The sequence below is a fragment of the Hemitrygon akajei genome, chromosome 11 (genome assembly GCF_048418815.1).
Source record: "Hemitrygon akajei chromosome 11, sHemAka1.3, whole genome shotgun sequence".
Classification (NCBI taxonomy): Eukaryota; Metazoa; Chordata; class Chondrichthyes; order Myliobatiformes; family Dasyatidae; genus Hemitrygon; species Hemitrygon akajei.
In genome coordinates, this window is record NC_133134.1 from 43,906,444 (window position 1) to 44,050,622 (window position 144,179).

General features: G+C 41.7%; 2 protein-coding genes across 2 annotated transcripts; both read left to right on the top strand.

Moving 5' to 3' along the window:
- The first annotated feature begins 23,686 nt into the window (after positions 1–23,686).
- On the top strand, positions 23,687–38,602 carry gfer (growth factor, augmenter of liver regeneration (ERV1 homolog, S. cerevisiae)). The gene is made up of 3 exons (XM_073060734.1): positions 23,687–23,909; positions 33,774–33,985; positions 35,856–38,602. The coding sequence occupies exons 1-3, from the start codon at positions 23,703–23,705 to the stop codon at positions 36,016–36,018; spliced, it is 582 nt and encodes a 193-aa protein (XP_072916835.1). The 5' UTR covers positions 23,687–23,702; the 3' UTR covers positions 36,019–38,602.
- A 25,836-nt stretch (positions 38,603–64,438) lies between these two features.
- syngr3a (synaptogyrin 3a) lies at positions 64,439–120,835 on the top strand. Its single transcript, XM_073060735.1, has 4 exons — positions 64,439–64,569; positions 98,389–98,623; positions 117,278–117,423; positions 119,268–120,835. Exons 1-4 carry the CDS (start codon positions 64,471–64,473, stop codon positions 119,457–119,459), a joined length of 672 nt encoding a protein of 223 aa, XP_072916836.1. The 5' UTR covers positions 64,439–64,470; the 3' UTR covers positions 119,460–120,835.
- Positions 120,836–144,179: the final 23,344 nt, after the last annotated feature.

Consider the following 144,179-nt stretch of genomic DNA (forward strand, 5'->3'; position numbering starts at 1 on the left):
AAATAAAATCCAACCCTACTTTATTCAATGATTCCTCAGAGCAAATCCCTCTGTAAACCTCCGCACCCTCAGAGCAAATCCCTCTGTAAACCTCCACACCCTCAGAGCAAATCCCTCTGTAAACCTCTGCACCCTCGGAGCAAATCCCTCTGTAAACCTCCGCACCCTCACCAGTGTAGTCACATCTTTTCTTATGTGCTTTGCATTGGCGACCTTGAATTTGTTATACAACTTAAAAAAAACTTGTCAAGGAAGAACTTGGAATGAAAATTCTATAGTGCAGTGCCTTATCTCGGCATCATGTTACTGACATTTTGATTTGAAGTTTGATAATAATCACTTTGTTTCTGTCCATAAAGTTAACCTCTGTTCCTTATGTGGGCTGTGCTTGCATGTCTGAAATGTTTCAAAATCAGTCCCTTCACATAGCATTATTCCCCATGCAACACTCCCTTTCGAAGCATAAACAGAAATTCAGATGATGTTGCCCTTGGAATCAACAAGGTATTGATTTAAGTTAGTTAGTAAAGTGTTAGAGGGGGTCTTTACTAGGGCACATATTTTTATCATAGAGATCTGGGTTGGGACCCCATTGAGTCTTATTCTTACTATCCATCTTTCACCAATCCTCCATCCAGCCCTACCCACCATCTAACCAGCTGTTCATCACTATTCATCTGATAAGTCAACTGCCTGGCCTACCAAAGTACTAACTCTCCAGCCAGACCACTGCTCCCCACCCCAGCCTCCCTCCCTCCCCCTCCCCATGCTACAACTGGCCTCAAGTCTTCTGATTATCCATACATTTTGGCCTCACCTGCCCCAATCCTCTATCACCATCTACCTTCTCTGCTAATACTCCCGTGCATCTGGTGATCCCAGGACATCTCAAGGCAGGGACTTATTACTTGGACAGAGATTGGAATTGACCTCAGTCATGCGTTTTCTGCAAGAGGCACTGTGAAACTGAGCAACAAAGGGTAAAAGGACATATGCACATCTCTGAAAACTCAGCAGGTTGCAAATTGATGATGTGCCAGTGACAATCCCTTAACTTAAGTCTCCAGTTTGGCTTACTGAAGGGATTACTCCTTGCTCCACTGGAAGATAAAAACAAAAGCCATCTATTTCACATTATGCCTCCACTTTCTGCCAGCAAGGCAGAGATCAGTGTTGTGTTTATTGATGACTCGACCACCTAATATCACCCAGAGGTCCCTGGTCTAATTTCCTGATGAGAGACAATTGCATGAGAAATTTGCCACAAGATGAGCTAATGCAATAATGCCTTTGAAAATTAGGAATAACGACTAATGCCAAAGGCACTTATATCTATTTGATATTTAATATCATTGATCTCCAATTATTCAGTCTTGAAACATAAAACCAACAAAAAACTTAATTATATATGAACATGCACCTTCAAATATTTACTCTAAAATAGTTTCATAAAGATTACACAAGAAACTACAGTAATTATAGATTAATTATCACAATATTATTGCAAGCTACAAAACTTCAGTTTTTCAAAAACGTTCTTCAAATATATTTGCCTTTTAGTTGTAATGGAAACTAGATATAGGACTGAATGACTCATTGATTGATATTCACAAATCATTAAGTCGCATTTGGCTTGAGTTGGCTTCATGAGGTCAGAGCCCGCAGGGGTGAGGCGGCTGGGGCCGAGGGTGGGCGTGTGTGGCTGCAGAGGCAGCAAAATTGAACTTCAGAGTTCAGCAGTGGTGCCTCCAGAAATATTCCAGCTAGAGCCAGCAACATAATTACAGGATGGGGTTATACTTTTTCATTTAATCATGAAGTATTTATTTGTGATCTTTGACGTGCACCTAAAAACAACAAAGATTAAAAGTTAAAAATCTATATAGCCTTGTTACATCTAGGTATGGTACAGCATAGGAACAAGCCCTTCAGCCCACGTTGTTGTGCCAAACTAATTAAATTAGTAATTAAATGTCCACTAAACTAATCCCTTCTGCCTTGTTTCTTTCTCTCAGCATTATCAAGTTCATTATTGCCATATGCACATGATATAAATACCATGAAAGGTAGTTTTCCACAGCAGCACAATACATTACAAACATAAATTAACATCAACTTTAATGAATATAAATGATAAATAATTTACATGTGATCTGCTATTTAAAATTTGAGTTCATCAACATCTCTCTGGTTCGTTTCATTCATTAGCACAGCTGCTGTGACACACATCCAAGAAGATTTTAGCAGAGTTTTATACTTAGGTACTTGGCATACTACAATCAACCTTGCTTTGAATCACTTATTAGACTGACTTTCAGATCGTTATATGGTCACTGATATTGAATTCAAAGGGTGACTTAGTCCTGGAGTTCTGCTCTCTGGAATTTTGATGGTTAAATGTTAATTTGATTAAAGATGTGTAGATGGAGAAAAATCATTTCCATTGAGTATTTAGCTCTATGGAAAGGTAGGAGATGTTGGATTTATTCTCTTGGGGGCAGAAATATTTAAGGATTTGATAGAGGTGTTCACCACGAAGACTGGTTTTGGGGAAACTGTTTCCAGTTACAGAAGTGCCAGTTATTTTCCTCACCTGCCTATCAGGTCACTCTGATGCCCCCCTTCCCTTTCTCCCATGGTCTACTCTCCTCTCCTATCAGATTCCTTCTTCTTCAGCCCTTTACCTTTTCCACCTATCACCTTCCAGCTTTTCACTTCATTACCCCTCCCCACACCTTCCCCCTCACCTGGCTTCCCCTATCCCCTTCTAGCTTCCCCTCCCCTACCTGCTTATTCTAGTTTCTTTCCCCTTCTTTTCCAGTCCAGATGAAAGGTATTGGCCCGAAACTTTTACTCTTTATTTCTTTCCATAGATGCTGTCAGACTTGCTAAGTTCCTCCAATACCTTGTGTGTGTTACTCCAGAGGTAAGACTTCGGGCAGATCAGCAGTGAATGGCCAGGAAAACAGAACAATCGCCATACTGACTCCTGTTCCTATTCTCCCCTGTTTATTTGATTGCAGTAAACTGATGTCATCTCAGTAAAGCAAATCTGAATTCTAGAAGGTGACTTTATAGTAACATGTGCATATTTTGAGTATGTAGTTTCCCATAACTACTGATTCCCTACAGTATGACTAGAATGAATTTTAAAGCTTCAGACAATCTTTTGGGCAATAACTTACAATTATTGTCACTAAACTCAATTTTAAAGAGCATCTGACATCCACATGTTCTCTTATCTTCCATCTCCCCCTCACATTCGCCTATCACCAGTCCCCATGCTGGATAGAAGAGAGAATGGGCTGAAATTCAAAGACTATTTTGATTTTTAATTCTGTAAAATATTGGTTACCTTCTAACCTCACCATGGAAACGACCTGTTTGCATTGAAGACCAACATTTAAACTGCAGATTATTATGTTTTCACCATTTCAAGTGATCCTACAGCTATCCTGACAGCACATGTACTAATCCTCGTGGCACCTGCGTTCCGGATTTGTTGCCAAGGATTTTCTTTTTGGCATGTTGCTATTCCTCTTTGCTTTGACATTTTGGTTGCCTTAAAGAAGCTCTTCATGAACAACCTTCCTGATCATGCAGTTCTTGCTGATCAAAGTTCTTCCAGAGTGCTGTTAGGATTGGGGATCCAAGATGTAAGCATACGGGAAGACCAAGTAAAGCCAGTATCTGTCCGAACAGGATGGGGTGAGACTTTGGGAGCCACTGTACTAATAGGATATGTTATTCCCATCTGCCTGCTTTCTTTCTAAATGAAAGGTTTTGGGAATTGCTTTGTGTGTTGGTGCAGGACATTGCAGCAACAGGTGTGCTGATAATTGAGGATGTAACTATTTCAAATGAGGACTGTTTCAACCAAGTGCTTTTATTTTGTTTTTTGTTGTTGTCTCCCATTCCTTATATGTCAAAGTGTCTTTGGAGTAGTCAGAGAGTCACGACTGCACTATGGTCTGCTCTTGTTGTCACAGCTCTTCCCTGGCTGGCCCACCTTCCCTCAGTGACGGCCTAGGATGTCAGCGACAGGAGATTCCCTCTCCAAGTATCAGCAATGCTGATGGGAACCATCCTGATTCTTACTTGTTAGAGACTGAGTTCCTCCTGCAAAACGCTGTCTTGGAAATCTGAGCCAGATATTTTGTGACAGGATCAAAAATAGATTTAAATTATGAAGTATAAATTTAAACATCATGTTAATCAGCTTCCAATTACTTTCCAATACTATGCTGTCCATTTCTGACCTAGAGGTCTGCAGGACCTTCAGATCCAGCTGCAGCTTGGTTCCTGACTTTAAATTTTGCAACCAACTCTGCACTTCCATTGTCTTTCATTGATTCTATTATGGTTACTATTCTATTATGGATTTATTGAGTATGTCCACAAGAAAATGAACCTCAGGGTTGTTGAGCCACTATTGACCCTAAATTACACAGAAATCAGCAGACTCATGAATATTGTAGCATTCAAACTGATTCTGTTTCACTCTTAGACTCCAGCCTCACGCTGGGGCAGCACGATAGCTTAGTGGTTAGCACAATACTTCACGGTACCAGTGACCTGAGTTCAATTCCTGCTACTGCCTGTAAGAAGTTTGTATGTTCTCCTCGTTCCTCATATCAGAAAGGGGTGCTCAGCTCCCACCATCTAATGTCACCCAAGTCTCCAGGGCCTCCTCGACAGCCAGAAATTCTCGGTTCCCAGCATCATAATCGCACTCCACACGAGTTAAGTAGCAGGAAAGAAAAGCACATGGGTGCAGCCCATTATCTACAGAACAGCGCAGGGAGTGTGCAGCTCCGGTGCTGACACCTGATTCATCAACGTTGATGATGAATGGACCGGACTTTAGCTCTGAGAATGCAGGGTCTGCTTCACTTGTCCATAGGAATCCTGCGGAGGTCCTCTTGGTGAATGCATTTATGGAATTGAAGTTTCTGATGAAGGGATGATAAACACTTGCAAACCCCATGAAGCACTTCACCTGTCTGACCGTAGATAGTTTGGGCCACACTGTAACTGCCTGAACTTTCCATGGGTCCATTTGAACACTGCAAGGGGAGAGGATGTGGCCCAAGAAGGAAATCTGCTCTTTGTGGAACTCACACTTCTCCAGCTTGACATAAAGTTTGGTCTTCAGGAACCATCTGAGAACTTTCCAGACACGCTGGATGTGTTCCTTGTGAGAAAGGGCCATCCAAAAACACATAATCAAACTGACACCACACGTCACTGACCAGGGCTTGAAAAACAGCAGGGGCGTTGGCCACAGCAAATGGCATCACGAGGTGCTCAAAGTGGCCAATGGAGCTGTTGAGTGATGTCTTCCGTTCCTCCCCTTCTTGGGTGTGAACCAGGTTGTAAACACAGCGCAGATCTTAGAAAATATAGTTACTCCTTGGAGATGTTCAAATGCAGAGGCAACAGGGGAAGAGGGTAGCGCTTCTTCACCGTGATGTTGTTGAAGGGCCAATAATTAATGCAGGGACAGACCTTGCCGTCTTCCTTGCTCACAAAAAATAAGCTCGCCCCCTGCTGGTGAAGTAGATGGACAGATAAATTCCGAGGCCAATGCCACCTCGATGTATTCTTCCATAACCACTGTTTCAAGATGAGAAAGAGAAAAGAGATGTCCCCATGGAGGACTAGAACCTGGCAGGAGGTCATTGGCACAGTCGTACAGCTAGTGTAGAGGCAGGAAGGTGGCCTTCTTCTTATTGAAGGCCTCAAGAAGTTCAGCATATTCAGTTGGAACAGCAGAGAGGGACCACACTAGCAGTGGGAGGGGACATGCTGACAGGGGCTTGGGTTGGACCCAGTCCCCACTTCTGGAACGCCTTCTGGGGGCCAAACGATCTGTAGGTTGTATCTAGAGAGCCAGGAAAGGCCAAGCACCAGCGGCAGTTCAGGCAAATCAACAAGATAAAAGGAGAGCTGTTGCCCATGATTGCCCTCTAGCACGTTGGAGGGGTACTGTGGAAAGGTGGATCTTGTTGGTGCCCAGAGGCTGACCATGCACAGCACTGATATTAATATTCTCTCTCAGTTGAGCCTGAGAGATATCTATCAGGCTGCCGGCTGCCTAGGAGTCCATCAGTGCCAGAATTCTCATGGGATCCCCTTGACAAGGAAGCAGGGAGAGTGACACAATTAGGGAAGATACTTGTAGAAAAATCGACCCTTCTTGCTGCTGAGTCTCCGCTTTTTCTGCGTGCTTGGGACATGATGCCAGGAAGTGTCTACAGAGCCACAGTAGAGGTGGCAACCTATTTTTTTGCACTGATCATGAACCTCCTGAGATAGGCACAGCCCCCCCCCCACCTGCACGAGCCCCACAATGGACTGCGTACTGGGTGATGAGAGAAGAGGTGGTAGACAAGGTGATGATCCGATGAATAGGCTCCTCAGGACATTCTCCCTCTGTGCCACTCATCTGCCTAGTTGTCAGTTCAAATGGACAGATTGATCAAGTCATCCAGGCTGTCCTGTTCATCGCACACTGTGATCTCATTCGGACCCCTGTGCTCAGCCCACACTGGAACTAATGACGAGAGATCTCTCGTTCCATCCCATCCCAACCACTTCACTGTATAGTCCCTCACTGGCGCTTGTCATAGACTCCGCCTTGACACAGGTCCAGGAGTGGGTGAGCAACCTCCTGACTCCATACTGGAAGATCAAACACTCTGTTGGACATGACTTCAAATTGCTGGGAAGAATGGGTTGCAGGAGAAGCTCTTTCTCATAGGGTGCTGAACAGGCTGAGCGGGGCTCTGTCTAAGAACTTCATCACGTAAGACAACGCCATTAAACTGACCTGGCTGAGCTTGGAAAGTGAGCTCACGCTGGATAATACGACCACTGGAGTATCTGCCTGGTGGAGGGAAGCTCAGTTCAGTTCCAGAAGCAGCCAAGGGAATTGTGGCATTGGTGGCTGAGGCTGATGAGACAGCAGTAGGGAAGAATGGGGGCCGTGCTGGGGCTGACTGATAGGGAGCTGCTGAACAGCGACAGTGAGACCAGTAATGGCTGGCAACTGATTCTGGCTGGTTCCTTAAGACTGTTATAGCCAGGGTGGGTCTCAACCAGCCTCTGACAACCAAGTCCAGCTCCTGGCCTTCACGTGTGGCTTAGCTACTGTGGTAAACTACGTATACCTGTCTGGACACACCCCTCTGCTGACTGCTCCTGTGGCTCCTCCCACAGACCCCTGTATAAAGGTGATTGGGGCACTGCTCCTCTCTCAGCCTTCGAGATGTCATGCTCCTTTTTGCTGTTAATAAAAGCCTATCATTCACTTCCAGTCTTCGAGAGTTATTGATGGTGCATCAGCTACTAAACTCAGAAGAACTGTTTCTACTGACAAGAGAAGGGCAAAGGCAGGCTACAGGCGCCTTGAGAACAGTCGCTTCAGGCACATGGGCTCATCAGTCATGATTGGCAACTCTTTTAGGAGAAGGAAACCTCTCCTGCCTTCTGCCTACACCCACTCACGGGGAAGGCTTCATGAGTAAACCCCGAGGAAAAATCCTAAGCTGGAGTCCCTAAGGCTGTCCTGCCTTGAACTCAATGCTGACCGGCAACTCCTGCATCGCTGATGGTGCCAACTTGTATCGATCTTTGCCGTTCTTTTGGATTCATCAGCTGCATGGAGAGGGGGTGCCTGCTGGAAAGGAACCAGCTTGCTCTCCATATTGTACTGGCCTGGCTTCAGTACTGACAGTACGATATGGAGAGTATCTTCACTCAACTTCAACAGCAAGGGTGCATCCATGGGCAACGGAGGGCCATACTTAGATTCCAGCTGTCTGATTGGTCAAGTCTTGCTGACACAAGTTCAGTGATGGCCCAAGTGCCGAGGGAGAGACGCAGAGCTGTAATGAACAGTCCACTGAGTTTTAATAAGATATGTACAGTGAAAGGAAAAATAATAAATACTAGGACTACACGGCCGCTAAATAATGTTGTCACTGCAGCAATTTATACTAAATTAATACCACACCTTTACAGTGTTTATCAGAATCATTAATATTTCCTGAAAAGTTGACTCAAGTGAGCAGGAAGTGATGCTGTCACCAGACTTTGGTCAAGACTTGACAAGACTTGACAAGATTGAAAGGAAAACGAGGGAGTTGAATACAATTAACAGGAAATCCAAATTGGCTGGAATATCACATGAGTGATTGTCGACTTCTTCCAGCTGGTACCAGCAGCGAGAGTGCCTGGATTCCGCAGAGTTGTCCATGGGTGTGACAACAGGAAAATGCTGGGGAAGCCTAGGAGATTCATCTATGGACAGAGGAGAAAATATCAGAATTGACCAGTGATTGAAAAATAGAACAATTGCAGTTGATGGAATTCTTAACCCGAAATAGAAGGTGCTGGAATGCTAGGTAGTATCTGCAGGTAGGTAGAGCCTTTGATGAAATACATCAGTATATCACCAAAGACACGAGCAAACTTCTGCAGATGTGGCGTGGAGAGCATTTTGACCGGTTGCCGCACGGTCTGGTGTGGAGGGACCAGTGCACAGGATTAGAAAAAACCGCAGAGTGTTGAAGAGCTAGCCGACTCCATCATGGGCACAGGCTTCCCCACCATCGGGGACACCGTCAAGAGGTGATGCCTCAAGAAGGTGGTATCCGTCACAAAGAACCCTCGCCATCCGGGACATATGCCCTCGCCTCATGGAGGAAGTACAGCAGTCTGAAGACACACACTCAGCATTGTTGGAACAGCTTCTTGCCCTCCACAGTCAGATTTCTAAAAGGACCATGAACACTACCGTACTTTTTGCACTGCTTACTTTGTTATATTTCTTGTTGTTTTGTAACTCCCAAAAGAGAAACACGGGAGCCGGGAAAACGTGCCTAGTTAGTTTTCCTTCAGTGAGGTGCTCACATACGACATGGTGGCATAATGACGCACACCATTCACGTGCTCCTTACATAGCCTGTAATCAATTAAGCTTAATCAAACAATATAATTACAATATTGCTCAGATATCAGTGAAATATTAAATACACAACACTCCTCCCTGCTTAGCTATAAACTCCAATTCATTATGGAATGCACCTCAACTCAAATATGTAATGCATGTAATGCTAGAGCTGTTGGGGATGATTTAAACTAACTTGGCAGGAGGATGGGAACTAAAGTGATAGAGCTGAGGATGGGGCAGTTGGTTTACAAACAGAACCAGTGTGTAGTGAGACAGCCGATAATAGGGCCAACTTGCAGTCAGTGGGATGAGCTTCAATGTGAAAGAAAGGGACAAAATTGAAAAGGTTGATGAGTGAAGTTGTTAGATTTGAATGCACGCAGTGTACAGAAAAAAGGTAAATGAACCTGTAGCATAGTTAGAGATTGGCAGGTATGATGTCGTAGGCATCACTGAGTCATTGTTGAAAGAAAATTATAGCTGGGAGTGTCCTGTTCTGTAAATTTTTCAGTTATTTCCTTTTCCAAGGGTAAACAGGACAGTCCATCAGCATTTCCATGATTAGTTGTTCTCTTGAATTCAACCTTCTAATTGTGCCCTCCAAGAAACTGAGCCCATCTTTGCATTCATGCTGCTGCTGTTAGTGAAACACAGTTTTGTGGACTGAAGATGGACACTAGTGGTTGATGATCTGTAATGAGGGTAAACTTTCACCCATACAACTACTGGTTCAAACATTTTGCACTCCAAACCAAACTCAAGGCCTCTCTGTCAATCTGTGCATAACTTTTCTCTACGGTGGTATGGGAACATGATGCAAAAGCTGTGGGCCATTCGCTTCCATCACTCATTACATGTGACATGACTGCACCTGTACCATAAGGTGGAGCTACAGGCAAGCTTCACTTAATTAGGTTAGAGTTCAATCGGGGGTTGCTGGGCCACAAGGGCCTATTCCGCGCCCTATCACAATAAACAAGCAAACAAATAAATAAATAGCTGGATGAATTAATTAATGTATAAATAAATAGATCAATATAGGGTGAAAGATAAAATATTTAAGAGGAACATGAGGAGGATCTTCTTCACTCAGAGGGTGGTGGGAACGTTGAACAAGCAACCAGTGGAAGTGGTGGATGGGGGTTAAATATCAACATTTAGGAGATACTTGGATAAATACATGGATGGGAGGGGTCTGGGTGCAGGTCGATGGGACTATGCAGATTTATGGTTTGGCATGGACTAGATGGGCTGAAGGGCCTGTTTCTCTGCTGTAGTGTTCTATGACATATAATTGTCTGTCTAGATATTTGCATGAACGAGCAGGTTGTACTTAATATAAGTGGCCGCTGAGTGTGCTTTGTTTTGGTTTTCACACTACCAGAGAGACTTTGTTTGTTCATTCCACTCTAATTCTCTCTCTACAACTTAAAAACATGACCTGAAATGTAACGTCCCGAGTTGCTGCCTGCCATGGCTTTTCTGTCTATATACCCCACTGTCAGTACCTTGACAGCAGTTTACCAAACCTCCACACTGATTCTGCCATTAACCTGATTCTTGAGTGGGACATCTGACTTCCAATTGGCATTCTCCCTTTCTTCCCCTCTTCTATTATCTGTTTACCTTTGGAAATACGTAATCACATTCACGTAACCAGATGAAGCAGTTTTACATAATGAGACAGCATGTGTACTATGACGCAGAATGTGTCACTCAACTCACCATGTTCCTGCCTTTGATTTCCTACACTATGGGAAAATTTACAGTAAGGATGAATAAACTGTAAAGCAAACACTTTACACTGTATCAGTACATGTGACAATCACATAGAACAGTTACCAATTACCTGCCAGCACCTCAGAGAATCTTGCGGTCACAGACAGAAGATGCAAATTCCACATAGCCAGCACCCAAGTTCCGGGTATCTGCTGTGAGGCAGCAATCTTACAGCTGCCCTGTCGTGCCGCATCCCTTTGTCAGTCTTGTGACTGTCTGTGTCCTCTTCAGTCCAGTCTTCTCCTCCCCCATTTTACTTTCCACATCACAATTCCTCATCTTTTTTCTCCAGTCCTGCTGAAGGCTCTGGCCAGAAAGGTTGACTGTACTCTTTTCTATAGATGCTTCCTAGCCTGCTGAGTTCCCCCAGCATTTTGTGTGTGTGGCCTGGATTTCCAGCATCTGCAGACTTTCTCATGTTTGAGCTGATAGGCCACTCTCTCTCATTTGCAATGCTCCCTTTATCGCCTTCCTTTGTGAGCACGCTTCTCTCCTCCTGATCCCCACCCACCCCTTCATTGCTCCTGAATCCTCCCGCGTTCCTGTTGATGTCAGAGGCTTGACATTTTTAGATAAACATACGCTTTCTCTCTGATCCTTTCCTGGCTTTTCTGAGACAGATCATTGACATCATTAAAGTCCCAAGCCCAACCGTCCTATACTAATCTCCTACCTTGATCTTCCAGCCATCATGTCCACTCGAGGCTAATAGTATCAATTTTCCTCTGAGGCAATTTATCTGTTCCAGCTCTGCAATGAATCCACCTGCATTCAGTCATCTCTGCCTAGCTTGCAAAAATTCCATTGGCTTATAAACAAGATCTTTGCTATCCAGTAGCTTACCATGGAAGGCTGACCTTGAAGGAAATCTGGAAGAGATATGATGGAAAAACCACATTTCATTCTTGTCTTATTTAAAATCGTCAACCTTGGTTGCCAGACATATGTTAACATTCCCAATGAGCTTGCCTTTCCGAGTCACGGGGGAGTTTCTCATAACTGGTGATTGCAGTCCATCATGGATTGAAGATTGCCTGACTAGCAGGAGGTAAAGAGTGGGGAAAAAGGAGGCTCTTCTGATTGTCTGCTGGTGACTAGTAACGTTCCGCAGGAGATAATGTTGGGACTGCTTCTTTTCACGTTATATGTCAATGATTTTTGGTGGTGAAATTAGTGGCTCTGTGGCCGAGTTTGCAGGCGATACAAGGATAGTTGGAGGAGCAGGTGGTGCTGAGGAAGCAGGGAGTCTGCAGAAGGACTTGGACCGATTGGGAGAATGGGAGAATCATTTTCAATATCACCGGCATATGTCGTGAAATCTGTTGTTATGCGGCAGCAGTACATTGCAATACATAATAATAAAAACTGTAAACTACTCTAAGAAGTATATAGAAAGTTAAATTAATTAAGTAGTGCAAAAAGAAAAAAAAATTGTGGGGTAGTGATCATGGGTTCAATGTCCATTCAGAATTCTGATGGCAGAGGGGAAGAAGCCGTTCCCGAATTGCCAAGTGTGTGCCTTCAGGCTCCTGTACTTCCACCCTGATGGAAGCAGTGAGAAGAGGATATGATGATGGTGGTGGTGATCATTAATGATGCATGCCACTTTTTGCGGTATCGCTCCTTGAAGAAGCCCTGGACACTACGGAGGACGGTGCCCATGATGGGACTGACTGAGCTCAGAACTCTCTACATCTTATTCCGATCCTGAGCAATGTCTCTCCCCCCTCCCCATACCAGACAGGGTTAGAATGCTCTCCCTAGAAAACCTGTAGACATTGCAAGTGTCATTGGTGACATACCAAATCCTCTCAACTCCTAATGAAATATAGCGGCTGTTGTGCCTTCTTTGTAACTGTATCAATATGTCGAGCCCAAGATGTATCCTCAGAGATGTTGACACCCAGGAACAGTTGAAACTGTTCACCCTTTCCACTTCTGATCTCTTGATGAAGATTGCTATGCATTCCCTCATCTTACCCTTCCTGGTTCATAATCAATTCCTTGGTCTTACAGACATTGAGTGCAAAGTTGCTACGACACCACTCAACCAGCTGATCTATCTCACTCATCTCGTACGCCCTCTCGTCACCACCTGAAATTTTGCCAACGATAGCTGTGTCATCAGCACATTTATAGGTGGCATTTGAGCTGTGCCTGGCCACACAGTCACGGGTGTAGAGAGGGTAGAGCATTGGGCTGTGCACACATCCCTGAGGTGCGTAAATGTTGATTATCTGCGAGATGGAGATGTTATTTCCGATCCACACAGAATGTGGTCTTCAGGTGAGGAAGCTGAGGATCTAGTTGCAGAGGGAGATACAGAGGCCCAGGTTTTGGAACTTGTTGATCAGAACTGTAGGAATGATTGTGTTAAACACTGAGCTATAGTCAATAAACAGCAGCTTAACATAGGTATTAATATTGTCCACATGATCCAGGGCTGTGTGAGGAGACTATGAGATCACATCTGCTGTAGACCTATTGCGGTGATAGGCAAATTGCAGAGGGTCCAGGTCCTTGCTTAGGCAGGAGCTGATTCTAGCCATGACCAGCCTCTCAAAACACTTCGCTACCATAGATGTGAATGTTACTGGACGATAGTCGTTAAGGCAGCTCCCCCTGCTCTTCTTGGGCACTGGTATGATTGTTGCCCTTTTGAAGCAGGTAGGAACTTCAAAATGTAGCAATGAGAGATTGAAAATGTCTGTGAACACACTCACCAGCTGGTTGATACTGGTTTTCAGAGTCCTGCTGGGTATACCACTGGGGCCTGGTGTCTTGCGAGGGTTCACCCTTTGAAAGATGTTCTGGCGTTGGCCTCCAAGACAAGAGATCACAGGGTCACCAAGTCACAGGGATCCTCCAAGCTGGAGTTTTATTCTCCCTTTCAAAGTCTGCCTAAAAGGTGTTGAGCTCATCTGGGACTGAAACATCACCTCTATTCATGATGTTAGGTTTCACTTTGTAGAAAGTAATGGCCTGCAAATCTTGCTAAAGTTGACATGCATCCGATTCCATCTCTAACCTGAATCAGAATTGTTCTTTTGCTTTTGAAATAGCTCTCCTTAAGTCAAAACTGGTCTTCTTGGACAGTTCTAGATCACCAGACTTGAATACGACTGATCTAGCCCTCAGCAGACTACGAATCTCTTGGTTCATCCATGACTTCTCATCTTTGAAGTGACAGGCCAAATAGAGTATAGGAAAGTGTATGTTCATTCACTTTGACAGATGGAATAAAGACGTAGACAATTTTCTAAATGGGGAGAATATTCAGAAATCAGAGGTGCAAAGGGACTTGGGAATCCTTATGCAGGATTTCCTCTCAGTTAACTTGCAGGTTGATCTGGTGGTAAGAAAGGCAAAGGCATTGTTAGCAGTCATTTTGAGAGGAATAGAATATAAAAGCTGGAAGTATCTTTTCTTTGGTAGGGAGGAGGGACCTACCCTACAAAGAGAAGATGAGGCTTCATAAGGCATTGGTCAGATCGTACGGAGTACTGTGAGCAATTCTGTGTAACATAAGTATTCGTCTTGTCCAGGTGATCCAAGGCTGTGGGAAGCTTGCTTTCTAAATAACAGCTGCCACTTGTAAGATTCCAGCTAACTTTTTTTTAACTTCTGGTCATAAATGAAAGTCATTCTTCTGTTCTTAAAATGTAAATGGAAAACATTTAATCAGCTTGTATTGAAAAACAGCTTTGCAAACAAGCTCTGTATTTGGAAGGCACTCTGTCTATGCTAGCTCACCACATCTGCTTTATTATTGCTCAAGGTGGAGTATAAGACAATTGGTTGTTTAATATGGGTTGTTTAAAGCAGACAAGCTGACTCTTAAGTTGCTTAGTTCAAAGAAGCTTGCAGAACAGATGGATAATATCATTTAGCATATAATAACGAATGTGTTTATACTTGAGGTTTTTTGTGCTCAAGGGAAGTTATCTTTACAGCATTAATTATGAACTTGAAACATTAAGCTGTAATTAATGTCTCATAAAAATGCTTTTAGATTGGTTGCATTAAAAGCATACCCAAGGAAATATCATGTGCTTGTGATGTTACCCAAGTGACAGAAAATCAGTTCAGGCTTGTTAGGAATGGGGTAAAGAACATCAGGAAGAAACCATGAAAGAAACAAGGGTGTGAATGAGGATCCATTCCTCCAGCTTTGGTTTCTGTGATGGAGGATTTGTTTGTCTGCATCTTGGCATGACTTATTAGTTTATAGGAATATATCTGTGTTTTGTAAATCTTTGTCTTTGTGTTAAGAAGTGCTTTGTGCTTTATCGTTTGTGTTTGAGAAATCCTTTAGGATTTGTGCTTGTCAGTACCTCCAGTTGAACTGTCTTTTTGTGTGTTTCTCCCTAGCCGTCAGTCTGTGGTTTTGTACTGCCATGTGCTCTTTTGTTTTCATGCCCCACGTGCTCCTGTCCCCGCTCCTGCTCTACTCCTGCCCCTGTATTACTGAGTATTCTGCCTCTCACCTGATTCTCATCATTACCTGTTTTGCTGCCACTTCTGTCTCATTGTGCTCCACCTATCATCTGCCTCTCTGTTTATTGTTCAGTGTATTTCAGTCCTGTGTTTTCGCCTGTTTGTTGCCAGATTGTGCCAGTGAATTTTCCTGAGCCTTTCCAGCATTTGTATCTTACTCTGTCCACCTGAATATCGACTCTGCCTGTTTCCTGATTCTGGGTTTTGGATTTCTCTGGATGTTTTGATCTCTGCCTGAACTCTAACACCGACTTTGCACCTCGGGATTTGTTACTCAATTAATATCACTGTGTGCACAGTACTGGGTCTGCGATTGGATCCCTGCTCCAGTGCCCTGACAGTACTTCAGAAATCCTTTATGTTTAGGAAATGATTTGTGTTTTAGAAATGATTTGTAATTTGGGTATGTTTTATATGTTTCAGAATTCAAGATAATGATTCAATGATTCAAGATGAGATAGAAATAAATCCTCTATGAGAACAGGGGAATGTTTTAAGATAGAAATCCCTATGAGTTTTAAATGTGCTTTAAGAATGTGTGGATTTAAACATGTATCTCTATAAGTAAATAAACTGTATTTTAAATTGCTTTGTTAGCTGAAAGTATCTTCTCACCACTGAGTGTTGGCAGTTAAACTCATCATGTAGAACCAACAGAGAAATAAACTAGTTTTTGAAGATTGGGTAGTCACAGTATAATCTCACTTTAGTGAGAGTGCGCATGGCTATTTATATATGACAGGGCTTGAAAGACTTCATTTGAGTTTTGAACTTCATGGTCAGAAAACCCAATGCCATCAGGCAGGGCGAGAGCAGGAGAATTGAGTTGAGAGGGATGATAAATCAACCATGGTGTAATGGTGGAGCAGACTCGATGGGCCAAATGGCCTAATTTGGCTCCTGTGTCTTATGGTCTTCTGTCATCTGGGCTCCTCTTATTCCCCTTAACCTCCCCCTTCAGAGAAAATCTCCACCCAACATTTAGCATCATCCTCTTGACCTTGCCATATCACGTGACCTCATCAGTCAAATTACTTGATCGAATTGGTGCAGTCACATGACCATTGTTGTTGCGTGAATGAAATCGCCGGAGAGAATTACTGGTAGATACAAAGCAGCTTCTGTATTCGACGAAACAAGGTACAGCAGGCATCATGTGGAGACACTTTCGGTGAAAAGGTCTGTTGGCCCAACGTGGGGCTCGATATTTATTTGCTATACAGAAAGGACAATTCCATATTTACAAAGCCTAGGCAATGCTTTCTTTTGAAACTACATGCAAACTTCACACCTCCTGGTTCACATCCATCCCACAGACGCCAGCATTGTCTGTGGACTGGGATTCACAGCTTTAGGAATGCATCGTTCCACATTAAATCCACAATACATTTTCAAGGAACAGAAGACTGGTAGCCAAAGCCATTTGCCAAATAAAAATGACCTTAACCCAAAAACCACTCTAACAACCATGTTGCTCCAAGCCACTTAACTCTAGATAGGGCCCATTTATTGGCCCTCAAATGAATGACATGGATGTGTGCCAGCAACATGTTTACCCACTCACCAGTAGGACTGCCTGGTCATTCTGGAACCATCTGCCCTATTCATTCACAAGAAGGTCCTGATGAAGGGTCTTTGCCCGAGATGTTGACTGTTTATTCTCTCCGTTGCTGCGGCTTGACTTGCTGAGTTCCTCTGGCATTTTATGTGTGTTGCTCAGAGTGCAATCATAGCTGTAATTTGCCACTTATCCCTAATTACCCTTGAGAGGTGATGGTGCGTGATCAGTTGTTTTCAGGACTTACAGGTGAAGGAGCAGCAACATATTTCCAATTCGGACTGGCGAGAGTCATGGCGAGGAAACTGCAGGTGGTGTTTCCACTTGCCTATTGCCATTTTCCTTCTTGTGGCAGAGGTCAGAGGTTAGGGAGGTGGACAAGTGCCTGCAGCCATGGTGACTCAGTGCACCTCTAACCTCTACCCTTTTGCCTCCATTTCCTCCTACACAGCATCCTGAAAACTACCTGCTTTAGCAAAAATCTAAAATCTTTGATGGCCTAAAAATCTCACTGTTTCCAACCTCCATCCATGCTAACCTCTCAGCTCCTGACTAGAAAGTGCAGGCCCCACCCTTTGTCAATCTCTAATCACCTACCAACCCCCCCCCCCCCCCAATGTACCTCTCTCCTACGCGGTTCCCTCAACACACTCTGGGCCAGTGCAGTGATGAGAAAGGCTGAACTGAGCTCCAGACCCTAAGACACACAAAATGCTGGAGGAACTCAGCAGGCCAGGCAGCAACGATGGAAAAAGAGTGAACTGCTGACGTTTCGGCCTGAGACTTTTCATCAGGAGTCTAGGCCTCGGCTGCTGATAAGAGGCAGGCTCATGACCAAAGCAGCCATTGCACGCCCCATCCAATCACCTTAGGCCAGCCGAAATAATTCAAAGCCAGTATAAGGTCATTATCATCTCCCTGGCCATTCAGAAGCAGCTGCCAGCAACTGGCCATGGTGGGAAGTCTGCAATCACCAGAGGGGGTAGGGGACACCTTCTCAGTTACCAGCCATTGCTGATCAGCAGGGGCAGGGGGAATGTTGGCTGCAGAACATCCTCCCTGACATTGCATCAAACTGGACTCCTTCCCTTTTTAAACAGCATGAAAGCAGGACACACATTTAAACCAATAAAATAAGTTTGCCTTAATATTAGGAATGACAACTTTGCTGAAAGGTAAATGAACTCATGGAATGGATAGTAAACTGAAAATCTAGGAAATGCTCTGCAGGTCAGGTAGCATCTGTGGAGAGATGGTTCCCAGGCCCGAGGAGTGTTTCCTGTATATTTGTGTTTAAATTTCAAGTTTCTACCTCCAGTAGTATTTTGCCTGATCAGAAAACAATTGAAAGAAAATAACAAGCAGCAGTAATGGTGTGAGTGTTTTATATCTCAGAGTGGATAAACTAAGATGGGTTAATAAGCCTTCCTTGTCCAAAGCTAGCTTAAGAGAAGCAAATCAAGTGACCTTGTCTGATTTTGCGAACAAGTGCGCCCTCTTGTGGTTCTGAACAAGATAGCAGAGAAATATTTTATCTCGGCCGTTCGACATTGTTCTGATTGAAATCAACGAAACAACTTGAGTAATTAATTCACTAAGAACAATTGAATAAATATGATAATACTTTTGCCCAGGAAGTAATAACTGTCTTCTTTTCATGAGGCAAATTTATTTATATTAATAACTTGGTTGTGTGCATACATCTACTGATGCCTCTGGACACATCTTCAGTGATGTTCCTGGAGTCATCGGGTGTTTCAGGTCTTTCAACATCACACACCCTTCTCCAGGTGACCCAGCTGGGGCTGATCAGACCTCAGCTTGTGTCCAGGTGGCTAGCTACACATGACTCCATGGCTCCCCTCTCTTGAGCCACAGCCATCTTGAGACCCTCTCTGCCACATCGGTGGTACTGCGGATTGCTCTCCTCTTCCTCTCTCTCCCTTGATGCCCAAATTGCTGTAGGCTCTGGCTAAGGAACGGGCTGCAAATCCCCTACAACCAACTTCCACTGGGAGACACCTCGCTCTCCATCCAGCCTGCTGGCAGTTGCTGACCAGTCCTGCGTACTTAGATAGCTTCCTTTCAAAGGCCACTTCCAAGTGATCTTCCCGTCGGACTGTCAGCTCCAGCATCACCACCTGCTTCGTAGACTCAGACACAAGGACAATGTCTGGTTGCAGGGTGGTGGCTGCGATATGGTCAGGGAACTTCAGCTGCCTTCCGAGGTCCACCAACAGCTGCCAGTCCCTTGCAGAGGTCAGGATACCTGCTGATGTTCTTTTGGCTGGTATTGGCTGCTCCCCAGCTCTTACAAAGGCAATGGTCTGCTTGGAGGGTCGGGACCGCTTTGCCCACTCCACTCTGCGCTGATGGCTTCAGCGATGGTCTTCAGGACCTGATCATGCCTCCATCGGTACTGTCCCTCACCAAGTGCCCTTGAGCAGCTGCTGAGGATTTCTTGCTTGGAACACAGTGGGCACGCTGATGACTCTGCTTTGCCCCATGTGTGCAGGTTTGATGGGCTTGGAAGCACATCGTACACTACCTGGATGAGAAATTGGATGTGGTGTGGTTCGGCTTTCCAAAGCTCAGCCCAGGTCACTTTCCTCTCCACCGCATTCTCCCATCTTGTCCAAGCTCCCTGTTGCTTCATTCCCACCGCCATGCAGATTCTCCTCTCCTCCACTGCTGCTCTCACCTCCGCCTGAACTAGATAGCACCTTTCCTTCCGTTCGATGGTGTCCATTTGGGGAGTTGGAAAGGATCCTAGCCCAGCTCGGCCCCGTGTGACCACTCCCAGCAGCCTCCTGTGATGCAGCCTTTCCTCTGCTTCCTGAACAGCTTCCTCTGCCCTCCACTTCCTGCCAGTCCTCAGTTGGATCCCTGCTCTAGCCACCTTCAGATCACTCCCGGTCCCTGTACTGTATCACTTCTCTGGCTCTTGTTACCTTGAATTCCTCCTCCAGGGACCTGAAGGACAATTGCAGTTTGTTCTGGTTGGCATCTTCGTCAAACTGCTTCCACAGAGAAGTCATGGTAGTTGCGGGACATTTGACTTCACTGTGGAAGCAGTTTGACGAAGATGTAACTTCTCATTTTCATCCAGGTCACTTATATACATCACAAAATGGCAGAGGTCGTAGCACAGATCCCTGCGGAACAGACCTCCGGTTCGAATAGGTCCCTTCAACCACTACTCTCTGTCTTCTACGCGCAAGCCAGTTCTGGATTCAAACAGCCAATTCATGCATCTTAACTTTCTGAATTAGCCTTCCATGAGGGTCTTAGTCAGATTCCGAATCAGGTTTATTATCACCGGCCTATGTCATGAGATTTGAATTGAATTGACTTTATTACTTACATCCTTCATATACATGAGGAGTAAAAATCTTTACATTCTGTCTCCATCTAAATGTGCAATGCGCAATTTATAGTAATTTATAATAAATAGTATGCACAACAGGATAGAGAATATAACATAGAAGTACAGTTGTGTTAGCATGAGTTAATCAGCCTGATGGCCTGGTGGAAGAAGCTGTCCCGGAGCCTGTTGGTTCTGGCTTTTATGCTGCGGTACCGTTTCCTGGATGTTAGCAGCTGAAGCAGTTTGTGGTTGGGGTGACTCAGGTCCCCAATGATCCTTTGGGCCCTTTTTACACACCTGTCTTTGTAAATGTCCTGAATAGTGGGCTGTCCGCACCACTCTCTGCAGAGTCCTGTGATTGAGGGAGGTACGGTTCCCATATCAGGCAGTGATAGCAACACCAGCTCCATAGCAAAGAAAGCCCAGCAGCGTCTCTACTTTTTGCGAAGGCTGAGGAAAATCCATCTCCCACCCCCCATCCTCATCACATTCTACAGGGGTTGTATTGAGAGCATCCTGAGCAGCTGCATCACTGCCTGGTTTGGAAATTGCACCATCTCGGATCACAAGACCCTGCAGCGGATAGTGAGGTCAGCTGAGAAAATCATTGGGGTCTCTCTTCCCACCATCACGGACATTTACACTGCACGCTGCATCCGCAGAGGAAACAGCATTATGAAGGGCCCCATGCACCCCTCATACAATCTCTTCTCCCTCCTGCCGTCTGGAAAAAGGCTCCGAAGCATTTGAGCTCTTATGACCAGACTATATAACAGTTTCTTCCCCCAAGCTATCAGACTCCTCAATACCCAGAGCCTGGACTGACATCTTGTCCTACTGTCCTGTTTATTATTTATTGTAATGCCTGCACTGTTTTTGTGCACTTTATGCAGTCCTGTGTAGGTCTGTAGACTACTGTAGCTTTCTCTGTGTTTTTTTATTACGTAGTTCAGTCTAGTTTTTTGTACTGTGTCATGTAAACCATGGTCCTGAAAAACGTTGTCTCATTTTTACTATGCACTGTACCAGCATTTATGATCGAAATATGACTTGACTTGACTTGACTTGACTTGATGCAGCCAGTCAGGATGTTCTCAATTGTGCCCCTGCAGAAAGTTCTTAGAATTTGGGGGCCCATACCAAACTTCTTCAACTGTCTGAGGTGAAAGAGGTGCTGTTGTGCCTTTTTCACCCCACAGCCGGTACATACAGACCATGTGAGATCCTCAGTGATGTTTATGCCAAGGAACCGGAAGCTGTTCACCCTCTCAACCCCAGATCCACTGATGTCAATAGGGGTTAGCCTGTCTCCATTCCTCCTGTAATCCACAACCAGCTCCTTTGATTTTGTGAAACTGAGGAAGAAGTTGTTTTCTTGACACCACTGTGTCAGGGTAATGACCTCTTCTCTGTAGGCTGCCTCATTATTATTTGAGTTTAGGCCAATCAGTGTAGTGTCATCAGCAAATTTAATTAGCAGATTGGAGCTGTGGGTGATGACATGGTCATGGCTATACAGAGAGTTAAGGAGGGGACTTAGTACACAGCCAAGAGGGGCACCTGTATTGAGGGTCAGAGGGGCAGAGATGAGGGAGCCCACTCTTACCATCTGCGAACAATCTGATAGGAAGTCCAGGATCCAGCTGCCCAAGGCAGGGTGAGGGCGGAGGTCTCTGAGCTTCTTGTCGAGCCTGGATGGAATTATGGTGTTGAATGCTGAACTGTAGTCTAAGAACAGCATTCTCACATAAGCATTCCTCTTCTCCAGATGTGTAAGGATGGTATGTAGAGCTCTGGCTATTGTGTTGTCTGTCAATCGGTTGTATCGGTCGGTGAATTGTAGGGGGTCCAGTGTGGGTGACAGCAAGCTGCAGATGTAATCCTTGACCAACCTCTCAAAGCATTTGCTTATTATTGAGGCGAGTGTGACAGGACGCCAGTCGTTCAGACATGTTAGCTTAGTTTTTTTAGGTACTGGGACAATGGTGGATGTTTTGAAGCAGAGGAGGCAGCAGTACAATGCAATACACAATAATACAGAAAAAATAAAAAAGTAAATCGATTACAGTAACATATATGTATATTAAATAGTTAAATTAAATTGGAGCAAAAACAGAAATAATAAAAAGTGAGGTAGTGTTCACGGGTTCAATGTCCATTTAGGAATCGTACGGCAGAGGGGAAGAAGCTCTTCCTGAATTGTTGAGTGTGCGCCTTCAGGCTTCTGTACCTCCTTCCTGATGACAGCAATGAGAAGAGGGCATGTCCTGGGTGGTGAGGGTCCTTGATGATGGACATCTCCTTTCTGAGGTATCACCCCTTGAAGGTGTCTTGGATACTATGGAGGCTAGTGCCCGTGATGGAGCTGACTAATTTTACAGATTTCTGTAGCTCCCCCATTCCATACCAGACAGTGATGCAGACTGCCAGAATGCCTCCAAGAATACATCTGTCGAAGTTTTCAAGTGTCAAATGTCTAACTAAAATGTATGTAGACAACATCCACTGCCCTAGCCTCATCAATCTCTCTTATCATCTTGTCAAGAAACCCAATCGAGTCTATAAGAAACGACCTGCCCTGCTCTAAGCCATGCTGTCTCTCCCTGTTTCACCCAGGGCTTTCCAAATGTCACAAGCCCTATACCTAAGGATTTTCTCCAGCAACCTACAACTGACGTGAGAGTCACTGGTCTATAGTTCCCAGGATTTTCCTTTGTTCCCTTCTTAATTAGAGGTACAACGTTAGCGATTCGCCATTCCTCTAGGACCTTCCCTCCACTGGAGGAATGTTCTTGATGTGCTGCCTCAGGAAGGTAATGCCCATCATCACACATCCCCACCATCCTGTCCGTGCCGTCTTCTCACAGTGACCCTCGGGCAGTGTACAGAAACCTGAGGTCACACAACACCAAGCTCTACTGTAGGAATGGATGCTTCAACCATTTGGTTCTGAACCAACATGCACAATCCCAATCATTACAGTATAGTGACATGATGACCACCCCAATCACTTCGTACTAACGGGGACTTGGTGTTGTTTCTGTTCTAATCATGTTTATGTTGTAAAAATGAAGTACAATGTTTGGTTAATTAATGTTTGTTTTTGTGAATATTGCTTATAGAATGCTATGTGGCTGTGATGCTACAAATAATGCACGTGTGTGTGTGTGTGTGTGTGTGTGTGTGTGTGTGTGTGTGTGTATATATGCGTGTGTGTGCATGCGTTTGTATATACAGTACACATACACAAGTTTGTCAGATGCACAACGTGTGCAAATAGGTTATTGCGCTCTGTACATAATAAGTTTGGCTGTGTTTCAGAAGTATTCTCTAGAATGACTTTATACTCTCTGTTTGAAGTCGTTATTGAAAGTAAATGGAAATATACCATTTTTTCTCTGTCAGACATTCTGAAATGTGTGAGGAGATGGAGGGGAATCTGTCTGCCATGATGAATGGTCCGGTGAGGAGCGCCCTCTAGGGGCAGCGCTCCCATTGATAAATCGCGAGGCGCCCGCCGCTCCCGGCATGCCGCGCGGGTGTTAATGGCGGCCCCACAGCGACCGGGTGGCGTTAACCCGCTGGCCGGCTTCCCCTTCCCGACCGGGACCGGGACCGGCAGCGATGACATCGGGAGAAGCGGGACCCAGGGCGGCGCAGAGCGGCCCAAAAAACCGTGCCGGGCTTGCGTGGACTTCAAGACGTGGATCCGGGAGCAGAAGAAGCTGGCGGTGTCTGCGGGGAAGGAAGTGGTGAGGAAGGATGGGAGGGCAGAGCGGTCGTCGAGGGGGCAGGGAGGCTCCGAGGGCCGCACCTGTACGAAGCGGATAAGGGTCATGACCAGCCTGACGTTAATTGACACTTATACTTTCAATGTCATTGATCACAGAGCTCGCAAACAGGCCATTCGGCCCAAGCGGTCCATGCTGACCAAGATGTCCAACCTATTCCCATATTTGGTTAACCACTTAATCCCTCCTATCCATCTGTCTAGTTGCCTTTTAAATGCTGTTAACGACCCAGTCTAGACCACCCTCTGGGTGGAAAAAGTTGTCTGTCAAATTCCTATTAAGTCTCCACCAGCTGGCCTTAAACCTATGCCTTCTAGTTCTTGATTCCCCAGCCCTGGGAAGACTGTGCACATTCACCCTATCTGTGCCCTTCATAGTTGTGTATACCTCCCTAAAAGCTGATTTATACTTGTGCGATGCTACCAAGCAGACCAATCACAGTTGTTGCAGTCTGCGTCGCTGCGATGCGTGAGTTACTTTTCTGGGGAGGTGCACGTCACCCTACGGCGTAGATATGACGCACAGGTATAAATCAACCTTAAGAATACTCATCATGCTCCTATGTTCCAACAAGTGTGAACCTCTCTCCACGATCAGTTGCTTGACTCCAAGTCAACATCTGCGTAAATCTTTGCACTCTTTCCAGCCTAATGGCATTTTCCTTGGCCAAAACAACACACTATTCCAAATGCTGCATCACCAGTGTCTCGTAGACTGCAACACAACATCCCAGAATCTTTACTCAGTGCCCTGACTGATGAAGGCCAGTGTTTCAAAATCCTACTTTGCCATCCTGTCTACCGGAAGTGTCACATCAGTGATGTTTGTACCTTTTTGAAAATGTCATGAACGAGAAAATACCCGGTTTATAGTTTTGTTTCCTGCACTTTAGCCTTTCTAATGCTCTAAATTGTTTTGGCACACACCACTGGCTGTCACCTCATCCAGCAACAGCCAGAGTGTGTGTAGTAGTGGAGGACCAAGTGTCTGGAAAGCATCTTGTAGTTACAGGGATTCTTCAGGGGCCATGGAGAATAATTATAGTTTCGAAACAGGCCCTTCATCCATTGACATTAACCCCATTTAACTCCCCCTCTTTTTCCCCTCAGTTCTCTCCTTCCCTCCCCCCCACCCCCACCTTGAGAATCATTCACCTTGAGAACTTGCAGTGGGCCATTAACCTGCCGATCTACGCAACTTGTGGGAGAATAGCCCAGTCACGGAAAGAATATGGAAACTTCGCATGGGGAGTGCCAGTGGTTAGGTTTGATCCTTTTTTGCTGGAGTTCTACTAAGAGTTGCTCTGTGTCAGTGACTGACTTGGACCTGTTAATCATACTTTGGCTGGATACAAAGACAGATCCAGGGGGAAGTTCTTCTTTTCTTCTCCTCTCTGTGTTGGGAGGTCAAAGTGTAGTGACTCCTGGTGCAATCTTGTTTTGAGTTGTGAGCTCAAACACCTCTCCAACATCTGACCTACAGTTCACAGTATCACTTCACTGCATTGCTGAGGAATTCCTGCAGCTCAGTGCACTTGTGTCTACTTTGCTGAAGTGCTTTGAGAGGTTGGTCATGGCCAGAATCAACTTCTGCCTGAGCAAAGACCTGCAATTTGCCCATTGCCACAATAGGTGTACAGCAGATGGAATCTCACTGTCTCTCCACTCAGCCTTGGATCACCTGGACAATAGTAATACCTACATCAGGCTGCTGTTTATTGACTACAGCTCAGTGTTCAACACAATCATACCCTCAGTTTTAATCAATAAGCTTCCAAAACCTGGGCTTCTGTGCTTCCCTCTGCAATTGGATCCTTGACATCCTCACCACGAGACCACAGTCAGTGCAGATCAGAAATAAACTCTCCTCGCTGACAATCAACACTGGCTCATCTCAAGGATGTGTGCTTAGCACACTGCTCTACTCTCTCTACACCTAAAGACTGTGTGGCTGGGCACAGCTCAAATGCCCTCTATGAATTTGCCGATGACACTACTATCGTTGGCAGAAATTCAGATGGTGATGAGGTGTACAGGAACGAGATAGTCAGCTGGTTCATTGGTTATGCAACAACAAACTGGCACTCAACATCCGGAAGACCAAGGAATTGAATGTGGACTTCAGGAAGGGGAAGTTGATGGGGTACACACCAGTCCTCATCGAGGAATCAGCAGTGGAAAGGGTGAGCAGTTACATGTTCTTGGTTCTCAACATCTCTGAAGTTTTATCCTGTGCTCAACATATAAAACACAATTGCAAAGAAGGCAAGACCGTGGCATATTCCATTAGGAATTTGAGGAGACTGGGTATGTCACCAGAGACTTGCAAATTTCTACAGATGTACCATGGAGAGCATTCTAACTAGTTGCATCAGCGTCTGATATGGGGGTGGGGGGGGGGGGGGCTGTGTTTCCACTGCACAGGATCAGGAAACCCTGCAGAAAGTTGTAAACTCAGCCAGCTCCATCATGTGTGCTAGCCTCTGAGGCATCAAGGTCACCTTCAAAAGGCGATAGCTCAGAAAATGTCGCCCCTGCCACCCAGAATATGCCCTCTTTTTGATGCCATCAAGGAGGGAATACAGAAGCTTGAAGACGGAGAACAGCTTTTTTTTACCGCTGTCAGATTTCTGAATGGCCAATAACCCCATGAGCACTACGTCACTATTTTTTCCCTCTTTTTGCACTAATCTAATTTAATTTTTTATATATTTTATTATAATTATAGTTTTTTACAAATTATTATGTATTGCATTGTATTGCTGTACAAAACAACAAATTTCATGATGTAGGCCAATGATATTAAACCTGATTCTGACATGAGGTATCATTTTAGGTATGGATGTGTTTTAATTTATCGAGTACAGCAGGCTGACAGCAGATTCTTGGACAATATTTTAAACTCTGCTTGAAATCTAACTTGATGTTAAGACATTCATTGACCTCGGCTGAAATGTGACATCAAAACTGGGTTTGTATAAAAACTAATGATATATCCAATGTGGAATTTGACAGTGTTTTCTAGACTTGGGTTGGGAGGTAGGAAGGAACATCTTACAAAGTGGTTGAAGCAAATAGCAGAGATACATTAAAGGAAAGACTGAATAAGGGGATATGTTGGTAAGTTTGTAGGGGGAAGTGCCAGCTGTGTTGTGGGTGCTCAGCAGTATGCATACATCCACTGCTGGCTGTGATGACTTTGTTTCGGTACGTGTCTAGAGTACTGATTATTTTTGTATTATGATGTTGTCACTGCGCTGTTTCTGTAGCACCACATTCCCCATTAGACTAATAACAGCCCGGAAGCCCTAGTGTCAAAGACGGATCGACCCAATGCAATAAGCGCAAGGTACCACGAATTCAATAAAACCATAAAACAAGCAATACTTTGTCAAACTTCACTTTTTATTCTTAGCATGCTATGGGGGAAGTTACAGACTGATCTCCCAAAGAGACAGTCCAGCCACTGTCCCCCCCGAACACAATTCCACACAATTTATTACATTGGTCATTACAGGAAATATTATAATTACGTGAGTTAATACAGTTTTAGAATAGTTTCAATCACGTGCTAAGATACAATTAGATGTAAAATCATTATTGGTTAGTTATAATTATTTCTGCCAAGACTAGCCTAGATGCAACTTAACTTCCTCATATTGGCACCTCCCCCTGACACTTCCCCCTTCTCTCGAATGTTATGTCCCATATTTATTTATGCCTTAAGATGCCCCTTCAATCATACCATACCCATATTTAGTTATGTTTAGCGCTTTTAGAGAACAATGCCTAATGCGTCACCTGTTGCCAGGTAGAGTTTCTTTCTGACTGCTCAGTAACATAAGGTACCTATAAGACAATTGATCATAAGCTAATCATACCCCTTAATCCATTCCCCCTATTCTACCTAAGTTTACCTTTCCCTTCATCACTAGAAGATTCAAAATGTTGCACCGAGGAATCAACGCAATTGTCATCTTTCTTCCAGTGCAAAATAATAGTTTCAGTGCAGCTTAGTTTGTGAGTTGGAGATGTCTATAAGAAATCCTACTTGTATTGTAAACAGAGCAGCTTGATAGAAACATAGAAACTAGGTGCAGGAGCAGGCCATTCGGCCCTTCAAGCCTGCACCGCCATTCAGTATGATCATGGCTGATCATCCAACTCAGAACCCTGTACCTGCTTTCTCTCCTTACCCCCGATCCCTTTAGCCACAAGGGCCATATCTAACTTCCTCTTAAATATAGCCAATGAACCAGCCTCAACTGTTTCCTGTGGCAGAGAATTCCACAGATTCACCACTCTCTGTGTGAAGAACTTTTTCCTCATCTCAGTCCTAAAAGGCTTCCCCTTTATCCTTAAACTGTGACCCCTCGTTCTGGACTTCCCCAACATCGGAAACAATCTTCCTGCATCTAGCCTGTCCAATCCCTTTAGAATTTTATACGTTTCAATAAGATCCCCCCTCAATCTTCTAAATTCCAGTGAGTATAAGCCTAGTCGATCCAGTCTTTCTTCATATGAAAGTCCTGCCATCCCAGGAATCAATCTGGTGAACCTTCTCTATACTCCCTCTATGGCAAGAATGTCTTTCCTCAGATTAGGGGACCAAAACTGCACAGAATATTCTAGGTGCGGTCTCACCAAGGCCTTGTACAACTGCAGTAGAACCTTCCTGCTCCTGTACTCAAATCCTTTTGCTTTGAATGCCAACATACCATTTGCCTTTTTCACCACCTGCTGTACCTGCATGCCCACCTTCAATGACTGGTGTACAATGACACCCAGGTCTCGTTGCACCTCCCCTTTTCCTAATCGGCCACCATTCAGATAATAATCTGTTTTCCTGTTCTTGCAACCAAAGTGGATAACCTCACATTTATCCACATTAAATTGCATCTGCCATGAATTTGCCCACTCACCTAACCTATCCAGGTCACCCAGCATCCTCCTCACAGCTAACACCGCCGCCCAGCTTCGTGTCATCCACAAACTTGGAGATGCTGCATTTAATTCCCTCGTCTAAATCATTAATATATATTATAAACAACTGGGGTCCCAGCACTGAGCCTTGCAGTACCCCACTAGTCACTGCCTGCCATTCTGAAAAGGTCCCGTTTACTCCCACTCTTTGCTTCCTGTCTGCCAACCAATTCTCTATCCACATCAATACCATACCCCCAATACCGTGTGCTTTAAGTTTGCTCACTAATCTCCTGTGTGGGACCTTGTCAAAAGCCTTTTGAAAATCTAAATATACCACATCCACTGGCTCTCCCCTAACCACTCTACTAGTTACATCTTCAAAAAATTCTATAAGGTTCGTCAGACATGATTTTCCTTTCACAAATCCATGCTGACTTTGTCCGATGATTTCACCTCTTTCCAAATGTGCTGTTATTACATCTTTGATAACCGACTCTAGCATTTTCCCTACCACCAATGTCAGACTAACCTGTCTATAATTCCCCAGTTTCGCTCTCCCTCCTTTTTTAAAAAGTGGGGTTACATTAGCCATCCTCCAATCCTCAGGAACTAATCCAGAATCTAAGGAGGTTTGAAACATTATCACTAATGCATCCACTATTTCTTGGGCTACTTCCTTAAGCACTCTGGGATGCAGACCATCTGCCCCTGGGGATTTATCTGCCTTTAATCCCTTCAATTTACCTAACACCACTTCCCTACTAACATGAATTTCCCTCAGTTCCTCCATCTCACTAGACCCTTGGTCCCTTACTATTTCCGGAAGATTATTTATGTCCTCCTTAGTGATGACAGAACCAAAGTAGTTATTCAATTGGTCTGCCATGTCTTTGTTCCCTATGATCAATTCACCTGTTTCTGACTGTAAAGGACCTACATTTGTCTTGACCAATCTTTTTCTTTTCACATATCTATAAAAGCTTTTACAGTCAGTTTTTATGTTCCCTGCCAGCTTTCTCTCATAATCTTTTTTCCCTTTCCTAATTAAGCCCTTTGTCCTCCTCTGCTGGTCTCTGAATTTCTCCCAGTCCTCAGGTGTGCCGCTTTTTTTTTTGCTAATTTATATGTTTCTTCTTTGGACTTGATACTATCCCTAATTTCCCTTGTCAGCCACGGGTGCACTACCTTCCCTGGTTTATTCTTTTGACAAACCGGGATGAACAATTGTTGTAGTTCGTCCATGCGATCTTTAAATGCTTGCCATTGCATATCCACCGTCAACCCTTTAAGTATCATTTGCCAATCTATCTTAGCTAATTCACATCTCATACCTTCAAAGTTACCCTTCTTTAAGTTCAGAACCTTTGTTTCTGAATTAACTATGTCACTCTCCATCTTAATGAAGAATTCCACCGTATTATGGTCACCCTTACCCAAGGGGCCTTGCACGACAAGATTGCTAACTAACCCTTCCTCATTGCTCAATACCCAATCTAGAATGGCCTGCTCTCTAGTTGGTTCCTCGACATGTTGGTTCAGAAAACCATCCCGCATACATGCCAAGAAATCCTCTTCCTCAGCACCCTTACCAATTTGGTTCACCCAATCTGTATGTAGATTGAAGTCACCCATTATAACTACTGTTCCTTTATTGCACGCATTTCTAATTTCCTGTTTAATGCCATCCCCAATCTCACTACTACTGTTAGGTGGCCTGTACACAACTCCCACTAGCGTTTTCTGCCCCTTAGTGTTATGCAGGTCTACCCATATCGATTCCACATCCTCCAGGCTAATGTCCTTCCTTTCTATTGCATTAATCTCCTCTCTAACCAGCAATGCTACCCCACCTCCTTTTCTTTCCTGTCTATCCCTCCTGAATATTGAATATCCCTGGATGTTGAGCTCCCATCCTTGGTCACCCTGGAGCCATGTCTCTGTGATCCCAACTATATCATATTCATTAATAACTAACTGCACATGCAATTCATCCACCTTGTTACGAATGCTCCTCACATTGACACACAAAGCCTTCGGACTTATTTTTACAACACTCTTAGCCCTTATACAATTATGTTGAAAAGTGGTGCTTTTTGCTTTTTGCCCTGGATTTGCCTACCTGCCGCTTTTACTTTTCACCTTACTACTTTTTGCTTCTACCCTCATTTTACACCCCTCTGTCTCTCTGCACTTGTTCCCATCCCCCTGCCACATTAGTTTAAATCTTCCTGAACAGCAGTAGCAAACGCTTCCCCCTTCCCCTAGGACATTGGTTCCAGTCCAGCCCAGATGCAGACCGTTCTGTTTATACCGGTCCCACCTCCCCCAGAACTGGTTCCAATGCCCCAGAAATTTGAATCCCTCCCCCTTGCACCATTTTTCAAGCCACGTATTCATCTGAAATATCCTCCTATTTCTACTCTGACTAGCACGTGGCACTGGTAGTAATCCAGAGATTATTACCTTTGTGGTCCTACTTTTCAGCTTATCTCCTAACTTCCTAAATTCACCTTGTAGGACCTCATCCCGTTTTTTACCTATATCGTTGGTACCTATGTGCACCACGACCACTGGCTGTTCACCCTCCCGTTCCAGAATGTCCTGCAGCTGCTCAGAGACATCCTTGACCCTTACATCAGGGAGGCAACATACCATCCTGGAGTCTCGTTTGCGGCCGCAGAAACGCCTATCTATTCCCCTTACAATCGAATCCCCTATCACTATAGCTCTCCCACTCCTTTTCCTTCCCTCCTGTGCCGCAGAGCCACCCATGGTGCAATGAACTCGGCTGCTGCTGCCTTCCCCTGATGAGACATCTCCCCCAACAGTATCCAAAACAGTATATCGTATATCGTTTAGAAGGGAGATGACCTCGGGGGACTCCTGCCTACTGCTACGCTGTCTAGTGGCCACCCCTTCCCTTTCTGCCTGTGTAGCCTTTACCTGCGGTGTGGCCAACTCACTAAATGTGCTATTCACGACTTTCTCAGCATTGCGGATGCTCCAGTATGAATCCAGTCGCAGCGCCAGATGCTCAATGCGGTCTGCCAGAAGCTGCAGCTGGACACACTTCCTGCACACGTAGTCGTCAGGGACACTGGAAGTATCCCTGATTTCCCACATGCTGCAGGATGAACAAACCACGGGGCCGATCTCAGCTGCCATGACTTACCCAATACTTGCCTCAACTTTTGAAACTTTCTCCTTTGAAAGGAACTTACCCGGCCTTACCTCACTTGGAGTGATCTTTTTTTTATATCAACAAGACACTCACAGTTGGGTTTTTTTTTGCTACCTTCCCTTCCTGACTCTTTAAGTAACTGCATGATGTAGCTTGCAAGATTGCTATGTTGTCAAGATGTGATGCAGAGTTAATTGAATACTCCAAATCAAAATGAGAATTTTTATTAATTTAAGACACTGGGTGATGTGGGGAAATGCTATCGAATTAACCTATATATAGATCAGCAGTAATGCTTTTGATAAGTAGAACAGACTCAAAGCTAAATGATCGTGATAAATGAAAAGTGATGCATTTGGCTGGTCAGGTAAAGGTAGGGTCTGAAGGAGTGTTGATGAACAGAGGGACCTTGGAGTACAGGTCCAGTGAAAACCTGAAAGTGGCAACACAGGGAGATAGGGTGGTGAAGACTATATGAGGTGCTTACCTTCACTGATCAAGATATAGAATGCAAGAGCAGAGACATCATGTTACAAATCTCTAATTGGTCATTTACGCCACACCTGGAATATTGGATGCCTTTCCAGTTGCCACTGTCTAGGAATGCTGTAATTTACCAGAATGTTGCCAGGATTAGAGTGTATCAGTTATGGGAAGAGATTGGTTGGCTGGGTCCTAGATATGAGGAGCTGAAGGGTGACCTGGTAGAGATGTGCAAAATTATGAAAGGGATTGATAATCTTTCCCCACATGGTGAGGATATCTAAAATGAGGGTATAGGTGAGAGGGTATCTGGGGGGGGGGGAAGTTGGGGGAGTTTCTTCATGCATTGCATTGTTGGAAGTTGGAATTCACTGAGGAAGTTGAGGAGCACAATACTTAAGAAAGCATTTAGACAAACACTGGAGCAGATGCATATAGAAAAAGATCTAGTTTAGATAATGCAGTGGTAGGTATGGACATGTGTGGGCTGAAGGTCCTGTTTCTCTGCTGTACAACTCTGATTTATTGCTCATCCGAAATCCAATTAATGACTTTGGGAGTTGATTCCTTTGTGTAAGTGGTTGCAAACTTGGGCTGTTCTATACTGGGGGGTGGGGTATATGATTCAAATTTGATTAACATATGCCATTAAAGCAGATACCTCATATTTTGAACTGGTTTTGCCATTCAGCCCAGGGTTAGGTATGGCCATCACTAACTCTATTGGATGGTAAAGTGGGCTTAAAAGGCTGTACACCTTAGATCTGTTCTTAGATTGTCATTGAGCAATGCAGCACAGATACAAACCCTCCAGCCCCTTGAGTCCCTGCCAGTACATTGCCCACTCAGCTAGTCCCAATTTCTTGTGTTCAACCCATGTCCCTCAAGTCCTGCCCCTGTATCTACCTATCCAAGTGCTTCTTAAATGATACTGTTGTACCTGGCACAACCACTTTGTTCCATATACTCTTCGCGTTTTTTAAATGGGACTTAATCTGAATTGCCCTCTAGTCTGCTTCATTTGCGTCACTTGAGAAGTTATTTTTGCTCTCTTAATTTGACCTGATTTGGATGGAATCCTGGAAAATGTGAATGAAGTAACATTTTCTACTTTCAAAGTAAAGTTTAGCTCTAGTATGGTAGGATTTCTCTTCAGTCAATTACTGCAGAATTTTTTGTTGAGCACTGCTTTAGAATTGATCTTGTATACTTTATATTTTCGTATTTCATCTGCAGGATGTTTCAGAGGATCTGGATAAAGAGCGTCCCGTCGAATGTCCTTTAGATCGTGAAGAGCTAGGGAGGAACACTTGGTCTTTTCTTCATACAATGGCTGCTTATTATCCAGACAAGCCCACCACCAGCCAACAGGAGGACATGAATCAGTTTATTACTTTGTTTTCAAAGTTCTTTCCCTGTGAGGACTGTGCAAAAGATTTGAGAGACAGGTCAGTGTGATGTGTTTTCTTTTGCTTTTGCTGTTTGCTTTAGACTGCCATCATAGAGTTTTTAAAAAAGTGCTACATCTACTAAGAACGTATTAAGTGGCTACCCCAATTAGCCGGTTTCATGGGAATAGTTAAAGAGATATTTAAAAGACAGAAGCTACCATTTAACTGAGTAACAAATTATGTATTTGAATGTAATACAGAACAAATTAGAATGCTATCAATAATACTGCAGTATTATAAAACCGTATATTCCAAATATTTATCAATAGAGGATGTAATCCAGTGTACATTGCTATGTTTTTTAGATTGAAATAAATGAGCAAAATTGGCACAGGCACCTGGTGCAGATAATGGGCTGCCTGCATAGCCTTCCTGCATGAAGTAGTGTCGTAATCCACAATAAATTTCCTGGCATCTTGTGTAGTCACCAGCTCAAGTTCAGATTTGTCATCTTCATCACTTTCCACCTTTTTGTTTTAAAAAAAACACATCAAAAATCACTGCTTTTTGAATCGATATTCGTCAGACCAAGTGGATAACATAATCACGTGCAACTGACACTATTTTAAAAACTTATTTCCAAGCATGGTGTGCTGATGCTGGTTAGAAACTGTTTGGCAACAGTCTCCTGTCTTAACTAAGCAGCAAAATGTCCCAAGTAAAAGGCTGCCGCTATTAACCAGTGGCCCAATTAATATACTGTATGTATATGATATCCTGAACCATTTTAAGATGAAGTTCAATTGAGTAAATAGTGATTCAGACTTTCAACTAATTAAGTGAAAAGAAAATTTTGCACACCCCCTTCTTTCTCTCCCTGAAGACCATGGGCTCCTTGTTCAAATATACTTCTTTTGCTGTTGTCTTACACAATAATTGTGTGATTATTTGTACAAGTGCAACAAGCTCTTCCAATGGAGGTAATAGTGGCTGAACCAGTTCCTGACCTTTCCTAAAGATGTCACAGTAACAAGTCTCTAGCTAACAATTAAAAGTAGGAATCCTGGCTACTTCCTCCTCTCAGAGATGCAGAGATAGACTGGGCTGCTACTCCATTTTGGCACTTATAATGTCTTCAGCCCACAACTGTTCTGGTCCAATTAATTAGTTGTTCACTGTATAATATTGCTAAATGTATGAAGTGTTTGTTGTATAAAACTAAGTTAAAAAAAATGCTGGAAATACTCAGCAGCCCAGGCTGAATCTATGGAGGACAAGTTTGCATTTTACATCAAAAATGGAAAATTTAGAGATTGCAGCTATGCAAAGAAAAGGGAAAGATGAACAAAAAAGGAGGGTCTGAGAGGATAGGATGTAGTTATGATTTATTGAATTGTTGAATCTGTATCTTCAGCTGCTATCTGCAGAAGCTGAGAAGTGGTTGTGGTGTGATTGAATGCTGTTGTAGAAAGACAAAGTTGCTCTCCTTCAACCAGTTTCGTGGGACTGGTATGGAAAGCCAAGATCAGAATGAGAGCAAAATGGAGAATTGAAATGTTCATTTATGCATGCTTGGGTCATGTCTGTAGAGCTGAGTGAGAGGCATCCAAGACCTGATCTCCAATCGTCGGTGTATGTGTAGTTGGAAGAGAAGTGTGAGTGCAAAATGCAATATTCAAGGGATTAGCTGTCTTAACAGGAAGGTGCCTTTGGAGCTTTGAAAGGTGGAATTTTCTCATGATCTGTAAGGGAAAATAGAAAATCAGGACACGGTTTTTGAGGTGATGCTCATCCCAAGGCACTAACAACCCAAGGGAAATGGCAAGACATAAGATAACAAACATATTTCTTTCTAGTGAAATCTTTGGAAAACTTTGATTATACTGCACCAAATGCTAATCTTTTTATCTTTGTTCCACTGTTACAGACTGAAGGTAATTCCGCCAGACACTAGCAACAGGTATAAGCTTTCTCAGTGGATGTGCCTTCTCCACAATGATATCAGCAAACGGATAGGAAAACCAGAGTTTGATTGCTCCAAGGTGGATGAGCGATGGAAAGATGGTTGGAAGGATGGTTCATGTGATTGATTTTTTTATTTAAAATCTCACGTTTGACTTGGACTTGTGTGTGTTTTTTTTCTTGCTCTTGACAAAATGATGTTACTTGGTTTTGGTAATATCAAAATCACGATGTATGGTACCTTAATATTTTCTCCTCCCACTTGTACATTCTTGACCCTCAATTCTCAATTTGAGGTCGGTAATTTCTCAGCATCTTCATCCAGTTCTAATTGTTAGGGTTCTAATTTCACACTCTCTCTGTCCTCCAGAGGGTGCAGTTGAGTCAGGATGATAATTTGTATGAAGACCTTCGCTTGTTCCTGGCTGGATCTAGCTGTAATAGACAATTGAAGAAAGCTTATTTTCTACAATCTGTAAGGATAACTTGTTTTGGAAAATGGAATGTTCAAGTTTTCCATCTCTCTTTTCATTGGATTTGCACAAAATTTAACATTTTGCTGGATTTCAATTATTTTTTTCAATTGGTTGCCACACAGAAGCAAGTGGTATCTTGAAACATTTAGTGCTATTTCAATAGCAAACGAAGAACACTGACTCTGCTATTTGGAGAATCACATTTTCATTTGCTTGTGAACTAATAAACCAGTTTTTATAATGGTTAACATTCATTGTGATTTTAGAAGAATTATGTAAGGTTTGGGATGAATCAGTGAATCCGTGAAACTGCTAGGGCAAGAAAATTGATTCTGGTCCTATCGTACTAGTTGTCCACTGGACTTGTACTAAAGTAGCTGAGTTTTTAACGATATCTGCCATTTTGACTAATACATTAATACAATAGCAGTCACTCCTTGTTCTAAGTGGTTTGTTGGAATTATTGTTGGCATGGCAAGTAAAAAAAGTCACTGTTTCAAAGCAGTTTTGTCAGATTTAAACGTATGCACATTACAAATTATGTACCATCTTTGTCACAGCTCACACTGCCCACCCTCCCCCAGTCAATGATTTAGAATACTCATGGACTGGAAAGTCAAATTTTAGATCAGTTGTAAGGCTTTATGAATAATTGTGACAATAGATGCATACATGTCTAACATGCATCTTGTGGAACTGTGGCAGGCTTTTGTCTATCATTATTTAATGAACTTTCAGATAAATAAATATTTGAGCTTTCAGAAATGGGAATGAAAGATTAACAACACTACTGAAATGAAGAAAGAAAAGACTGAAATTATGAAATAGTTTTATTTGCACTGAATTTGTATAAATAAAACTGTGTAGATTACATATCAATTCATATTCTATATTAGGGTGTTAATAACCATGGTGTCCATCAGCAGGTATTCCTTATTTAAATAGGCACTTTTTGCTTTTTCCCCCCAAGCTATTGTCTGGTGCCTCTTACTGCTCCAAGCCATCAATTATTGGAAGCAATAAAGAGGGATTGTCATCCCATTAATAGTCTTGCCTGTCAATGGCAACCAGAGAAAGGTATGGAAGTGGGAAAGGGAATAAAATGAAATATCAGGCCTATGCTGATACTTGAAACACATTAAATAATATATTTTCAGTTTTAGCTGGTAAGACATTAATTTATGTATTCTTTGGGTGGTTAAAATTTTTACCATGATGTGTTTACTTGCCCTGAATCCAAGTGCAGGAGTATACCAAATTTTCGGCTGTGTTGGATCCTGACATTTTTGAACCAAGGCTCTTAGGAAGTCAAGAATAAGGCACAAAACCTGGTGCTTATGATCATTTATTCAGTGTTACAGGAATGAAACGAGGAGAAAAAAAATGAAAGTGGGAGAGGGAATGAGACCCTGGTGGCAAAGGAGAGGAGAAAGGGGAAAAAGAACATTTGGTAAAGGAAAAAAAGTGGTTTGATCCTCTTATACCTGATTACTTGATAACACACATTCCATTCAAATACCATTGCTCAAATTAACCAATAAGATAGTGCCCATTCATGTAATATTAAATCCTCCACGGAAACAAAGTTGTCACAAAAGCAACTGCAACCACTAGAGAAAATACTGCAACATTACACGTACATGGGTAATTATATAAAAATACAAACAAGCATAAGAAAGTTAAGCTACAAGGAAAATGACAATTATAGAGCCGTAACTGCTGTAATACAATTCTTGCCACTCCAAATTGGTGAAATGTAAATGAGCCATTTGGTAGTGTATATCTTCATTGTGGACTTGCAGTCTCAATATTGCCGTAGGTTGGGTGGGTCCTATTCAATATCATACTCTCCTGCCTGTAATCACTATGACATTCTGAAATCATGTTCACATGAGTTTCTGCAGAGCAACACACACAAAGTGACTCAAGCAGGTCAGGCAGCATCTATGGAGAGGAATAAACATTTGATATTTCAGCAGTGCGGAATCAGGACCTTCATTCGAGACCCTTTCCAGTCCTGATGACGGGACAACTGTTTATTCTCCTGAGTAGATGCTGCCTGACCTGCTAAGTTCCTCCAGCATTTTGTGTGTTGCTCCAAAAGCATTTTGTTCAAATTGTGTTCTAAAAATTAGGGTTAAAACTTTTTGGCTGAGAGAATCTTATTCCCCATCATGTTTTGTATTAGATCTGATAAACAATTTTCACTCTAATAAAGTTAACATATAAAAATGGAGTTCTTTGAATATATTCTGGAAGTAATGATTTGTGGCTTTACTGTGTTTATGTTCTATTGCCTACATCCCTTGATACCCATGTTGACAAAAATCTATCATTCACAGATTTAATCTTAATTATTGCCCGTGTCAATTTCCATGTGCAAAGTTCCAAATTTCTACTCTGCTTGTTTCTTCACTTTGTTTCTGAATGAGCTGGCTGCAGCTTTGACGTAATACTCTTTTCTAGTACAGGTACAACCACCCCAACCCAAGGGCTTCCCAAATTTCATAAATACTACTAAACTATCAGGCCTGGAATTATTAATCATATCCTCCCTAAACTTACTAAGTTTCAGGAAATACAGCCACTGGTTTTGCTGGTTTGTCCAATGATTTTTGTTACGTTGAACTTCCTGCAAGGTCAATATATCTGCAAATTGAGTAAAGTTTGGAGGGATCTAGTGTTCTCGTGCATGTATCAGGAAGAGTTAGCAAGCAACTGAGTGTTAAAATGATAAATGGTATATTTCACTTTATTGCAAAGGGCGTGGAGTTTCGAAAAAGGGAGGTTTTGTTACAATTCTACGGAATGTTGGTGAAGTCATGCCTAGATTAGGAATTCATTGTGGATTTCAGGAAGGGGAAGTCAGGAGAACATACACCATCACTCATTCAGGAGTTCGTGTGAAAAGAGTGGGCAGCTTTAAGTTTCTGGGGGTGAACATCTCGAGGCGAATCTGTCCTAGGCTCAAAACATTGATACAATCAAGAATATGGTATACCAGTGACAATATTTCATTAGGAGATTTGGTATGTTACCAAAGAGTTATTGAGTCATAAACTCATAGAGGAATGCAGCACAGAAACAGGCCCATTGGCCCATCTAGTCTGCTGAACCATCATGCTTAGTCCCATTGACCTGAGCTTTGGCCATAGCCCTCCATACCCCTCCCATCATTGTATCTATCCAAATTTCTCTTAAATGTTGAAATCAAACTCACGTCCACCACTTCAAATGGCAATTTGATCCACACTCTGAGTGAAGGAGTTCCCCCTAAATATTTCACCATTCACACTTTACCTCTGACCTTTAGACCTCAGTGGAAAAAACCCAGCTTGCGTTTTCCCAATCTACAGCCTTCATAATTGTGTATGTCTCTATCAAATCTCTCCTCATTTTCCTACGCTCCAGGAAATAGTCCTAATCTTTTTAACCTTTCCCTATAACTGAGGTCCTCAAGTCCCAGCAACATCCTTGTAAATTTCCTATGCTCTCTTTCAATCTTATTGATATTGACTAGAATTGTACACAGTACTCCATATTAAGCCCCATCAATGTCTTATACAACTTCAACATATTCCCAGATGCCTCCATTCTACCACCTTCTTCAGTGCCTTACTGTTCATTGTGAAGTCCTACCCTGGTTTGGCCTCCCAAAGTTTAAACTTTAAATGCCTCAGTTTACCGTTATCCTGGGCCCAGCACGCAAGTGCAATTCCAAAGAAAGCATGGCAGCGCCTTTACTTCATTAGAAGTTTGCGAAGATTTGGCATTTCACCTAATGCCTTGACAAACTTCTTTAGATATCTGGTGGAGAGTATATTGACTGGTTGCATCACAGCCTGGTAATGGAAACACCAATGCCCTTGAATGGAAAATTCCACAAAAAATAGTGGATATGGCCCAATGCATCATGGGTAAATCCCTCTCCTCCACTGAGCACATTTACCCGGAGTGCTAGCGCAGGAAAACACTGTCCATCATCAAGGATCCCCACCACCAGCTTATGCTCGCTTCTCACTATTACCAACAGGAAGAAGGTGCAGGAGCCTACTTCAAGTTTTGATAGCCTTCTTGCTATCCATTATGCCCCTTCTTGGTGTCACCTGCAAATTCGGTGATTCGGGTTACCATATCACACCGACTTGACGACAAACAACAATGAACAGAGCACTGATCACTGCGGCAGACCGCCAATCAGAGTCAACCACCTACTGTCACACTCTGGTTTCTCTCGCCAAGCCAATTTACTACCTCATCCTGAATGCCAAGTGACTGAATCTTCTGGACCAGCCTCCCGTGTGAGACTTTGTCAAAGGTCTTGCTAAAGTCCATGTTATAAACATCCACTGCCTTTCCTGCTAACCTCAAAAAAACTCTGGAAGGTTAGTTAGACACGACCTACCACATAGCCATGTTGACTATCTAATTAGGCCCTGTCTATCCAAATACTTGTATATCCAGTCCCATAGAATACTTTCCAATAGTTGACTCATAACTGACATCAGGCTCGCTGACCTGTAGTTTCCCAGCTTATTCTTAGTTTTTCTTAAACAAGGATGTTTTAAATATGTGCCTCTGTGAGGGCCCCTGCAATTTCTGCACTAGCATCCCACAAGGTCCAGGAAGAAACTGTCAGGCCCTGAGGATTTAGCCTCCTTAATTTGGCTCAGGACAACAGGCATCTCCTCCGTAATCGGTATGTGGTCCATATTGTCTTTGCTGTTTTGTTTCACTTCTATAGACTTAGTATGTAGGAGACTCCTGAGAAAATACAGATGCAAAAAAAATATCCATTTAAGATCTCCCTCATCTCTTGACTCCATGCATAGACTGATCTTCCAGATTTCCAATTTTGTCCCTTGCTATCCTTTTCCTCTTAAGATATTTGTAGAAGCCCTTTAGATTCTTCACCTTGTATGCTAGAATACCCTTATGCCTTCTTTTAGTGCTCTTGGTTTCCCTCAAGTGTTCTCTCACATTTCTCAAGCACCTCATTTGTTCTTTTCTGGCAATACCCACTATGCTCTTCCTTCTTCTTAACCAGGGCTTCAGTATCTCTCAAAAACCAACCTTAAACCTATTAGCCATGCCTATTTTTCTGACAGGAACATACAAACTCTGTTCTCTCAATATTTCATTTTTGAAAGCCTCCCACTTACCAAGCATCCCTTTGCCATGAAATAACCTATCCCAATCCACACCTGCCAGATCCTTCCTAATACCATCAAAATGACCTTTCTCCAGTTTAGAATCTCATCTCAAGGACCAGACCTATCCATCTCCATTATTATTTTGAAACTAATGACATTATGAACACTAGATCTAAAGTGTACCCTTACACACATTTCTATCACCTGCTCTGTTTTGTTCCCTAATAGGAGATCCAGTATTACACTCTGTCTAGTTGGGACCTCTATATATTAAGGAAACTTTCCTGAACACATCAGGCAAATTCTATCCCAGCTATCCCTTTAACAGTATGGGAGTCCCAGTCAATATGTGGAAAGTTTAAAATCACCTACTATCAAAACCTTATTTTTCTTGCAACTGTCTGCTATTCCCGGCAAATTTGCTCCTATAAATCCTGCTGACCATTGGATGGTCTATAATAAATCACATTAATGTGGTCATACTTCTCTAATTCCTCATTGCCGCAGTAGACAAACTCTCTACTCTGTCCCATCTGAGCACTGTCATGACATATTCTGCAACTAGTGCCACCTCTCCATCTTTAATCCCTCCCTCTCTATAATGTCAACAATGGAACCCTGGAACAATGAGCTGCTGGTCCTGCCCCTTCTGCAGACAAGTATCACCAGTGGCTACAATGTCATAATTCCATGTGCTGATCCATGCTCTAACCTCATCTCCACAATGCATTCAAATAAATAGAACTCAGAACATTATTCCCATGATGATCAATCTTTCGATTCCTGTCTTTGCATGTAGGCTTAACATCACCTTTCCCCACACCCACTTCACTATCTTCCCTGGCACTGATTCCCAGGATGCCAGGCTAGTTGTGATATTTTCACCAGAGGGAGAAACTGAAAAAAAATGGAACATAGTACTATGATAAGGAGCTTTGGAATTCTCTGCCCCTGAGACATGTGGACAACAGATCATTAGAAATATTTAAAGATTGAGTTCTTGATGGTAATGGGGATTGGGCACAGAGGAGGAACCTAGAATAAATCAGCCATGATCACACTGAAGGGCCAAATACCTTCCTAGTGAGTGACATCTAGAGATGTCCTCAGTAACATTGGTTTGGTAGAACCATGCTTTTCTAGTTACCTTCTACTGTTGCCTTCTATGGAGACTACCTACGTGGAACACAATCTTCCAGTTCAATGTGTCCATGTCTGAGCTGGCCTTTGTTCACTTACTGGTTCAGGACTATGACAACTTCGCGAGAAGTCACTACACCGGACAGTTCACACTGCCATTCACTGGCTTACGGCTAGGTACTGTGCTAGGACCCTACCCCTTTAAAACTGGGAGGAGTGGAGGGAAGATTAGGTTTTTTCATTATTTCTTGTATCTATCCACAATGTTCTAATCATCTGTATTAAATGGATCCCTTGGTTTTGAGAACTCTTCACTATTCAGAAAAGACTGCCTGTTCAGCATCGAAAGAGCTCAGCACAGCATTTGTTATTATCTTCAGAGTTAGCTACAATCTTAATTTTACTTCCTGTTTCCTACAGAGTGCTGATAAAACAGTATTGATGGGGATGTAGGCGCAATGATATCAAAACAAAATTGCTTGAGTAACACAGCAGCTTTTGTTTTGACTTTCTGAATCACAATACGCTCTCAGTTATATTTTCCCTTGCATCAACTATGAAGTAGCAGGAATACTGAAGCCTCAAAGACATTTAACATTGGTGAAACAAGTAAGAGCGTCAAAACTGAGGTCTGCCTGCAAGGAAGCACGGATCAGATTACAGAAAACCTATATTTGAAATGGATTAGACATATTACATTCATACATTTTGCACTTGAATTATTAAAATATTATATCTGCACTGTGTTTCAAGCAGATATTCATGTGGCTCTAACCATTAGATTTAATGCTGGAATGTGCTTTGTCTTCTTTCTTTCTTTTTAAATCTTTTTATTAATTTTTTAAACAAACATAAATGAAACATGAATACAAAGTGTTTGAGAGTACATAATTAATATTTTAAGTAGACATTCTAATATATATAATAATCAATATATATAGCCTCCCAAACTCATGGTATTTATGAACAAAAGAGACAAAAAGAAAAAAAAAGAAACCCCCCAAAAAAGAGAAAAAAACCACTAACCAACATGGGCCATTGCATAATGTTAAATACATACAGTAGTGCCAATAACTCCGAACCTCCATCCAAATAATTAAGGATAATCAAAGTGAGGTTTAGGAAAAGACAATTTAACTCATATGAAAATGTTGGCTTTGTCTTCTTATAAGGCTTTAAATTTGTCTCAGGGTATTGGAATAATAAAGAAGTCTAACATTGTCTGTTCCTAGTTTCACTTAAAGGAGTGTTAGGCTATCTTGAACAATGTGGTAAAGTCCACGTGATGATGGTATCTTCATGTAGGCTGTTTCATGATCTTGATCCAATAATGGTATGAGGAGGCATGTGGGAGTGAGATAGATCAGTTGGTTGAGTGATGTTGCAACAACAACCTTGCATTCAACATCAGTGTTTTGTAATTCCAGAAGTTAATATGACATGGCGGTGTAATGACATCTGTGACTCATGTACTTTCACATATAACCCGTAATGAATTATGTCACCAAAGAATGCTTAATCAAACAATATATGTATTTATGATATTACTCAAATATTTCGGAAATATTAAATACTCCACAGTCAGCAAATCCAAGGAATGGATTGTGGACCAGGAAGAGGAGGTCAGGAGAACACACACCAATTCTCATTGAGGGATCTGCAGTGGTGAGGTTGCTGGGTACCAATATCTCAGAGGATCTATCCTAGGTTCCACACATTGGTGCAATCACAAAGAAGGAACACCAGTGGCTATATTTCATTAGGAGTCTTGGTATATCACCAAAGATTCTAGCATATTTCTACAGATGTATTGTGTAAAGCATTCTGACTGGTTACATCACAGCCTGGTATGGAGCCTCCAATGTGCAGGATTGAAAGAGGCTGAAGAGGCTTGTAGCCTGAGCCAGCTCCATCACAGGGACAACCCTCCCCATCAGTGGGGACATCTTCAAGGGGTGGTGCTTCCTAGAGGAACCTCACCATCCGGGACATACCTTCTTCTCATTACTACAATCATGGAGGAGGCACAGGAGCCTGAAGAACCTCAGGAACAGGTTCTTCCCCTCTATCATCAGATTTCTGAATGGTCCATGAACAGTACTTAAGTATTCCACTATTTAATTATTGTAATTTATTTTTTTTTTTGTCTTGCACAGTACTGCTGCTACAAAACAACAAATTTCATGACATATCTCAGTGACAATAATTCTGATTCTGATTCTATCCATGCTGGATTAAACATTGAGCTAGCAACTTAACCTCGTAGAAAATAGACAAATGCAAAAGAAACAGCAAAAAAAAATAGCTGCCCGATGAACCACAAGGCGCAGAGTGGGAAAAAAGTTTATTCTGAAGTCAGCAGTATACATAAGCCTATGAATTTCCTATGTAAGGATTTGGCATCCTCTCTTTCTTTTGAGAAAGGTGAGAGAGAGCTTCTATAGCCAACATTAGAACTCATTCCTTTCAAATATCTAACCATCATTTGTGTGTAGTAGATAAAACTTTTTCTTTCATATGTTAACTCTAACTGCTGAAACCATTTCTTTCGTATAGGAAGTGGAAGTTACTCACAGCATCGCAATGATAAAGAAGCAGGGGGTGAATCTATGCAGGTTCAATCTTCATTCAGCACATTGTTCATTCATGAAATAAGACCAATGCAATATTTTTCCTACAGACCCATTTCCATTCCACAAATGGGCATGAGGAAATATGCTCCAAGGTTACACATATTACTTAAACAATTATATTGTTGAAGCTCCAAATGCTTTAAATAGGATCTTTGATATCAGCCATTAAGTTTTAGATTTTGAACACATCAAAATTTTTCTCATCTGAGTGCCACCTTTATATATATTCTACTGGCTTTCAAAGTTTGTATATGCTTATATAAAGACCTCCTCACTTCCACATTATACTGTGCCTCGGTAATATAACTTCAAAGCATCTTGAGGCATCCAGCTCTATCTTACCAATTTTACTTGTCCCACTTCTGGTGCTGGGTGAGTGGAGTGGAGTGGAGTGGAGATCTCCTCATCGTCAGATCAGATGCTGGGTGAGTGGAGTGGAGTGGAGATCTCCTCATCGTCAGATCTGATGCTGGGTGAGTGGAGTGGAGTGGAGGTCTCCTCATTGTCAGATCAGATGCTGGGTAAGTGGAGTGGAGTGGAGATCTCCTCATCGTCGGACCAGATGCTGGGTGAGTGGAGTGGAGTGGAGATCTCCTCATCGTCAGATCAGATGCTGGGTGAGTAGAGATCTTCTCATTGTCAGATCAGAGATACCCTCCGAGCCTATAGTTCCTGAACTATCCAGCCATCCATTTCCTTGGCAGCATCTGAACCACAAGTGGTGATTTTTTTTTTGAAATATATTTTTTATTAAATTTTTAAAAGAATTGCATAGAATGAATAAAATAATAGAATAATGAAGAATAATATCAGCCCTCCCCCCTCCCCTTAACCCTTCCCCCCCTTAAGATCCCTATCTAAAAAAAAGAAAAAAAAAGAGAAAGAAAGAAAGAAAGAAGAAAGAAAGATTGCCTGGATATTGAAAGGTCCCCACATGCTCCATGGAGTTCAAAATAGCTTTAGTATATATCTTTATTTATTTTTTTCCCCAAATAGCTAATAATTTTATCTTCGAAGGACCTATATATTTAATCCTATCTTTTGTAAATAAGGGTGTCAAATTTTCAAAACTATACCATATTCATTTCTTAAATTATAAGTAATTTTTTCAAATGGAATGCAGCTAAATATTTCATTATTCCAACGGTCCATAGTTAAGTATGAATCTGATTTCCAAGTAACTGCAATAGCTTTTTTGGCTACTGCCAATGCAACTTCTATAAATTTTTTCTGATATTTATTCAATTTAGGTTTCGGTATTATCCCTTCAATATCACCTAATAAAAATAATATTGGGTTATGTGGAAGTTGTATTCCAATAATTTGTTCCAGTAAAAGTCTTAAATTTATCCAAGAACAAGTGGTGATATTTGATCACAGGCTGAGTTTCAGACCACACAACTGTGTCATCTATGCTCATTCAGCATTGTCTGATTTTGCTTCCCCCTCTCTCAGGTGATAGATCCAAACTTTCTGTGAATTTCTGATTGCCTTTCTTGGTCTAAAACCATCAATCATTAAACCAGAAATCTGCTTTCTGTACCCATATCGGTTTTGAAATTTTCATTATCCTTTATAATTCCCTCCATAATAACACCCTTCCATGTTTCCCTCAAAGAGAACAAGATGTTTTTTATGGGTTGGTGTAGGTAGTTGTTCTGAGATTGGCAAAAGGATGGTAGGGCAGGATAAAACAGGTTGAGAGACCAGAAGGCAATCCAGAGATCCCAAACCTTTGTAAGACCAAGAAAGTTATATAAATGCAAGCACTGTAAGTAAAATATTATTGAAAATGACAAAATAATTTTATGGTTAATAATAACACTGTCCTCTGGACATTTTCTTTGCCAAGAGTTATTTAGCTTTTGCTCTTAACTGCAACTTCAGCCTGCATCATCCTCTCTAACTCTGAAAGCAACTCGCCTTGCACTCATTCAAAGGAGCTTATTCCCATCTGGGCTCCATGGTAGTGCAGTGGTTAGCACCACACTATTACAGCTCGGGGCGTCAGAGTTCAGAGTTCAACTCCAACGTCATCTGTAAGGAATCTTTACATTCTCCCCATGGAATGTGTGAGTTTCCTCTGAGTGCTCCTGCTTCCTCCAACAGTCCTAAGTCATACCAGTTAATTGATCATTGTAAATTGTCCCATGATGTCTGGGTAGCACAGCTCAGAAGGGCCTATTCCCAGTTGTATCTCAAAATCTATCTAATCACACTTTCCTGCAGCTTTCTAAACATTGCTGAAGTTGGTTTACCATGAGTTAAATGCACGGTTCCTGCAGATTTGGCTACGTCAGGCCCCACTCACAATGTGAGTGGCATTGAGTCTAGAGAAATTTTCCCCTCGGGAAGTGGGACTTGCTTAAGCCATCTTCCTCTTAGAGTGCTGTGGGCCAGGACTGTTCCCTCACAGTAGCCTCCAGCTAAGTGACCATTTCCCCCTCTGTAGGACTAGTCCTGGCTCAGAGGTCATTTTGCCTATTATAGGAGCAGCCCTGGCTTGGCAGGCATTTCCCCTGTGGGAACAGGCCTGGGCTCGAGGGACCATTTTCCTGCTGGCGAGCACCATCTCATCAGGACCAAGTTCATTTGCTGAAAGAAAATACAATAATTTTTATCAGTACAGGAAATCTTTAACATATTATTATTTCCCAGGGCTGCCTCTGTGTAAGAAATTGGAGTGTACACATCGTTTCTCCAAAAGTACACAACTGACGCACTCTGGTGAGAAAGTTGATCGCAATGACTTTGTCCTCTTGAGGCCACATGTGTGAAAGACCTTCTTTGTCTACAGTCAATATCAAAGGAAGAATGTGGATGATGTGGCAGATCTGGTTGACCTTCTATTTTGAAGGACTGATTTAGTACTTCTTGAGATACAACATGGAATAGGCCCTTTTAGCCCCGCTGCCCAGCAATCCCCTGACTTAATCCTAGCCTAGTCACGGGACGATTTACAACAACTAATTAACCTACCAATCAGCACATCTTTGGATTGTGGGAGAAAGCTGGAGCACCTGGAGAAACCCACACAGTCACGGGGTAGGGGGGGGGTGGAATCATACAAACCCCTTACAGGATGCGACGGGATATGATCCGGGGTTGCCTGTACTGTAAAGCGTTGTGCCAACCACTACTCTACCGTGCTGCCCCAGATACTTCTATTTAAGACAAAAGTTGGGCTGATGTCATTTCTGTTCAGATTTGTGAGGGAGGTTTGTTCATTGAGATGTTGGACTCTATTGATTTCCATCCTGGAAGGTAGCACTGTGGATTTCGGTTTAATAAGAAAGGCAGCTTGTCATAATTCCTGTTGGGTGTGGTTGGTGGGTGTTTAATTCTCTTTGCTTGACAGGATATTGATACTTCTGCTCTGCAGCACATGGGGTTTCTGATTGTGCAATGGAAAATGGACGATGTTTACAGACTGATGTTCAGTGAAGTTTCTTAATTTTCCTTTGCGATTGTGATTTATAAAATTGCCCTTTAATATGGATGATGAGAGAGTCCTATCTTATTCCTTATTTCAAAGTTTACAGATTACCATAGATTGTTGGAAGATGTTAATGGAATGAGCAGGTGCATGGGTTAGGAATGGAAAGAGAATAGACAAGAAATAGAAGAAAATGAAGGGGGATTCCTTCAGATCCCTGAACAGTGCTGGATAGAAAGAGGAGTTCAGTGATTCCCTCAGATCCCTGAACGGTGCTGGATAGAAACGGGAGTTCAGTGATTCCCTCAGATCCCTGAATGGTGCTGGATAGAAAGAGGAGTTCAGTGATTCCCTCAGATCCCTGAACGGTGCTGGATAGAAAGAGGAGTTCAGTGATGGCCTAAATGCAGAGAGAGAGACACAGGCATGGAATGAACAGTTCAGTTTTGTTAAGAACTGCACAGAACAAAGACAAAGAATAAATTCTAGGTCAAAGGGCCGCTAACTAAGAACTCTCAAACTAACTAAAAACAAACACCATCACTGTGACTCATATGTAGTAACCTAGATCTAAGTTAATACCACTCCTTTGGCAGTGTTTATCCAAACTACTGGTCGACTTTCCTGGAACGTGTGTAACCCCCTGGGTCGCCTCAGGGTCGCTCAGCTCGTACTCGTCTAGGGGGTGCAGCCTTCGGCCCCGCCAAACTGGGTAATCAGCTCGTGTGGATGCTGTGTGATGTCCCTGCCTCGCCCAAAAACAGACAGTACACCATATGTGATTAAATGAGTACAATTTATAAAGGTTACTATAACTAAGTGATTAATAATGATACAGTATATATGAAGGAAAAACAATAAAGAAAAGGCGCCAAACTTATCAAAGTCCAAACCACTTTGTGCACAACCGTTGGAGCTCAATTACTGAAGTCTTCTGGCCACCATTTGATCCCCTCCGAACTCCTCGACTCACAGCTTAGGACCACCCGAAGTGGTCAACCAAACACATCTAGCTTTATCTCCTCTCCTCGGAGTACCTCCTGGCCTTGGAACCCCGCTTAGGGTCCGTTCCTCGCCCAGCTTACAGCATCACGTCCTCTCTCTCTCAACCCCTTGCGCCGATCTCCCCAAAAGCCCGCCAACAATAGCTTACAGACTCAGAAGAAAGAACAACATTAATCCCAATTGGTTTACAAAGGAATACAATTCTCGTTATCAGTAAATTTTAACCCAAACAAGCTTCCAGCACTCTCTCGCAACAAAGAAGCATTCCTGCTTCTAACAAAACAAAGAAGCCATTTTGATTACATACACAGTAACAAAGAAAAAAGAAGAAACCCCCTTTACACGTGGACTAAGGTAAACAGGAAAGGCTGTTGTTTCTATGTTTCGATCAAGACTTGACAAGACTTGAAACAATAGGAACAGGGTTAAATACAATTACAAAGGAATTCTAATTGGCTGGAATGTGTGTGATTGCCATTTTCTCTCAGATGCCTGTTTGCAACTGTGCCCACGCTCTGCGGCAGTGTCTGCGGTTGTGACAGGGCCCCACCTTCAAGGTGCCAGAGGCCTGCAGTCGCTGGACATCCTGGATGAGAGACTTGTCCAGGATGTGTCAAGCCAGAACCACGATCATTCCTCTAGGCCATACCCCACCCAATCAACAAAGTACTGGACACTACCTCACACCCAGAGAGGTGGCCGGATGCACTGCTCAGAATAGACCAGGGACCCATCCATCAAGTAGGGAAGAGGGGGAGGGGACTCACTGGAGCAACTGGTGGAAGTCATCGGTTTCAGCTGGGAAATTTGGAACACTGGGTGAATTTTCAAGGATGATGGTAGATGCAGTCTGTAGGAGGCTTTGATGATAGCTTTCTCCACTACAAATGGTCCCACATAGCATGGGCCCAACTTGCAGCTCTCTACTCTCAATGGAAGACGTCTGTTTCACCAACCAGACCTTCTCCCCCTGGCTTGTGAGGCCTCGCCTGTCAGCAGGGCTGATCAGCCTGCTGGCCATATTGTTTCTGGGTGTACAGCAGAGAAGTCCTGGCCATCATCCCATGTGCTTGTAACATTGGACCAACTGTCCAGCAGCAGTGACTCCCATGTCAATATCTTGGTCAGGGAAGAATGGTGGCTGGAATCCCTTTTGGCAGTCAAAGGGGCACGTGCCAGTGGTCGACGACTGGCAGTTATTGTGGGCAATCTTTGCCCTAGCCAGTTGGAAGTCCAGTTGTGGGGTTAGAGGAGGCAAGGAGGTGCAGAGTAGTTTGTAATTCCTGATTCACTCTCTCAGTCTGGCTTTTAGACTGGGAGGTGGAAACCTGATGAGAGGCTGGTTGTGGCTCCCAAAAGAGAACAGAAAGTCTTCCAGAAACGGTACATGAATTGTGGTCCTCGATCACACTCTATGTCCTGAGAGAAGCTGTGCAGATGAACACACGCTGAACCATGAGGGTGGCAGTTTTATGAGCTGACGGAAGACTGGGAAGAGCAATGAAGTTGGCAGTTTTACAGAACTAGTCCACAACTTTCAGAACATCTTCCCATCTGACAGAGGCAGAGCAGTGAGGAAAACCATCGGCAGGTGGGACCAGGGATGGTGAGGTACAGGCAGTGGGTTGAACAGACCAGCAGGGTCTTGTGCTGGGCACAAGCAGGACAGACAGAGACAAAGTCAAGGACATCTTGGGACATAGATGGTCACCAAAATAATCTCTTTATAAATTACAGGGTCTGTTGGATTCATGGATGGCCAACAAGACAAGAAGAGTGACCCACTCAACACTCTGGAGCACATAGAGTCAGGAACAAACGGTTGGGGGGTCCCCCACATGGGCCTAGATCCAACTGTTGGGCAGCTTTCTCCTCTGCTCCTATTCCCAAAATCACTGGAAAAGATATGCATGTATGGGTAAGGATAGGCTCTGGATTGGCATTGTCCTCAGAGATGTCAAATTGGCACAGAGAGCACTGCTTTAGCTCTGAGAATGCTTGGTCTGCTTCTCTTGTCCATTCGAATCCTTCAGGGGTCTTCTTGGTAAGTGCATTTACGGCGACCGCGATGGAACTGAAGTTTTGATGAAGCAGCGACAAAAGTTTGCAGACCCCTTGAAACACCTCAGCTGCTTGATCGTAGATGGTTTGGGCCACTCTGTGACTGCCTGAAGTTTACATGGGTCCATTTGAATACTGGAAGTGGCCCAAGAACAATACCTGTTCTTTGAGGAACTCACACTTCCCTGGCTTGACATAACTGCTGCTCTCTAAGAACCATTCGAGAGCCTTGAATTGGTTGTCAATTCAAATGGCCAGATTTATCAGGCCATCCAGGTTGTCCTGTTGCACTGCAATCTCATTCCGGATCCCTGTGCTCAGCTCACGCTGGAAAGCAGTCATGAAAGATCTCTCGTTCCATCCCATCTCAACTGCAAGAGTGCGGAATTTCACTGAGCTTTGATTAGAACTATCAAAACAAAGGGAAATAAGAACTACAAGGCTGGGCCGCTAACTAAAAACTCTCAAACTAACCAAAAACTAACACCATCACTGCAACTTGAAAAGAGTAACCAAGAACTAAATTATTACCACTCCTTTAACAGTGTCTATCTAAATCACTGATCTTCATTCCCGGAACAGGGACTACGCCAATCAGGGAGAACTGGCAAGACTGAAACAAAAGGAAGAGTTAAATGCAATTACAAAGAATCCCTGATTGGCTGAAATACATACATCCTCCAGTGTTCTTCCTTCAGCTGGCCACCTGCAAGAGCGCCCACACTCTGCGGCAGTGTCCACACTCTGCGGCAGTGTCCACACTCTGCGGCAGTGCCCACACTCTGCGGCAGTGCCCACACTCTGCGGCAGTGTCCACACTCTGCGGCAGTGCCCACACTCTGCGGCAGTGTCCACAGTTGTAACAATAGATACTTATGACAAGTGAGCAGGTATGGGAGACGTTTGTTTTAATTGTCTGAAGTATCAGACAAGAGCTGGGCATGGACCACAAGTGGAGCATTTTGTACTATATTGACTCACAGGAAGGATGTGGTGCCACTAAACAGGTGCAGGACAGATTTACAAAACTGCTGTCAACATTGTAAAAAACAGTTAAGTTGCAAGATTGGCTAGGCTGAGGTTATTTTCTGTGAGGCAGAGGAAACTGAAGGGAAATTTCACTGAAAGATGGAAAACTGTCATACGTGTCTTATACTGTTTGTTTAAAAGAATGTAAGAGGCACATGTGTTCAATGTTTTTAAAAAGTAGTTGAACTCCAGCAGGGGATTGAGCTGGATTGCTCGCAGTCTGAATGGATCTCTTCAAAATGTTTGAGAATTCCATTTACTGTTTGTAACGTGCATCTATATTTTGAGAGTGGATCCTGGAGACATTGGATTGGGAGTCTTAACTTTTCACATGGATCTGTGTGCTGCCTACTTCATTGTAGGAGGAATTTGATGCGTGCTTTTTTTCTTATCTTTAGCAAGTTGTTTTCATTATTGCAGAAGTGTGAGGGTGGTGTCCAATTCTTATGACAATAACATTAAAATAATCGTTGTCCTTTTGTTCGCCAGCTAAAGATGATGCTCTATTATCAATACATGATGAAAAGCCTTTTTGGAAATCTACATTTATCAGTAACTTGTAAATATTTATCTTCTTTGACAGATCAGCTATTGTGAGAAAATCAAGTCAAAAATTTTGTTTGTTTTTCCATCAGGCATTAATGAGTTGCCTCCAACAGTGAAGATACGAACAATTATGTTCTTTAGCACACCATGAGAGTCTTATTCAGGGAATAAAACAGAGTCATCTGAACCAAGCTGTATTTTCTGAGCATGGGATAAAGGAACTGATCATTAAGGTAGATAGAAATAAACCAAAATGTTTGGACATTATCATGCACGTGTAAGTAAGGTTTGTATTATCTTCCAGATGTACAAGCACAGTTGCTGATTAAAAAAAAACATTTCTACAGTTACAGAAAAATAAACATGCAAGAGAGAGAAATGGAGTTAATATTTCAGATTTCAGAACTATAACAATGAGAAAGCAAGCATGCTTTCTGTACAGAAAGAGGGGAAGTAATGAGAATAGAAGTGTCACGTACCCCGTGACCGGGTTAAAGAACCAGCAGAAATGGAAAACATATTGGAGTCTGGTATTGCTATAAACTAATAATGTTTATTAGTAACTACGCAATACAGTATTATAAATGCAGATATATCAAACAGGTTAGCGATGATGTATATATACATAAGTGCGGAAATACGAAAACCAGGCTTCTTCAAGTCTAGGGGTAAATGAATCCAGTCTTACAATGATATGTAAGAAATGTCAGTTCAATGCATGAGGTTGCTGTTGTTGGTAAGAGAGAGAGATTAGTAATCCAAAGGCACATGTTGTGAGAAGGCAATTATGTCGATATTCCAAAAGAACAATAGCTGTAGGTTTTATCTCCGAAGTTGTTCCACTCCACACATGAAGTATCACCGACAGTGATCTTCAACGAATATTCTTTCAACACAAGTGGTACCACACCCAAATTCAGCTCCGGGTCATCCCAAAGTGGTGGCAACAGGATACTCAAACAGAATCCAGGTATCACCAACAGTAGCTTTTCACTGAGGTACCATCTTCAAGTGGTAAAACTACCAACCCAGGCCAGGATTATCACACACAGGTAGATTCCACAAGGTTACTCCAAACAAACAACTGTGATAGCCACTTATCCAGTTCCAGGACATACAAAATAACTCCTACAGTGATTTGCCACAAGGGTGCCTTTCTTCAGTGAACTACCACACCCAGACAGGGGTAACACACAAGTGGTTATCACAAAGGCTTCCCCTCACCAGAGAACCCACTCCTGTGGATTAACTATGTGACAATCACACCCTCGTATTCGAATGGAACTCAAACTCACCCTTACAGGCTACAGAGGAGAGAGTCCAAACAGTGACCTCTTTGTCATTAGGGTTTCTTCTGTTTCAAACCTTCCTCTCCCCTCTTCTCTTCCTTTAAAGTCACCGACTGTGACCATAACGAAGGTGACCGTTCTTCTGTGGTAGAGTTATCAACCCAGGCCAGGGTTGGACACACAAATAACTCCCCACCGGTCACACCTTTTCTGCACTGCAAGAGCCACTGATCGATTTCCCTGAATCGATCTTCCACAAACCCACCTTCCTGTGGGCACAACAATCTCGTCCAGTGCCCAAAACCGTGTGAGTGGGTCCAGCTGCTGACCTGGTATTTATTTCAGCATGCTGGACACCAGCTGCCCGTCAACCCGCTCCACCCTCCTCTCTCTGTAAGGCTTTTTTACAAGCAGGCAAGTGTCCTTGTAGAAATGTAAACAAACTGCCGAGAAACCATAGCCCAATCTTCTGAGCATTCTACCCCTCTCTCTCTCTGTAACAACAGCTCAAACAGTGTCCAAAAGCCAGTCTCATTCTCCCGACATTTTAAAACGATTGTCCACAGAAAATATGAACTCTAGGGGTACATAACAGAAGGAACACTTGTGATTGTGTGAAGACCAAGGTTGTTTAGATACTACTGTTGCTTTTGGTGCTGGACAATAAATAGCAGGAAGTGCAGAGGAAGAGAGGATCGTAGTGCATTCTATCACATCTCTGAATGGAGAGGGCAGATGATTAAGACAATGAAGTAGGTGCATGCAACACACACAAAATACTGGAAGAACTCAGCAGGTCAAGCAGTATCTATGGAAATGAAACAACAGTTGACATTTCAGGCCAAGACTCTTCTTCAGGACAGATCTATCAAATTCCCCTTCTTACATGGCATTAAAAGCAATTATCTCCCATGGGCAACTTTGATCTCCACTCTATCACAGTGAGAGAATGAGAAACATCATTATGCAATGTTCTTACAGGGTCACATGCACTTATTGAAAGCAGACTTAGGAATGAATTTGATAAAAAAAGATTAATTTTTATGGGGAAAGAGTAAAGAGTGATTTTAGCTAAATTGACTCATCAAAAAGATTCAAAGTGCACTGTGATACCATGAGGATGTTTAATAGTAATTGATGGTCACAAGAACCAGATGACATTGAGAAGTTTGTTTTAAATATGGTAAGGCATTAAGAGCTAGTAGGCTTTTACTTGATGTTATTACCTTCAGGATGTGTTATTTTTCAGTTCTTCAATGGAAACTGTTTTAAAATTGTTTCAATCTTGTGAAACTTTCTGTGCTTGTTTGCACAAATCTTGCGTACAGCAACTCTTAACTGTGAAACAAAACACTTATTGGTCCCATGATCAAGAAAGGAAGTTCTTTGTGTAATGGCATTGAACATTAAGAAAAACAGTGTTTCATATTTAATAATTTTTTATAATTAAATTCGTGAGGTAGAGTTAATGAAGTGTAATCTTCAAAGCATAGTTACCATAACTCTAAGTTCAAGCCTTAATTATGCTGACAAAGGACAACTGTCTCCCACAAACGTCTGTGCATTCTATGATCAGAAACATAATCCTGTGTACAGCAGATGAATATCAGGATGAGCTGTCATTTTGACTTCTGCCAGTTACATTCTCCTGGGTTCCCTTCCTGTGCCTGCCTTTTCAGCTCATTAAAAGGCTTGATTGATCAAGCTTGCTTGCTTGATCATGTGCTTGCTTGATCATGGGCTCCATCTGGATCATAATGGACTTCCTTCTTTTGAAGCAAACATTTTTTGACTGCTGGAGTTCAAGTAAGGGAGCTGACAATCAATGAAAATCCCAGAAAGGCATCACATATTTCTCCTTATGCCATTTCTCCAGGGCTTCTGCCACGATTATAGCGGGAGGTCCAGTGGCACAAGCAGGAAGCTGGGTGTACCAGATGATTTACATTAGAGAAGGAAGCATGGAAAGACACAATGCAAAGATGACCTCTGTTCCCTGTGGTAACCTACCGGTATCTGCCTACGATGGAGGGCTGATAATGCAAAGTAGTGCAAAGTGCAACACCAATGCCATCGCTCAAGTTGGGGAAGGCCTGGGTTGTGATTCAACACAATTTGTGAAATGGAAACTTCATAATGCTGTGCAATTTCTGGGGGGAGAAAAGATGATCTCCACTCTCTGGGCATATTGCTCTGGCCAGAATATTCAACTTCACTGAGAGTAAAATATACAAAACCTGAAAGTTCAATCAGCTTTCAGAATGCAGGATTTTAATTGCCTTTGGTGTTGCTTTACGAGATCAGTGTAGCATGGACAATAAAACTTGCATTTAAGTAGCACCGGTCAGATTCTCAGGAACTTAGAACACTGAAACATGGATTACATTGGGTCAAAGGTGGACTTTATTTTAATCTTATTTCCCTGATCTTTCTCTGGCTCTTCAAATGCTCATCCAGGTAATCCTCAGAAATGAAGGCGATTTCCACCATCATGCCAGTTAGAGTTTCAGATTCTTAGCATTTATTGAATGATTATTATTTTTTTGGCTTCCTTGCAATCTTTCAACCTAATTAAATGTTTTCTTGTAATTACTATACCAACTCTTTCTGCTTTTCCCCTTAATTTTATGGACATCAGTTTAATCTTCCCTTCATCTCCTTTATCCAAAAGAAAACAATGCCGCTCTATGAACTCTGATCCCTGAACTGAGATTCTTGAATCTGGCAACAAGATATACCACCTCTCTATTCTGTCTGCTTCTACCCTGCATTAGGATACCAGAAATGCACATTTAACTTTTTCCTGTTTCTGTGTTTCCTTGTGATCTAGAATGATTTGCTCCCACTTCATTTGAATTGAACTGAATTGACTTTATTACTTACATCCTTCATATACACGAGGAGTAAAAATCTTTACATTACGTCTCCATCTAAATGTGCAATGTGCAATTATAGTAATTTATAATAAATATTATGTACAACGGGATAGTCAATATAACAGAAATACAGTTGCATCAGCATGAACTAAGCAGCCTGATGGCCTGGTGGAAGAAGCTGTCCCGGAGCCTGTTGGCCCTGGCTTTTATGCTGCAGTACTGTTTCCCGGATGGTAGCAGCTGGAACAGTTTGTGGTTGGGGTGACTCGGGTCTCCAATGATCCTTGGGGCCCTTTTTACACACCTGTCTTTGTAAATGTCCTGAATGATGGGAAGTTCACATCTACAGATGCGCTGGGCTGTCTGCCCCACTCTCTGCAGAGTCCTGCGATTAAGGGAGTTACAGTTCCCATAGCAGGCAGTGATGCAGCCAGTCAGGATGCTCTCAATCGTGCCCCTATAGAAAGTTCTTAGAATCTGGGGAGCCATACCAAACCTCTTTAGCCATCTAAGGTGAAAGAGGCACTGTTGTGCTGGTATATACAGACCATGTGAGATCCTCAGTGATGTTTATGCGGAGGAACTTGAAGCTTTTAACTCCAGATCCATTGATGTCAATAGCCTGACTCCATTCCTCCTGTAATCCACAACCAGTTCTTTTGCAGCGTTGAGGGAGAGGTTGTTTTCTTGACATTACTGTGTCAAGGTGATGACTTCCTCTCTGCAGGCTGCCTCATTATTATTCTGAAAGTTCTAAGGTGATTTACTGTCATCTGCCACAGAGAAGACTGGGGGTGAAGATCCAAGAGACGCAGATACCGCCGTGTGGAGCAATAAACAAGATGCTGGAGGAACTCAGTGGGTAATTTGTCATCAATGGAGGGAATTGGACATTTGGCATCTTGTGTAGAGACCCTTCAGATGGACTGAAAGGTAGAGGGGAGATAGCCAGGGTAAAAGAAAAAAAGTGCTAGGTAGGGGTGGAGCAAGAGATAGCAAAGGATAGGTGGATCCAGGTTAGGAGAGATGATAGGCAGATGTCAAAGGGAAGTTCATTGAAAGTAATATATACAAAACAAAAGCTGAATTTAAGATAACCATTTTAATTGCCTTTGGTGCTGCTTTCTGAGATCAGTGATACACACTATACCTTTCCCTCTATGTTAAAACATATGTTAACTATGTTAAAACTAAAGTCCAGGTGAAAGGCCTTAACCTGAAATGCTGACTGTTCATTTCCCTCCACAGATACTGCTTGACCAAGCTCCTGCTTATAGGACAGGAGATTCCTAGAGTTTGTGAAGTGGTGACCCTCTTCTGCTGTCTATGCTGTGCAAGTGTCTTCTCCCAACACATGGACTCTAGGTTCTCAGTTGTATCTCTCTGAATGGTTATCAGCCAGAATGTTCAATTGTTTTCAAGGAGGCGTTGAGCACGTCCTTGAACCTTGCCCTTTGTCCACCTGGGAATCTCTTGCCTGACAGAGCTCGTGCTCATTTCAAAGGCCTGGTCTTGGGCATGAGGACAAAGTGGAGTGCCCAGTGGAGCCAACTGGGTATGAAATTAGGGTATTAGTGCTGGGGATGTTGAGCTGGGATGGTTTGCTTCCTTTCAAGTGGGTTCGGAGGATTTGTTGGAGATGGTGTTGATTTGAGATGCCTGCAGTTATGATCCAAGTCGAAGAAGCACCCAGGAGGGCTTAGATCACTGTTTCCTGTCACACCAAGAATATTGTGCTGGATTTGAGGTCTTATGTTTACCCTCGTTTTCCTTGGTCAGCCAAGGACTGCACTGGTGCATCGAAGGACACAGTAAATCGCTCTTTAAAGGATGGCTCCCAAAATATTGAAAACAGCCTGTACAAAATGGGTAGGAACTCATCAGTTCAGGCAGCAGCAATGGAAAGGAATGAAGAGCTGATGTTTCAGGATGAGACCCTTCATCTGGACTCGAATTGAAGGAGAAAGAAGCCAGAATAAGAAGGTGGGGGAAGGGGAAAGAGTACAAGGTGAAAGGTGATGGTTGATACCAGGTGAAGGGAAAGGTTGGGTGTATGAAGTTGATACCAGGTGAAGGGAAAGGTGGGGGGGGGGATGAAGTTGATACCAGGTGAAGGGAAAGGTGGGGGGGGGGATGAAGTTGATACCAGGTGAAGGGAAAGGTGGGGAGGGAGACGAAGTTGATACCAGGTGAAGGGAAAGGTGTGGGAGGATGAAGTTGATACCAGGTGAAGGGAAAGGTGGGGGGGGATGAAGTTGATACCAGGTGAAGGGAAAGGTGGGGGGGGATGAAGTTGATACCAGGTGAAGGGAAAGGTGGGGGGGGATGAAGTTGATACCAGGTGAAGGGAAAGGTGGGGGGGGATGAAGTTGATACCAGGTGAAGGGAAAGGTGGGGGGGGATGAAGTTGATACCAGGTGAAGGGAAAGGTAGGGGGAGGATGAAGTTGATACCAGGTGAAGGGAAAGGTGGGAAGGGGGATGAAGTTGATACCAGGTGAAGGGAAAGGTGGGGGGGGGGGAACGAAGTTGATACCAGGGGAAGAGAAAGGTAGGGGGGGATGAAGTTGATACCAGGTGAAGGGAAAGGTGGGGGGGGGGGATGAAGCTGATACCAGGTGAAGGGAAAGGTAGGGGGGGATGAAGTTGATACCAGGTGAAGGGAAAGGTAGGGAGGGATGAAGTTGATACCAGGTGAAGGGAAAGGTAGGGGGGGATGAAGTTGATACCAGGTGAAGGGAAAGGTGGGGGGAGGATGAAGTTGATACCAGGTGAAGGGAAAGGTAGGGGGGGATGAAGTTGATACCAGGTGAAGGGAAAGGTGGGGGGAGGATGAAGTTGATACCAGGTGAAGGGAAAGGTAGGGAGGGATGAAGTTGATACCAGGTGAAGGGAAAGGTAGGGAGGGATGAAGTTGATACCAGGTGAAGGGAAAGGTGGGGGGGGGGGATGAAGCTGATACCAGGTGAAGGGAAAGGTGGGGGGAGGATGAAGTTGATACCAGGTGAAGGGAAAGGTAGGGAGGGATGAAGTTGATACCAGGTGAAGGGAAAGGTGGGGGGGGATGAAGTTGATACCAGGTGAAGGGAAAGGTAGGGAGGGATGAAGTTGATACCAGGTGAAGGGAAAGGTGGGGGGGGATGAAGTTGATACCAGGTGAAGGGAAAGGTGGGGGGAGGATGAAGTTGATACCAGGTGAAGGGAAAGGTGGGGGGGGATGAAGTTGATACCAGGTGAAGGGAAAGGTAGGGAGGGATGAAGTTGATACCAGGTGAAGGGAAAGGTGGGGGGAGGATGAAGTTGATACCAGGTGAAGGGAAAGGTAGGGGGGGATGAAGTTGATACCAGGTGAAGGGAAAGGTTGGGTGTATGAAGTTGATACCAGGTGAAGGGAAAGGTGGGGGGGGGGATGAAGTTGATACCAGGTGAAGGGAAAGGTGGGGGGGGGGGGAAGAAGTTGATACCAGGTGAAGGGAAAGGTGGGGGGGGATGAAGTTGATACCAGGTGAAGGGAAAGGTAGGGAGGGATGAAGTTGATACCAGGTGAAGGGAAAGGTGGGGGGAGGATGAAGTTGATACCAGGTGAAGGGAAAGGTAGGGGGGGATGAAGTTGATACCAGGTGAAGGGAAAGGTGGGGAGGGAGACGAAGTTGATACCAGGTGAAGGGAAAGGTGTGGGAGGATGAAGTTGATACCAGGTGAAGGGAAAGGTGGGGGGGGATGAAGTTGATACCAGGTGAAGGGAAAGGTGGGGGGGGATGAAGTTGATACCAGGTGAAGGGAAAGGTGGGGGGGGATGAAGTTGATACCAGGTGAAGGGAAAGGTGGGGAGGGAGACGAAGTTGATACCAGGTGAAGGGAAAGGTGTGGGAGGATGAAGTTGATACCAGGTGAAGGGAAAGGTGGGGGGGGGGGGATGAAGCTGATACCAGGTGAAGGGAAAGGTAGGGGGGGATGAAGTTGATACCAGGTGAAGGGAAAGGTAGGGGGGGATGAAGTTGATACCAGGTGAAGGGAAAGGTGGGGGGGGGGGGATGAAGCTGATACCAGGTGAAGGGAAAGGTAGGGGGGGATGAAGTTGATACCAGGTGAAGGGAAAGGTAGGGAGGGATGAAGTTGATACCAGGTGAAGGGAAAGGTAGGGGGGGATGAAGTTGATACCAGGTGAAGGGAAAGGTGGGGGGAGGATGAAGTTGATACCAGGTGAAGGGAAAGGTAGGGGGGGATGAAGTTGATACCAGGTGAAGGGAAAGGTGGGGGGAGGATGAAGTTGATACCAGGTGAAGGGAAAGGTAGGGAGGGATGAAGTTGATACCAGGTGAAGGGAAAGGTAGGGAGGGATGAAGTTGATACCAGGTGAAGGGAAAGGTAGGGGGGGATGAAGTTGATACCAGGTGAAGGGAAAGGTGGGGGGAGGATGAAGTTGATACCAGGTGAAGGGAAAGGTAGGGGGGGATGAAGTTGATACCAGGTGAAGGGAAAGGTGGGGGGAGGATGAAGTTGATACCAGGTGAAGGGAAAGGTGGGGGGGGGGGATGAAGTTGATACCAGGTGAAGGGAAAGGTGGGGGGAGGATGAAGTTGATACCAGGTGAAGGGAAAGGTAGGGAGGGATGAAGTTGATACCAGGTGAAGGGAAAGGTAGGGGGGGATGAAGTTGATACCAGGTGAAGGGAAAGGTGGGGGGAGGATGAAGTTGATACCAGGTGAAGAGAAAGGTAGGGGGGGGATGAAGTTGATACCAGGTGAAGGGAAAGGTGCGGGGGGGATGAAGTTGATACCAGGTGAAGGGAAAGGTAGGGAGGGATGAAGTTGATACCAGGTGAAGGGAAAGGTAGGGGGGGATGAAGTTGATACCAGGTGAAGGGAAAGGTAGGGGGGGATGAAGTTGATACCAGGTGAAGGGAAAAGTGGGGGGGGGGATGAAGTTGATACCAGGTGAAGGGAAAGGTGGGGGGAGGATGAAGTTGATACCAGGTGAAGAGAAAGGTAGGGGGGGATGAAGTTGATACCAGGTGAAGGGAAAGGTGGGGGGGGATGAAGTTGATACCAGGTGAAGGGAAAGGTGGGGGGGGATGAAGTTGATACCAGGTGAAGGGAAAGGTAGGGAGGGATGAAGTTGATACCAGGTGAAGGGAAAGGTGGGGGGGGATGAAGTTGATACCAGGTGAAGGGAAAGGTAGGGGGGGATGAAGTTGATACCAGGTGAAGGGAAAGGTGGGGGGGGATGAAGTTGATAGCAGGTGAAGGGAAAGGTAGGGGGGGATGAAGTTGATACCAGGTGAAGGGAAAGGTGGGGGGGGATGAAGTTGATACCAGGTGAAGGGAAAGGTAGGGGGGGATGAAGTTGATACCAGGTGAAGGGAAAGGTAGGGGGGGATGAAGTTGATACCAGGTGAAGGGAAAGGTGGGGGGGGATGAAGTTGATACCAGGTGAAGGGAAAGGTGGGGGGGGATGAAGTTGATACCAGGTGAAGGGAAAGGTGGGGGAGGATGAAGTTGATACCAGGTGAAGGGAAAGGTGGGGGGGGATGAAGTTGATACCAGGTGAAGGGAAAGGTGGGGGGGGATGAAGTTGATACCAGGTGAAGGGAAAGGTGGGGGGGGGATGAAGTTGATACCAGGTGAAGGGAAAGGTAGGGAGGGATGAAGTTGATACCAGGTGAAGGGAAAGGTGGGGAGGAAGACGAAGTTGATACCAGGTGAAGGGAAAGGTAGGGGGATGAATATGCATAAAGACTTTTCCTCCACAGTTCCCTGAGGCTAAGAATTCCACAGATTCACCTCTCTCTGGCTAAAGAAATATCTCCTCATCTCTGTTCTAAAAGGACACCACTCTATTCTGACACTGTACACTCTGGTCTTAGACTCTCCCACCATCGTCTCCACATCAAGCTGTCAGAAATATAACCAGCAGTAGGCATTCAACCCTCAATGGCTGTACTGCTGTTCAGTATCATCATGGTTAATCTTTTACTGCAGAACCTTTTTCCTGAACTATATCCTCTTCATTAATACCTAAACATTTATCAATATTTGTTTTGAAGATACTTGGAAACTGAGCCTTCCCCACTGAAGTATTGAGCAGATCTGCTTTCTATAGTTTTTATTTGATTCATTATTGTTTTCCTCTCCTCCTCTATCAAGGTGTATTTTTTAGACCTTTAGTCAGTCCTGCCTTTCAATCGAAACAGGCCACTGTGTCTGCTATGGCCATCAATCACCCATGTACACTAATCCCGTTTTAATCTCACCACATTCTCAGCAACTCCTCCCCTCCTGTTAATTCTACACCTACACACACCAGGCAATTTACAGTGGTCAGTTAACCTATCAACCCACATAGGATGTGGGAGAAAACTGGAGAACTCAGGGGAAATCCTGGTGGTCTGACGGAAATTTTGGAAACTCCACCCAGCACTGCAGCCTTGTGAGTTTAACTATCCCCCCCATCAATAATAAAAAAACAATTTGTCTTTCAACCACTGATCCGCTTTCATCGTCTCTCTCGTTGCTGCTCTTAATTTGCACTTTTAAAATAACTCCATACTTTCTATTTTCAACTAGATCCTCTTAACCAAAATATTGGTATAAACCTTTGTTGTTTTGTCTCATGGTAGTATCTATGCACTTTGGTTATCCTGTCGAACAGTGACAGCAAGCCTGATAAGTGGCACTCATTTAGCAGTCACTGTAGCTCCCCTTTATAAAGAGTGTGCCTTGTCCTGCAAAATAACTTCATTCTTGCCGCGCAGTAACGCCGCCCCGTACTCCGGTGTGATTGACAGCCAGCGCTGTGCTCGTTTTACTTCCGCCTGTACAGGGGGACGCCGCACGGGGGCGCGCTCTTGCGCAACCGCAGGGAAGTGCTCGTTCCCGCCGCCCGGCTCCTGTACTTGAGGCGGAGGCTGAGCGAGAGACAGACAGACAGGCTCAAGATGGAAGGAGGTGCGTACGGCGCTGGAAAGGCTGGGGCTGCTCTTGATCCCATCGCTTTCCTCAAGCAGCCCCAAACCATTCTCCGCATCCTCAGCTGGGTAAGGCAGCGGTACTGCGTTTATTTATTTTAAAATTGGAAATAAAAGGCTCTAAGTCTTTATAAATTGTGAAATGATGTTTGGAGACATATCCTACCTGGAAGATTTCTCAGAATCCAGGTGCTGTCGTGTTACTGATGCAAGGAAGATAGACAGAGCCCTGGGATGCGTTTCTATTCTCCCATTTTCTGTAAATACCCGTGGTGTTCAAACAACAAATTATCAAAGCAGAGGTTTATTTTTTTACCATAATTGATATTTTTTTATATAAAAGATGGGAGCAGTACGAGCATCATTGCTCCGACGTTTATTAATTGTTCAGCATCTGGGATCCTTATTTTTGGCGTTGTTTGTAAATAGCATTTATGGGCCAAGGTGTCCCAAGTGCAGGTAGCACGGAACTTAACTGGTATTATTTTAATTTTCCTTATGGTGCAGAAATGGCTTTTTCCCTTCCCAACCCTCCCCTGTGAAATGGTGGGGAAACCCATTTTCACTTGTGTCTTTCTACAAAACCAAGACCAGTATCGGTTGTGTCATCTGAACAGGGTCGCTTTTGTACGTCGGTTTTGCCAGAGTGATCAGATGCTAAATGCTGTTACAGTATTCCGAGGACGTTTACTAGCAAAACCTGAATTCATCTCCTCAGCCATTCTTCAAATTAGAGTGATCTTGGAAACATGCGAAATTCCTCGTCAGCGCTGTACAAAGTTGCCTCAAGTAATCGAGATTCCATGGAACGGGTTATAAGCTTACCTTTCAAATCAAGTTAAGGCTTTGTAAAAAGTTTCAATATAACTAATCAGAGGTTAAGTAGTCTTCAGCCTCTGGCGCCTTTATTTTACAATTGGATGCTTGGATGGATTCTACAATATCTGTAGGAAACATTGACGTCAGTTAGACATTAAATTACTTTCCAGGCCTTGATAACAATATAACAAGCTTTCATCGCGATTCATTTAATAGTTGTTAACAAAGATTTAATATGTATTGTAAATTTACTTAATGGTAATTTATTGCGTTTTGTCAAGGTTTGGGTGCGTTAATCGGAAGTACTTTTTGTACACAATTGTATTTGGAACGTACAAATGCAATTTTGTCGCAAAGAGGAATGAACAGGAAGTTTTAATTTTATTGTTATAATTTGTAGCATTGGTTCGGGGTTTCACGTTGAGCCCAGCACTCCTGCTTTTCGGCTGCACTCCAGGCATCGTGTATCCGATGTGCTCTTGTTACGTGACGTGGGGTTATAATGTCTGATTCCAATACTAATTGGATGTCATTTGGGCTCATCTAATGCGTGCCTTGTGCATGAACTAGATTGTTAGCGAAACAATAGCTAGCACGTCATGTATGCGCTCTGTCTCGCCTGGGTAAAATAAAAAGGGTGCGGGGGTAGAAATCACTTGATAGTCCCCCCCAGCAACGTAGATACAGTTCACTTTGTCATTCCCTTTTATGACTGACATTAATTTGCGAGTCTTATCCAAAAATAAACATTGTGCTTGTGTATTAGTGAAAGTTATGCACCTGATTGTAGAGTAGGTTCGATTCAAAAGGAATGTGCGTTGTGAACTGAATGATAAAGTAATTCACTGAACATATTGCTTCAGGATTCTGCTCCGTTGGTCAGCTCTACTAATAGAACAAATATTACCACACTTACTGGTCGTGGGTCGAATGAATTTCATTGACAATTCGGTTGCATAGTATTGGGGATTTTGCGCCCCTTTAGCATTAAGCGCGAGGGGTAGCGAAACTGAAATTAGTTTTTTCGTTATCAGCCCGCTCGCTGTTTGTTTCCCCCCAGTTTGTATGCATGAATTAAATTTTACACAGGAGCGTAGGTCTTGTTGTGAAACGCCGCGTGAACGTTGTGTAACAATTGATGGATTTGCTTGACTTTGTCCATCAGTCACACCATAAGACTGGTGTGCAGGACAATCTGGAAATCAATTTGAATCCATTAAAAATGCGCTTGCTGACTAATGCTGTCTGCTTTTGAATGGGATCCAGAATAGGGAATAATGCCATTTACTATTTTGCTCAGCGAGTGCATTTTATTGGCAAGATCTGGAAGATGATGTCATCAGAGCGTATTTGCTAAATTTGGTCCTCTAGCGGCCTTCTGCTATAATATCCAGGTATGGGGATGAAGGGAGGCGCAGATTAAGCACTTAAAACAGCTCCCTTGCCCACTACACAGTTTAGTGTGATTTTAATATTCATAATTCTTTGAATTATTAAAGTAAAGCCCATAATTTGGTACCCTAAGTGGTTGTGCTGGTCACAGACTGGTGGACAATGAATCAGATGTGGACTTGTACAAAGTAACAGAAAGACCAACCCGGCGCTTTGCTTTAACCTGTAAAACAGCCTTTCGCAACCATTTGGCCCTGGAGGAACCCTTGAAATAAGTTTCAGGTCTCGGGGAACCCCTGATTTAAAAAATTATTGTATCTACAGCTCATGGTAATTTAGTGTGATCAGTAAATTATAAAGATTATAATCCAAAACTAATTGTCAATGCTCTTTTGAGTAGAGAATGAATTTTTAGCCGACCTTTCTGGGGGTGGGGAGGGGGTAGATAAGCTTAGCTTACCTTTCTTGAAATTAATCTCTTTTCCCTTTCAAAAAATTTTTTAAAATTCATTAGGCAAACATAATAAATTTCTGTTAAATAACTGACTTAAGCCAAAATTGGATTTAATTTTTTTAAAGATAGACTCAGTAGATTTAATTTAAATAAAGGTTGTAAATTGATTTTAATGCTACTTGAACATGAAAATTTATTAACAATTTTATAACTGAAGTTTAATACACAATTTTATACAAGACTTTGATAAAAGATTTTCTTACTCAATGACATGATCAGATTCGAATACAGACCTAGCATGTGAAATCTGTGCTTGTTTTTTTTTGCTGCACAAATACTCAATTCTGGGTTGAACTTGAGATAAGCACACATGGATTTCACCTTCAACTGAAATGAGACAATTTCTACCCTTGTTCTTGATGCTTGTTAAACAAGAAAAAAGCTTGCTCACACATGTAAGAAGTTGAAAACTACAGCAAGATGTTCATTGCTCTCCGATGAATGGTAGGATACTCTTTCACAGAAATCCAGAGCTCATCCAGGGGTAAGTCAGTAAATTTCATCTTGAGTGCATCATCAGAGTGCAGCTCAGAGTTCTTCCTCTTCTCTCGAAGTCAGAATATTCAGAGAAAAGGGTCCTTTAACCAGCCATACACTTGTGTTGAAAGGGAGGATAAATACTGTTCAATTTTGTTCAGCAGTTCTTCCAGCTGGTTTTCAATAAGACTTGAGGCTTTCTGGTGTCCTTCCTCACTCTCAAGGTAATTCAGGAGGGAGAGGCTGATGTCATAGCCCAAGTTGAGCGAGTCCATTCAATGCTTGGAAAACACATTTCGCGCTCCTCATCAGCCTACTGTCCTCCCCTCCGTGCAATACAGTGCTCTCCAATTATCAACGGTCTCCCCTAACCTGCATCAAAAACAGGGAATGGACTCAATCAAATAAATAGGGCAGTACTGTGCACTGGGCTGAGAGACCTCTAACAAAATTGCTCACTACCCACCACTGCAAAGTTCAAAAAATCATGTTAATTTTTTAATCCCTGTCTCTTTCATGAACCCTGATTAAGAACCCTTCTGTGAACTATTGGCCTTGGAATCAAACTGTTACTTATATTGGACACAGTAACAAAGTAAATTATATGTAGTTTGGAAATAAAATTTCTGTTTGAATATTTCTTGAAGTTTTTTAACAAAGAATAAATACACGGGTGTAGCATTTTTGTGGAAATTCTCATATGCATTTCCTTTAAAACAGATCATAAAAGGTCCAGAAATTCTCATTTTCACAATTCTCTTCCAGAAATTTCCTGTTCTTCTAAAGAAAACTGAAGCTACTTGGTAGAAAGTGCTAAATTTCCCTTTTTATTAACTCTGCAGGTTACTCATTAGAAACTGATAGGCAGCATTGTCATTTGTAAAGTAACAATCTGGTATTACTTGGCAACATGAGTGAATCTGCAGATGCTGGAAATAAATAAAAAACACAAAATGCTGGCAGAACTCAGCAGGCCAGACAGCATCTATGGGAGGAGGTAGTGACGACGTTTCGACCTAATCTGGTATTAATTTGTGACTGAGCCTGTTAATATTTTACTTCCACTCAAATCATTACCCAGGCAGTCAGTGATGATGAACTTCGGAACAATGGCACTGTTATTTTGTGAAGTTTTAAGAAACATCTTATTGACAATATGTAATCTGTCTGATTTAAAGTGATAGTTAGCAGACCAAAACAAGAGGGAACTGCTTCATCCTTTTCCATTAGCAGCTTTGATGTTGGTATTTGGGAGGTGTTGCCTTCAGCAGCCTCAGGTCTTTTATTGTGTGAATAGGTTTTTATTTTGAAGCTGCTGATGAAACCTGGCTGCTTACTGAAACTGTACTGTGAACTGTCCCTCTCTTGTCCTCATGACTGGCGAGGTCACTGTGAGGGGCCTTCACTAGAACACTTTAAGATCCACAGTGGGGTCAAATAGATTTGCTCTGTCTTGGGCTGTCTTGTTCAACTTTATCGGTTTGAGGGTGAATGTCTTTACTCGAGGCTGCTTCATGTTGCTGACGCTGCACCAGGGAATAGGCCCCAAGTTAAATGGACAGATATCCTTTGTGCCTTTAGAGAGTCCATACTGACCATCAGGAAGCTGGATGTTATCACTGGACACGAGGAAATCTGCAGATACTGGAAATTCAAGCAACACACACAAAATGCTGGTGGAACGCAGCAGGCCAGGCAGCATCTATAGGAAGAAGTACAGTTGATGTTTTAGGCCAAGACCCTTCGTCAGGATGCAGGATGCTGACCAACCATTATTGGCAGTTGATGACATCCTTCAACATATTCAGTGCAAAAGCTGCTTCTTGTGTAGAAGCTAAGAAAGTGTGAACAATGGAGCACAACATGATGTAGATCTACCAAATCTGTCACCTAACTAACCCCTCGAAAGCAGCAAGACCTGGGTTGTAGGTACATGGAGAGAAGGCTTCACAGTTTGCACTCTACCAACACCAGGTCTTTCCTAAGGATCTCCTGATAGGACAAATACATTAGTGTCCAGTGTGTTCTGACTCTGTCAGTCACACATTCATTACCAAGCTAATGGTCTGCTGGATGGATGGATGGTGAGCCTATTCCTGAGGACATTATCTTCAGTCAGCTGTCCAACTGCATCACTATCTGCTGAATGTTCATACTTCTGTTCCATGGACCAATAAGTGAGGCATTGACATAGAGAGGTTGTGTGATAGCCAGCACCACTGGAGCCTGACATCTCAGGAGAGCTTTGGGAACGAAAAGAGATGGAAAGCTGAGCTGGCTGAGAGCGTCAAAGCAAACAGGAGGTCGGCATATTGTATTGTCACAGCTTGTTGCCTTCAGTGAGTCTGAACAGACTGTAAGACTGGGATAACGGCAGTTGATCCGCACGTAGCTGATCCCAAATTGTAAACCATCTAAAAGAGAGAAGGCTGCCTCCACTTTGAAGATGCAATCACATCTGTACCCTGGAAACCGACTGCATTCATTGAGACATGAGTATTATAGTAGATTGCATTACTTTTGTCCTGTTAATACTATCATTTGCTTTACTTAATAGTACATATTACTTTCCAGTTTCAGTACTACTAGGTGTGAATGTTCTAAGGAAGATTGGCTGTTATCAGGTCATCCTCTTCCCTATATTTATTTATTGTAGAGTTAGGACATTGGGAAGGGGATCATATGGGAATGTTATAGATGCAGAACATGGAGCTATACAACACAAACAAGCCCCTCACCCACGACATCTGTGCCGACCTCAATGCTAAATTAAACTAAATTTCAATGTTTATTTCTCTACCTAAACTTCAGGCATATACAGCCTTCAAAAACTAACTGTAGCCAAAGCCTCTTAGAACTTGATTCACCCAGCTTTTGTTTGGATACATTTGTATAGGTTATGTTTCAGACCCAGTGTTACATAGTTCTTGACTTGGGACACATGGTAAGGAACTCTCGTTTTCTGAATTGGTCCAATCGTGAAGGCGGATGATTGAGTATAAAGGGAGTATGTTCTGCTGTCAGGTGCCCATGAAGAAACTTCGGTTTTAAGACTACACATCAATTGTTACGTAATTTGTGTTCTTTGTGGTAATGTCTTGTCAAGCTTTACTGGAACATCCCCATGGTTCTATGGACATTTATTTTACTGGCCTTTTGAGAAAAATATAGGGCCTTTAAAGTAATAAAGAGCTCCCTTCACTCAAATTGTGTATCTTTTGAAATTGAAATCTTGAAATTGGAGAATTTCCATATAAAATGGATATGTCAGTGGGTGTTTGGATTAGAATAACTTCCACTGAAAGTCCCTCAGGGGAAAATCTATGATTGACATTACCTCATCACTTAAATGTCCTTTGGCTAATAATTTATTTTGTTTTCTTAAGGGGAATTTAACAGACCAGTTCCAGTTATCGTGGTTAACTGTTATTCTGGGAAACCATTTAACTGAGTCTCAGAAAATGTTGATTGTGGAATGGAGTTGCAGGGGAATTTACAAAAGTTTTTTTTTGTGTGGTTTTTACAGGAGATTATGTGATTAGATGGAGAGTCTGTGTTTAAGTGGATTATGGAACAGATATGGTGGGCCTGATAGAATTGGAATTGATTTTCCTGTGCTCTTTTCACTTACTTGTGTTTGTATATAAATTAATTGTTACATGATAATTGAAATCCATTCTTGATAAGGTGGTTTTATTACCTCAGACATACAAATGCATTGTACAGCTAATTAAATAGAACAGCTTTGTTAGGCTGAAATGGCCTCTATGTTGTCACAAAGTAGAGAAAACATGAAAGTAATGACTATTTTAATAAGAGGCATGGTAGCCAATTTTTCCATGGTACCGTGAATGTGACTAATCTGTTTCTGTTGATATTAATAATTGTGGCTGGATAATGGAGATGATGTGCCTGCTTTTAATTTCATGGGATCATTTACATCCATGTAGGCTTCAAATTAACATCATGCCTAAAATAATCAACACTTAATACCTGTACAGTTCATGGCAATTTCCTTGGTTCTTTATAAAATTTATCAAACCTGATTCAGTAATTATTAATTAGGAGCTCTTTATTGTTTAATGGCTTGAGTTAAGAGAAACTTAACTCAAGCACTTTTTCATTATTTTTTTTGAAAGTAGCTTGTATAGAAAGGGCAACATTTTTTTCCTTAAAAAAGAGACAAAGAATGGAAACGTGGAGGAATTTCTTAATTCAGAGAGTGGTGAATCTGTGGAATCCTTTGCCACAGGCAGCTAAGGAGGCCAAGTCATTGGGTACAGGTATATCTAAAGCAGAGGGTGATAGATTCTTGATTAGTTAGGGCATGAAGGGATGTGGGGAGAAGGCAGGAGATTGACGCTGAGGGGAAAAATGGATCAGGTTTGATGAAATGGCAGAATGGCCTAATTCTGCTCCTATTCTGCATGGTCTTGCGGTCTAAAGAAAGCACCTGAAGTATCAGCTCTGTTTCTCTTTCTGCAGATGTTGCCTGATCTGCTGAGTGTTTCCAGCATTCTGTGTTTGTTTTACAGATTTTCAGCATCTGCATTTTTTATTTATTTTCAACAAAGAATGCCTAGCACATGAAATGCCATCTATGTAAGATCATTCTGATAAGCTGAGTATAAAAGAGAATGAAAAATGATTGGAAGCATACTTTTAGAAAGGATGTTATTTTTATCCAATTAAATTGTAACAAATATAAAATCTGTCTACCCTGGTTCATTTTGGGCCCTACTCCCCCATAACTGAATTTTCTGTTTTTCCCAAATGATTCAGTATGAACACCAAGAAGACCTGCTCTCTAAGTCTTTAACTTTGTTTAGATAGCTGAGGAAAAGTCTTTAAGTAATTCAGCAAAACTGTCAAATATTGATAGAACTATGAACAATAAATTGTTTTATGAGCAACTTGCACTCCTGTAACACATTTAAAGTATTAAAACGTCTCAAGCTTCCTCACGAAAGGGTTACCAGACAAAAGTAAACTGATAATTCATGCAAGGGAATAATAAAGCAGATAAACAAAAGTTAGACTTTAAGGATCTGCTTAAATGAGGAGAGGGAGAGGATCGCCTTACTGAGGTCTCGGGCAAAGTTCTGAGGCTTAGAACCTTTTGCACCATAGTTGGGGTAAACTGAAAATTAATGATAGCAAGCAGCCAGAACTGGAGCAATGTACTGTAGGTTAACTGAAGCTACTTAAGCCTTTAATTCAGTTTTTGCTCTAGCTTGCAAAGTAAATGCATCTTGGCATTCTACCCGATTATTTGAATGTTTTTGTTCTGTTGCCATTTATCCAGGTCCTGTTTTTAAAGTAGCTGATATTTTGATTGCTAAATTAAAAAAAAATCAGATAATTTGTAGAAAGTGAGGTGGAAGAACAGAAGCTGACACAGAGCATGCTAGAACTGCTCAGGTTGGGTAGTGCTGATGCAGGGTTTCGACTGTTCCTTTCCTCCCACGGGTGCTGCTTGACCTGCTGAGCTCCTGCAGCAGATCGTTGATGCTCGCCCGTGGAAGAAGGTTCTGTAAGGCAGTGTTTTTGTGGGCAGCAACAGATGCAGGAGCAGAAAGGAATTTTGATGATGTCTGGATTTAAAGAGCAGCAAGAGCTTTGCCAGTTTCACGTTGTACCCTGCTGAAAGGACTAACATGCCCATGTTGCAATCACACCTTAAATGGAAAGTACTTGAAGGGAAAATATGTCTCGCTCATATCCCTGGAGAATGTTGACACAACTTTGTTGAGGACTCCTACTGCAGACTTCATAGCAATTCCAAAGAGGGATGAGAATTGCACTGGTATTTGTGAAGAAGCAAAGAACAAATTAAATGGAAGAGTAAAGCTGATGTAGAGCTGTCGCACTGGAGTGTCAATTTGCATTTCGTTATTTTCCTTGTGTCTCAGCTGAGTGGTTGTAAATGAGCAGAAAGGTTCATTTTACAGAGATAAGTCAGGTTAACCAGTGGAACTGGTTTCATGTATCTAAATGTAGGCATTTGAATTCAGTGAAAAGATGATTTAACATTAAGTATGGTAGTTTATAAAGCCAGTCCCACAAATTTAATACATTGAGGCCTTTTAAGTTAGAAAGAAAAAAAATGTGCCACAATGAGTATTACGTTTTATTTCTTTTTAACACCTTAAATATTAAATAAATTTTATCTTGAACAACTCGATGTATCACGGATCCATTCAACAAAAATTGCTGGAAATATTCATATGTGGTAAGAGAAATAAAGGCAATGTTAGTTCTGTTTCTCTTCCCACAGAAACGACCATACCTGCTGAGTATTAACAGTATTTTATGTTTTTATTTCTGATTTCCCGTATCTATAGTTTTGGTTTTCAGGGATTTGATGAAGGGAGGCCAATATGGCACTCTCTCTATTGCCAAGAGGCAAACTTTGTGTTACCCAAGAGTTGATCAGTGCTGGAAATCACCAGCAGGTCAGGCAACAGCTATAGAGAGGAGCAGAATTACCTTGTCAAGAGGACCTTTCATCATTTTGGTTGGCACTCTGAAAGTTGAACTCTGATTTTCTCTCACAAGTTGCTGCCCAAGGTTTTCTGTACTTTTCCTGCACCATTTTCTGTGTTTCTCAACACAGTTCCAACATTTTCTGCATCTGTTTCACACTTGGACAAGCAGCCATGGTTTTTGCTGCTTAATGGAGCCACAAAATCTTGCTGCGTTTAAACAAGCCTTGTGCATTTAAAGCAATTTTTCCTCCGTGAAACATCATGACAGTGCAGAAGACAACTTTATGTCCAGGTGCAATGAAATGGCGTTTTGCCAGGATAAGGATGTACTAAGTTAGGACAGAGTCTGCTGAACTTACATGACATAAAAATTATGAATGGGTGCAGAAGCCACGCATTAGCTTTAACAGAGTAATGCATCAACCCTTCTCTGATTCCTGTTGATATTGGCACCAACACCAGTGCTAAAATCAGTATTCCGCCCGGACTGTAGTCCTATTCTAGAATCATTGACACAGATAGTCAGCTGTATTTTGTTTCCATGCATCCTAAAGCCCAGAGATATTTTAAGCGTTGCTCCTGAGCTTTTGCTCTATTGAACAGCTGTGTTTTCAGGATGCAATCTTGTGCTTTCACATTGGACATTCAGTTTAAGGAAAATCCCAAAAGCCAGGAATATTTGGCTTGGATGCACCGGAAAATTGCCAGTCATTTAGAATGCCTTTTTGAGACTGAGGCAGCACAAGCTTATTGACTCTGATCTGCACAATGCCTGGAGAAACATGCAATCTCTCACTTGAAGGTTTTAAAGACAAAGATTAGTTTCAATTGTCACCTGTATATTGAAACATAGTTAAGTATGTTGTTTGCATCAATAACTAACACAGTCTGGGGTGGCGCTGGGAGCAGCCTGCAAGTGTCGACGTGCTTCTGGCACCAACATGGCATGACCACAGCTCACTAACCCTAACCAGTACGCCACTGGAACGGAACACCCGAGGGAAACCCAGTACAGTCCCAGGGAGAACGTACGAAGTCTATATAAACAGTGGTGGGAATTTATTTATTTAGAGATGCAGTGTGTAACAGGCCCTTCCGGCCCAACGAGCCGAACTGCCCAGGCTAATAACAGGACGATTTACGAGGACCCGGTACATCATTAGACTGTAGGAGGAAACCAGAGGAAACTGACATACTCACAGGGAGAATACACAAACTCCATACAGACAACGCCAGCATTGAACCCTTTACTCCGAAACTCCCTGAGTTGTAATAGCATCGTGCTAACTGCTTGGCTCCCATGGCGACCTAACTTTATTTTTTTTGCATCAGCATCCACCAGAGTACAAGGATTGTGCTGGGGGCCGCCCGCAAGCTTTGCCAGGCTTCTGGTGCACTGCTCTCCAGCACTAAATGTGTGGCCTTGGAGCGTAGCGGGACGCAGGAGCACTCAGGTGAAACCCACACAATGACGGGAAGAATGCAAAAGCAACCTCCAAATCGAACCCCGCTCAGTGATCACTGGTGCGGTAATTTGATTACTCTAACCGCTACTCTACCACGCTGCCCGTTTTGTTTAAAGCTCTGTAATGGTTTTCCCCTGTCGCTATTGTGCAGCCTCAACTGATTCAGCTGAACAGTTGCCATTTGCTTCCAGAAGTTTGGTGGAGGGGGGTTGGGGTAAAAAGTCAGGGCACTAATAAGGAAAGTTGTCCTGTTTTACATATTTTAATCTAGAGCACACTCTTGATTTGGATTAATTATAATTTCTGGGCTTGTAAATCACATCTTTCATGTTATTTCATCCTTATTTTTCCCATGCAGTTGATATTTCATCCCTATCTCCTTAAAGGTAACCATGGAAACCAAAATCTGATATTACTCCCTGGAGATATTCTGGGAACTTCTATTGAACCTGCTCGGTGGATATTAGTTTTCAAAATTGAATGATAGAGTAAATGCTATCCGATCAAGTACCTTGCAATCATTCTATTTCCACGTAAACACACACCTTGAACTTGAATTGTAAATATGATTTTGATGCTTGTTTCTTATAAATCAACGATTAACTTGATCTGTAATGCACAAATGTATTAGGGGTAAATTTTCAAGTAGGTAAGGAAAAATAAAACTCCTCTTGAATTTGATTTAGTGAAGTACACAGGCTGATTTTTTTTTATTGAGCTTAGAGAATGGTCCTTTGCAACAATGTTCCCTCTAGTTTTTTTTAACATCTGTGCAGTCCAACTATTGGACAGAGCAAGACATTTTTACATGGCCTGAAAACAGCACAGCACTTTTTAAATATAATATGCATACTATGAATATTTAGACTGAAGACTGAAAAATCAAAAACTTTTGATTTCATTATACCAAATTAATAGATAAAATATGGTTTAAAAAAATCTTTTGTCTTATAAACTTTTAAACTTGGTGTTGGCATTCAGTAAGCCAGTGGTTTAGTACCAATGAGCTACTGACTTTCAATCTGTGTTTTATTGTTGCAATTTGTAATAGGGTTGTAATTTGAAACACTGACAATATAAATATGTTAAAGCTGTAAAATATTTTAAAGTAAATGTACACTTAGATAATGTATGGATTATATTAACAAATTACAGTGTATTTAACAAATATTAGCATAGATTTCAACATTGTATTAGCATAATGTTAACATTGTATAAAAGAGAATTCTAGCTGTGCGGCAACAAAGGCTCTGTGCGTGGGAGCATTTCAGTCACTGTGTGTCCGTGCACCCTCGCAGTTTGGAGGGCATAGAGCTTGGCAATGATGTGAACATGTTGACTGACGAGAAGCCTTGGGTCATGAGGTCAAACACATGAGACTGTATTACAATTTCAATAGAATAGAACTTTAACAATTTTTGGGACCATTCATTTGATTTCTGTTTACTCCAGATGCTCTGGTTTCCTCCTACATTCCAAAGAATATATATGACGTTGAGATTCATTTTCTTGTGGGCATACTCAGCGAATCTATAGAACAGTAACTATAACAGAATTAACGAAAGACCTCCCAGCTAGGGCATTCAACCAGAGTGCAAAAGACAACAAACTGTGCAAATGCAAATATAAATAAACAGCAATAAATAACAAGAATGAAATGACGAGTCCTTGAAAGTGAGCCCATTGGTTATGGGAACATTTCAGTGGTGGGGCAAGTGAAGTTATCCCCTTTGTTCAAGAGCCTGATGCCTGAGGGGTAGTTAGTAACTGTTCTTGAACCTGGTGATGCAAGTCCTGAGACACTTGTACCTTCATTCTGAAGGCAGCAGTAAATGTTAGTAAGTTGTGGGCATGCTGTGTTGGTGCTGGGAACATGGCCACATTTGCAGGCTGCCCCCAGCACATCTTGGACTGTCGTCATTGTTGACACAAACATCGCTTTTCATTGTATATTTAGATGTACATATAACAATTTTTTTATTTTTTAAGTCTCTGTTTCGCTCTCTCTCGTACAGTCGATGTTTCAGGCCGAAACCCTTCAGCAGGACCTGGCCTGCTGAGTTCCTCCAGCATTTTACGTGTGTTGCTCAGATTTCCAGCATCTGCAGATTTTTTTTCTTTATGAAGCTATTTTTTTTTTTACTGTCTGAGTGTTGAGAATGATCACTCTGTGCTTTTCTATTAATGAACCCCATTGCTGTAGCTGTGAATGTCTGGTCTTTGACCATGTGCTTTTGCTGTTTCTGCATCTCTGTGGCTGCAATGGTTTGTTTTTGCTGCCTGCATACTTTCATATTCTCACATTGTCTTTACGTTGACCCGTAGCCAGAAACATTCACAAGAACCTAAATTTGATCACTTTAGGATGGGGCTATCCTCATTGTGAATGACTGTTGTACGTGAGGAGTCTATGGACTGGTTGATCACACCAACACAGCACCCAGTGAATCTATCAATCTGCACTCTGATTATATCCAGATGTTTTTGACCATCTGCCATATTACTTTGAACACATTTGACCTCTGTTCCTCCTTGTCCTGGGGCTCAAATTTTTCTTTTGGAAACTTTTAATTCAACAGTAAAGAACGTATTGAATGCATATTAGAAATTGATTGCTCTGTAGCAAGTAGGAATGAAAGTTTGAAGGTGAATTGTATTTTTATAATTGAGCTCCTTTGCTCCATTAGATTTAGAGTTGAATGATATGAGATTCAAATGCACTTTACAGTCTATAAATTTTTATAACTGGTGGCATGATAGCAGAGCAATTAATGCAATACTTTATAGTACCAGTAACCTGGGTTCAATTCCTGTTACTGTCTGTAAGAAGTTCTCCTCGTGACCATGGGGGTTTCCTTTGCGTGCTCTAGTTTCCTTCCACGTAAGTTAGTAGGTTAATTAGTCATATGGATGTAATTGGGTTGGAAAGGCCTGTTACCCTGCTGTATATTTAAATAAATGTGGTAGAATTAAGTGTGTAGTCCTCATTTTAAGCAATCTGAAAAGTTTTTATTCAATTTGTATCTGTTGGGCTCTTAATAAAGGAATACTAAACACAAGATTGTGCAGATGCTGGAAATCCAGAGCAACACACACAATGCTGGAGGAACTCAGCATGTCAGGCAACGTTTATGGATGGGAATAAACAGTCGATGTTTTGGGCTGAGATGCGTCATCAGGACTGCTGGGGGGAGGGGCGGGTGGAGAGAGAAGCCAGAGTAAGATGGTAGGAGGAGGGGAAGGATTGTATGAGAGGGAAATCGGAGGTTCACGAGCCCTGACTAACTGGAGGATCAGAGGTAGAGAAGGTCAGTAACTTTAAATTCCTGGGTGTCACCAACTCAGAGGACCACCATATAAATGTAATTACCGGTACAAGGAAAGCATGACAGTGTCTCTATTTCCTTAGGAGTCTGTGGAGATTCGGCACGTCATCAAAAACTTGACAAACTTCTGAGATGTGTGGTGGAAAGTGTACTCACTGCATTATGGCCTGGTATGGGAACACCAGCGCCTTTGAGTTGAAAATCCTACAGAAGGTAGTGGATTTAGCCCAGTACATCACAGGTAAAGCCCTTTCAGCCGTTGAGCACATCTACGTGAAACGTTGCTGTAGAAAAGCAGCATCCATCGGCAAAGATCCCCACCACCCAGGCCATGCTCTTTTCTCACTGCTGCCATTGTGTAGAAGGAACAGGAGCCTCGGGCCTCGCACCACCAGGTTCAAGAACGTTACTACTCCCAATCATCAGGCTCCAGAACTACACTAATTCTGTTTTTGGTGTTCCCACAACCAATAATTTCACTTTTAAGGACTCTATCTTGTTAGTTATTTATATTGGCATTTGCACGGTTTGATCATTGATCCTGTTGCCGGCACTGTCCTTTAGATTCGCTGAGTATGCATGCAGGAGAAAGGATCTCGGCAATTTGCTGAGTATGCATGCAGGAGAAAGGATCTCGGCATTGTGTGTGCTGACGTGTACTCTGATAATAAATTTTACCGAACTTTGAACCCAGTGGGTAATTGGCAATGCCAGGTGAGGGAGGGAGGATGAAGTGAGAAGCTGGGCAGTGATTGGTGAAAAGGGTAAAGGATGAAGGGGGAAGCTGATAGCAGAAGAGAATGGATTTTTATCCTTTCGAACCCTGGTGGAGAATTGAAGTGTTAGTCAAATCAGTGTCATTTGGCAAGGCATAAAATTCCTCATTGCCTTCCCCATTTCAGAATTCATCATTCACTTATAATATATGACCTTTCTTCCTAGATGCAGTAGTTAGAGTCATTCAGTGAAAGCAATTGAACCAGTTAAACAAGTTGGCAAAGCTAGGAATCTTCGATATTTTTTTAAGGTGCCAAACTCCTATTTTGTGAAAATAAGTCTTTTAAAGAAAGACTACACAAATTATACAGCGCTCTTGTGGTTTGAGGACATCTCAAAGCTCTCCATTGTCAATGATGTATCTTTGAAGCAAAGTCATTATTGTAAAGGGCATAATCTTCATGATTTTTAGTAGTATTAGTAAATTATCAGTCCAGTAAAGATGAGAATGAGATATTTGGCTGTTCAGGCAAATAGAGAAAAAAGTAATTTTAAATTTTAATTATCACCAGCTTAATTAATATTCAGGAGATGGACAACTTGGTGGAGGTAAAAATAATTATAGCACAAATGAAAATGATCCCAGGTAATTTTAAATGTCCTGAAGTCATCTACTGAATTGTTTTGAGCACTAAAACTTCTTGGACACCTTCATGTAAAAACTATTTACATTATTACCAGCCTAGCCCTGAAGTAGGTGATAAAATAATGGCCACAACCACAGTTTGGGTCATGATTAAAAATGGAGTCCTGTTGCAATTTCATTCCAGTTTTTTATACTTCAAGTCAAGTTTATTGCTATTTAACTATATACATGTACATCGTCAAATGCGACAATATTTTTCCAACCCAGGGCAGAGCACTCTATTACATACAACACAGAATAACTTAGGAAATTAATGATAAGGTCTACAGGTGGATTACACACAAGTAAACAAAGTAAAGTGCATAAATTAAATTATATCAGGTACAGAACAGATTAACTAGTGATACTTTGTATGCGATGCAGCAGGGAGTTCAGAAGCTTAATGGCCTAAAGGAAGGAGCTGTTTCCCATCCTGATCATTCTTGTTTTAATGCATCAGGGTCTCCTGCCTGATGGTAGGAAGTCAGAGGGTGCTGGATGGGTGGGTGGGATCCTTAATAATATTAAGGGCCCTGTGTACGCAGCGCTCCTGATAAATGGTGGCAGGAAGACCCTTATTATCCTCTCAGCCTTTCTCACCGTCCTTTGTAGTGATGTCCGGTCCAATGTACGGTTGCTCCCATACTGGATGGAGATGCACCTTGTCAGGACGCTGTCAATGGTGCTTCTGTAAAATCCAGTTAAAATGCTGGGGTGGGCTGAGCATTGCTTGCCTCAATCTCATTAGGAAGTGGAGGTGCTGGTGTGCCGCCTTGTTCAGGGAGGTGGTATTAAGGGACCAGGTGAGGTCATCCGTGACGTGAACTCCCAGGAACTTGGTGCACTTAACGCTCTCTACAGAGGAGCCGTGTTCTTGCAGAGGGGGATGGTTTGTCCGCACCTTCCTGAAGTTCACAATGATTTCCTTGCTCTTCTCCACATCAGACTTTGGTTGTTCTTTCTTACCACTTCCTCTCTGCTCCGACTTGCCATCGTTGTTGATCAGGCCAGCCACTGTTCTGTCATCTGCAGACTTGATGACACGGTTTGAGCTGAATCCTGTGACACAGTCATGCGTCAGCAGTGGGCTGATCACATGACCCTGGGGAGCACCAGTGCTCAGTGCAATGGGGATATCTGAAATTGAATACATTATCTTTTAGCTTTAACAACATGTTATTCTGAAAGATTAATAGAATTGAGGAGAGTAAAACGAATTGAACCTATGGGCAAATCAAACCTTTTGGCCTTTAAGACTTAACAGGTTTTTCTACATTGTTTCATTTGAGGTTATTGTTCATGTGTTTTCTTTTTAAAGCACATTTTAAATTGTAAGTAGTCTTTTATAGATAAAGTTCATTTTGGGAGCTATTCATAAATGCCCTCATATGTGCTGCAACTGATTTGCAAGTAGTGACAAGGTATCTATTGTCACTGTACCCTTGGAGTGATATACAAGAGCATAACAGGAACCGGCCTCCAGGCTCTTCAATTCATGATTTAAATGCCCTGCCCTTGACCTCTACTCTTCAGATGATGGCATAGCCTTCAATTCCCAACCTTTCAAAAATTATCTGCATCTTATTAAATTGCCCCTGGGGAGCTGGCTTCCACAACACTCTGGGTAGAGGATTCCAAAGATTCGCCATAAGAGAAGAAATTCCTACACACCATGGTTTAAAAGGCCTGCTCATGCATCTTGTAAATATGTTCTATTCTTTAAGATTCTTTTATTGGGGGAACATTAGAGTCTTATAAATGCCAATGAGATCACCTTTGCTTCTGCTAAATTGAGAAGGTCTAAATATTTTAAGCCAATCCTGATAGGACAATCTTCTCACCCCATGGATTACCCGTAAATCTCTCCTGAAATGCATCCAATCCATTCTTAAAGGGGGAACAAAATAATATTCTAAACAAATTTACCATCTATTGTACTTTTTAAGATAGTTCATTCACAAACCATGCATGCCATTGCTAAAGATAATTGGCCAAGCAAAAGTGGTCAGCATTTGGCTTCCTCTGGACATCGAGGCTGCTAGCTACCATTATGGTTCTCTGGATCTTTAGGTGAAAGAAATGATATATTGCAGAATCTATCCAAAAATGGCAGCCTGGGCAAGAAGTTTGGATGTTGCAAAGATAGGTCATGTAGGCAATATCTGATTTTTACATAAGGATGCTGGTGATGTGAACACTTGCACTGAGACGCCATCTGCACCCGATAGGAGTACAAGGGGCCTGTGTCCAGAGTAGAAAAAAAGATTACACGGGTGGACGGCTCTTAAATTCTGCGCCAGAGAACTTGGATGAAGACTCTCGTTATGGAAGTTTACTGAAGGGTAGGCTCAGTGAAATGCCCTTTTGAATTGGGAAGCACATGCTCAACGTCAGGAAACATGGAGTCTATGACTAGCCTCAAGATTGTCCTGTCAGGATCAGCACAGAGGTCTCGCTGTCCAGCGTGGAAGTGCACACTGGTGGGTTCAACTCCGATGCAGCATTAGATGGGCGATGTTGCAGAGCAAGCAGTAGGAGCCCAGTGGAAGCTCAATTTCGGGAATGCAGTTTAGACTGGCCCCAGTGTGGTCGTGGGTTGTACAGCTTGGAGCAGTCCTGCAGTTTTCCCTTCCATGGAATATCAGGGTGGCCAGGATGCAGTCCTGAGGGAATGGGCAGTGGTCACATGGTGAACAAAGGCGATCTCCTTTATCGTTCATTCCCCACCACCTCCGCTCCACTGGGCCTTCATAATTTGTCAGCTGGTCAGTCACCTCAGCTGCCTCTTCTTTATAAAAACGTAGAACTTGGAGACAGGCACATTTTCCCATGTGCCTGTTCCAGTAACAGCAACTAGCTCAGTGTTACTAATGTAAAAATATCCAACAATACACTTTTATAGAGGTACAAACCCCTATTGGAGCAGCCATCTTTGTTGGGCAGTCCCCAGGATAGAGCATGGTTTGCTCCCACTCTAGTTTTCGGAGGTCTGAGGCTTTGAGCACCCCTACCCTACAACCTCCAACTCCTCTTTCCCACCACCCCCATCTCTATCCTCTTGTATTCTTCATTGAATAAGTAGACAATAGTGTGAAGTTCTGTATCTGAATGTGTACGATTTCGTGTGCATAGCGCTGAGAATGGTTATAGAGTGTAATAGGCTGCACAGGTTCCTATTAGTTTAAAGATTACCCCACCACTCCTGTGAAGATTGTCATAGTTGAGGTCACTGTTGTATCAAGGGAGATTTTTGTCACTGGCCTGGATTTGGTTCTGTTGAAGACCAATTGAAAATGATCATGGCTTAGTAGCAGCATGAAGCAAGCGTACAGTGGAGTGACATATACGAAGGATGTATGCAGCTGGCAGAGCCACAGAATAAAACTTTGTGCCAGGATGTTGAACATTGATTCTCACAGTTCACTGTTTATTATCACATGCCAGATTGAGACTCTGGGAGTAGAATCACCTTAGTACCTCTCACAGTTGACATGTGGCAGCTTCACAGTGATATTCCTGTAGTCAAAAACAACCTGAACTGTGAGGCAGCTAGTATTTCTTACAAAAATGCCTCGTCCCTGTCAAAGTCGTTGGTCTTTAGGAAGTGTATGAATTGTAGTCTGCTTAATTGTAGTGTGGCCACAATGTTCCTGAAACAACATTAAAATACAAGATTAGAGGATCTCTTCACTGACTTGTAGACATCTCAAAATATTCCTTGCTGAGGTTCAGATAAGGGGTTTATTTGTTGAACACACTGGAGTGTGGCGGCCTCCTGCCAACAATCTTCCTTTTCCCTCTCCCTCCCCATGCCCTTTGCTTATTCCCATGTTATCTTCCGTTCTGTTGCAAGGAGAAAGCCACCTTGTGCACCTGCGTCTGGTATCAACAGGTTTTAGCAGATGCCTTGAAGCACTTCAGCATATGATACATCAGCTCTGCAAAGTGCGAGTCTTTTATAGAACTGGAACAAAGACATAAACCTCTACTTGCAAGTAGTTAATTTCCCCTTCAAATAGCACTGTTGGGAAGGAAGGGAAGGGAAGCTGCGTTCCCATACTCCTCACTGGACCACACTTGCTTTTGTGGTATCTTAAAAAGAAATGGGCCCCATGAGCTAACTTCTCTCTCAATAAATCTAATGCATGTGAACTTGTTCTTTTGTGCTCATTAGGAAGTGAAGAAATTTTCTAGAAGTGTCTTGTGACTGATACAGTTCTAAATAGGATTCGATTGATTACCTGAGTGGTATTTAACACACTTGAGAACATCCCAGTTTTCTTTTGGCCATCTTTAAACAAGTTATTTTAAATGCCACTGATACTGTGACTCACAACAGTTACAATTTCAAATGCCATTTCTTTTATACGCACAAGTTTATGACTCAACAGTCCCTATAGTCTCCAGTGATTTAACTTTGTAGCTCTTGCTATACTTAATTCATTTTAGCAATAACAATTAAAAGTTTCATACAATTTTAAGGCACTGAATGTTTAGTTCAGTAGTTCAACACGTCCATGAAATGGCTGTAGGAACCAAATTTTAGAAACAATATATTATACGTAGAACATTCAGCACAGTACACAGTATTCCCTTTGGCCACAGTGTTGTGATTACCTCCATTTTTCTGTCGTCCATGTGCCTATCTCAGAGTTTCTTAACTGTCCCAAATATATCTGCCTTTCCCACCACCCCAGTAGGATGTTCCGAGCACCCACCACTATCTGTATGGGGTGTGGAAATACCTTTGTCACTCCACCCCCCTATACATTCCTTCAATCACCTTAAATGTATGCCCCTTGGTACTAGTGTTTCTGCTTTTGGAAAAAGTCTGGCTTTCCACTCGATCTGTGGCTCTTATCATCTTGTACACCTCTATCAAGTCGACTCTTTCTCCTTCACCCCAAAGAGAAAAGCCCTAGCTTGCTCAACCTATTCTCAGAAGATGTGCTGTCTAATCCAAGCAGCATCTTTTAGTACTATATCATGTATCCAGCACCTTTATCATGGGCAAATTTTACCCTAGAATTGATTTGACTTTTGTAGTGGGCAGTGGAATCAGTTCTTATTTTTAGTGGAAGTGTCATTTTGAGGCAGGGTTCTGTTCCATCCCATAATAACTCTTCTGGTTTTGTGAAGCCAAATGGGTTCAATGTAGGAATAACATGGTGTAGGGGCTGATAGTTGGCCTGGAGTCAGTGGACCAAGAGCCTGGTTCTGTGTGATGTCTTCATGGTTAAGACATGGCAGGACAAGCTCAGGCTGTAGCATTCTTGCCACTCGCTGGGATACCTGTGGGTGTCTCACAGACACAGCCAATTGTGTGTATGAAGTGTGTATTAAAATAATACATGTCAAACACAGCTGTAGACACCAAGCTAAAAAACTATTTGGGTAGGTGACCAAAAATATGGAATAGTTGGGACGGGTGGGGAGGTGGTATTGGCACCAGAAGGGATAGCATTTAAGTTGTCATTTTTCATTTCATTTTCAATCTTTATTGATTTTTTTCAACAAAAAAAGATACAAATCAGAGGAGAGGTTATAGCAAACACGTAATACAAAAACGTAGAAACAACAAAAGAATATATACTGTCAAAGTCAAATAAATATAATAAGCTATTGTATATAAACAAGAAACCACAGCTTGGCAAATCATAGAGAAAAAAAGGACTGGAAATTGTCTTGTACTGTCTAGTAATATCCATTTTAACTTGTTCTTTAAACCATCAACTCTGGATAAGGCTTTTTTAATACAGAAAACTAAGGGAAGAAAAACTTTTTTAGATTTATTTTCAGAGGATTGTTTAATGTCTTTTTCGCAGTTAGTGGATAAATATGATATATTCAGTGCACATTTTTTTTTAGATACTTACAAGTTAGGAATTTTTTTACGTGATTTTTTTTTTACCGAATTATCCATTGGCTCATTCACCAAATTTGATTTATGCTATTTTTCAGCTTAAACCACTTCAAAAACGAATAATAGCTATTATATATAAACAGTTAATGTATACACGTATGATGCCTAATGATAAGGTTAAACGTACTTGGGAAATGGAACTTCAACATTCAATTTCAGATGCTCAATGGAGTAAAATTTATTATCTAGTTAATAATTCATCTATCTGTGCATGCCACTCCCTAATTCAGTTTAAGATAGTGCACAGGGCCCATATGTCAAAAGATAAACTAGCGCATATTTTATCTAATATAAGCCCCACCTGTGACAGATGCAATGCTGAGGTGGCTGCTCTAACTCAGATGTTTTGGTCCTGCGTAAAGTTAAATAATTTTTGGAGGGATGTGTTTAGAATATTATCAGAAGTTATAGGTGTGGATTTACAACCCAATTCACTTACGGCAATCTTTGGGATTACTCCAGAGGAAACAGGAGTTCCTGCTTCCGCTCAACATGTGATAGCCTTTTCAACTTTACTGGCTAGGAGAGCTATCTTGTTACACTGGAAAGATTCTAATCCACCTACTATTTTTAACTGGCTCTCCTCCATTATGTCCTGTTTAAGTTTTGAGAAAATTAGAAGCCGAACGTTTGACGCATCTTTTAATTTTGAGCAAGTCTGGTGACCTTTTTATTCAATATTTTCATAATGATTTAATTTTTTTCTTATTTTTTTTAAGAAATAATTTTTTTCCTCTTTTTTTTCTTTTTGATCCTCATTCGCGAAGGTTCAGAGATGACTAGAAGGATTTTTTTTTTAAATTTTATCCTCAAATGGACTGCCCAATCTTTCCTTCTCTTGTTTTAGGTTAGTTTAGTGGGGTTTTTTTCTCCTTAGCATTCAAATTTTAAGCAATTAAATCAAAGGGTGATGTGGATGCTGGAAGTGAAGCACTGCAGATATAGGACAGGAGGGTGAGGAGGAGTGGAGGGCTTGGAAACAAGGAGGTAACTTTAACATTAGGAGCACTAGGTAATGTGGTCAGCGAGCAGGAGAAATTGAGTCGAACATCCACGTGGTACTGTATCGTGCATGTAGCAGAGAACCAAGAGGAATGGGTACAGGTAAGGATATGAGAAATAATTTTGATCTTCATAAAGAAGCACGTGATGTTTTGGCAGTGCTGTCATTATGACATTTGGGCTGGAGGCCCTTTCTCTGCACTTTGATATATCTCTTACGTATTCAGAGATGCAGCATGAAACAGGCCCTTCCAGCTCAGGGAGCCACACCGCCCAGCAGCCCACCGATTTAACCACAGCCCAACCACAGGACAACTTACAATCAACAATTAGCTTAGCAACTGGTATATCTTTGAACTGTGGGAGGAAACTGGAGCATCTGGAGGAAAACCATGTACGCATAAGAATGTACAGACTTCTTACAGAGGACGCCAGAATTGAAGTCCGAATTCCAGAATTGAACTCTGACCCCTTGAGCTGTAATAGCGTTATGCTAACCATTATGCTACTGATGCATCCATGGTATATATACTTAAATTTCCTGTAACCATCCTTGAAGAATAGTCCTGGCCAGTATTTATCTCCCATTTATAAACCACGTTAGGTGTTCTTTTTTCCATTTTAAAAAAAAAATAAAATAAAATCTGATGTTGTTATGCATAATTTAACTGTTGTCACTCAGTGCATTAGGACGTGTCCACGCAAGTGTTTTGTTGGCGTGAAAGAGCTTTGGGATGTCTGAGGCTGGAATTTGTGTGCTGGAACTCTTCATTTTTGATCGTATGTTAAGTAACTGGGCTAAAACTGACAAAATACCAATAAATAATTACAGGATGTGTTAAGGATGGAGGAGTGTTCAGTACTGGATCGTGCAGAATCACTTTTCAGAAGAGCCACAGGAGAGAGCTCCTTTACCGTTTCAAAAGTCCAGATTCTAAATAATATCCTGCTATCTCCCAGTTTTGTTTACTAAATAGTAACTTAGCTAGAATTCTATAAATGTTATTGTTTTCACAGAATCATATAAACTGGGATGTAGAAGGAGACATCAAATGGGGTTATTTAGGTTAAATTCGCGTTGCAGTTCTATCTGAGCATACATTCTGCAAGGGATGCGTTCTCAGGATTGAGAGCACTCTCAGAACCAGTGCCAAAAGGGGTGAGTCTTGCGTATTTGACAGTGGTTCTGTGATGGGAACCCCCTGGTGTGAGTCCCCTGTTACGCCAAGAATGAACTCACTGCCTTAAGTGCAGCTGTGCAGGCAACTAGCTACAAATCCGGCAATGAGTCGGCCACGGCTCGGTGCGGTGAGTTGCCCGTGAGGGCTGGGCGGGCGGAGGCTGCCGTTCGGTGCTGAGGTGTGGGGTTCAGAGTGGCACGCCGGCCCCACAGTGAGTGTGGCGGTTTGCTGCTGCAGACTGGCACCCCTGCTCCATGCTCTCTGTCATCGCCTGGCACAGATCTAATGGGCGCTTCTCTTCCCCAGCCCAGAGACTTCTCCTAGGTAAGCAGTTCAACAGTGGCCTCTGGCCGTTGCCCTTGCGCAGCTAAGTGAAGAAGCGCTATCTGCCATCTTCCATCACACCCAACCGATGGTGGAGGGAGGTTGCAGGTCCACACATGGTGTATGAAGTGCTGCCAGTCCACAGCAAAGGCCAAGGTGCACCCCTGAGCCCCACATCTTGCCAAACATGGGGGTAGGGCTGGCTTGGATGGCTGTTAATGAGTTGGCCCGTTTCCATGCCGTGTGACTCTGACTATGTCTGCACCTGTCAGTTAGGCCGCAGGCAGCCTCTCCACCCTGAGTGGTGAGTGATGTGTTGATCTGAGATTGCTGGAGGAAGACGAGGGCTCCCAGTGTGCTGCCTGACTGAATATCTGTTTTTCTTTTAAGTATCAGTGGGTAGTTTCCTGTGAAAGTTTGGGCTGGAGGACGACAAACAGTATAATGAATCAGGGCTCTGTGGGGCAGCTCTAAGCAGGGGACCAGTATTTGACTGAAATTGTGGCGAAGGTTTCTGCCTCCACAACCTTCTCACTCAGCCAGTTCCACTCTTCGGGCGAGGGAAAATAGTCCGTTTTTCAAAATCTATATCCATTAGTTAGTAGTCCCTCCATTAAAGCAGTGCTCCCAACCTGGGGTCCATAGCATTTAAAACAAAGTTAGGAACCCCTGCATTTATGGACTTGGCTTCTTCCTGTCTCAGTCCCTCATAATTTTTCACATCTCCATCCTCTCCCTCACCCTCCAGGTCTCCATCCAATCCTAGTTATACCAAGCTCTCAGCCTCAGGAATGTCCTCAAACTTTCTTCACACAGTCTAATGATGCTTTCACATCTCCCCTATCACCAGAATTCAGTGGCTGAGCTAATACTCTAAGTAGTTTCACAATCACTTCTCTACCTTTTGAGTTCAATGCCTTGGCCAACCCCTTAACCATCTTGTGCTGTTAACCTAATTTCAGAGCTGATGTTTCAAAATGTCAAAATCCCCAGCAACATAAGATTCTGATTTTTCCAGATTAGGATTATTATTTTTGTTTAAATGGACATTGAAGGACACTGGACAAATGGGATTATTGTGGCAGAAAGGGTAGTATAGACACGATGGACCACAGGGCCTCTTTCTGCAATGCATAACTCTGATTCCAGCCTACCTTTACACAGTAATTCCTTTTAAAAAGATGTGACACCTTGGTAAGAAATATTTTTATTGAATCAGGTGACTTTAAATGGAAACATTAACTCACTAGGGCCCCAATTCCCATGATCCTTTTACACTCACTGGGGCCCAAAGGAGCACGGGACAGTGTCTCAATATCATGGATACCAAATCAATAGGACTTCTAAGCCATCGGTTAGTGGCATTTGGGAAATGCTGCCACATAATGTTAAAACTGCCTGCTTATTTGCACAGCTGTATATTAGTGTCATTGTTAGTGTCCTAATTTTTTTGTTAATACAATGCACATACACTTTTCTCATCAGTGCATCTTTGCAGAATTCGAGGTGCAAATAATGCAGTAACTTTGGGAGGTTAAAAAGTAATTACTGTTTTGTTCTGGAAGTAGGTCTGTAGATGTTAGAATTAACTGATCAGTGGTATTTCCAACATTATAATAATGTTGATTAGAGGGAGTTCTCTTGTGAAGGGGAATAATGACACTGAAGCTGAGCCTTAGGGCTGTAATTACTCTCAATCATTACTTCTGGCTGTGCCCATATTACAATAATGTTGCACATAGTATTGGACAGATACCCAAATGGTAAGAATTTGGTCACAAGAGAAAGCTATATATGGCCTATTTGTTTGTTTGTTATGTGCCATGTCTTTTCATGACCTTTTAGCAGTGTATAAATGATGGTGGGGCTGGAAGGAAGGGCTGTGGATTTATGGTAGGAAAAACAAAGTACAAACATTTGAATTCAATCAAATCTTAATTTATTTGAGGATTTTGGTGCTTATGATCTAATACTTTGATGTTTAGCAGTCTACAAGAAACTCACAAGTCAGAAACTTGAAACTCCTAGTCAGAGACATAACAGATTCTGCAGATGCTGGAAATCTTGAGCAACGCACAAAATGCTGGAGGAACTCAGCAAGTCAGGCAGCATCTATGGAGGGAAATGAGAAGTTGTGTTGGGCCGGATCTTGGCCTGAAATATCAGCTGTTTATTTCTCTCCATAGATAACCTGCTGAGTCCCTCTGGCATTTTGTGTGTGAAACTCCAAGTCCCCATTTTGGTGCTGGAACTTTGGAAAACCACATTGAAAGTTTATCAGCATCACTCTTGTATTGTTTGTGCATGATAGTAAGTCTCAGACACTCCCTTAAATGCATTTTATTCATGAAGCAACTTCCAAAGTGAGAGGGTGTCCTTGCAGTTGCTTCCACTTCAAAGATGCTGTGTAGAAGTTTGATTCCAAATCCTGTGACAGCAAATATTCACATAAAGCAATCCTTAAATTGTTAACTAGACAATTCATTGTTCACAAATTGAAATTAACATGGCATACATGGTACATTCCCCATTTGGTTCAGAGTATTGACTACTGTCATTCCTAATCTGGCCCTAACTGGTTATGATTCTCCACGGGACTGTTGAATAGTAGTATTCGTGCTCTGCAGGTAACTGGTAAGTACATTTGCACATTGGATAAACAAACTCCTCGGTGGTCATTCTGAAATGGTACTTGTTCCTCTGATTTGAGATGCCCTGATCCATTGTGCCCTGTATAATCCAGTGTGTGGTGAGTGTCAAGTTATCATTGTCTCCCACCATGTTTGGAGTTGGCCATTGTGAACTTGATCTGTATTTTGCCTCCATTTCTTAACCGTGACACCTCAGCCATGGAATTTGCATTCCTGCCCTTACCTACTTTCAGTTGACCATTTATTTTTCTCTACGTTTCTGATGTTGCAGTATTATTGTTGGTAGTAGCTTCTGTTCCTCACGTAAGCCTCTGCAAACAATAGATTGTTCTTGGGTTGGGGCACTGTGAAAGGCTTAAGATACTGTAACAAGAGTTTGAATGTGATGAGCAACACAGACAAAATGCTGGAGGAACTCAGCAGGCCAGCCAGCATCTATGGGGGGAAAAAAAGTACAGTTGAAGTTTTGGGCTGAAACCCTTCGGCAGGACTCAAATGTGATGATTTAGTTAACCTCAGCAGTTCCTTGACCATTTCAACAATGTTCACTGCCCTTGCATTACACTGTGGAAAGTGACATTATATGGATGATCAAGTTTGAGAAGGTCACTAAGCTGTTTATTGTGAATAATGACACTTCATTGGTGATCAATATCTCGGGGATGCCTCATCGGACAAACTGAGTCATTTGTTACTTAAAGATATTGATTACTGATTTCCACCCCCCCCCCCCCCCCCCAAAAGTCTGTCTTTCAGAAGGTTGAAAAATGGTCAGTCTATCACCAAATACAGTTTCTCATCCAGGTCTAACAGATATTTCCCAGGGCAGTCTGAGAGGATGATATTTTTCTTCGGTACCTTTTGAGAGATCAGTAGCTGTTGTGTTTTTGTATCCAGTTTCTGATCTCCTTTCTCATCCCTGGCTGGTGGATGTTGTATCTCATGCTGCAAACACAAAACTCCCAGAAGAACGGAGTTTTTGAAGCTTGGTTTAAAAATTACCCTTTGACTGTAAGGATGGTAATTCACAGGATACCGCAAGTGTCTGGTTCCTCTCTCATGTGAGATTATGTTCCAGAACAGGTTCAACCTTCTGCTGTGCCTTTCCACTCTGCCAGAATCACTTACTTCAGGAAATGCATAATTCTGTTTGGCTGCCTCAATCTCCTACTTCGAAGTTCAAAGTAAAATCTTCTATCAGAGCACATACATATCACCATACGCAACCCTGAGATTCTTCTTTTTTCTGTGGACATACTTAGCAAATCTATAGAACAGTAACTGTAAACCTCAGGAACTGGAAACTGGAAACAAGCTGTGCAAATGCAGTTAAAAATAACAAGTATGAAATAACAATATAATCATCTGTAAATGAACCTCTAAACGAGTATAGTTATCACCTTTTGTTCAAGAGCCTGATGGTTGAGGGGTAGTAACTGTTCTTGAACCTGGTGGTGAGAGTCCTGAGGCATTTGTACCTTCTATCTGATGGCAGCAGCGACACGAGAGCGGCCGGGGTGGTGAGGATCTTTCGATGCTGCTTTTCTATGGCAATGTGATGTGCTCAATGTTTGGGGGGAGGAATTGGGGTGGGGGGGGTGGATTTACCTGTGGTGTACTGGGCCGAATCCACTACCTTTTGTAGGATTTTCTGCTCAAAAGCCACGGTGTTCCTATACCAGGCTGTAATGCTGCCAATCAGCACACTTTCCACCACAGACGTATAGAAGATGGCCAAGGCTTTTGATCACATGTTGAATCTCTGCAGATTCCTGAGGAAGTAGAAGTGCTGTCATGCTTTCTTCATAATTTTATGTTTATGATGGGTCCAGGACAGGTCCTCTGAGATGGTGACACCCAGGAATTTAAAGTTACTGACCCTCTCCACCTCTGATCCTCCGATGATTACTGGCTCATGCACCTCTGGTTTCCCTGTCTTGAAGTCTACAATCAGTTCCTTGGTCTTAATGACATAGAACCTGTATTTGGCCGTAGGTTTTCAATGTTTCTTCGGCCCACAAATTTGTGCCAAACATGTCCTTGCCTTAGAAGTTACCTAGGGTTGCCCATAGCCCTCTATTTTTCTGAGCTCCATATACCTGTCCAAGAGGCTCGTAAAAGACTCTATCATATCCGCCTCCACCACTGTTGCCAGCAGCCCATTCCACGCACTCACCACTCTGCATTTTTTTTTAAATAAAGCAGCTTACCCCTGACATCTCCTCTGTACCTACTTCCAAGCACCTTAAAACTGTGCCCTCTCGTGCTAGCCATTTCAGCCCTGGGAAAAAGCCTCTGACTATCCACACGATCAATGTCTCTCATCATCTTGTACACCTCTATCGGGTCACCTCTCATCCTCCGTTGCTCCAAGGAGTAAAGGCCGAGTTCACTCAACCTGTTTTCATAAGGCATGCTCTCCAATCCAGGAAACATCCTTGTAAATCTCTTCTGCACCCTTACTATGGTTTCCACATCCTTCCTGTAGTGAGGCGACCAGAACTGAGCACAGTACTCCAAGTGGGGTCTGACCAGGGTCCTATATAGCTGCAACATTACCTCTCGGCTCCTAAACTCAATCCCACGATTGATGAAGGCCAATACGCCGTACGCCTTCTTAACCACAGTGTCAACCTGCGCAGCTGCTTTGAGCGTTCTATGGACTCAGACCCCAATATCCCTCTGATCCTCCACGCTGCCAAGAGTCTTACCATTAATACTATATTCTGTCATCATATTTGACCTACCAAAATGAACCACCATATTGAGTGAGAGGTTGCTATTATTACTCCACTCAGCTAAGTTTTCAATCTCTCTGTGTGCTGATTCATCACTCCCTTTGATACAGCCCACAACAGTGGTGTCGTCAACAAAATTGTATATGGTGTTGGAGCTGTACTTGGCCACGCAGTCATAGTGTAAAACGAGTAGAGCAGTATCTGGAATAGCCCTTGTCATTTGATAGTCTTTATCACTGTGGCATTAATTGCATCCTAATATCAGCTCACTGCATGTTTTTGTTGGGGTAGTCCAAATCATTATATTACCTGCCTACATCCTTACAGGCATTCTCTCCAATAGTGCTCGTAGCCTACAGTTACATCACTGGTAGCCTGGACTGGGATGACATCTTTCCCAGCTGATGGGTCAAAACATCATTCCATCAGTGAATCTTTCCACAACATTTTTACGGAACTTGGCACTCTCGGTTGCAGTTTGCTGGGAATTCGGATATCCACCCTGCTCAGAACACGAGCAGTACTTATGGACATCCTTTTCCAATAACACCAAACTGCGGCATCCGTAATAAAGTGCCTTTCCTCAACACGATTTTCACCACTGGCTTAAGCACACAAACTACTTAATCAATCCTAAAGCAGCGTTTACACACAGCATCCAAAATCCCGGACGAAGACCCCCACAAATGTGACCCTCTCGTTGGGGCTGGTATACAAACTCGGCTCGTTGGCTAACTCTGCTAAGAGCCATGTGACTCAGCGGTGAGAAGGCCACTTTCATAAACAACATGTCCAGTGTCGGTATGATTTAGGGTTCAACCAAACAAGAACATGATATTCCGATTAAAGAAACCTTGAATGACAGGTTGAATTAATTTCAGAATGAAATTCTGCTTATGAAGTACTATATGCCAAAATACACAAAAACAAAAAATGCTAGAACTACTAAGCATTGGGCATGCAGTATCTGTGGAAAGGGAAACGATTACTACTTCAGATCTAGGACCGTTCATCAGTACAGGAAGAGAGAAAATCAGGCTAGTTTTCAGAAGCAGAGAAAGTGAGGGAAGAATGGGTTGAACAAAGGGTATACTTCTGAAAGGGTAAGACCATGTGGCTACTAGGAACAGATAGAACAGCAGTAGGCAACACTTTTTTTTTTGTTTTCATAACAAAACTCATTCTGGACACAGTTCATTGTTTTTTAAAAACTCTACAGAAATTTGGTCGTCTACAGATCGCAGATACTGCTCTTTATAACTTCATTAAGACTTCTTAAATCTAGACATGTAGGTTTACGTGAGGTTGTCAATAGATTTCTCAACTCCTACCTAACCTAATTGACATCTGGGGTTCTTCATGATCCCTAGTATCACTTTTACTGTGCCTGTCCCTCCAACTCAGTTTTAAACTTATTGAGAGTTGCTGGAACATACCTTGGAGAGTGTACATCTGCTTGCTTCCTTTCATCAAGGGCTAAATACTATTTAGATTCCAATTCTTTTTATAAATAAAACAAACATCTGCATGTTCAACTGGAAGTTGTGCAGTTGAAGGGATCCACTGTGTTGAAGCAGACTTCATGATCCTGTCAGCCACACTGCTTTGCCAATTCCAAGAGTAGATTATTTTGTCACATTGAAACCTACACCTGTCTGGTTGCCTGATATTCACTATCTTCCAAGAGCATCTGTTGGTATGCTTCAGTGTAGCCATGATATATACAGTATTGATTATGCAGTACTTTTTGGCTTTGCCTCCACTGCGTTGAAATAAATGGTTTGCTTTATAAGGACATTACATTTTTCTCCAGAGTCAAGTTGAAATATTTCTGGTTGCTTTTACACCGATATCTTAGTGTAGAAATATTTAGTAGCTGCTTTTTTTGGACAACAGGCACGATGTTCTCAACTGTATGTGAATCTGGCCCTGGCCCATTCGTCCCAATCATCCATTGACTTGCACTTCATCACACACCACAGTCCAAGTCACACACTTATTTTTCCATAAGTGTTGTGTTTTATTTACAGCCACTTGTCTTGCTGTCAATCACATTTGCAATAATCTCCCATCTCATTGGTACTTTGTGACCACTTCCACACATTTCACTAAACATGCATCTATTTGAAGTCCATGTGGATTTTCTAGTCAGTAGTGCATAAATTGATACACTTTTTTTCAGGGTTAATACAGTCACAGATCATAGTTGCCCCTCCAACCTCTGAAAAAGGGGTTCCCAACCTGGGGTTCACAGATCCCTTGTGTAATGGTATTGGTCCATGGCATAAAGGCTGGGAGCCTTTGCTCTAAAATACAGGAAATGGTTGGTAATTTAATCCGTCAACACAGGTATTTTATTGTTTGAACGCATTCCAGACAGCAGGCATCTTAGTAATTTTGTCCCCAAACCCTGTTACCACATTTATCTGTCATCAGTCACATGAAACATGCCTTTAGCAGAAGCTTTGACCAAGGACTGAACTTGTTGTGACACATTACAGTAAAAGATGAGAAGTCTCAGTCATGTGTTGGGAATACCCTGTAAATTTGAATGAATCAGCATAGAAACAGGACTCATTTTAATGTGCCCCTTAACTCCAACTTTTCTGCTTATGGACAAGGGGTGTTTTGTCAGATGTATAGGTAAATCAACATAGATCTAATCTTTAAGAAATTCTTTTAATTCTCCTGTTTACCATATAAAACAAAGTTGTGTCAACTATTGTTAAGTTGATAAGTTTCAAGTATTTTCATATTTTTGAGTTAGATTTGACTCAGTTCACGAGTGATTTTTAAAATGTTACTGAAAACAAAGCATATTCTAATCTACAAATGAGCACTACTTTCTGAGAAATCATGGAAGGGAAACAAATTGCTTAATATGTGTTTTGTGCTTCCTCTGTCTGTAGCATTCAGACACCAGAAAAATAAAATCGGCATGTGGAGGACCACGTGGCCTGCTGTATGCCATAGGCAAGGCTTTGAGTTTCATTATTGGCATGAGTCATGCCTGATTCTGCAACCTTACGATTCTCAAACCTGATTTATAGTTGACTTTCAAAATAAACCTTATTTCTCCCCACCTCCCATCCTACTAATGTGATCTGTCCTTTAAAACCTTGTGAGAGGTAGTGGTTTATATTGTTAACTCCTCAACTTTTGGAATAAGCAGGCATTGTTCCAAAGCAACTTGGGCACAAGTGCTTCAACATTAAATATTTGTGTTCTAGTTGGGAATTGGTCTCCAAATAAAATCAAACATCTTTCTCTCTCCAGTAACTGCATCATGTTGTGTTCTTTTTGTCTTGTAGATTGAAAAATTGATCTAGTGTTTATTAGAAAATGTGACACTGGCTAACCCGGTATATTCAGATCTAAAATAAGCAACCCAAGCTCTGCTTAATCTCAAGATTGCATTACTTAAAACATGTTTCAAAGAGTGCTTTGATGCAGTTTTGGTGTTTATTTTGAACTTCTGCGACAATAACGAGGCCTGGATCAGATGCCTCTAATCAATATCTACCACTTCAGAACCTGCAGGCCATCACCTAGGATGCAGATGGTGAACAAAGACATTGTAGTTTGTAAATTTCCCAGGGTTTAGTCAACGTGAAACTACAAGGGTCTAGGCTTGTTAAGGTCAGTAGGAAGAATTCCTGGAAGTTTGGTCATGAGGCATTCTAGATGCATCTCATCTGACCACAAGCTACATGCCAATTTTATTAGATCACTTCCTTTAACTCTGCTTTGCAATCTGTTTTGGGTGAACAACTCAAAGCTAGAAAGCTTAAGAGATTTGAACAGGATAGGATGAGAAAGCTCAGTGCTTTGGAAGCAACTCACAGCATACGCTGCTGATCTCTGCTCAGAACCAACATTGCCTGTGTCAGACTCAATAAAGAGGGGTTTTCATAAAATGATATACACTGAAGCTTGGGAGAAGGTCTTTCCGAGTTCCCTGCTCCTCTAAACACAATTCTTCATTGAGAATTCAGTTTGGCTAGGATAAATTGAAGTGGCATAAGTGCATTTTATAGATCCTTATTATCAAAATTTGTATCATGAAGTATTTAGGGGTTCTAGGACTTCCTTGCTGGTGACCTTTTTTGATTAGAATTGTTAGTGTTGTTGATGCGCAAAGCTTTAACTCTTCACATTCTCACGTCTTCATTTATTTTTCTACAGGTTTTCTCCATTGTTGTATTTGCTTCTATTGTGAATGAAGGCTACGTCAATAACGGCAGCAATCAACTTTACTGTGTCTACAATAAAAATGACAGCGCCTGCAACTATGGCATTGCAATTGGGATCATGGCCTTCTTCATATGCATCCTGTGCTTCATCCTGGATTTCTACTTCCCACAGATGAGTAGTGTAAAGGACAGGAAACATATTGTAATGGGAGATCTGGGACTTTCAGGTAGATATACTTAGTGTCGCAAAGGAGATGGACTTCTACTTCTAAATGTAAAGTTATAAGCAATTCCTTATGTTCAGTTACATTTCTCAAAGAAAGTTTTGTTATTTTGCAGTTATTGATTGTCCACAGACAGTGAAAGTGGAAGACTTTCGCCAAAATAACCAAGATTTAAAATATTCACAATTGATTACAAACCTTGTTTATAAAAATCTCATCTGAGAAAGGGGTACTGGATTTTGGGTTTAGAGATGTAGAATTTCCCCTCAGTGGCTTGTGTCACATGGATGTTCTGATCAAAAAGAAGCTGACCTGTTTTCATTTTTATTACTCGTGTAGCACATGGAGTGGTTAATTTCAACAGCTTTTAGTCCAAATCTCATCATGTCAAGTCAGGAAATGGAATTCAATAAATCTAATATCTTTTAGGTTGTCATCAAAACTCATTTCCAAATTGTCATAACAATCCTACTCATTCACTGGGATTCTTAGGCAAAAGACGTACATCATTGTCACTTGGTTTGGAATATATTTAGCCCAAATCTGGTAACAGTGAGTGACAATCAATGTGTACTAAAGCAACCTAGTAACTGTTATGAATATACTCAGGGACAGTCTCTGCAGCCCCTTTGGGTGGAGAATTGCAAAGATTCACCATCCTCTGGAAGAAGAAATGTCTTCTCATTTTTGTCATGAATGGTCTTACTTCAGACCAAACCCTGGGCACACCAGCGTGTGGAAACACCATTCCTTTATCTTTACCTTGTGAAACCCTGGAAGAATTTGTGCTGATATGACTCCCTATCATTTTCCTAAATGCAAAAGAACTTGAGTCCCATTTTAATTGATTTCTCTTTAAATGACAGATATCCCATTTGGACTAAATCTGATGAATCCTCACTGCAGTCCTTCTGTTTATCCTTGGGCAAGGAGGCCAAATGTGTTCACAATAGTTCAGATGTATTCTCATCAGGACCCTACATAGTTCACCTTGATTTGTTTTCATCCTTTCCATGATTATACTAAATCTAATGGAATTATGATCACCATTATAAAATTACTCTGGACTGGTACCCCATGCTGAATTTCAGAATCCACATATTCCGTGTTACTGAATTCACTATTATGATTTTTTTTTTAAATGAAAGAATTCCTGGAGATATTTTGAGAATTTTGTGTCTTCTATACCTTTCACAATATTTCTATTCGTGAATAAAAGGGTATCCAATATCTACTGGTCTTTGGCTTTTCCATTAGGACAGATTTGCATATTGTATATTTACACTTCTGCTGCCTTCTGACTTTTTGTGTAGGTCGTTGTTGCATAATCACTGGTGTGATTGCTCCTTTTCTCTCTACCGCTTCTGTTGATCCTCATTTTCATAAAAAATTTCAAGTATACCCCATTTCCTTTTAGATCTGCTCTCTGTATCAGTTCAAAAGTCATGAATGTTCTCTTCAAAGTCCAGTGAGCTTTAGAAATGGCTGTAATATTATGTTTCAGTTATTCTCATTTATTACAATCACTGTTGAACCAATGAAGTAATTTTGAATTGAGATTACTATTCGCCTTGGGAAACAAAGCAGCCAGCTTGTGTATATCAATAATACAGATACATTAATGGATATTACTAGATCTCCCTTGATGTTAATTCAGAGACAAATGTTGGCCAAGATACCTGGGATATTTCCCTAGTTTGTTTCAAAATACAACCAAAGTATCTTTTACGTGCACTTGAAGATAAAATGGGGTTTTAAAGGTTAATGTATCTTTAATAAATAATAAAGGTCTATAGGATTTAACGAAGCAAACACAGATTCTTTCCTGTTTGGAAGAGCAAAGTTAAAGAAACTGTCAATGTAATACAGCCACCTACAAACTAGAGCAGGATTCTGAAGAGTTGTTATCTAGGATGGGCTGCCAGGGTAAATGGTGGAGACTGATGTAGACATTGTTAACATGAACATAGAAGAGTACAGCACAGGAACAGGCCCACTAGTGCATAGTGTTGGTCCAAATTAGTAATTTAATACCCAATTTAATCAATCCCTTCAGCTTTCACAATGCTTATTTCCTTTCATTCTCTTGTATCTCCATGTGCCGTTCTAAGAGCCCCTTGAACCCCTCTATTGTATTTGCCTCCACCACCCTATGCAACACATTCCAGGTACCTGCCACACAGGAAAAATTCTTACCCACAATTCTCCTTTGAACTCCACCCCCCCCCCCCCCCCCCCCCAGATTAAATGTGGCTCCTCTGGTATTAGACATTTCAAGCCTGGGAGGAAGATCCTGACTGCCTACTCTATCAATGCCTCTCAATCTTATGAACCTTCATCAGATCTCCCCTCACCTTCTGCTGCTGCAGAGAAAACAACCCAGGTCTGGCCAATCTCTCCTTGTAGCACAAGCCCTCTAATCCAGGCAGCATTTTGGTAAACCTCTTCTGCACCTTCTCCAAAGCCTTGACATCCTTTGTATAATGGGGCAACCAGAGATTAAAGTAGTTGTCTAGATGTAGTATATCTAGAATTTTATAAAGCTGCTACTGTTACGTACCACGTAACTGGGTCACTTACCAGCAAAGATAGAGAGGTCCGTTGAAGTCTGATGGTACTATTTTTAAAAGTCTTTATTTATAAAGGGGCACAAAAATAAGGTTAATACAAACATTCAGATAATATACGTCGTCAATACTCAATCTAAAAGCGCAGGTATAGTAATAATCATCAATAAGAAATAGCTCTATCGTTTGTCTAGGGGGTAATATATTGTCCGTTGGAAATATAAAAGTCACTCAGTTCCTGCAGGCTTCAGCCTTTGGGGACCGCTGGGTTTTCACTTGTTGGAGGAGAGAGAGAGAGATTTGTGAGAAAAGAAACTTGCCCGGGTCTTTTGATGAGGCCAATCCGTTGAGTCGGGGGAGTTGGTTCCCCGTTGTTAGTTCAGGAAAATCGTTTCTGTGGTACCCACCACCGGCTCCCAGGCAAGGGAACCGAACGCACGTGGCTTCCTTCAAATGGCTGCCCGCTATTACGGGATTGCTAGCGTGTCTTCTGCTGCGTCCGAGGGGCCGTCTCTACAGCCCCTCTTTTATCTTGACTCGCAGGGTAGTAGATGTCAGTCAGGTTGGGGGTGATGCAATCTCTCTCTCAACCTGCCCACTTTGCCCGAGGGCTTGCACGTAGCCCAGTCCCCAATCCACAAATGTGTCTCCAAGAGACAATGGCCAATGTCGCGTTATTTTGCATCGCCGGGGAACGAGGCGTCCGGCACGTCCCTCTCCCATTTCCTGGGTCCACTGACCCACCCCCCCTTAGTGCTCTTGCGATTCTCACAAAGGAGGGGGCTGCGGGCATAACACTTGCGATTCTCACAAAGGAGGGGGCTGCGGTCGTTACACTACATAACTCATTTCCTTGACTAATAAAGGCGAGCATGCCGCATGCCTTCTTTATCACCCCATCAGCCTTTGTAGCCACTTTATGGACCTGGGGCCCCAAGATCTGTGAACACATCAACACTACTAAGTCTTGTCATTATCAGTGTACTGTCCCTTTACAATTGATCTTTCAAAATGCAGTACTTCACATTCCTTATGCCGTTTCTCTGTCTGTATCTCCAGCTGATCTATATCTCATTGCCTCTTTTGTCAGTCTTCTACACAAACCACAATGCCATTATTTGTATTGTGTGCAGATCTACTAACCTATTTAAGTTACAAGTAGCAGAGGTCTTGGTACAGATCCCTGCCCAACAGCACTGGTCACAGACTTCCAGCCAGAGTAAATGCCATCAACCACTATCCTTGGTCTTCATCGAGCAAGCCAATTCTGAATCCAAATGGCCAATTCACTGTCCATCCCATGCATCTTAATCTTCTGGGTGTATCTCCCATGAGTGAGCTGAGTAAATGCCTTACTAAAATCCACGTAGAGAACATCCACAGCTCTACTTCCATCAATCATCTTAATCACCTGCCAAAAAGACTCCATCATTATTAAGATATGACTTGCTCCATGCAGAGCCATGCTAATTGTCTCCAAGAGGCCATGGTTTTCCACATATTTGTAAATCATATCCCTAAGAATCTTTTGTAATAACATCCCTACCTCAGATGTGACATTGGTCTATAGTTTCCTGAATTATCCTTGTTTTTCTTGGATATTGGAACAGAATTAGCTGTTTGCCAGTGCTCCATGCTAGATATGACATAAAGATGTTGGTCAGGTCCCAGTAATCTTTCTCTTGTCTCTCTCTTGTCTCTCTCAGTAAGCTGGGATATATCACGTCAAACCCGAAGGACTTACTACTTTGAGGCACACAACACCACTACTTTATCTTGAAATGCCCTAGCAAGTTAAAATGCTTCACACTAATCACCAAATCCTTTTCATCTTCCTCCTTGGTAAATACTGATGCAAAGTACTCATTTATAACCTCACTCACATTTTTTACTTCCAAACATATGTTCCCTGCTTTATCCTTGAGTTGCCCTACCAGGGCCTAGTTATTCTCCTGGTCTTGATATGCAAGAGCATACTTTGGGATTTTTTAAAATCCTACTTGCTAAGGACTTCTCATGGCTCCTCCTGGCTCACCTAATTCCTTGTTTTTTTTTGTTGCTGTTTTATAATTCTGAAGAGCTTTGTTTGATCTTGGCTTCCTAAACCTTCCTTTACTACTTGACTAAATTCACCACCTCTTGACATCCAAGGTTCTCTTACCTTGCCATCCTTGTCCTTTCTTACTGGAACATACCTAACCTCCTACTCTGTACAATTGATATTTAACCACTCTCAACATGACAGATGTGGAGTTGCCCCAGAGCAGCTGTTCCCAATTAACTCACCCTAGTTCCTGACTAATACTCATATAATTTGTCCTACTCCAATTTAATTCTCCTGCAAGAATATACTTATCCTTTTCTTGGCGATCTTAAAACAAAGTTCTAATCACTGTTCCCTTACTGTTCTCCCATGAAAGGTCAGTTACCTGGCTAGGCTCATTACTCAGCTGGCCAGCTCCAGTTTAGCCCTGCTCTTGTTGGGCAATATACATATTGATTTAAGAAACCCTCTTGGATGCACCTAATAAGTTCTGCCACATCTAAACTACTTGCACTAAGGAGATCCCAGTTTATATTAGGGAAGTTGAAGTCACCCCCAACAAAAGCCTTGTTGTGTTTAGACCTTTCCCTAACTTGCCTGCATATTTGTTCCTCAGTGTCCCAGTGGCTATTGGGGGTTCTGTAATACATTACAGAACTTCCCTAATATAAACTGGGATCTCCTTAGTGCAAGAGGTTTAGATGTGGCAGAGTTTATTAGGTGCATCTGAGAGGGTTTCTTAATATGTATATTGCCCAACAAGAGCAGGGCTAAACTGGAGTTGGCATTGGGTAATGATTCAATCTTTTGTAATTTTGAGTTTTACCCATATAGACTTGGTGGATGAGTCCTCCATTTTGGCCCTCTGAGTGCAGCTATGATGTTCCTGATTAATAGTTGAACTGCCCCCTTCCACCCACCTCCTCTAAAACATTGAAATCCTGGAATATTAAGCACCCATTCCTGTTTCCATCTCAACCAGGGCACAAACAGACTAAATCAAACATTTAGCAAGATGCAAGCAGAACACATTGAATGGTAAAACTAAGCCGAAGATATTGACTGTTAAGTAAAATTTAGTAGTGCTACATTTTGGATTTCAGATTTGTATTAATCACATGTACATTGAAACATACAGTGAAATGTGTCACTTGTATTAACAACCAACATCTGCTGGAGCAGCCTGCAAGTGTGCTGCACATTCTGACACCAACAAAGCATGCCCACAGTGCTCGGCAGAACCGAACATACCAAGCACCAACAGCAGAACGAGCCGCATTCCTCCCTCCCACACACATACAGTCCTCTAAGTCCAGGGCAGGCAGTCCTCTTTTGCCTCCAGTGGGCTGAAGGACTCCCTGACACAGGGCCTCGACTTCTCCAGTGGACTCGCAAAGACTCACAATCTTTGACCTGCGCCGTGGCCAAGCAATGAGTTGTGCTGAAATCAAAAATAAAAAAGATTTTGTATTTGACCTGAGCTACGACTTTAAGCTGATTGAGGCACAATCAATCTGATAGGCACCTGACCTCTTTGCTTCTCCAGATTGCTGCTCAAATTCTTCACTTCCATTTCAGTAGTTATATAATATATTGCAGCTATTATTCTACAAATCTAATGTTAAAGTGCACCCTCACAATACTTGTTCTGTTAGTTGAAGGCCTCTGGTGGTGGAGGGTGGGCATTTCAGCAATCAAATTTAAATTGACCATCTGGACAATGAGGGGAATCTGGAAGTACTGTAGATTATATTGAAAAGTTGTCTTAAAACCTGACTAGTCCAGGGCATGATCGCAGCCTGAATGTTGGGGTGTCCACTGTGTAGGGTGCTGAGAATTAACAATGAATGGAAGCTTTCTGTTGTAGCAAGTAGTCATGGTAGTGTAGTGGTTAGCAAAACACTTTACAGGTGACCCAGGTTCAGTTCCCACCACTGCCTGGAAGGGGTTTTTACATTCTCACTGAGAAAACTGCCTGGGGTTCCTCCCGGTGCTCCAGTTTCTTCCCACAGTCCAAAGATGTTCGATTTGGTAGGTTAATTGGTCCTTGTTCTGTGATTAGGCCTTGATCAAATCGAGAGGATTACTGGGTGGTGTGGCTCGAAGGGCTTATTCTGTGCTGTACCTACTAAGTAAATAAGTTACAATGTTACAAAGGAAGTTTACCGCATTCCTATCAGGACCACATAAGTAAGTCTTTAGACTGCTTGGGTCAGACCCTCATTCAATGAGATCACAGCTGATTCCCTTCCCTTAGTGAGGGAATTACTTTAACAAAGTTGATGCACCATCAATAACTCTCGGAGACGGGAGGTGAACGATAGGCTTTTATTAGCAGCAAAAGGGAGCACGGCATCTCGGAGACTGAGGAAGGAGCAGTGCCCCAATCGCCTTTATACAGGGGTCTGTGGGAGGAACCACAGGAGCAGTCAGCAGAGGGGCATGTCCAGACAGGTATACATAGTTTACCACAAAAGTGTCGCGATGTCAAGAGAGATCAGCAATGATCTTACTGAATGTGAGAGCAGGCCCATGAGATAAAATGATCTCCTGCTTGTCATTCTTACATTCATGATTTTAATATCTCTCACTTCCTCCTGTATCATTGTTGTCTATCCACTTCAGCCAAAAGCTTATACAACTAGGCTTCTGTAAACATCAGCATTTTTCAATACTGTTCTTTCTATGCGAACATACATTTTGAAGGTATCGTATAATTTCATGACTGAGAAGGTAGAACTGTTCAGGACAGAAAATATCCAACTGCTTAAGTGTTATTAATTCTCATTTTCTTTCATTTTAATGTGAGACCAATGAATGTATAATGATTATTTTGCAGTTTAATTTTTATGATCTACAACACTACTAAATAACAATATAATCAAGGTATCCAAGGAACTACAAGATTCTACAGAATTTATTCCAGTAAATAAAAAAGGGTTATTTTTATTTTTGTGTTTCAAAAGTTCTGCTCCAAGTCTTGGTGAGTTGGCACAAGGTTTCCAATTGATTATAGATGTGGGCCGGATCTGTGTCACCGTGAGTCAATGTCTGCATGTTGGGGGTGGGGGGGGGGGGGGGAGATAACTCTGACGCCAATAGAATCATGATTAAGTACGGTATCATACACATTTGCTTTTACACTTTTTTATAAAAATATTGCTTGTCACAGTCTCAAGTTTAGAGAGCGTGATCAAGCTTAAAAGATGAAAAGCTTTCTTGCATAAATTCCACATTTTTAAAAAAAAATGACACTAACATACAAAAATATCATGCTGCCATGTGTAAAAGGTGCCAGTCAGACGTGTTCGAGCTCAGTCCATTTACTTTACTCCGCCCTCCCTCTGCCTGTAGTCCCCATTATCCAGCCTCGGACAGTCTCCATATTCTAGACTGTACTTAGCAATACACCCAGCATCTTTTTTTTTGCTTTTTCTGGTCTCGTTTGCTATTTTCTAGAGAATTCCACATTCTATGGTAAGTTAGTATTAGGCATCATAAAGAAATTGTGGGTCCAGGCTCCTTTAATTCTATCTTTGGTTCGATTTGGAATTGATATTACCGGTCATAGTTTTAAATTTCCCACTTAATGGGAATAATAATTCAGTAGGATACCCTTTTCCATATTGTATTTGCAATTAAATTATTAGCAAAATATTATGCATTCATTTAAGTTCCCCAGATAAGGAGGCAATGCTGTTGATGTTGCAGAGGTTGCTAACTGGATTAGTGGGAGTATTTGTTCTTGCAGCTCAAGATTGAAGGTATAGGTGATCAGATGTTTGCACTAGGATCAGAGTCTGACCATGTGGTTCAGAAAGGATGTATATTTGATTTTAATTGCTGGTGCACTAGCTCATTATAACTACTTGTCAGTACAAGTGGCTCAACCTTCTGCATTTCAACCAGAATTCCATTGCACTATCGAAGTATGGCTGCACATGCAATTAGGAATGGCCTTCATGACCAGACTGGGTGCTGATATGCTTAGAAAGGGCTTAAGTGTGAAAGGTACTGAAAGGTTGTCATAAGGTTGCACAGAAATACATACAAGGCAGGTATCAATGCACAAAGAGAAATTTCTGGAAGAGATGCAATTCTGAAAGAGGCTGGATGGGCTGTGGTCTATAGTCATTTCTTAAATGCTCAAATCCAATTCATCTGTCAGTAATTTTAATGTCCTAAAGGCTTTGGCTTATACTTACAACCACCAATTATTCAGAGGAGTCACACTGTCTTATTTTATTTCATTGTCTTTTAGGTTAGATTGTTTAATAGTTATGCCTAATATTTGAAAGGTTTTAGCCCAAAATGTTGACTCTCTATTCCTTTCCATAGATTTTGCCTCACCTGTTGAGTTCCTCCAGCGTTTTGTGAGTTTTATTCTGGATTTCCAGCACCTACAGAATCTCTTGCGTTTATTTAAAGGGAAATTTTAGTTAATTAGCTTTGACACAGAAATAACAAATTCATTTTGAGACGTGGGACAGTCATTTACTATAAACCATGACAAATGTGTATAATTGAAGGATGTTATTTAGAACATCAATAAACTGAACCAAAAGCAGTTCATAAATCATTTGAATACTAGAGGAGAAATGTGAAATTGTGTATGATTTTATTAAGTGTTAACACGAGATTCTGTGGATTCTGGAAATCTTGAACAACAAAGACAAAATCCCCTCCGGCATTTTTCTGTGTGCTGATAATATTTCAAAATGGCTTTTGCAATGTCTAATTGTTTTATATAGGGATAGTGCTATAAATTAATTGCAATTAATGTCTTTTAATGGAAATGCAAATTAATCTTAAAATGTTGATCATGTATGTTTTTAAAAATTTGGTCTGGAATTTCCCGATTACTAGTATACCATCCACACTTGCCACTGACCTTTGTATTGTCTGCATGTGGCTTCTGTGCGTCCCCCTACTTTAAGAATTTCTGCCCTGAAGCCTCTTCAGCAGAACTCTGCTGACGTCATTGCCAACATGTAGCAGGGCCCTACAGAAAAAGCTCCACCCACATAATATTGTCAACGAAGAAATGCCCCTTGAATTAGGTAGCAAACTGTCTGAAATATTTTTTGTCTCCCTATTTTTCAGAAATGTTAACAATTATTTAAATCAGTTAAACATTAAACCGTATTTGTTTAAAACTTATAAGCAATTAAAAATGAACCTGATTGAATTATTAGCATTGTTATGCTTTAAAATGTGATTTTAAAAAATTCTGGATTTGAATTTCAGATATTATACAATCACACTCATCGTGCACTGAAAATAAACTTGCAAATGATTCAGACTTCATTTGCACAGGATTTGCAGAATCAACAGCTGTATTTTTAGAAAGCTATTTTGTGAAGTAATAGTCTGTGTCCTGTCAGGTTCTTGCTTGATGTGGATACCACACATTTATTGCAGGGAGCAGGAATCTGCTTCTTGGCCATTTTCCCAATGTTCCCATGTGTTGCTAGGGTGTGAAACTGAAATCAGAAGATAAGGAAATGTTTTTGAGGTTAGATGGAGCAGAGTTGGATGAGGACAATGTACAGCATAAGAGTCAATGTGGACTAATGCCGAGAGGCTTTTACTGTGCTGTACACAATTTGTAATGATGTATCTTCAATATAAATGGAGTACTTTGAAAGAAAATTGTTCCAACAAAGGAAATCAATTCTTATGGTTTCCATGTTATAAAATACAAATCCTGTCACGTTCTACAATATGCTTCTGTAACCTCAAAATACATCCAAGGTGCTGTGCTTAAGACTACGGGTTTGGCAGATGTAATTTTGAACTAATAAAGGGGGTTTCTATAATTAGTATTTAATATTCATTTGTGTAGATCTTGTTACAAATGGTCGCTCAAGCAAGTACTATGGGGTAGAGTGGACGCAGTTGGCAAATACACTAATGATAAAAGACAATGAGATGAGCTTTATTGGTCAGATATATAAAAGTCAGCATTTACAATGAAATGTGTTGTTTTCATCAATAACCTGCACAGAGGATGTGCTGAGGCAGTCTGCAAGCACGGCCTCGTCTTTGGCACCAGCTTGGCATGCTCCCAACTCGCTAAACCTAATCTGTACATTTTTGGAATGTGGGAGGGAATTGGAGTACCCTAGTGGAAATGCACGCGGTCACAGGGAGAACAGACAAACTCCTTACAGACAGCGGCAGGAATTCAGATCACTGGTGTTGTAAAATGTTACACTAATGGCTAAGGTACTGTGCCACCAAATGAGCCAAGAGGAGTACCACAAACTCAAAGTAGGGTTTGCAATGAGTGGAGGCCAAACATTCCACAGTGGGACTATAACAAAGACCTGTGCATTACACAATAGACAAGATTTGTTCATGTTAACTGTTCTACCTTATAGTTTCAAGATTTTCACTTCCTTTTATGCAAACTGTCATTTAATGTGCTTCCTTAATTTGGAACCAAACAAGCATGAAGTGAAAAGTTTCCATTCTAGTATCTCTGTATAATGGTCACTATCATTTAAAAATCAAAACTGGTTTAACTAGTATCAGAGCTAGTACAATTAACAGCAGCTTTATTCACAATGTCAGTAAGGTTGATTATATTTGGGAAGTGCTGCAAAAATGTGTCCCTTAGCATCAAAAAAGAGAGGTTTATTTGGCTATTAGCAGTGGAAAGGGGGCAGAGAAGACAGTAAATTAGTTTCATAAATACAAGAGATTCTGCAGGTGCTGAAAATCCAGAGCAACACGCACACATGCGCGCACACCCCCCCCCCCCCCCACCAAGTGAATAAACAGTGGACGTTTCGGGCCGAGACCCTTCTTCAGGACAGGAAAGGAAGGGGGAAGATGCTGGAATAAGGTGGGGGGAGAGGATGGACGACAAGCTAGAAGGTGATAGGTGAAGCCAGGTGTATGGGGAAAGGGGGGGTGAAGTAAGAAGCTCAGAGGTGATGAGTGGAAGAGGCAAAGGTATGGACAATAAGGAATCTGATAGGAAAGGGCAATACTTTGGGTGGAAGGGGGAGGGGCAATGGGTGGTGATGGGCAAGTGAGGAGAAGAGGTAAGAGGATGGAGTGGGGAATTGAAGAGAAGGAAATGGGAGGGGATTTATTTTGTTTGGGAAATTTATGTTCATGCTATCAGTTTGGAGCCTACCTAGATGGAATATGAGGTGTTGTTCCTCCACACTGAGAGTGACTTCATCGTGTCAGAAGAGGAAGCCATAGCCCAACATGTCAGGACGGGAAAGGGAATAGGAACTAAAATGGTTGGCCATTGAGAAATTCCACTTTTTGCGTTTGGAACGGAGACCATATTGGGAGCACTGGATCTGGGAGATGATCCCCAACAGGTTCACAGGTGAAGTGTTTAGGGCCTTGAAAGGAGATGAATGGGCAGGTGTGGCACTTCTGCCCCTTGTGGGGTTAAGTGTCAGGAAGGAGATTAGTGGTGAGGAAGGAATGGACAAAGGAATTGCGGAGGGAGCAATCCCTGTGGATGGGGGGGGCGATGCTAAGGATGTGTTGGGTGGTAGACTCCTGTTAAAGAGAGCGGAAGTTGCAGAGACTGATGTGTTGGATGCGGAGGCTCATTGGTGGTAGGTGAGGACAAGTGGAACTCCATCCCTGTTAAGGCAGTGAGAAGATGGGTTGAGTGAGGATGTCCAGGAAATGGAGGAGGTGTGGGAGAGGATACCATCAAAGATGGAGGAAGGGAAAACCAGCTCTTTGAAGGAGGAGGACGTCTGATGTCCTGGAAAGGACAACGTCATTCCAGGAACAGGTGCGGCGGAGTCAAAGGAATGGGGAAAAAGGAATGGCTTTTTACAGGAGAGAAGGTGTAGTCAAGATAACCATGCAAATTGGTAGGGTTATAAAAGATCTCAGTGAACATCTTCTCTCTGGAGAGGGAGAGGAAGATCAATCAAAAATGGAACAAGTGAATTTCAGGGCAGGGTGGAATTTGATTCAAAGTTGATGAAATTGATGAGCTCTCCATGGGTCCATGAAGTTTCACCAATTTAGTCGTCAACGTATTACTGAAAGAGCTACATTGCCAAAAGAGGCAGTTATCCCTGCAAGTGGCAAAGTGCTGTATCTGCCCCATTCACCCCCACTCAGGGCCCCAAACATTCCTTACAAGTGAGGCAATACTTCACATGTGTATCTGCTGGGGTCTTCCACTGTATCCAGTCCAGATGCGGCTTCCTTTAAATTAGTGAGACCCAGTGTGGACTGGGTCCACTTTGTCAGGCACCTCTGTTCCATCTGCAAAAAGCAGGATTTCCTGGCGACCAGCCATTTTAATTCCTATCCCAATTCCCAATCTGGCATGATGGTCTGTGGCCTCCTCCTCTGCCACCATGAGGCCACTCTCAAGCTGGAGGAACAACACCTCAGGAGCGAGAGAGGAGGTTACTCACAGGTCCTTGAATGAGATTTAAAAAGGAGCATTCTCAGGCTTTCTGGTGGGCCAATCAAATGATGATTCATTGGCAGGGGCAAATAAAAAATAAGGCAGGGACAAGTGGAGCAGCTATTGGAGTGGACCAGTGTTAGACTGGAGAGGCCTTGGCGAGAACAGGCGTATCTAGTAAGCTTATTCTTCAATCTTGATCTGTTAGTACATAGAGCAGTGAGAATGGCTTCAGGGGCTATGTTGTGTTCTTTGTGTGAGATGTGGGAATTCTGGGAGACCACCAGCCTCCCGGATAACCATATCTGCAATAGGATAACTGAGCTGTAGCTTCTTGGAGAATGTGTTAAGGAACTGGAGCTGCAGCTCGATGACCTTTGGCTCTCACGTGAAACTTTGAGGAAATGATGGAGAGGGACTGAGGGGAGGTAGTCATAGTTACCTCTAAGATGTGGAAGGCAGATATCTGGGTGACTGTCAGGAGAGGACAAGGAAGTGGTCAACCAGTACAAAGTGCACCTGTGACCATTCCCCTCAATAATAAGTATACTGTTGGGTGGGGTGGGGAGCTGCAGCGACTTGGTCTCTGGCATGGAGTCTGGCACTTGTAGCTTAGGTGGGAAGAGGGGAGAAGAGGACTGCACTAGTGATAGAGGATTCCTTGGTTAGAGAGGTGATAACTTCACTTGCCCCGTTGTTGAAATGATCCCACAGCCTATGGACTTGCTTTCAAGGACTCTTCATCTCATGTTGTTGATATTTATTAATTATTATTTATTTTTATATTTGCACAGTTTGTTGTTTTTGCACACTGGTTGAACACCCAAGTTGGTGAGGTCTTTCATTGATTCTATTATGGATTTATTAATTTCACAAGAAAATGAATCTCAGAGTTGTATATGGTGACATATATGTACTTTGATAATAAATTTACTTAGAACTTTGGTGCCCCTCCTCCTTCCCTTTCTCCCATGGTTCACTTCCTCTCCTGTCAGATTCCCTCTCTGTTATTCCACTATGTTGACTTCAAAAGAACTTGCACAAAGATACTTCTCATTCTTTAAAATGAGAGAGAAAAGATAGAAAGTGGAACTGAGATGCAAGTCTTTCAGAGAGTCAGGGCATGTGATACGAGGAAGTCTCAGAGGAAATGGTGGACGTCGATATGTTTTTAAAAAAAAAAACCCAAAACATTTGGACAGGTACAAAAAGAGGAAAGCCTTAGAGGAAAATTCCCAAATGCAGGGGAATGGGACTAGCTCAAATAGGTACTCTAGCAACACACGCAAATAGGTACAAGTACAAATTTCAAATGGGTACTTTGATCGGCATGGACGAATTGGGCCAAATATCCTGTTTGTGTGCTTGTATTCCTCTAACGATTCTTTTAATAAAATGTAAATTCATGGATATGAGTGTAGAACAAAATTTAATTGTGTAAAGCATCCTAATATTGTTATTGAATTTGATTATAATGGAAATTCATGTGTATATATTGCATGTGGATTCTGAGTGCTGATAAACAGCAAGAGGAATCTAGACATTATCTGCTGATGGAAAAATCATAATGATCAAAAGCTGCTTACTGTGGAACATCAGAGACGGGAAGAGACTCCACTTCCTCTCTTCTGCTCTCAGCCCATTTTCTCCCACCAGAACATTAATAGGATACGCTATGTTTTGACCTTCCAGGTAGTCTCCATGCCTTTCACCACCTTCACTAAGAAGTCACCCCAGGATAATCCCCTCTTCAGGCCGGGATGGCCCAGTGAATGACTAGGCCCAGTCAGGTTATCAGTCTTTCTAATTTGTGTCAGAGCTGGCAGCTCTCCTAAGGGGTCTAAGCTTAGATTTTCCCTTTCTGCAGATGCCGCCTGCCGGGATGGGGTAATGCCAGGGGTAGTGGTAGAGGCTGATACATCAGGGATGTTTAAGAGATTAGTTAGGCACACAATGAAAGAAATCTGGAGGGCTCTGTGGGTGGGGAAGTGATAGATTGATCTTGGAGTAGGCTAAAAGGCTGGCACATCATTTGTGTTGTTCTATGTCCCATGCTCTGTATTTCCAGCAGTGGCTGTGTACTGCATCCTACAGTTCCATCAATAGTGTTTTTTCTTCTGTTCTCATTCATGTCCCTCTGTTTACACCACCTCCAGATATATCAGTTACAATTAACAAGGTGGACACATGCTCTCAGCTGTCACCAATGCCATCTGTGACAATAGGTTTCTCCTGGTTTTACCTTTTAACATAGAGATTCCCTTTGCTCACACATAGAAACAGGTTCTGTCATCTAATCAACTAACTGATCCAACCTCAATGCCAATTTCACGCTCTCTCCCTGTATCACTGGACTCTTGTGCAGTTTAAATGTTTTCCGTCCCTGCCTTGAATATGCTTAATCACTCTGCTTTCACGGATCTTTGGTTAGCTAATTCTAAAAATTCACAATCCTCTGAAAGTAAAACTTTCTCTTTAGCTCTATCTTAAATAGGTGATCCCTTATTTGAAGTTGTACCCCCATCTCCTCCCAGTTGAAGACACTCCCTCTGGGTTAAACATCCTCTCAGCAACCATTCTGTTAACCCCTCCTAAAATCTTTGTTTCACTGGTTGAATAATAGCCTTCAACCCAGGAATGAACTTCAACCTTCTTTGCATTTAGGATATTTCCTTCAGCTGGTGAATATTTAATATTTTGGAGAACTAGTCATTGGATTCATTCAGATAGGGACTGATAGATTTCTGGTAATTAATGGGATCTAGAGGCAAGGGGGATAGTGCTTGAAAATGGCACTGGGGTAAACATCTGTCTCTGCTAATGTGCTGCCTTGCCCTCGAATCTATTCTCCCAGTCCACTTCAGACAAATCTATCCTTGTACCATTGTAATAGCCTTTATTAAAAATTAGGCTACTGGTTTCAGAACCAAATTTCTTGCCCTCAAAGTAGATTTGAAATTCTACCTCTTGGGTAATCCTTCACGATGGCCTCATTTATTAATTCTACCTTTTTGAAATCTGATGTAGTGCAATGAGCCTGCTCCCTGACAGAAGCCATGAGGAACCAAAGAAATCATCCAGAATGCACTCCATGGAATCCTTAAGGATACCCTTGCCAACTCTATTTGTCCAATCTGTATAATTAAAATCTCCCATAATTAATGCACTTACTTAAAATCCTTTATACTCTACAATATTAGCTGTACTAAAGGACAGAGCCAGTGATATATTATTTCTTACCTCCAGCCAAATTGTTTCTACATCCTGATCACTGAGCTAATATCATTTATTAGAACTCCTAACTTTTCCTTTTTTTTTCTTCCCAAGTAAGAAATGCTCCCAAATATTCACTTCCCAGCATTGCCCACCTTGCAAGCACACCTCTGAATTGCTATCATTAACAGACCCATTTACTTTTAATTGTGCAATCGCTTGATCTGTCAGTTCTGAATAAGGGTCTTGGCCCATAACGTCGACTGTTCATTCATTTCCTTAGATGCTCCCTGACTTTCCTCCAGCATTTTGTGTTGCAATCAGTTCATCGATCTTGTTCTGAATGCTGCTCACATTTTGATGGAAAAAGCCTTTAATTTTACTCATCACTTTAGTTAGTCTGACTCTATTTGCTCGCATACTCTTCCACTTAAAACATACAGTATGTTTTCCATCCTTTTTCTTATCTTTTTCTAATTTTGAAATGTTAACCATGTTGCTCTCCATAGATGGTGCCTGACCTGCTGAGTATTTCCCACCTTATTATAGACAGAGTATAACCAGACATTGATAATGTTGACTAACTGAAAGAAGTACTGATGAAGGAATCAGTTTAAATTGGGGAGCAAGCTGATTTAGATGGAATGGGCATTGGTAATTATGGTTAATGACAAACATGACAATGTTGATGTTATAAAACGATTCAAAGCTGGTAATCAATAGATGTTTATTAACAGTAGAAGAATGCTTGATAAGCTCTCTCAACCTACTCTTAGCTTTTTGTTTTGTTATAAATCTGTTTACACCAATGGCATTTGGTAGGGAAGAGTCAATGCTAAAAGGTTCTCACCAGCAACAATCAGTAACTAAGATTTTATTCCTTTTAGAATTGCTCGTTAAGACAAAACAGCACCACTATAATGGAAAGTTTAAAGTTTTACATGAGCTTTATGTAGGGCAGTGCCTCTGTTCTTTGTGGCTGGATTGGCGAAAAGGGGTTGGACTCGCTAATAGTGGGGAAGAAAGCTGTGGACTGCAGTACTAGGTCAGTGGACTGGCCAGGAGGGCAGGAAAATGACAAATCCTGTTCAATCTGGAGCGGTACAAGGTATTCCATTTGTGAAGGGAAAATGGGGTTGTGTGATAAATGATAAGATACCATGAACTGCAGAGGATGATAGGGATTTTGCAGTACTTGTTTGCAGATCCCTGAAGAGAGCAGGAAAGGTAGATAGTGGCCAAAGTGGTATATGGGATCATTATTGTTACTGGATGAGACATAGTAAATTAAATCTGGGGAATTATATTAGAACTGTATAAAATTCTAAGCTGGGTACGAGTATAGTTCTGGTTATTGCATTAAGGGGAGGATGTGATAGCACTACAGAGATTTTAAAAATTTCAAAGATGTGATCAGTGGGTAGTTCAGAGGAAAAGGAAGAGTCAGTTATCGTGCATGTATCTGAGAGGTCTGGGTGGCGAGTAGGAATGTCTACTTCCTGTAGTATCTAGAGGCACATAATTTAAAATAATTTGAAAGGTTAGAGTGCAGTTGAGAAGAAAAAGGAAATAATCTATCCAAACAGCTATATTGTATGGTTTGGAAGTGGTTACCTGAAAGGGAGTTGGAGCACAAATTCTCAGCACTCTTAAAAGGTTTTCTGGATGATATTCTGTAACTTTCAAGGCAAAGGGCCAGGAGCTTAGTGTGTGCTTTATATTCAGAGCACCCTTTCTTTGGACTGCCACAAGTGTAAGTTGATCAGTGGCAAACAAGAGGAAATCTGCAGATGCTGGACATTCAAGCAACACACACAAAATGCTGGAGGAGCTCAGCAGGCCAGGCAGCATCAATGGAAAAGGGTGCAGTATGTTCCTGCTGAAGGGTTTTGGCCGGAGATGTCAACTGTACTCTTTTCCTAAATGCTGCCTGGCCTGCTGAGTTCCTCCAGCATTTTGTGTGTGTTGCTTGAATGTCCAGCATCTGCAGATTTCCTCTTGTTTGCTGCTGATCAACTGTATGATCAGTGGTGATTTTTTTTATTTCTGTACTGTAACTTTGTATCATTCTATAATTAGCTGCAGATAGGATAAACTTTGTTTTAGGGGCTTTGCTTTACATTTTTATCAAGTTTTATGTTCCCAGCTTCATTGGTGATTATTCAATTGTAATCCATGGTTGACAATAATAATGTGCACATACTCCATTCTATCAAAGGCATTCCTTCCCCTTTATGCAATTTAAAACATTTCCACTTTTCCAGTTCCAGTCATATTAACCTGAAATATTAACATTTTTCCTGTCACCACAGATGGTGTCTTACCTGCCGAACATCTCTAGGAGTTTCTGTTTTTGTTCTGTGTTTCCTGCATTCACAGTTTCTGCTTTTCACCTTCTAACCTGGCCCATTTTGAATCTGTTTCAGGACTGTGGACGTTCTTGTGGTTTGTAAGCTTCTGCTTTTTGGCAAATCAGTGGCAACAAACCTCATCAGCCGACCTTCCGTTGAACCAAGGTGCCGATGCTGCGCGGGCTGCCATTGCATTTTCCTTCTTTTCTATATTGTCCTGGGTAAGTATTTGTTAGAATTTAAAACACTGTGACCATCCTTGATCACAAGCTGTTATTGAGGCCCTTGCATCCAATAATCCAGGCAGTGTGAAAGCGGATAAATGCCAGCCCAATGAAAAATCAAATTTCTTATTGTCCCATTTCTTTCAGCTATTATTCAAGCTGTCCAATTGTAGAAAGTTATGAGAATGATTTGGCCTAAGCTTTGTGCTTCTGATGTAGATGCAAGAATGCTGCTAGATCGAACTGTGGCCTGGCTGACACTGTCAGTGAAAGAGCCATTTGAGAGATATAATCTAATTAAAAACCTGTATCAGATCTGAAGTTCTGTAGTAGAGTACAAATGTTCCCTGTACTCTAATAAATTATGATAAATTCTGTCACTTTTTTTCAGGGGTACTTGTCTCTCTTGGCCTTCAACAAATTTAAAAATATAGGATTTATTGAAGATGTCCAAAGACTGGTCCTTCAGTCTTCACCATCTTCACCAATATAAACCAGCCCTTGTGCCTGTTAACAAACTGACTGTATCCCTATCACAATATCTTTTTAATATCATTAACAGAATACATTAAATTATTGATAAGATTTTATTTCATTGTGCTCTGAGACTAAATAATTAACATCTTATTGCGTAGTAGTTTACCTAACCAAGATACACTAAGATTAATCATGTTATTGAAAGCTGTTTTGCAATAACCTCCTGTGTTCACAAGTCACAAAGTTAACCATGTTAGCCTTTCACAAAACTGTTTGGAATTCGGACATTATTTCTGAGACAATCATAGCTAATAGATTCTTTTCAGCTCACTTTCATAATTTAATTAAAATAATTCCCACAAAACTGAAATCAGAGCAGAAATAATTGCCAACAATCTTGAATGCAAATAAATCATACAAAATCCAGATTCCAATGCTAAGTACTAAAATACGAAATATTGCCACGATGCTCAAAATTCTGGAGGAGAGCTGAGCAGGTCAGGCAGCATCTATGGAAATGAATGTTTCGGGCTGAGACCTTTCTTTGTTTCAATCTTTCAATGTTTCGAGCTGAGACCTTTCTTTGGGACTCATTATTAAACAGTATTAGTTGGGACTCATTATTAAACAATATTAGCACTATTGTTTTCACTTTATGTACCCTGTAATTGAAAATATAGTGTAGTTTAGTCAGGAATGAGATGCAAAAACTTCCCCATGTGACAAAAAAAAATTCACCTGTATTTTGTTAGCAGTATACACCTTTTTATGAATTTAGTCACTGTATGTAATAACCTGTTTATAATAATTTACGACACTTCTTTTCTGCCATACAAAAATCCTGACTCTTTACACGTAACAAATCCCAAGCTGTATATTCAGTACAGCTTTAGTTCCATTATGTGAAATTAATGTGGAGCCTATTGCACTGACAGAATAATAAATGAAAGAACTTTAAAGTAGTAGTTTTCACAAATGTGTAAAACATTGGTAATACATAAGTTTAAAGTGAATTTAACTAATATTAAATCTTGGGAAGTGGATGGTGAAAGTAAAAAGACAGGTTATAAGATTTGCTATGAAATTATACAAATCTCATTTGGATTACAGTGAGAGAAATGTATTTGAACATCAGTTTCAGAAATCATTGCCCAACATATGGTTGAATACCTAAACAAGTCTTAATGTAGTGATTTCTGAGCACTTGTGTGTTTAATCTGAGAACATGGAATACTGCATTGTAAAGAGACTTGACTAATCTCCACTAAATTAACTGCATTTCTGTTATATTTTTCCTGTATGTGCCTAATTATCATATACTAACAAACATAATTATATTTTTCCTTTAATGAATCTCATTAAAGGCTGGTCTAACCTTTAAGGCATGGCAGAGATACCATTTGGGAGCTGACTCATCACTCTTCTCCCACGATCACTTGGACGCTGGCCATCCACCATTCAGTACTGGAATAGAGAACACAGAAACCTTCCAGAGCCCACCATTTGCTGAAAACCTGGGTACAACCTCCAAGGGATACCAAATGCCATCGTATTAGAGACCAAAGGTCCTACTTGTCACTTAGAAATACAGTTTCCCTTTTGTTGGCCTAGATAGATTTCTAATCCAGCCTATCAGAGATCAGATCTATTTATTGCCTTTTGTGTATCCTCTTGGCCCCTCCACACTGTTTGAACTACGTCTTGTCAATTCCCACCAAGAGTCCTGATCTACTGCGTGAACTTGCGAACAGTTTGCATTTTGCAACCGTTTTTCACAAACGATCAAGTCAAATTGTTGAAGGAACTTGTAAAGCTGCATTGGGGACTTGATATTTAACTAATTAAACTGAAGCCTATGTGGGCCAATGGAAAAGGGATATTGTAATACAGATCTTATCTGTGGTGCAATGTGGTTCACTGGTTGGTTAGCTGCAAGAGTACTAAAGTGCTGTCCGAGATCATTAGGCTTTTCATGTGCTAAACTGATGTTGGGTAACCTTTCTTTGGCTAATAGTGTAGTGTACTCACTATATTAGAGGTATTGTCATTCTTGTATTAATATGTAGAATATACTTTGGAAACAGCCTCTTCCAACAATAAAGCACCTATTTAGTGTTTTAGGAACTCTCTCCTTGTTTAGGCTATCTGTGAACTCATGATTCACTATTCCACATGATGTGCTAGGTTTTCTAGTAAGTGTATAAAGCTTTAACTTGTCAATGCTCAGAGCTAAGTGGGGATGTGAATTTTGTCTGTATTCCTGCTGTCTGAATTAACTGTATAGTTGCAAAATGTAAAAGATCATAGAGCAACTTAGAAACAAGTCAGCTGAACTTTTGAATAGGTACCATGCAAATATTTTAAAATACTGTTTTATACATGTGATTGCAGATGTATATGATTGAATAGAATATTACTCAAATAGTATTGATTGTGACTTTAGTACAGCCTGACTGTTTCTATATAACCTAAGGTTTTGTGTGTGTGTGTTTTTGTATGGTAATCTCATTCTTATAGTAGGTCTGTGAATGGAATTGTACATGAAATTAGATCATAAGTAACCCAAAGGGGAAAGTCACCACACAAAACAGAAGGGAGTCTCTTAAACCTCTGTAAACCAGGAACACCTAATCTGTTCCTTGAGCCTTCAGGTCCATGCCATCAAAGTATGCTGGAACTCTTTTGACTATGGATAAGAGAATGTAATTAAACAATGTTAAAACAGTTTGAAGCATCCTATATCCTTTTGTGATGTATGTACGTACTGCCAGTTGGGTAAGTGTATCCTTAATATTTGAACTTTAACCTTTTTCACCAGCATACAACCTTTGTAACAATTTAACGAAACGATGCCAGGACAACAAAGTGCAATTTTGTATTTTTATTTTGTAGGGAATCAATTAAATGTCACAAATGCAAGACTCAAACGAAATTACTTAAAATATCAGCAATGGTGCAAGTTTTGAATTTAATTTTCTAATCACAGATGTGCCAAGCATTTTATAAAGACTAAATAAATATGTGGGCTGGTGAAGTGGAAATATTTTCCAGTTTGATCATTTGGGAATTTATCTTGAAGGGAAATGGCCTGGAAAGGAAATGGGATCTAATAATCAGACATAACTAATAATTCACTTGTATTTGAATTCACCACTTCCTAGGATTGTATCTGACAGTGTGTTTATTTAAACTGACCACATATTCAGAGAAAGTGTCTTGTTACTAAACCAATTCTGCGATTTCCTACTTTCTATTTAAGTAATTCCTCCACTTGAACACAATGTAATGTTAACATTACAAGATTTAATACAGATTCTAAATAAGAGGAAAGTTAAATGACCTGCCTGCAAGTGCTTACAATTATTTTCTTAGTAAAATTAATTTAACAGGGCTAAATTAGCTGATATTAACTCCATACTGACACATACTGCTGATATTTTGTTTTGTAGAGAAACAAACAGTGCCTTTTTTTAAAGTTTAACAAAACCAAACATCACAATAATCCTTTTGACTATGTGAATGATATATGGGGAGTAGGGGGAGTGAGGGATGCTGAATCTGTAGGTTAAGAAAAATCATATTAATGATAGAGTATTGCAAATGTGGCTTGCATAAATTTGCCCGAGTAACTGTTAACGCTTGTATATAGCAGTTAAAAACCCTTGTTTGTAAGAGAGATGACCTAAGCAGCACCCTCTTCAATGGCCTGCAATCTAAATCCTTAAAGGCAATAAAATGCAGAAATATAAAAAGGTACCAATTAAATTCATAGCCACCCAGAAGAATATTATTCAGCCCAAAGTATTTGTGTCAGGTTTCTCAAGAACTATCCAATTAGTCCATCTACTTGTCTTTCCCCACCAACCTACAAATATTTATCCTCTTCCCTTTTTAGGAGCTAGTATTGAATTTGAATGAATCGAAATTAACATTACTAGTTGCATATGCTTTCCCCCCCTTTTCGCATACTTAGTTTACCTCTGCCTCCTCTCTTAACAATTCATAAGCCACTTAAAACAATTTTCCCACATTTATTTACACAGTTTTGAACACGTCTTTCAAATATCGTCTCTGGCCTCTCTAAAAGGGAAAAATCTTGTGTGTGTCTCTCTTCACCTATATAAAGTCACTCATTGTTGGTGCTGTTCTGGTGAATATCCTCTACACTCTATCAAAAACATTCATAATCATTCTACAGTGCAATGGCTGGAACTCAGAACAATATTTCTAGTAGGGTTCACGCAACCTTTTGGGAGGCTTGCATATTTTTTTATTGTAGGACTTAATTTAGCCAAGATCTCACTGAACCCATGTTTTGCAATATGTCCTGCAACTTTTTTTTTAAAAAACTTGTATACGCTTACTGCCACTCGATAATCACCCCATCCAATCTCATCAATGTTCCTACAGCTCTTTTAAAATTGCAGCATTTAATTCTTATTGACGCACTCTTCTAATGAAAATCACTCGTACTTCTATATGGTACAGTTCATTTTCCAAGTATTTGCTCACTTAACCCATTCTGTATTCCTGGAATGTGATACTACTCACTATTTACTCAATTTCATAGTTTTTTTTGAAAACTTTGAAATTATCTTCCCTATACTTTATGTCCAGGTCACTGAAATATATTAAGGAACAATGTCCAAAATGTATACAGTATCATTAATTCCTTTCTTGAAAGGCTCTTTTCTTTCTGTCACTTAGCCAATTTTTTTAAATCTACCCCCCCCCTTAATCACATGGGCTTTAATTTTGTTGACATGCCATGTGATCTGTCAAATGTATTTTTTGATGCTGGTCTTTCCATTTTGAGAACTGGGTACAAGCTATCCTGAACAGTTAGGACTCCCTCGTTGAGAGAGGATCTTTAATCTAATGTAAAAAGTAGTTAAACTTGGAGAAGTTCAAATAAATCCTTTACCAGTAGCAGGTGTGGCTTTCTATTTGGCCTTTAGCTGGCAATGTCATTTAATCAGGCCCCAAGATTGGTGATGTGGAGCAAAGATGGAGACTTTAGAGCTTGGGATAAATGTTGAGGCTTGTCGATGTAGTTCTCATTTCTGTCAAGATATGTGGCATCGTCAGGACTTGAAGCCTTTTGATAGCAATTTTAATTTCAAGATACTTGGTCAGGAAACCATCTAGTACTTTGTACCATTGATGCAATTTCTATTGGGCATTAAGTGAGCTTGAATAACTGTTTACAAACACATTGATAACAGTTTTAAATAAGTAGAAGCCTTTCCCATGTTGCCCAATTTATTCCTGAACTTGAGGATAAGAGCCAATCAAGATAGACTTGCAATCTTCCCAAAGGAAACAGCCTTGCCTCCACTTGATCTCCAGTAATCAGTTTCTTATGCTATATGCTTTTACTTAACAATACCTTTGCTTCAAACCTCAGTCTAGGTGTACAATTTCACACGTTTATTGTCCTCCATGCAGCTATGTTTTAGTGTTGTTTATCCCCTTAACTGTGTACTTTCTCAAATCCATTATTAGTTGTCATTACTTGTATGTCCAGGTTATGAGGTTATGGATTCAAGTCCCAGCTCTCAACAATGTAGATGAATCTTCCAGTGCAGACTGAGGGAGCGCTCCACTGTTGGTGGCTTATTATATTCTGTGAGATGTTAAACTAAGACTTAATCTGCTCTCCTGGGAATTTACAAACTTCCTTGGGCTTGCTTTGAGGAACATTTGCCTTAAACTTATTGTGGGAGCATGCTGTGTGGATGCCACTTTCTACATTGTAATAGTGACTATATTTAAAAACTACTTATTGGCTCTAAAATGCTCTGGAACATTGTAATATTCAATTTTAACATTGAAATCATGCCTCCTTATGACAAGTGCTTTCCTGCTGGGAGGAAAACCTTTACAGATTTTGATGTTACGAATTGAATTTGTGGCATTTACCAAGCCACAATATATTGTCATGAGTTGTTTCTGCATATAAACAATAGCAGTTTTCATTGCTAGTACTGCCAAATTAAAAAAATATATAACACTCCAGCATTTATACCATTTATTGATGAACAGCTTGTATGAAATTAATTGGGATAATCAAGCTTTATGTGAAATGAGCATTCACTAAAGTGCATTTGAATTTAGTGTTCAAAACCTAAGGAAAATAGTCTCCAATTGTATTAGAAGAAATTACTCAAACTGTGATAATTGAGGTGAAGTAAGGGGGTGGGGAACTGATAGTTAACAGATCAACTACAATATTTATTGTTTTAAAACTGTTCGTAACAATTTGCCAGGTTTTGTTTCAAGCAAAGCAGAGGACTACCAATTTTCGTGAGGTTTTATTCTTATTGAGTTGATTAGTGGTCATAATTGTGCTAGTTTACATTGCTTAATTTTATCACCTCAGGTAAATATCTGCTATAGTTACTGTTTATTTAGAAGTAGCAGATTGGCACTGTCAATGTCCATGGATATGCTGAAACTATGGCATTTGGTTTTCTAATCATCTTATGAACTTAAAAACACAACGCAGATTTACGGTACTTGACAGCTTTAATGAGGGTTCAGAAAAATCAGAAGTAGCCAGGCAGCGACTACCCAACCTTTTATCAAAAATGCAGATCAAACAGGTTAGCCTGACTGAGCGATAACATTATTTTCCTGGATTAAACTTGATCACTTGCAGTGGCTGTTATGGACACACTCCAATTTAAACATGAACTTTTCAGGAAAATGGTAAATTACATATTTTAAAAAAACATTTAGTCAGAAGATTAGACTAGTGATTTCAAACTACCTTAAAGGTCTCAGATTAAACAAGTGTGGTATGAAATAAGTGTGCATATGGTCCAATTTAGTGGTTTATGCTCCCTACATCAAAGGTACCTAAAATATCCATGTTGCCATATTGGCTAAGTTGATGCCAAGAAACTGAACCCGCTGCCAGACCAGATATTGTGCTCCTTTCTTGCATCAGACATGTATTAACACTCCTGCTGCATGATAATGTTCTAGTCCAAGTGATTATAGTGACAGAAAATTTGCAAACAGCATTGAGTTAACTGAGTAGAACTACCATCATCTCTGCATAGTCTAGGCAAGGCTACTGATAGCTCAGCGCAGAAACTGAAGGACATGATGGCACATGTAAATAACAGCATAGCTCTCAAGCTGTAATTGCTTGGAACTTTAGCATTTTAAAATAAACTCTTTGGAAAATTCTGATCATTTGGTATGGTGAAACTTGCTTTGCTCCAGATATGGCATTAAAAAGCAGCAAGAAGTTGTTTTCTTGGACCTGGGTCTGATAGAGGACAATTAGTGGCTCACACTTAAAGTGAATCACAAAGTTTGATTTGGCTCCTCTATCTCAATTAAATCTCATTCATTAAATTTCAGGTCCTTGTTTTTAAATCCCACCAATAGCATCACCCTGTCTCTGCAACTTTCTCCCGCATGATTCTGAATGCATCACAATGATCCGCTCCACAGAGTGTTCCCTGTCTTGAAAGGGCTGTAACTGATGAAGGTTCTGTACCTTGTTTTTAAATTTCTTTCTGTGGTTTACTGAAGTGCCAAAGAAAAATGCCAATGCGCCATAGGCATTTTTAAATGAACAGTTTCGTGGAAATGATTGTAAATGAATTCAAGCAAATTCTTTAAGGTACTGAGTTAAACTGATACCAAGTAAAAAGTCATTAAGATCTGTGATAACCCACTGCTTTATCATAACACAGCAATTTGTTTTCCTTCATGAATTCTCAATTGTATATTGGTTATAGTTGCTTTTCTTGGGGACTTGAAATGTTTTTGTGTGATGATATCGGAATTATCTTTTTTATTTCTCAGGTATTACAGGCCATTAACTAAACGTTAACATATCAATACATTACTGTCCATATGTGGATAAGTGGACACTGCATTAACTTTTGTTATATCCCATACAATTCCGTTATGAACAAATGTGCAAAACGCTGGAGGAACGCGCAGGCCAGGGAGCATCTATGGAAATGAATAAACAGTTGATGTTTCAGGCTGAGGCCCTTCTTTATGCCTTGGCCTGAAGTGTCAACTGTTCATTTCCACAGATGCTGCCCGACCTGTCGAGTTTGCCCAGCATTTTATGCTTGTTTGCTTTGGATTTACAGCATCTGCAGACTTCCTCGTGTTTATAACAGTCCTTTAGTCATAAAATAACTTTGCACCTTGAATCTTTATTTTACATTAGATAAATCTCAAATGTTATGCTTTGCCTAAATTTAATGAGTTATGGTTAATGAAGTAAACTGAAGTTACAATCTAGCAAAGATCTAATAGCACAATCTTTGAAAGATTACAATCTGTATTCTAACATAAAATGTTAATTTTAAAAGCTATTGAATTGGGATCTTTTTGTTTACATACACAATCAAATAGTCATTTCATTGAAGAGAAAAGCATATTCAAGAAAGATAAACCAAAAGGTTCCAGTGTGGCAAAATGGTGCACATTGTAATACTCCCTCTTCACCAAGGTTCATGGTTAAAAAGTACAGTACAGTTACTGTGGTGCTTATGTTGTGTTAAAATAGTGTCCACAATCAGTGACGTATGGAAAATATAAACAATTAAGTGAACTACTGTATTTACATCTTGGTTTATTTGTTCTTAAAGAACAATGCTCTGTTGTTGTAATCAGTAATCTTGTGCCTGTGTACAATAAATTCTCAATAAAGATGTGTCAGTGCACATATAGATGGGGGACGTCATTTATTGCACAAATAATTATTTTCTGACTTGAGGTTATCAAGTATAATATCTGCTTTGGAATACAATTATAATTATGTTGCATCTCATCAGGGTAGTTCAAAATAAGCAGATTTCTTCAGGCTAGTCCTAAATAATCTGATTTCTGTGGTTTTAACTATTTATACCTTAATGGGATTCATCACAGGGCACTGATGATGTAAAATTTAGAACTTAAGATCAAAATTCATGAACTCTTTAGTATGTACCATCTTCCACATTTGCTATCTATCTGAAATCTACAGCATATCGTTTGCTTTTTAGTTCTTTAAATGGTGACTACTTTGTTTAATATTTTAAGTATTCATTATATCTGCTCATTCTCTTTTGCCTATTATCTCTTCAATGACTAACACCTCATTTTGAGATGATCACTATAGACCAACAGTTCAAATTTGGAGTGGAATGGGAAAACATTGGTGACTGAATACAGGTGTTCCACAAAGCACTTACACAGTCTCTGATGAAGAGAAGATAACTTTTTGGATGCCAAGTGTGTGTGGGAAACTGTTGTAAGAAGCGGCTGATGTAAAACTTGTCCTCCTTCCTTCCCACCATGCTGGGACTTGGTCTTTCTAGGTGAAGCAGTGACTCACTTGTGCTGCTTCCAATCTCGTGCACTGCGTTTGGCATCCACAAGTCATCTGTAAGAATGGTCCAGGAAGTCATAAAGGGAATGGTTTTTGGGAAATACTGAAAGAGGAAGAGAGGGGAAGATAAGTTTAGTGGTGTAACCTCTCTGAGGGTGACAAATTATAAAAAGAATGGTCTGGTGGAGTGAATTTTGAGGACCAAAGAACTCTATCCTGGAGGAAGGAGTGAGAGCAGAGGCCTGGGAACTGTTCAAGGACTTTGCTAACAATGGAAGAGGTGAGGCCATAGTTCAGGAAGAAAGCAGACATTTCAAAGGCACTTGTACAGGAAGTCTCATCTTTGGAGCAAATATGACGGGTAGGATGAAGAGTAGTTGAGATAGCTGTGGGAGTCAGTAGGCTAGCTACTAACATCCATTACAAACCTATCTCCTGAGATGGAGACAGAGATTGAGAAAATGAAGAGTCAGAGATTAACTATGTGAGAGCAAGGGCAGGGTTGGAGATCGGTAGCAAAACCAGTAAAAGTTGTTGTGATCTGCATAAATACAGGAGGAGCACCAACGTAGTCATTGATGTACCAGAAGAAGAATTAATGAAATGGTCCTGGGTATGATTGAAACGAGGGCTGTTCCACATACCCCACAAAAAGATGGACATTGATGGGGTCCAAGCAAGTGCCCATTCCTACACCTTTGATTTGGAGAAAATGAGTGGTGTTAAGAGAGAAACGTAACAGCAAGTCAAACCAGGCAAACTCTACAGCAGTCACCCAATCACAGTTATTGTGTTTTGGAGAACATGCCATAATAAGATTCAGTTACTAATTTCATAATTAACATTCTAATAAGGTTAAGATTTGCAAAATCATAAAAACATCAAAAATAGTTGTCAATAAGTAACAGGTGGCATGGTAGCACAACACTATTACATCGCTAGCAAGCCAGGTTCAATTCTGACGCTGTCTTAAGTTTGTATGTTCTCCCTTGGACCATGTGGGTTTCCTTCAGGTTCTCTGGTTTCCTCCCGCCACACTCCAAAGATTAGAGGTCAGTAGGTTAATTGGTCACGTGGGTATAATTGGGCAGCATGGACTCAATTGGGCCAGAATGGTCTGCTACTGTATTCCTAAACAAATAAAATATATATGCATATAATTTATCTTAAGTTTTAATCCACACTTTTGTTTGATCAACCTATTAGCTGACCAGAACAGTTCAATAGTTATATTCTATCACAACATCATTTGGACTTTCCTTTTGTAATTGTACAATTTTTTTTAAAAAAAAAAACCTTTGTGTCCATATGAAGAAGAAGTAAGTGAGAAGATTAAAGGCTTGTAGCCTTTTCTCTGGTACAAGTTTTGTTCTGTATGTTCCAGGTCAAAGCATAGTTTATTATTCTCAGTTTCTTTAATGTTGGATATTTAAAGGTTAACTTATTTTATAGATGTAACTAGCAAACCTAACCTTTTAGCTGTTGGAGCTAATACCAGAATGCAAATCAATTTGATTAATATAGAAGTTCTCTCAAATACTTACTAAATATATGTTAAGCACACCTCATCAATAAACGCCACAGTTTGGGAAATGTTGGTCCAGATCACTGTCTGACAGGAACATTATGCTGTTCATGGAATTTGGATGGGATGCATTTCAAATTTATTTGTACGTACTACATCAGAGATTCCCAAACTACAGCTCGAGCAGCAGTTCTTGCCACTTGCCAGTCCAAAGCTTCATGTGCCTTTATTTGGCAATCTTCTACGGATTATAGAAAATGTGAATTGGGGAAAGAATCTTGACAAATGGGGGTAGGGAGCAAAGGAATATTTTGAGAGATCAGTACAGGTGGCATCAAGCAGATGGTGGGGTTAAGACTAGGTGGGAGCAGGCACATGTTAAGTAGGGATGAGGTTTAAGGAGCTGGAAGATGATGAAATGGGTTTCTAAGGATATTTATAGTAAAGGATGGGACTGGAGGCGATCACCAATCAGTAACAATGGAAAGTTAAAAGAGACACTTCCCTAGAGCAGGGGTTCCCAACCTGGGGTCCACAGACCCCTCAGTTAATGGCAGAAGTCTATGGCATATAAAAAGGCTGGGAATCCCTGCCTTAGAAGATGATAGATGCTTTGGATCTCTCAACTGTGGCCTGAGTAGGAATGGAACCTTTAAATACCACAGAAGTGGATTTTCACCACATTAAGACTTGCTTCTAAGTTGTCATTGGTTTTGTATATGCATAGAATATTGCACTTACGATATTGAATACATCATTTAACATCTTTAGGCATCTAACATTAAAGTTGGCAGCCTCCCTGCACTGAAACACTGAGGACACAAGGACCAGAAACAATTTTGACCCTTTGGTCTTCTGTTCTAATCTCAAAAAAGGAGGCTCAAAGCACAAAGGTTTGAATATGACTGCACTTTCTATTTTGCATACAAATGCTTTCTTTTACTCCAAGCATCTGGGCAAAAATAAAAATTAATAATGTCTAAACAACAAATGATGATTGCCAACATATTGCCTTTGGGATGTAAAGATATGTTTTATATAATCATCTTTCTGTTTAAATTAAAAGAACCATGGTTATTTCTAATCTTCTCCAGTAAAACAATGGAGATACAATGAATATAGATTTATATAGTACTGTGATTTAATCTGCATTAATGCTGGATCATTCAACATTCTCTTCTGTACTCATTGGGAATGAGTAATTTTAAAATCAGTATGATGCTGATGGAATATTTTCTAAACAATACAGCAAAGATGAACAAAATAATAAATTGTGGAATATACTGTACTTTGTTGCCAGCATTATGTAATATCTATATTTTCAATATTTTAGAGCTTTTTTAAAGTAATGATGCATGCCAGACAAATGAGATTTTCACACAACATGCCTACAAAATACAGATCCAGTTTCTAGCTGACATAACAATCTTGTCAAAAATATTACACTCTGCTGTTTTCATTAAGTGTGATCCAACATCTAAAAATAGCACTGGTGAATAATGCAATACAACTATTATGAATCATTTCAGAGACACGCAATATTTGGAAGACAATAAAATTGCTTTATTATTATACTCGTGGTCAGAAACAGAGCAACAACGAAGATTCTGGTGAATTAATTTCTGAAGATTGGTACAGTGCATTGTCCAGCTCCAGGCAAACTGCTGTCAGTTGTGAATGCTGTGCATTTCTGAGAAATAACCGACTCCTGCAAATAATCCAGGCCTCAACCTTAATGTGAGCTGCTTGTGACTTGAATCTCATTCTAACACAGTGAATTTTATCTGTCTTTCTGACAGGCCAGAGAAGCTGACAATTATTGATTCCCTCCAGTATATCTGTGAAATAGCAGGGTTGTATGGAAAGCTAATAGCTTTGAGTCCATTTTTAAAGATTACAGGTTTTTAAAAAAAACACAGCTGTATTCAGGTTCTCAAAATGATGGAATAAGTTTTGTACAAAATATCCACAGAGCACAGATGCTATTTTAATAACTTTCACGTTTGAAATAATTTTATTATTTGACTTGGGCAGCAGAAATTTACAGCTCTGTCCCAAACAGCATTGTGGCTCTATCCACACCTTAGATTGCAGCCGTTCAAGATAGCAACCACCTTCTCGAGGATAACTGGGAGTGGGCAATTAAATACTCAGCATGTGACTCTCACTTGAAAGAATGCATAAAAATTGTAAAATTATTTTGGGAGATGCTTCCTACAATTGTGGGCAAGTGGCATACTACTGACCAGGAATGGGAGCTGTATGGTACAGGAGGCGGGTTGGTGCGTGAGCTAGATGAAATGGAACAATTGTCCCTGTTAACCTATATTTTTAATTAGTGAATCGGTTTAATAGTCTACAGTGTCACTTTGTGCAACGGGGAACTTTATAGGAAGTCATCTTCCCTGTGATTCAGCCCTTTGCTGGATGGTCGCCATGGTATAACCAGACTGTGGTGTGGATGTCATCACCTCAATGTACAAAACACACGGAGTCGGGACCATTTACTGGATATTCCTGTATTTAATAACACCCAGTCCAATATTTATAGCACTGTGTCTGGAAGGGGGTGGGGGCAGAACATGGGTACAACTGTAAGGACTGAGTAGGAAATCGGTAAAAGACCATAAGACATAGGAGCAGAATTAGGCCATTCAGCCCATTGAGTCTGCTCTGCCATTCTATCATGGCTGATCCCGGATCCCACTCAACTTCATACACCTGCCTTCTTGCTATATCCTTTGATGCCTTGACCGATCAGGAAACTATCAACTTCTGCCTTAAATAAACGCATGGGCATTCTTCAGATTCACTACCCTCTGGCTAAAAAATTCCTCCTTCCATCTGTTCTAAAAGTTTACCCCTTAATTTTGAGGTTGGGCCCTTTAGTTCTGGATACCTCTGCCATAGGAAACATCCTCTCCACATCCACCCTATCTAGTCCTTTGAACATTCAGTAGGTTTCAATGAGATCACCCCACATTCTTTTTAATTCCATTGAGTACAGGCCCAAAGCTGCCAAATGCTCCTCTTATATTAACCCCTTCTTTCCTGGAATCATCCTCGTGAACCTCCTCTGGACTCTCTCCAATGACAATACATCTTTTCTGAGATAACGGGCTGAAAACTCTTGTCAATACTCCAAGTGTGGCCTGACAGGTGTCTTATAAAGGCTCAGTGTTATCTCCTTGCTTTTATATTCTATTCCCCTTGAAATAAATGCCAACATTGCATTTGCCTTCTTTATCACAGACTCAACCTGTGAATTAATCTTCAGGTCCCTCTGCACCTCCAATGTTAGAATCTTCTATTTAGAAAATAGTCCGCACTATTGTTCCTTTTATCAAAATGTATTATCATATATTTTCCAACACCCTATTCCATCTGCCACTGTTTTGCCCATTCTTCCAACTTGTCCAAGTCCTGCTGCAATCACATTCATTCCTCAGCAATACTTACTCCTCCACCTATCGTCATATCATCCACAAATTTTGCCACAGAGCCATCATTCCATTATCCAAATCATTGACAATGTGAAAAGTAGCAGTCCCAATACCGACCCTTAAGGAACACCACTAGTCACCGCCAACCAACCAGAAAAGGCCCCCTTTATTCCCACTCACTGCCTCCTGCCTGTCAGCTATTCCACTATCCATGCCACTATCTTTCCTGTAACGCCATAGGATATTATCTTGTTATGCAGCCTCATGTGTGCTACCTTATTAAATGCCTTCTGAAAATCCAAGTAAATGACATCTACTGCCTCTCCTTTGTCCAGCCTGCTCGTAACAACAGATTCGTCTGGCAAGCTTTCCCTTTACTGAAACCATGCTAACTTTGAGTAATTTTATCATTAGTCTCCAACATCATCCCATAACTTCATCCTTAATAATAGACTGACAATTTCCCAACCACTGAGGTTAGGCTAACTAGCCTATAATTTCTTTTTTTCCCCTTTCCTCCCTTTTTAAAGAGTGAAGTGACATGTGCAAATTTTCCAGTCCTCCAGGACCATGCCAGAATCAAGTGATTCTTGAAAGATCATGACCAGTGCATCCATTATCTCTTCAGCAACCTCTCTCATGACTCTGGGATATAGACTATCTGGTCCAGGTGACTTATTCACCTTAAGACCTTTCAGTTTGCCTGGCACTTTTTTCCTTTGTAATAGCAATGGCACACACTTCTGCTCCCTGACATTCACTAACCTCTGGCACATTTCTAGTGTCTTCCACAATGAAGACTGGTGCAAAGTACCCATTAAGTTCATCTGCTATTTCTTTGACCCCCATTACTACCTCACCAGCATAATTTTCCATTGGTCCAATATTATCTCTTGACTCCCTTTTATTATTTATGTAACTGAAAAACCTTTTGGCATCCGGCTTTATATTATTAGCTAGTTTGCCCTCATAATTTCTCTTTTCCCTTCTTATAGCTTTTTAGTTGCCTTTTGTTGGATTTTAAAGCATCCCAATCATCCAAATTCCCACTCAATTTTGCTATCTTGTATGCCCTTTCCTTGGCTTTTATGCAGTCCTTAACTTCCCTTGTCAGCCACAGTTGCCTACACCTACCATTTGAGAATTGCTTCTGTGGGACATATCCATCCTTGTGAACTATCGCCAAAACTTTCAGCCATCTCTGCTCTGCCGTCATCCCCGCCAGTATCCTCCTCCAATCCACCTGGGCAAGCTCTTCACTCATAGAAAATAGAAATTTACAGCGCAATACAGGCCCTTCGGCCCACTATGTTGTGCTGACCATGTATCCTACTCTAGAGACTGCCTAGAGTTTCCCTAGAGCATAGCCCTCTATTTTTCTAAGCTCCATGTACCTATCTAAGAGGCTCTTAAAAGACCCTATTGTATCTGCTTCCACCAGTGCCACTGGCAGTGCATTCCACACACCCCTCTGTGTGGGGAAAAACCTACCCTGACATCCCCTTGGTACCTATTTCCAAGCACCTTAAAACTATGCCCCCTCGTGTTAGTTATTTCAAATCCCTCATGCCTCTGTAATTCCCTTTATTCAAATTGCAGTATGAATTCAATAATATGATCACTGCCTCCAAAGGGTTCCTTTACATTAAGCACACTAATAAGATCTGGGTTATTACACAACGCTCAATCGAAGATAGTCTTTCCCCGACTAGGCTCAACCACAAGCTGGTCTAAAAATCTATCTCATAGACATTCAACAAGTTGCCTCTCTTGCATTCCGACACCAACCTGATTTTCCCAATTCCCTTGCATATTGAAGTCCCCCATTACAATTGTGTCATTACCTTATTACATGCCTTTCCCGCTCCCTTTGCAAACTCAAACCCACATCTTGGCTACTATTTGGAGGCCTATCTATGATTACCATTATGGCCTTTTTTGCCCTTGCTGTTTTTTAACTCCACCCACAAAATTCAACATTCTCTGACCCTATGTCACCTCTTTCTAAAGGTGTAATTCCATCTCTTATCAACGGAGCCACACCACCACCTATGCCTTCCTGTATATCCTTTGATGTTAACTCCCAACTATGGCCTTCTTTCAGCCACGACTCAGTGATGCCCACAACATCATACCAATCGATATCTAATGGCGCCATGAGTTTGTGCACCTTATTCCAAATGCTACGTGCATGTTAATACAGCACTTTCAGTCCTGCATTCTTCACCCTTTTGAATTTTGCCTCTGTGGTACAATTTAACTTTTTACAGTGTCTGCATTTGTACTCAATTGTTGGTTTGTCCTTCCTTACATTCATGTTACACCCATCATCTACTTGTAAACCTACTGGCTCAACCTCAGCTCTGTCATACTGGCTCCCATCCCCCTGCCATATTAATTTAAACTGCTCCCAGCAGCTTTAGTAAACCTGCCCACAAGAGTACTGGTATGATGAGTATCAATGGAAGAGAGAAAATCTCCACAAAAACTATCCACCAGAACAGAATTATGAAAAACACTGTGTCTTTTAGAATTACTGTTATGTCAAGAGGATCATCGATTAAAATCATCAGCTGTGCAGTGATGATTGTGAAAGATCAAGTGAGCAATGATCAGGGGAGCTGATCTAATTGCAGGATTATATAATGCCTCCGTGGTGTAAGGGTCACTGATATCACTGACCGCTTGCAGACATTATGCGGGAAGGTGAGCAGACAGAAGTCGTAGGTAGAAACTGCACTGAGGACCTGCAGCTGGAGTTCGAATAGCGAAAAAGCAAGAACTCAATGGCAGTAGTCTTCAAACAACAACACACAAAATGCTGGTGGAACACAGCAGGCCAGGCAACATCTACAGGGAGAAGCGCTGTCGACATTTCGGGCCGAGACCCTTCGCCAGGACGGGTCTCGTCTGGAAACGTCGACAGCGCTTCTCCCTATAGACACTGCCTGGCCTGCTGTGTTCCACCAGCATTTTGTGTGTGGTGTTGTTTGAATTTCCAGCATCTGCAGATTTCCTCGTGGCAGTAGTCTTCAAACTGCTTTTAGTGCCATATACAGTACCAGTGAGGACAGGAATAGGAGCAATGTGTGTCTGCGTCAAGTTGGGTAAATGGGATAAGTACAGTATATGTTGGTATTAGATGGTTGCCCTGGATACAATGGGCTGTATGATGTTATTACAACTTCGCTTTCATAGCTTGATGTAATTATTTTTTTAAACTAAGCACGGTATTTTTATAGACCATGACTGAAATCACAGTGGAAGAAATTCTGAACTTCAGTGTGTGTGTGTGTGTGTGTGTGTGTATATCTATATATATAGTATATTATAATACTAGAACAGACAGTGAAAGTGACATGTACCACAAGGCATTCTGGGATATATGGCCCGAAACTACCAAATATAGAAGGTCACATTGAGGCTGATGAGACAGAGTTAATGGTTCAAAAATTCAAAGTAAATTTATTATCCAAGTACATACTTACCATCATATACAGCCCTGAGATACATTTTCTTGCAGGCATACTCAACAAATCCATAACAGAATCAATGTAAGACCACACCAACTCGAGCGTTCAACCAGCGTGCAAAAGACAACAAACTACAAATACAAAAAGAAAGAAAGAAAGAATGACTAAATAAATAAACAAACAAACAATAAATATCAAGAACATGAGATGAAGAGTTCTTGAAAATTAGTTCATGGTGCTACGTACCCATAACAGTTTAAATGAACCAGTAGCAACAGACCATGCCTGGAGTCTGGTTTTGATGTTAAAATCACTATCTTTATTAGTATTTACTTAATATAGCAACTTAAACAAGAATAATCAAAAGTTAACGGTGTTATGAGTATACGTTTGTGTAAATATAACTCCCAAAATATTGAGCTCGAGGGGGGGAACCAGGCTTCAAATCTTGAGATGGTAAGGTATGAAAGTTCAGTTCATCCACAGATTAAATGATGTGAGAGAGATATTTGTAATCCAAGGTGAATGTCGAGAGAAGGCATTTATGTTGCATTCCACAGGTTACACGGTGGTAAAACAGGATAACAATCGCCGTAGGTTTTATCCATCGTCATTCCAAATCCACTTACGAATTATCACCAATAGTAGCTTATCACAGGGGTACTGTCTTTAAAGGGAACTACCACCCAGGCGGGGGTTAACACATAGGTAGATTCCACAAGGTTGTCCCAATCACACAACATGGTAGCCACTTATCGACGTGCTGGGTCGATGCTCAACCCACCCTCGTGGGCACTCGAAAGTTCCAACCAGTGACCCCTTAGTCACTGGCTTCCTTCCATTGTCCGACTCCAACTGCAACTGACTGTGTGTGAGTGAGTGTCCTTGCTTAAATCAAAACAAGCTGCAGAGTCAAGTAGTTCCACCCTCTCTCTCTCTTAGTAAGAATTAAACAGGAGCCGAGAATCCAGCGGCCGACGTCTTAAAATGACAGTCTACGGCAAGAGAAACCTAGGGGTTCATCACAATGGGTTGTGGAACATTTCAGTGATGGGTGTGTGGTTACCCCTTTGGTTCAAGAACCTGATGGTTGAGAGGTAATAACTGTTCCTGAACTCAGTGGTGTGAATCTTCAGGTTCTTGTAACTTCTTGATGGCAGCAGTGAGAAGAGAGCATGACCTGGGTGGTGGGGGTACCTGGTGATGGATACAGCTTTCCTATGACAATGCTCCATGTACTGTTTGTAGGATTTTCCATTCAAGGGCATTGGTGTTTCCATACCAGGCTGTGTTGCAGCCAGTCAATATACTCTCCACCACACATCTACAGAAGCCAGCCAGTGGTGTAGTGGCATCTGCACCAGATTTTGAGGCAAGTGGTCCGGGGTTCGAATCCAGCTGGCTCCTTGCACTCTTTCCATCCGTTCAGGGTTGAGTGTTGAGCTAGCAACATGGCTTCATAAAAAACAGGCAAAATGCTGAAGAAATGGCAAGGTTGCTGCCCTGTGCACCATGAAGCACGGAGAGGGAAAACAAAAACACATCTGTAGAAGTTTGTCAAAGTTTTAGATGTCATGCTGAATCTTTGCAAACTCCTAAGGAAGTAGAGGCACTGCCGTGCTTTCTTCGTAATTGCACTTGTGTACTGAGCCCAGGACAGGTCCTCCGAAATGTTAACACTGAGGAATTTAAAGTTTCTATCCCTCTCCACCTCTGATCCTCCAACATTGACCTCTGGTTTCCTTCTCTTGAAGTCAATAATCCTTGGTCTTGCTGACATCAAATAAGAGGTTGCTGCTGTGGCACCACTCAGCCAAATTTTCAATCTCCTTCCTATATGCTCATTTGTCACCACCTTTGATTTGGCCTACAAAACTGGTGTCGTCACCAAACTTGAATATGTCATTGGAGCTGTGCCTAGCCACATGGTCATAGTGCAAAGTGAGTAGATCAAGGGCTAAGCACACAATCTTGTGGTGCACCTGTGCTGATGAAGATTGTGGAGGAGATAGTGCTCCTAATCTGAACTGACTGGAGTCTGTAAATGAGGAAATCAAGGATCAAATTGCACAAGGTAGTATTGAGGCCAAGGTCTTGGAGCTTATTGATTAGTTCTGAAGGGACGATGGTATTGAATGCTGAGCAGTAGTCGATACAGATCATCTTGATACATGCATCTTTGCTGTCCAGATGTTTCAAGGTTGAGTGAAGAGTCAATGAGATGGCAGCTGCTGTGGACCTGTTGTGGTGGAAGGCAAATTGGAGCAGATCAAAGTTGCTTTTCAGGCAGGAGTTGATATGATTCATCACCAACCTCTCAAAACACTTAATCACTGTGGATGTAAGTGCTACTGGACAATAGTCATTGAGGTAGATTACCAATGTTCTTCTTAGACTCTGGTATAAGTGAAGGCACTTGAAACAGGTGGGCACCACAGAATGATGATGCAAGAGGTTAAAGATCTCAGTGAATGCTCCAACCAGTTGATCAGCGCAGATCTTTATTACGGTAATCCACATCTACATCTGGAAAGATACATCAGATTTCGGAGGCAGGAAGTACTGTCAGGATAAGGGAATAATGGATGGATTACTGTTAACAGATATGAAGTGAGAATAGCTATTAAAGAAAGCAGTCTGAATGGACCAGGCTTTAGCAGACAATATGTTTTAGAATTAAGGTATCTGACCCTTTGGTAAACATAGATACGTCAAAATTCTCAAACCTGCGCTCAAAACCTTGGGAAATTTCCAGCACCATCAAAAATACTCAGTCATATCTGATGAACTATTAGAAATAGCTACACCTTTTCATTGTATCCAAAATGTATGAAGCATTAAGGTGCTTTGATTCTCAGAAAGCTTCTCAAACCTAATCTTTCATGCAGACGTATCTAAACTGAATAAAGTCACATTAGAGAACTGCTGCAATATCCAATTGGCTCTTTATCTTCAACAACCATACCAATGGAGACTTCTGCGGTTCATGAGGAGAAATCCTTCCTGATAAAAAAGTATAATGTCTTCTCACGACAAATCCAGTCTACAAAATATTTTGACAGCTAGTTAAGCTTTGCCCTGACATGAAGGGGAATGAACTGCTACAAAAATATTTTTAAGTACAGTGTACTATCCCTGTTGCAATCCCCATCATTATTTGCACCTGTGTTAGGCATTGGTCTGAATCATGGCAGGTGTTCCCTAAAGGATGATCAACAATAGTCCTGAGATTTGTGTTCCAGATCTTGCCGTGCTTCTAGACCAGCTGCTCCAGTATGGCTACAACCCTGGCATCTACCCGGCGATGTGGAAAATTGTCCATGTATGTCCTGTACACAAGAGACAGGACAAGTCCAACCCAGCCAATCACCGCTCTATCAGCCTACTCTCAATCATCAGCAAAGTAATGGAAGGGGTCATCAACAGTAGGTCATGCAGCATCTACTCAGCAATAACCTGCTTACGGATGCCCAGTTTGGGTTCCGTCAAGGCCACTCAGCTCCTGACCTCATCACCTCCTTGGTCCAAACATGGACCAAAGAGCTAAGTACCAGAGGTGAGGTGAGAGTGATAGCCCTCGACATCAAGGCAGTATATTGTTACAAACCCCATAACTGGGTCACTTACCAGCAAAGATAGAGAGGTCCGTTGAAGTCTGATGGTACTATTTTCCACAGTATTTATTGGTAAAAATACACAAAAATAATATCAATGCAAACATACAGATAATATATGTTGTCAATACTAACTCTAAAAGTGCGGGTATAATAATAATCAATAAGAAATAAGCTCTATCGTTGTCTAGGGGATAATGTATTGTCCGATGGAAATATAAAAAGTCATTTAGTTCATGCAGGCTGCAGCCTTTGGTTGGAGTCAAGAGAGGGATTTTTGAAACTTGCCAGCTTTTCCTTTTTATGATGTCGATCCTTCGAAATTTCGTTGGTGTCCACTCCTTTAGCTAAGCCGTTCTTCCATGGTACGGCCGCCAATCCCAGGCAAGGGAAAGGACGCACGCGGGCCCCACCGGCTGTCGCTCTTAAACGCTGTCACGGGATTTCTAGCGTTTCTCCTGGTGCGTCTAAAGGGGTTGTTCCCCAGACTCTCTTTTATCCTTACTCACGGGGTCTCAGATGTCAATCAGGTTGGGATGATGCAATCCCTCAACCAGCCCACTCTGGTCATTCCCTGAGGGCTTCAATGAATAGCACAGTACTCAATACACAATTCCGTCTCCAAGAGACAATGGCCGTTTTCTGTGGCTTTGTCTTGCGGAGGGGCCAGGACATTCCAAAACCTTGAGGATTCTCTCTCATTTCCTGGGTCCCAGACCCGAATTAATAGCGATCTTGCGATTCTCAAGAAGGAGGGGGCTACTTTGTACCCTTCGGCCCCTCAGAGTTGTGGCACATTCGTAACAATATTACCATTGACAGGAAACTGAACTGGTCTAGCCATATAAATACTGTGGCTACCAGAGCAGGTCAACGGCTAGGAATCCTGTGGCATATAACTCACCTCCTGACTCCCCAAAGCCTGTCCACCGTCTACAAGGCTCAGGTCAGGAGTGTAATGGAATACTCGCCACTCGCCTGGATGAGTGCAGCTCCATCAACACTCAAGAAGCTTGACACCATCCAGCACAAGGCAGCCCACTCGATTGGTATCCCTTCCACAAGTATACGATCCCTCCAGTGTCGATGAACAGTTGCAGCAGTGTGTACTTTCTACAAGATGCACTGCAACAACACACCAAAGTTCCTAAGGCAGCACCTTCCAGACCCACGACCACTACTATCTAGAAATCGAGAACAGCAGATACCTGGGAACACCACCACTTGGAAATCTCTCTCCAAGTCACTCACCATCCTGACTTGGAAACATATCACTGTTCCTTCATTGTCACTGGGTCAAAATCATGGAATTCCCTCCCTAACAGCACTGTGGGTGTTCCTACACCTCAGCGACTGCAGCAGTTCAAGAAGGCAGCTCATCACCACCTTCTCAAGGGCAACTGGGGCCGGGCAATAAGTGCTGACTTAGCTGGCAACATCCACGCCCCATAAATGAATTTAGAAAAAAGCAACTTGGACTTCAGCCTACCTTTGAACTCTGCCCATGACTGATCATAAACAGACACCTAAAATGAGCTGGAGTCAGAGAGAGACTCCCTGATGAATTCCATACCCTGCCCGCAGTTTTGTGCCAGGATATAGAAGACAAATGCATTCATTTGACAGCTGGAGAGTTGCCCACAGCTTACCCACTGCCAAGTGCCTGCTTGCCTCAGGCATGGGGCCAGCTTGGATGAATTCTGCATCCCATCATATTGTGTGACCCTGGGTAGTGAGTCAGGGCAACAGGCCAGGTCTGGGCAATCTGGCTGTCAATACAGTTCCACCTCTGTAAGGAAGCTCAGCAAGTCATTAAGTAAGAAGATGGAAGCTGATTGTTAAAGATTACTGCCTACCTCTCGTGTGCTTGCTCCTAGGGAATAATCGAGCACCATTCACTTGTCATTGTCTGTGGCTTAAGTACAGAAGCCACTTGAGTAGTTCAGAATATATTTTGTTGTGCTATTATATTGCATTTGACGACGGGCTGTTACTGTCAAATACAATTTCAAACACATACGTCATGTGCACTTCATAAATACTATAAATTTTGACAGAAAGCATTGATTAGATGAAGACAATAAAGTAAATAATGCAGATGCGGAAAAAGCCATGTACAGCCACAGATTACTCGTGGCCAGAAATAATAGAATTTTCAGAAAATAACACTTTTTCACCGCGGAGAATCTTCTTGACATATTCATCTGGAACCCAACTATTTTTGCCCAAGTTACCAGTGTATCTATTTCTCCGCAGAATCCTCAGTCTCCTGTCTAAGCTGTTAGCTTCCAGATCTTGATTTGCTCCCCCCACCAAGTACAGCACACAATGGATCAGATCTGTATTGACTACCAGTCCTAAATCCACTGCCCATCCTGAACTCATCCTCCAAATGGAGTACCTAGTGACATATTTTCAATTCTGACATTAACAGTCATGAGCTAGCTACCAAAAGGTTCACTGGCGTGCTGCTGTTTTGCCCATCGAGCACAAACGTCAAGGTATACTAGGAATTCTAGGTATCTAAGTTGTTAAATTGCTTATCTACTGAACACTCCAAGATGAACAGAGGTGCCCTACAGACATGGCCATGAATGGAAATTACAAAAAGCTATTGCCTTCAAATCCTGCGAGCAAATCTACTTCCAAGTTATGAATTTCATCCTTCTCCTCTGCAAGTTGCCAATGCAACTTTGCTGCCACGTCTGACCTTTAGGTAAGTTCCAAATGGCATAACTGCATTACCATAAAGGCTACTTATTTCCGCAATTTGTTTTCTGTGCCCTTGATTCAGCTCATCGGCTGCTGAGCCCCTCATTCATGCCTTTGCTACAATTATTCCAAGAAATCCTGAGCCATTTCCCCATATTCCACCCTCCATAAATTTAAGGTCTTCCAAAATTACAGGCTATGTCCTAATTCTCACCCTATCCAAACCATGCACTACTTCCTTGCTCACGGATCTGCAGAGGATCTTGGTTAAATAAAGTTGAATCCTCACAGCTCTATCTTCAAACGTGCCACGTGTCTCTTTGGTCAAGCTGCTTCCTATGATCTGCTCAAGCAACACACGCAAAATGCTGGTGGAACACAGCAGGCCAGGCAGCATCTATAGGAAGAAGTACAGTACAGAAGATTGTTTGTGGATTTTGAAGTTGGTCAATTCTTCTTCGATTTGTGCCAGTCACTCTTTAATTCAATTTAAAATTGTACATCGTTACTATCTGACAAAGGAGAGACTGTCTAAAATGTTTCCTAATGTTGATAGTATAGAAGATTGGTTGCGGATTTTGAAGTTTGTCAATTCTTCTTTGATTTGTGCCAGTCACTCTTTAATTCAATTTAAAATTGTACATCGTTACTATCTGACAAAGGAGAGACTGTCTAAAGTGTTTCCTAATGTTGATAGTCAGTGTGACAGATGTAAAACCAAGACAGCCACATTGACACACATTTTGGTCGTGTTCTGTATTGAAACATTTTTGGAAGTCTATTTTCTCTACAATTTCTAAAGCTTTAAAAATTAATTTACAACCTAATAAATTGACAGTTTTATTTAGTATGATTCCTCAATATATTCATGGTATTTCTCCATCAGACCGACATGTAATTGCATTCGTTGCATGTGGTGAACTACATATACCTGTCTGGGCTGCTCCTGTGGCTCCTCCCACAGACCCCTGCTGACTACTCCTGTGGCTCCTCCCACAGACCCCTGTATAAAGGCGACTGAGGCCTGTTGCCCAGCCTCATTCCCCAGGATGTAGTGTTGTTCATTCTTCCAGTCAATAAAAGCCGATACCTCGCTTCCTACGTCTCAGAGTGAGTTATTGATGGTGCATCATTACATTATTGGCCAGAAGGGCTATTTTGTTGAAATGGAAAGATGTTTCTGCTCCTACTTTGATACAATGGTTTTCTCAGGTGATATGTCTTAGTTTGGAGAAAATCAGAAGTCGAAGTTTTGATCCTTGACCCGATTTTGAGAAAAGGTGGTGTTCATCTGATTTGAGTTAATTAATATTGTTTCCTTCCATTTTTTCTTTACGTGGATTTGAGTTGGTGGATTGATTTTTTTTGGAAGCTCGTGTGATGTATAGCTCCGGGGTTGTGCTCCCAATGGTTTTTTTTTTTGTTTTTGGTTTTTTTTCAGTCAGTAGGGGTTTTTTCCAGTAGTAGGGGTTCTTTTTTTCTCTCTCTTTTTCTTTCAAAAAAATTCTTAACACTGTTTTCTTCTTATTATTGATATATTGCTTAGCTTTGTTAATCCGTTATTTGCTAATTTAATTCTTTATTGTACATAATGACATATTGACTTAATGTATCTTTTTTTGTTAATCTTCAATAATAATTAATAAAAAAGATTTTAAAATGGAAAAGGAATAAGTACAGTCGACGTTTCGGACCGAGATCCTTCGTCAGGACTAACTGGAAGACGTTCTGTTAATGGATTCCTGAAACAAACAGAATTTGGTAACACTCCTTTGAAGCACCTTGATGTGTAAACTATTTGACTTTGTCAGTGTGGCTGGAGATCATTAGGTTTATGTGGAAATTACAGGTCCACACACAAACTACAGGTACACATTCCAGCAAGAATGGATCTAATTTTTGAGATCTATATTTTGGGATGTAATTTTTGATGGTATTGACACCAAAAAGCCAGCTTCACAACTTCTTTCCTCACCCGGCTCAACTCTACTCTGCATCTCTAGGCAAAGCAGCCTGGCAATGCGAGAACAGGACAGAGTGTGAAGATTTAAATTTAGCATAAATATAATTGCAGAAAAGTGGTGGAAGAATATATTAATGACATGCAAAGTAACTCCACTGTTAATGCACAGATTTGTAAAACAAGTCACTGTTCAGTGA

Excerpts from the sequence above, each read along its gene's own strand:
- gfer (XM_073060734.1), top strand. The coding sequence starts at position 23,703 with ATGGCGGCCCCACAGCGACCGGGTGGCGTTAACCCGCTGGCCGGCTTC. Across the intron at positions 23,910-33,773 it reads TGTCTGCGGGGAAGGAAGTG|GATGTTTCAGAGGATCTGGA; the intron begins GTGAGGAAGGAT and ends TTTCATCTGCAG. Across the intron at positions 33,986-35,855 it reads GCAAAAGATTTGAGAGACAG|ACTGAAGGTAATTCCGCCAG; the intron begins GTCAGTGTGATG and ends CCACTGTTACAG.
- syngr3a (XM_073060735.1), top strand. The coding sequence starts at position 64,471 with ATGGAAGGAGGTGCGTACGGCGCTGGAAAGGCTGGGGCTGCTCTTGAT. Across the intron at positions 64,570-98,388 it reads TTCTCCGCATCCTCAGCTGG|GTTTTCTCCATTGTTGTATT; the intron begins GTAAGGCAGCGG and ends ATTTTTCTACAG. Across the intron at positions 117,424-119,267 it reads TCTTTTCTATATTGTCCTGG|GCTGGTCTAACCTTTAAGGC; the intron begins GTAAGTATTTGT and ends ATCTCATTAAAG.